Source organism: Adiantum capillus-veneris, chromosome 29, assembly GCF_014529385.1.
Source record: "Adiantum capillus-veneris isolate H3 chromosome 29, ASM1452938v2, whole genome shotgun sequence".
Taxonomy (NCBI): domain Eukaryota; kingdom Viridiplantae; phylum Streptophyta; class Polypodiopsida; order Polypodiales; family Pteridaceae; genus Adiantum; species Adiantum capillus-veneris.
In genome coordinates this window covers 35365792-35504033 of record NC_140959.1, presented here as the reverse complement: position 1 = coordinate 35504033, position 138242 = coordinate 35365792, and the positions used below count along the sequence as shown (strand labels likewise).

The window sequence follows — 138242 nt, the reverse complement described above, 5'->3', positions numbered from 1 at the left end:
AGCAATTTTTGGCTATGACTAAAAATGTCTCTCAATGTATTATGGGCACCCTCCGTTCAGATTGAGGGGGGGAGTATATGTCTCACGAGTTTAATGCATTTATTACTGATTGTGGGAGAAAAAACCAATGTAAAGTGCCGTATACACCTTAGAAAAATGGTGTTGCTGAAAGAAAAAACATTTTGCTTACGGAGATGGCACGATGTATGGTCAAGCGTGAAGCTTTGCCACATTCGTTTTGGATTGAGACTATCATGTGTGCTACTTATGTATTTAGCAGGTTTCCTATCAAAGCCTTGTAGTCTATGGCTCCTTATGAAGCATGGCATGATAAAACTCCATCTATTGATCACATGCAAGTTTTGGCTGTTTGACTTATGCTTTTGTCCAGAAACACTGCGTAGAAAATTGGATGATAAGGCTGTTACATGCATTTTTGTTGGTTACAATACTAAAAGCAAAGGATACAAGTACTATTACTTGCAAACAAAATGTATCTTGGTTGTGGCAGCTCATTTTGGATGGAATGTACATCAATCAGACATTGTTACTACTTCCTTGAATGTGATATATTTGAGGAAATTTATGTAACGTAGCCTCGTGGTTTTGTCAAGAAAGGACAAGAAAACAAAGTGTTTAAATGTAAGAAAGCTTTGTATGGGTTGGAGAAGTCTCCTTGTGCTTGGTATAAGAAAGTAGAAACTCATTTGGTTAAACGAGGCTTTTGTAACACTCCAACTGAAAGCACTTTGTATGTCAAGTGTGAGGGTGATGTATTTCTCATCGTCGTTCTATATGTGAATGATTTACTGATTACTGGTCCGAATGAGACATACAATGCTGAATTCAAGGTTGATTTGAATGCTACTTTCAAGATGAAAGACTTAAGGCTTTTGCATCATTACTTGGATATATAGTTTAAGTAGTGTGGTGGAGGTATTGCCTTGTGTCAAACAAGCTACATAGAAACATCACTATGTAAGTTTAGTCTTGGGGACTGCATACGTATTGCTACTCCAATGGAAGCATGTTTAAAATTAAGTCTTTATGATGCTGGTGATCTTGCCGATGTCACTCTTTGTGAGACTACTATTCATGTATGCAATACGAGGCTAGATATTCAATTTGTAGTCTCACAAATCAGTAAATTTATGCATAGCCTAGGGTCTAATCATTGGTAGGTTGTTGAGAGGATCTTTCACTACTTGAGTGGCACTTTACATCTTGGGTTGTTTTATCCCAAGGAGGGATCATTGCGGCCAGATTTGCCTGCCTTTTTGGATTCAAGTTGTTATGACACGCAAGTGTCCACAAGTGGTTTTTGTTTCATGCTTAGTAGTTCATGCATATCATGGTCAAGAAAGAAGCAACCTACTGTGTCCACTTCCAATGTGAAGCTGAGTATAGGGTGATCTTCATATATCTATGATTGAGTGTGTATTGCTCAAACGCCTTATTCATATATCTACGATTGAGTGTGTATGGATCAAACGCCTTATGACTAATTGGGGTGTTGGACAAGACATGCCAACATCATGTACACTGACAGTCAAAGCAATTGGCAATGGCAAGGAACCCACTTTATCATGCTTGCACAAAGGACATTGAGGTGCACTATCACTATGTCAGAGAGAGACTCTTAGCAAGAGAGATCAGCTTGGATTATGTTCCAACATGACAAACTTGTAGATCTGTTCACAAAGGCATTGCCTCATGAGAAGTTCGAAGCTTTTTGCAAAGCTTTGGGCTTGTTTCCCTTTATGGATTGATCATGTAATGGCATGGCACTTCCCTATACACTATGTGCTAGCTCTTATTCACCACATCACTCCCAAGCTCCTCCCAAGGGGGATTTGTTACCATATATGTGGTTGTGATGTGTGAAAACACACTTAGGACCATCATGGTATTTTTTCTCTCACTAGGAGGGTATTTTCCCTTTGCATTGTATATACGCCCATCATTCTAGGGTTAACTTATCTTTCTATTGTGCACTAAGCAATATACTCTTTGTTGTGTGCCTTGAGCTTCTTCATCTCTCCAATCTGTGTGTGCAGTAAGAAATATACTCTCTGTTGTGTGCCTTGAGCTTCTTCATCTTCTCCAAGCATGTGTGCAATCCTACAACCCTAACTCCAACAACTTTCACCCCAAGCACACAACTTAAATCAAGAGAGCATCTTTGGGTAGCGAATATAGATGGTGAATGGGCGACCAATGTGATATGGCACAATGATATTAGAAGAGTTTATTGTGAGAATGTGCATCCTGCATCATGACTTCCAAAATCCAATCAAGGATGAAAGGTTCAATATATGTCCACTGGTGTAAAACCAATTGGGTTGCTAGAAACAAAGAACCCTTGTTTTTCCACCTTAGCTTCCACATCTCGAATCAAGCTCCCAGTCAGATTGAGTGAGGAGACAAAGGATATTGTAGGGCTCCTTGAAGCATGCTTCATTCTCTTTGTTGGATAAAAGAATAATTTCTCAACCACTTCCCATGATGTTGCATTGTCATAATAACTAATATCTAATTCTCCTAAATGATTTTCTCATGTTAAACTGATCATTTAATATGGGGAAGTACCAGGGGAGAAAAAGCTAGAATATTGGTAATGCTAGCAGACTCGTCACAATAGGGATCCAAAGGAGGGAAATAGGGATCCAAAGGGGGGTCATCTGCAAAAGAGCAATGTGCATGAATGGTGCTTCAAATACCTTAGGCTTTAGCCCATTAAGACTTCCAAAATGCTAAGGACGTTCCAAATTTCAAAGGTAAAGTCCAAATGGTCAAGCTTAACAGAATTGGATGCTTTTGTGAAGACCATAAAGTCTTCACATATCCCTAGATGGGAGGGGGTGAGCCCTTAAGGTAGCGGAAGAGAGAGAAGAGGTGAGAGAACACACACACACACACACACACACACACACACACACACACACACACACACACACACACACACACTCAAGGCTTCCCTTTACACAAAGGGCATAGTGCACATGTCAAGTTCCTAGCCCAGTTGGCCCCAAAGTGCATTCAAATCCTATTGGATGGCCATAGAGGTGGACCAATGAGAATTAGGCTAGAGAAAATTTAGTTTTATTCATTTAAAAACACTTGATAAAAGAACCAATGAAAATTAAGTCTCCTAGAAGATTATTGGACAACTTGACGAGGGGTCCAATGGGAATTAAGCAGCCCAATGGCTTGCTTAATTCCTATTGGCTAGAAGGGTAAAAGGTCCAATGGGGATTTAAATGTAATATTTGAATTAGCTAAGCTCTCACTAAAGGGGAAAGAGGGACACTTGTCAGAAGGCTCTTCATTTGACCTCTTATTTCCTATTGGCTAAGCTTGGCAAGAGCCAATGAGGGGCCAGGAGGTGGAAATAGCAAGAGGGGTCGACCAAGAGTGAGAGGGGGCTCGTGTGTGAAGTAAATAAGACTATCTCCTTCTCAAGCTTTAATGGAAAGTTCATCATCTACTCCAAGCTTGTGAGAAGGGAGGCCCACACCAACAACTCTTGGCTTTGTGATGCAAATCCAACCAAGAGCCAAGCTCCAATGCATGCTTATCTCCTCTACCATGCTAATTACTAAGCTATGCTAAGCTATTAAGAGTGATTATGCGAGGAGAAATACTTCTCTCTTGTAAGAATACTTGTTCTTCCTCTAGATCTACTCTCATACCCCTCTAGCTCTCACCATCTTTGAAGGTGTGTGAGGTCTTGGGTCTGAGACCATGAGGGAATTGATGTTGTGTTTTTCAAGTGTAAGCTTGGTGCTTGAAGCTTCCATCTTCATTGCACTAGCAAGTTATTGAAGGAACACAAAGTATTGTATTGTAAAATTTCTCCCTTGATGGGGGAAACCTATAATACAAAGCCTTTTGGAGGGGGGACCCCGGCTCCATGTATATCCGGTTCTCAACTGTTGTCAATAGCTTAATTTCTCTCTCTTTTTGAAGTATTGTTCATGCCTATCTAACGAGGTGTTATGATTTTTTTGCTCTCTCCAACCAAGCACTCTTGCTATGCTCATTAGGAATTTATTCCTAATGAAATGCTCACTATGTCTATGTTAATTTCTGCTACACATAAGTTACTACCCATGAAATGTTACATTGGTATCAGAGCACAAGGTTTCTCTTTTCTTGCTCAAGAAGAGAGGCCCTCAAGCTTGCTATAAACGGTTGGTATTATTAATTGCAATAGAATAAGTAGAATATGTATTTTTCAGCCTTGTAGTGCGCTTGTTCATGCACATAACGGGGCATCACCGTCGAGAGCTATGGTCTTAATAGTGGAGTCCTACAAAGCTTTCCTATGGCTTAACCATTATTGAGCTATTAGAAGCTTGATAGGAGCCGGTGTTGTTTTGGTGGTGAAAGACCCTCTCTTCTATTCATTGCAATTAATGATAATCCGAGCCACGGGTACAAAGCTTGAGTGCTTATCTTTGAAAGTAAAGAGGAGTGGCAACTAGGGCTTGCAGTGCCAAAGTACAAGTAAAAAGTTACACCTAAAAATTTGTTAGAATGGTTGACAATAGTAAAGAGAGTGAAATTAATGTTGATAGCTTTGATTTGCTAATGAACAAGCTACTAATGATGCCCCTATGCTTGTTAATTACCTTGTTACTAAGCTTCAACAAGCCATGGGCAATCCATCCCTCCAAGGTGAAGTGCAACGACAGCGACGTACTCATGGGATTCTCCAAACTCCCCACCAAGAAGAGAGAGTACCTAGGAAGCCTCCTTGTGAGACTTCCAAAAGAGGCCTCTCTTCGATAAGGGAAGAAGAAGAGGATCTGTACGAAAAGCTCAAAAATCTACTACTCGATGACGCATCTCCTTCCCAAAGGAGAACTAAAGTTTCAATGGTAGAGCCCCCACTGAAAGAACAAGAAAGAAGTGAGTCTCCTGCCACCTCGGTGGAGATGGTCCACAAAGACGGCGGGAAAAACGCTCTCCAACACCCCCTAAACAGAGAAGAACATCACACACTTCTCCACACCATAATTCAAAGAGGGACAAGAGAAAACAAGAGAAGAAAAAGGCGAGAAATAGGTCACCCTCTTCTCCATCTTCTTCATTCTCTTCCTCTTCTGAAGAAAGTGATGGTGCAGACAAGGAGGAACAAGGGAAGAAAAAGGCAAGAAAGAGGTCACCCTCTTCTCCATCCTCCTCACACTCTTCCTCTTTTGAAGAAAGTGATGGTGCAGCTCTTCATCCACCTAAAAGAAGAGGTCATAGGAAATCTATGCCACGTGGAAGAGGTCGTCTAAGCTCAAAAAGTTTAAAGAGGGAGGAAAGAACATCTCTTTTCTTACCTACGATGGCACCTTTGGTGCTACGGACAAATCCTTGGCCTTCATCCAACAATTCGATGTGGCGTTTGGAGATGAGGGCTTCACGAAGTCCTCTAATGAAAGGCCAGGGGAACTGACATGCTAATCTCCACCCAGCCATGCCCTATATAGACCCCTGGCCTTCTAAATATAGGGACCCCCTTGACTGCATGTCCGTCCTGGCCCTTGGCCCTTGGCCCGGACCCGTGTCCTGACATTACTCCCCCCTTAAAGAAGAGTTTTCGTCCTCGAAAACAAAAGTGGGAAACTTCTTCTTAAGAACACTAATGTTTTTCCAAGTGGAACCTTCTTTAGGTCGGTTGGATCGGAACCCGCGTTTCAGTAGGAGGTTCAATGAAACCAAGAGTAACATCTTGATTTTCTACATTGTTGTCCATTTGTAACCATCTGATGGTACCGGTTCCTATCCAAACGTAGTGTGTAGACTCCATTTAGAACACTCATGAGCATGGTAAACGAGTTTATCACAACACAGGTGTACCAAAAAGAGTACTTCTTGTCACTTTCCATGAAAGTAGCATGCTGATATAACTCATCAGCCAATTTTAAGTCCTTGTCTTTGTCCCAATTTTCATCATCAGTAAACAACCCCACCCTAACGAGTGTTCAAGGTTGAGAACCTGAGTTATACATGATAGTAAATAAACTCCAAACCAGAAAGGTAACCGATCTAGTTGTTTCACTTCTTGCTAACGTATGCACTTAGAATATCCTTTAGCGTGGTTTACTAACGTATGCACTTTGCATATCATTTAGTACTAAATAGAATGCTTGTAAATTGCCCATCCTACGCGGGATGAATAGCAACAGTAAGAGTGAGGTGCTTTCCCCCTACCACTTACAGACAGTCGCCCACGACTGACGACAACTATGACTCAATCATTGAGTATCCAGCCATATACTCGATATGGAATGGAGACAACCAACTAGGTTGAAAGCAGATTGGAGTTTCAAGAAGCCAATCACAAACACCCATACTCAGCCATCACCTTGTATGGTAGGGTGTAAACTCATACTAAGTCTGCAAGAGAGATTGCACTGGCAGTGCAAAAAATTGCAGAAACAATAATGTCCATGAAGTTGCATGCCGCTCCGAATAAATTTGTGTTAAACACTAGGGCCCATAACACCTAGTGTGCATGCATTTAACACAAACATATCCGAACCGCAATTCCATGACAAGACTTTGGACCATAACAGAATGTGACAACCCGGTCACACTTAGGTACCAACCATGAGACATTCTCATGGACACAACATACTTAGCTATATGTAGAAACAAGCCTCCGTTAAGGTGGTTTCATAGCACTTGTAATCGTAACAAGTTTGTACTTAGTTTAATCGTAACAAGTTCCATGACAAGACTTTGGACCATAACAGAATGTGACAACCCGGTCACACTTAGGTACCAACCATGAGACATTCTCATGGACACAACATACTTAGCTATATGTAGAAACAAGCCTCCGTTAAGGTGGTTTCACAACACTTGTAATCGTAACAAGTTTGTACTTAGTACCCGACAATTTCTGGCCACTGAAATTGCTCCTGATACTGTGTGCTCAAAATGGTCGAATCCATGGATGCGACCAGCACCTAGGGACTTCGTCGCGACACATTGTTAGATAGTTGGCGCCAGTGTCAGTCCCAAAGACTCATATTCTCCACATGTGGAATATGTCTCAAACAAGGATATCAAGAAAAGAGACATCCATGACGTACGAGCTGGTACTTGTGTGTGGAGGTAGCTACAAACACTCTGCGACAAGAGTGAGAGGGGCCCTCATTATCATGCCCCACACTGGCTAACTGAACTCCTTGAGTTCCTAGACCATGTTGTATCCCATGTGACAACATGTGCGAAATCGAACCCTACACTAGGTTCGTAACAGTGTAATGTATAGTAGACACTACGGTCCAAAATACTCTGTTCCAACAGGCCCTTGGCCCTGGCTTTGAAACATTCAAGCGTATTTGTACGACTTGAAAAGACCAAGCAACATTGCACTGGAAACCGTGGGCGTTGCCTGCGCAATTCAACCCTTTGGTTAGAATCTACGTAGTCAAACCCCTTGGCAAGACCCTTGGTAGAAACTGCTCAAGTAGCAGTTAGCGGTAACTAACATAGTCGATCGTGTGCCAAAATGATTGGAATCAACTAGAAGTGTTGGGTTTGTCCACTACCCCATGGTATATTGCGGACAACTTTCCATGAAAGTACAAATGTGAGAGATCAAACTAAGATCCTCAATGCCTATGGAGTGATTTAGTAATCACCCATTGGTCTTACCCCAAAACCATGCCTCCATAGACACTCATAGTGCTATAGAGAGAGCATGAGATACACAAAAGTGAAATGCCTAGCTCTTATGGACAGCCATGCTGTCTCGACTGTTTGTTGCATCTAGACCTCGTGGTATAGATCAGCTGATGTGAGTTTAAGATTATCAAAAACTCAATTCGAGCGTCGCACTAAAAAAATGTAGTGAAAAAATGACACCCAAAACATCCGTAATGACAAGACTCTTGCTTGTCCATTAGAGTCGATGGGTACTCCACTAGGTAGATTTGGTTGATCTTGAGAACAATCACCCAAATAATGCCAACAGCTAGGTCTTACCCTAGGTCCCATAATGGCTCTTAGCCTTTGTGGCTTATAGCCCTTATGCCAATAAATTAGTGTTCAATCGACGAATCGATGAAGACTAATTTGGGTAGCATCTTAGCCACATGTTAGCTGAGAGTTAGAGCACCTTGGCTCAGGCTGACTCACCAGCAAAACATGTATCAAAAGCTTCTTAGAAGATTTTCATTTTTCCCTTAAAGAGAGAGAGAGAGAGAGAGAGAGAGAGAGAGAGAGAGAGAGAGAGAGAGAGAGAGAGAGAGAGAGAGAGAAGAAGAGCATGCTGGGTTGAGGAACTTTCCTTAAGTTTTAGAGTGTGCAGCCAAGCTGTGTGCTCTTATGCATCTTATGCCTGACTTGCAGCTTATCGTATAAGCATTCCACAATTATTCGGTATGGCTCGCTCATTGAGAGAGGTATCACATCTTGACCTACCTTCCTTGTAGGGGTCGTGATTGTATGAAAATGACTTAGCATTGGTACGTTGCCTGTGAAATAATGTTGTTGTATGTTGACAGCAGCCCAAACTGGTAGGGATTGTGTGAGCGAGTATTCCCTAATTTTCTAGTTTCCCAAACTTGTGTGCCAATGCCCATGACTCCAAGTCATTGGGTAGTACCTTGGCACAAGGGAGAAGCCTTGCTTCATGTAAAATTGCCAAAGCACTTTGCTTTGCACAATGACAGTCATTGTCAAGCAAAGTGTAAACATGGAAAAAATAAGAAAAACTTAAACTTGTCTAACCTGGTAGTTGTTGCTGCAACCAGTTGTCATGAGATTCCAAAGGGAAAGCTCGCGTAATGATGGCTCATAGCCAAATCTGCCGTGCGAGAGAAACTTGTCGCATATGGATATACGCCCTCTTGTATCATATACATCCATCGTATACGAAATGAAATAATCTGTAAACAGTTTGCTAAATCCTTCCCAAGCTTGTATGCTCATAGCATATGCCAAACGTGGTGAGTCACTATGCAAGATGCATAAATAGAAGCCTTGCTTCACGTAAATCGGGTAGTGCTAATAGCCAACTGATGTGGCTGCCAATAGCATGACAAAAATAATTGACCTTGTCGAGCAATTTCAAGTGAAATTAACCAGCATTGTGTGGCAAGCATCCTATGTCGGCTTGTAGAAACAGTGACAAGGAGTCGGCCATGCTGAGCAACTTGCTACCCTCAACAAATCCAGTAATAGGCCATGCGTGTCACCTTAAGATACTAAAAAACCGGCCCTTGACCCTGCCTTTGAAGCAAAAAGTAACTTGTGACGAGTGTGCTCCATTAAGGTACTCAGGAGAAGCCATGCTTCATATAAGTATGTCTGGCCTCATTGCCAATAAATGCTATTAGCAATCGATGACATAGCAAAAAGAGTCGACTTGCTTGGCATTATGAATGATAGCCATGATCATTCATTCCATTGCATACGAGAGTTACGAAGCACATGCGCAATAAGTACTCCACTTCATGTTGTCAAGGGCCTTGCCCATTTCACAACCAATGTGGTATCATGTGAGAACTGTAATGCTCTTACCTGCCAAGTTTGATTGCCATCGTTCATGACAATCACCACCCCTAGCATTAGTGTCTGCATCACCACATAGTGTGGTTAAATGTTGTATAGATAGAGAAGCCTTGCTTCTCTGCAAGCCCAAATTTAGGACGCTTGCCAGTCTCCTTGAAATCGGACATGCCGATCAGCGATCCAACCATGCGAAACAACTTTGCACGCATGAGCCGAATTAGCCACCGGCCTTGCCGTTGCATCAAAGATGAAGCTTGGAAATTCGATATGTATAAGTCTGCAAAATAGCATCACATAGGGATTAAGAAAATCCTTGGAAGTACGAAAAGACCAACCTGATGAGCATGGCATTTGTCCGTGTATGCGGCAAACATATCCGCCACTTGATCAACAATATCGTCTTTGCCTAGGAGCTTTGCCCCTTCGCCAAGACGAACAACAGGCCTTGCCTGACGAGCATGTTCCGTCAAGTTACTCTGATGGATGCCCCTCATAGGGAGAAGCCATGCTTCTAATGTAGATTGTCGTGTCCAAGCCATTAACGTTATGGCCCTGCCAAAACCGTGCATGAGCATGCATGCCAAGCATTTTGGATCCTGACAGATTTGTCCTACTGAATCTCAAGCCATGCTTGAGTACATAGGATCTTCTTGTAGTCTTGGGAAAACCGTGTTTGCCACATAACCTGTGCTTTCTAGCTTCCTTGAATCGAATTTTCTGTAGGGCGGCCTTGCATTCCCTTGCATGCTTGCGGCCGAATTCAAGACAAATGTGCTTCTCTGATCCAAGCTTGTTGAAATCTCCTGATGCCGATGTCGAAGTCCAACCCTATCGGAAAACACCTCCCTTCTTGAGTGTGTGTCCGAGGTCTTAACCTTAATTGGCCAAAGTGTTTGGCCTTAAGCGCCCACCATATGAAAAAGAAAACTACAAACAGAGCTATGGCGGTTCTGCAGATAGTGCTGATGGCGTGGTGGGAGAAACTAGGCGATGCCTAGCTCGGCTCCAGCCGCCGTAGAGTCGGCAAAGTTCCCTCACGCCTGCGTGCACCTGTTGCACTTAACGCGCACTGAAAAGGTGCAGGTCACAATCCGGCCACGCTTGCATGCAGGAGGTTGCTCCCACGGTTTCTCGGCCTTCGTCGGCTACTCCCCGCTCAAGCCTAGGGGCCATGCCCACACCCTGCTTGAAGACGAGAGAGAGTCACTTAGCATAGAATAAGGAACTTTGTTGTAGCCTTCTTTGTTGGAAAATTTTGTCTCAAATAGATCTCTTCTGTTTCTCACTCACTTACATGGTATTCCATTTTCTACATGTCTCTCTTTGTCATCAACCAGCTTCTCTCAATTTATTTGAACCATTCATAGGGAAACTATATCGTACCCATCTTCATCATAGACCATGATGGGAGTTACCTCATTCACGTACATGTCCAATGTGGCTAGTATTTGATTCCATCCAAAAGGTTCAAAAGGATATTCGGTGAAGGGCTCTAGGATATATGTATCATCCTTTACCGTCCTCTTTAAATTATAGTCCTCCTCAAGTAGCTCCCCACATTTTGATGCACCACACGTTGAAAATGGGCGTTGTTGATATAAGAGCTCTTCTACTTATTTCCATTGGTGAACTACTCTCAACCAAATATCCAATGTCTTTAATGAACCCATAGACAATTTGGGAGAATTTATGGTTCACCCTTGGTACTTGAATCAATGGGTCTCTTCATGACATCTCTATAAGAGTGGTCTTTTAAGCTTATCTTGGTAGTAGTCATTTTGTCATGCCTCAAGTAGATGTAGTTTTAACCCTAATGTTGAACCACTTTAAGCTGTCACATGAATAGACATCACAAAATGATATCAAAGTTGTTGTCTTTACCAAATTCTACGATTGCAAATGTGTGTTCATACTCAAATCCACATGATGTGACTACCACTTGTTCAAATAGTCCTATGGGTCTTTCCACATAACCATCTACTTACAACAGTTTCATGTGGCCTTTTTGAGGATTGGTTTTCTCCACTTCTTCCAAATCTCTTTAAAAGCTAGGCCTACACTTGTTTCGCGATCAAAAACAACTATGGTTTTAACTTTTCCATATCCCGAGGAGGATGGTGTTGTCTTGTATAAGAGGGTAATGTTCTTAACACTAGAATGGTAACCTAACAAGACATAAAAGTGTCCTTTCAGGGTTTTGGGAAAAAATTCCAAAACCATAGTAGATCCACTCATTTTGAAAAATCCTTTCATGAGCTTATAGTTCAATAACTACTACATATGGAAAAAATGAGAAACTTGTAATTTTTCTCATCCCTTGGTCACTACAAGCCTCCAAAGTTGATGGACCAGTGCATTTTGCCCAAAACAGCAATTTCTTACGGTTGATTGCATATAAATAAGAGTGGAGATTTTTGTAGGACATGAGATAAAATGCCCCGTTAACTTCAATGGGTTGATGACCAAAACATATGGTTGCTTTTACCTCACTAATTTTTTTTTGGGCAAAAAAAATAGGTACAAAAAAGTTGCATTTTTGCCATTCTGCGGACCTATCATCAAAGTTTCTATAGTCATGCTCAATACAAATACTATATACATGTTTTCTTAGCTCCCTTTGGGCCTTTGGATTCAAAAGGAGCCATGGAGCATGTCAAAAGGATAATGGATCTCTTACAATTGGAACCTTGGGGGCAATGATAAAGTGCTAAATACAGCAAACATGAAAAAACTGGGTTTAGCATTATGACCTCTAGAAACCCATAGAAACTACTCAATATCGAGCCAAGTTTGTAGTCTATGATTAGATATGGTCACTAGGCTACAAAATACACACAATTGGCCTAAGAAACTAGCAATATTGAGAAAGTTATACTTGCTACTCTAAAATGTATTGTATTCTTCAGCAATCAAAAAACTCAACCATCATCATATACTATGCTATATAGCATATTAGGTCCCCCAAAACTCAAGGAAGATTAGCTTTATGTTATACATTACACTTACACAATCAAAATTGAATTTGGATATCAAGAAAGCCACCAAAAAAATCATAAAAGTGCTAATTTTGGCCAAAAAACAAGATTATGCAATTCTTGTCAATTCGTCATAACTTTCAATTTTAACACTTAGCTCTCCTCAAAACATGTTGAGAACTATGAAGGCCTAACCTCTAGCCATCTAAACCTCACAAACATGAAGTTTAGAGTGGTATAGTTGCCAAAAATTGAAAAAAAGCCAAAAACAGGACCTGTTTTTTCACACAGTTTAGGTTCAAAAATGTTGTGCAAGAGTAAGGTTAATGGTGAGATCGATACTAAAAAAAAAATGCTAAGTTTTTTTCAGCTCATAAGGCAAGTTTGTGGATATATAGCACCTAGAAATTCATTTTCATACTCTTCAAATAATTCAAGCAAAATGGTCACTGAACAGGACACAAAAGTGTCCAAGGACATAAAAGTGTCATGTTTACCATTCTAGTGTTAAGGTGCAAGGTTTAATATCTCAAAAAGCGATAGATCTCATGTCACCATAGAAAGACTTGATATTGAGGTTAAGATGCTCGTGTTCCATGTTTAGCTCAGGGATTGGGACATATTGGTAAGTCACGCTTCCATCCTTTGCATTCCTAATGACTTCCCACAATTCGTTTGGCCATGGTTCCTTAATCTCTAGGATAGGTGCTATCGGATATGACCTATTTTCATCAGTGGTGTTTGCTACCACACGTTCACCAATTTGAGTTTTGATTTTTTTCACGGATTGCAGTTGTTCATCAAGTTGTATTTTTGGCTCATTAACCATTTGAGGACAAGTCTCTATATCCATGTTTCTTTGTGGTTCTAGTTCTATTTTTGTCTCCTCCGTTTTCTCCTTCGGTGTCTTAAACTCAACTCTCAACCGTTTTGTTTCGTGTTGCAATGGGGTTTGCGTAGGTTTCATCAAGGCTTGTACAATCTATCAATTTCTTACATGTTTTCCACCTTTGTTTCTCATCTTTTGCATAGGTATATGTCATCCGTCTTTGCTCTAGTGTTTGGTTGGTTTTAAGCTTAGCCTCATATGCTTTCAATAAAGTATCTAGTGGCTCGAAGAATATGTCAACCAACACTAATCCTCTTGAGCTAATTGAAGGGATTTTGTGGCCATATGATTGAAGCTTCTAATTCCTTGTGTTGTTTCAGTTGCCCTTGAGCTTGAGAAAGCTTTACAACAATGGTTTCTTGTTCACACTCTTGTTCGGCTTTCACTTTTCTCTCTTGTCATTCCATGACTTACGTCAAGTCTTAATGGATTTGGCATCATTGGGTTTATCTCTACGGTTGCTCTTTGTCACTCTTTTCATTCATGGCTTATTGAGCTTGAGCTCTTGTTACCATGTTGGTAGGAATAATTTTCTCGTCACATGACCCACTTTCTTATCGTATTCATAGGTGTCTTTCCTACCTTATAAGACTGTTTTGGGCAATCTTGAATGAGATGCATCATGGTACATTCTAGAAAAAATCGCAATAGTACCAACGTTTTCCCTTTGTATGGACATTTTCCAAGCTAATGATTACCTCCACACTCATAGCATGGTCTTGCATATTGAGTTGTGGTAGTAGTTGACTCATGGGAGGTGGATTATATGGCCACTCTCTAACATGGTGTGGTAGGATGATTGCACCCACAGATGTGATCCATGTACCTTATCAAAGTTTTTGGTCAAAAACTATATAACCTATAGCAGATACCATTGCAAACAATATCCAAAAAGCTCATCAAAAGGGCCAACAACACCTCAAGGCTTAAAACCACCAAAATGGACCTAGGGTTGGACTTTTGATTGACCTAATCAAGTCAAAACCACACAAAAACCATATAGCTAGAATCAGGGTACCAAGGGCAAGCTGTATGTCAAGTTTCATCAAATTCTTCCACAAAGGTACATGGATCGGGATCCATGTTCCTTTGTCACAGACTGAGACCATATTTGTACCATAGCTAGAGTAGCTCACAAGGAGCCTAGTAGTCTTTTCAAAGATGAATTTGGTCATCAAAACCCAAGTCAAAATCCCAGAATTATGCAAGTATTATGAGAAAGTGAAAAATTGACCTAACTTCCAATTCAAAGGTCCAAACCCAAAGAGTTTGATACCATATCATCTATCAATCATGCTAATCCTAATGGTACTAAGTAAAGTCCATCTATGTTGGAATTAGGGTTGCACGAAAACACAGAGAACTTGGAGAAGACGAAGGAAGCTCAAGGCACACAATAGAGAGTGTATTACTTAGTGTGAAATGGAAAGATCGATAGCCCTAGAATGAATGGGTGTATATTCAATGCATGGGGGAAAAAACCACCTAGTGAGGGAAAAAATACCCCGGCGGTCCTAAGTGTGTTCACACACATCACTACCACATGTATATGGTAACAAATCCCTTCTGAAGTGATGCGGTGAACAAGATCTGGCACATGAGTAAAGGAAAGTTCCATGCCCTAAGTGATTAGTTCACAAAGGGGAGTAAGCCCAAAGCTTTGCGAAAAGCTTCGAACTTCTCACAAGACAATGCCTTTGTGAAAAGATATGCAAGGTTATCATGTGCAAGCTGATCTCTCCTGCTGAGAGCCTCTCCCCGACATAGTGGTAGTGCACCTCAATGTGCTTCGTGCGAGCATGAAAAATTGGGTTCCTCGTCGCAACTACCAATGCGCTCTGACTGTCAGTGTAGATAGTGTTGGTAGTGTCCTGTCCAACACCCAAATCAGCCCTTTAAAGGCATTTGAGCCATACACACTCAACCATAGCTATGAAGACTGCCTTGTACTCAGCCTCAACTCAAAGTGGCCACAATAGGTTGCTTCTTGCTCAACCATGATATACATGAACTGCCAAGCATGAAACAAAAACCACTTGTGGACACTTGCGTGGCAAAACAACCAGCCCAATTTGAGTCTGAAAAAGCATGTAAGTCTAGTGGCAATGATCCCCCCTTGGGATAAAACAAGCCAAGATGTAAAGTGCCACTCAAGTAGCAGAAAATCCTCTTGAGAGCCTGCCAATGCTTAGACCCTGGGCTATGCATAAATCTGCTAACCTGTGAGACTGCAAACTGAATATCTGGCCTCGTGTTGCATACATAAATGAGGTAGCCAACAACAGTTTGATAAAGAGTGACATCAGCAAGATCACCAACATCGTGTAGACTTTACTTCAGACCTGTTTCCATGAGAGTGGCAATAAGTTTGCAATCCTCAAGTCCAAACTTACATGGCAATGCATCTATGTAACTTTTCTGACACAAACCAATACCACCATCACACTGCTTAAACTGTGCCCAAGTAATGATGCAACAGTCCCAAATCTTTCATCTTGAAATTAGCATTCAAATCAGCCTTAAATTCAGCAATATGTGCCTCATTGGGACCAGTGATCAACAACTCATCCACATAAAGAACAACAATGAGAAGCTCATTGCCCTCACACTTGATATACAATGTGATTTCTGTTGGACTGTTACGAACAACATGTGCCTCATTGGGACCAGTGATCAACAAATCATCCACATAAAGAACAACAATGAGAAGCTCATTGCCCTCACACTTGATATACAATGTGATTTCTCATAATCTTTGACTCCAACTCTTTATGCGCGCAGCAATGCAATTTTTGCCTCATTGTGGCTTGCATAAAGACCAACTAGAATATCCCAAGCCTGTTTTGTAGATTTCACTGAACAAATGTGAGGAGTAATGGCACGCTTCACAGACAACACAATCAACGCATGAGCCTGTGCATCCTTTACATCCCAACGAGCTTATTCTGCCATAGGTAAAACACTCTAACAACAACAATCCTTGCAACAAGACCTACAACATCCTTAGAACCAAGACGTACATCAATGCCCTACACAATATTCTAGACGTCCTTTGACACAAGAACATGTTGCATCATGTAAGCCCACATAGGGTAATTGTCCCGATCCAATCTGTCCTCAACAGCAAACATCTTGAACACATTTGTGTTATTTTCAGCCATGGTAAATGCTGCACCTGATGTGAAAACTGCCCAAAAAGAGGAGAAACAAAGTGGGAACAACACGTGCTATGTAGCATAAACCATAGAAGACTTAAGGGACCTGTTATGCAAAAAATCGGCACTGACAGAACTTCTATAGAAAATGATGAGATAGCCTGTGTAGTACTGCCTGTAGTGGAAACGGAGGCCAAAATGAGTCCGAATCATAAATTTGAGCAGGCTAAGTTGTACGAGCTTACCCAAAATTTTTGTTGACCTACGAACGCTTGCCAAATCTCATTGAAACTGGAAAAAGTGAGCATGCATAAGCTGGAGCTGCTGGCGACTAAGCTCGGGAGGATGCAACCTACTTTGATACCAATTGTTGGAATTAGGGTTGCAAGAAAACACACACAGCTTGGAGAAGACGAAGGAAGCTCAAGGCACACAATAGAGAGTATATTACTTAGTGTGCAATGGAAAGATAGATAGCCCTAGAATGATGGGCATATATACAATGCACGGGGGAAAGAATCTCCTAGTGAGGGAAAAATGCCCCAACGGTCCTGAGTGTGTTCACACACATCACTACCATATGTATATGGTAACACCTAGACTATGCATAAATCTGCTCACTTGTAAGATTGCATACAGAATATGTGGCCTCATACTGCATACATAAATGGGGCAACAATCAGCCTACTAATAGTGTGTGACATCAAATAAATCTCTAGAATTATGAAGACTAAGCATCAAGCCTTTCTCCATAGGAGTAGCAATAGGCTTGCAATTCTCAAGGCTAAAGCTAAATCTATGGATAGTATCTCTGTCTAGCACAAAGCAATACCTCCATCAACTTGCTTAAATGATATGCTCAAATAATGATAAAAAAGCCCAAATCTGACATCTCAAAGCAAGCATTTAAATCAACCTTAAATCAACAATATGTCCCTCATTTGGTCAAGCGGGCAACATATCATCCACATAGATCACTATGATTAGATACCCATCATGTACATGCTTGACATCAAAAGTGCTCTCAATTGCAACGATTATGTGTTTCCAACACACAAATGCTATGAATGTTAGTCATACAAAAATTTGGAGCAAAACACTCATCAAAATCAATGCCCTTTTCTTGATCATACCCTTTTTCCACAATTCTAGACTTATAGCCATTGACACTACCATTGTTAGCGGGTCATTGTGACTGATATGGGTAGCCACTTTCCTATTGTTGATGTAGAAGGAATATATACAAGAGGATAGTGATGAGTGTTTCTAGATTAGGCTCTAAAACCTGGATGACCAAAGAGAAAAAACCCGATGGAAAAAAAGTACCTTTGGTATATGCTCTTATTGGAGTTGAGTAGTTGGACTTGAAGTACCTATTCGTGCAAGGTGAGTGCTTGGAAGAAACAAAGAAGAGTGTCTAATGCAAGTGTCAACTATGGGACACTCTACATGCATACAAGAAATTTATCAAACAAAAGCATGCAATGTGAAAGAAGTAGTTGATGGGTGCTTCAAGGGACAAGTGTAGCACATGTGACAAAGGATATTGCAATAGCTCCACGTTTCAAAGAAGGGTTTTTGATGTAGAAGATTCTCCATTCATGTCTCACTGTGCTCAGTGCGTGAGTGTTTTTTGGACTTCCTCCTTCACTTCACCAGACTTAAAATACATAAACTTCGACTCTTATGCTCACCTATACTAGCATGAGCGGCACTACGTAAATATGTTAGCGGCACTACGTAAATATGTTCAACTCTTACAACTTGAGCAGTAACTAGAATAGCAAAAACGCTTAGACCACAAAGAATATTACTTGAAGCTTTGGGACTAACGCCTCGCTCATTTAATGGCTTAGCTGTCCGAATTTGACTTTTATGCCATGTATTCTTTATGGAGATTGAAATGTACCTATTCAAGGCCAGAAACCCAATTCCATAGGTTCTTGAGATTGAGGCCTCTTTCATTGTATTGGTCTTTGTATACCACCATTTTGTCCAGTAGGTTGGCATACTTCGGCCCCTCTTGGTATGTTTGTCAAATATTGACATTGCTTTGTGAAACACGTTCTACGGTTGTAGTAAAGACTGATGGAGCCTTTGCTTTATCTCCCATGTAAGGCGGTTCTAAACGTGTGTGGGTTCTCTGAGATTGACTTTCCACTAGCGATTTCAAAACCCACCTCCTGTGTGGTCTCTGTGTGACCGTCTTTTGCATTTGCCCATTTTGCTTTGTGACTTGATGAACACTAGGCTTTGATATCCATACCTGATTATTCCTATTGTAAAAGTATTGCTTTTATAGTAAAAGACGAGGTATCCATTGGGAGTTTGTATCACCCTTGCTTGCGATTGGTTTGTGTTGTATCTTGGTCATGATTACTTGCCTTTGGGTGGAGCCTTGTGCCGCAGGATGAGCTACTACTTTGGGTAACCATATTTGAGTGTTGCCATCATAAAATCCTTGTGCTTTGAGTAGCTTGACTAGAATCATCCACTGCTTCACATGTCTTTGTTGGGTAGCTTGATAGAAGTGTGAATTTGATACCCATACTTGTTGCATTGCCTGTTTCTTTGAAGGTTCTTTCTTTTGTCTTTTGCGGTTGTTTTTCCTTTTGATCGAGGTGTTTTTTCATTGATAGCTTGGCCTTCTCTTTGTAGAATTATTCTCTTGAGGTGAGTAGGTCCAAGCTATTACCTTAGGCTTTTTGGCCCAAACATTCTTGTTTCCTTGAAAGTAGCCTTGAGTAGTGATTGACTCGTTTGATGCTACCCACGCTATGACCCATGCTACCCATGCTATGACCCTTGGTTGTTGAGGTTGAGCTTATGATTGGTGTATCCAAACTGAATCTTTGACTTTAGTTTGCTCTTTGGATATTAACACTTGGTTAATTCTTTTTTACTTTTTTTTTGAGGCTTTGTTGTGATGAAAACTTTGGTTGATAAACTTTTTTCTTAGGTATTGCTTTGTTGATGCTTTGGCTGTTGATGTAGAGATTGTGCAAGAAGTTTGATGGAGATTTGTTGAAGGTAAATTTAACTTACGAGGTTGATTTGCTTTAGTGTTTGCCTTAGCTTTACCTTTTTCTATGAGGATTGGTTACTTCTTTTTTGCATGGACTTGAGGTGCTTCTGGGACTATTACTGTTGCTGTTGTTGAAGATTTCTATTGTTGTTGAAAGAAGACATTCATCCAGATTTTGTTAGGACCAAACTCTCTTTGATGGGAGTCGATTATGTAGGACGTGTCTTTGAACTCCCCCCCCAGTACTTAACTCGAGTACAACTTTTGCCACACCAAATCTAGGAATTGGCATTTGAGAACTTGTTTACACTGTTTCTTCTTGCTCTTTGATTGGTGTCTTTTCTATCATTATCCACATGCCATAAGACATTAGATTGCTTGTTGCATAAGGATCGATCACAACTGAGCATGTGATTTTGAATCCTGTTTCTCCACATATGCTCAAATTGATAGCTATAGGAGATGTTACCATATACATGTGGTAGTGATGTGTGTGAACACACTAGGACCTCCGGGGCATTTTTTCCCTCTTTAGGAGGTTTTTTCCCCCGTGCATTGTATATACGCCCATCACTCTAGGGCTATCTATCTTTCCATTGCACACTAAGTAACATACTCTCTATTGTGTGCCTTGAGCTTCCTTCGTCTTCTCCAAGCTGTGTGTGTTTCTCTGCAACCCTAATTCCAACAATTGGTATCAGAGCAGGTCACATCCTCCCGGGCTTAGTCGCCAGCTGCTCCAGCACACGCCTGCTCACTTTCTCCGATTTCAGTGAGCTTTGGTTTGCTCAGAATTTTGATTTGGGCTCATTTCGGCCTCCGTTTCCACTACGAGCAAGACTGCACAGGCTATTTTGTCATTTTGTGCAGAATTTCTGTCAGTGACGTTTTCTGCATAACAGGTGCCTTATAGTCTTCTACGGTTTGTGCTATATAGCACAGGTTGTTCCCGCTCCATTTCTCCTATTTTCGGGCAGTTTTCACATCAGGTGCAGCATTTACCATGGCTGACAACAACAACACAGATGTGTTCAAGATGTTTGTTGCTGAGGACAGGTTGGATGGGGACAACTACCCTATGTGGGCTTATATGATGCAACATGTTCTTGTGTCAAAAGGTGTCTGGAACATTGTGCAAGGCATTGATGTACGTCCTGGTTCTGAGGATGTAGGCGATGTTGAGGATGTTGCAGATCTTGCTGCAAGGATTGCAGCTGTTAGAGTTGTTTTGCCTACGGCAGAACAAGCTCGTTGGGATGTTAAGGATGAGTAGGCTCATGCATTGATTGCGTTTTCTGTGAAGCGCACCATTGTTCCTCACATCCGTTCATCAAAATCTGCAAAACAGGCTTGGGATATTTTAGTAGGTCTTTATGCAAGCCGCAATGAGGCTAAAATTGCTTTGCTGCATAAAGAGCCGGAGTCGAAGATTATGCATGAGGAAGATGATATGGACACTTTCCTTACTAGTGTCAAGGATATCAATGAGCAGCTTATTTCCGCAAGTGAAGTCATTTCAGACAGTTCCCTTGTGCAGACTGTTCTTGATGCCTTACCAGATTCCTACCAGACTTTTGCTAGTACTTGGAGACTGATGACCCAAGGAAATCCTGAAGTTGTCAAGTTTGATGCATTATGCACATTGCTGTTGCAAGAGTCACTTTCCAAAAAAAACAAGACTAGGCAGCGTGCAGTTGAACAGGATTTTATTGCTTCTCAAAGAAAGGGTGGTAACAGTAATGCAGCCACTTCTTATGGTTCTGCTGCGAGTGGCAAAAATTATGTTCCTAATGCTTCTGCTGGCAGAAATTCGTCTGGAAATTCTGGTGATAAGGGCAAAAAACAAGATGCGTTGCCATTATTGTAAAGCCAATGATCACTTGATCAAGTCGTGTCCTAAGTTGAAGGCCAAAGAGGCTAAGAAGAAAGAGGGTGGTTCCACTGCAAATGCTGGTTCCACTACAAATGCAGCCATTGTTGAGTCTTCTGTGAAAGGAGACTGTGTTGCTGATGTTGATGCAGAATGGGCTTTTAGTGCAGAGTGCACTTACAATCCTGTTGTCCATGATGCATGCTTGTTAGTTGTTGCTGCAGATTCACATGTGTGGTATTTCAACAGTGGTACTACAAAGCACATTACCTCACATCGTGAATTGTTTACCTCTCTTGAGTCTGTCCCTCATGGGAATTCAGCCACTTGTGCCAACAACGCCTCTTATCCAGTTCAGGGAGTTGGAAAGATTGTGCTCACTGCTGCTAATGGCAGTTCCTTCACACTTGTTGATGCACTTTATGTACCTGGGATCAAGAAGAATATCTTGTCTGTATCCACACTTGCTAGACTTGGACTTGTAGTCAAATTTGTGGATGACAGATATACAGTTCATGATCTCAGTTTTGGTGATGAAATTGTTGCATCTGGCCTTTTGTGCCGTGGGCTGTATAAGCTCACTTTGTATGACAAGTGTGGACAAAATTTTGCAAATCTTGTTGCAGATTCAAGGGCTATTTCAGATGCAAAACTTTGGCATGCACGTTTTGGTCATCTGAATTTTGCCAGTTTGCTGCGTTTGCAGAAATCTGATATGGTTGCTTCTTTACCGCCTCTTGAAGCACCTGTCAAACATGTTTGTGAAGGCTATATTTTGGGTAAGATGCAGCGTTCTAAATTTCCAAAGGATGGTTCAGTTCGGGCCACATGCAGGTTACAGCTTGTGCATAGTGATGTTTGTGGGCCCATGCAAACTCCGTCCTTGGGCAATTACCTGTACTTCGTGACTTTCATTGATGATTACTCCAGGCATGCATGGGTATTTCCGCTTAAAGCGAAGTCCGAAGTTTTTATGTGCTTCAAACAATTTCTGGCTATGGCTGAAAATGTCTCGAAATGTACTATGGGCACCCTCCGTTCCGATTGAGGGGGGGAGTATATGTCACATGAATTTAATGCATTTCTGGCTAGTCGTGGGATAAAACACCAATGTACAGTGCCTTATACACCTCAACAAAATGGTGTTGCTGAGAGGAAAAACAGGTCATTGACGGAAATGGCACGATGTATGGTCAAAAGTCAAGCTTTGCCGCATTCTTTTTGGCTTGAGGCCATCATGTGTGCCACTTATGTACTTAACAGGTGTCCTACGAAAGCTTTGCAGTCTATTACTCCATATGAAGCATGGAATGATAGAAAGCCTTCTATTGAGCACATGCGTGTTTTTGGCTGTTTGGCATATGCTTTGGTGCCACAAGTGCAGTGCAGAAAATTGGATGATAAGGCTGTCAAATGTATTTTTGTTGGTTATAGTGCTGAAAGCAAAGGTTATAGGTTGTATCATCCGCAAACAAAACGTATTCTGGTTTCTCGGGATGTAGTGTTTGTGGAAGATTCTGTTCAGCCCTTGCTGTCATGTACTAGAGACAGTAATGTAAGCTCACATGACATTTATGACACTTTGTTGCCTCTTTTCAATGGTGGAAATACGAATGTAAGTTCCAATGAGGCAAATGTACAACCTATGGGGGTTTCTGAAAATGTTTTAGATCAGCCTATTACTGATGTAGATGTACATGATGTACTTGATGAGGAAAGGGCTGAAAATGAGCAGTCTAGAGGTATGCCAAAATGGCTGGTGCACACTTTGCGTGACAGTAAATTGGATGCACGTTTGTCTAGTCGCACTCGTTTAGGCTCTCGCCATGCATCTTATGCATCGGATTGTTATGCTTTGGCTGTGTCTAGTTTACATGATGTTAAGGAGCCTCTGTCTTTTGATGAAACATAGAATTCAGAAAATTGGATGGCTGCCATGCAATCAGAATATGATACACTTATAGAAAATGACACATGGACTTTATGTGATTTGCCTCCTGGCAAAAAGGCCATTGGTACGAAGTGGGTTTACAAGTTGAAATGCAAGCCAGATGGTGAGATTGATCGCCATAAGGCTCGACTTGTTGCAAAGGGTTATGCACAGCAAAAAGGCATAGATTATGAAGAGACTTTTGCTCCCACTTGTCGTATGACTACTGTGCATTTTCTATGTGCATTGGCAGCTCATTTTGGTTGGGATGTACATCAATCGGACATTGTTACTGCTTTCTTGAATGGTGACATATTTGAGGAAGTTTATGTAACGCAGCCTCACGGTTTTGTCATAAAAGGACAAGAGGACAAAGTGTGCAAATGTAACAAGGCTTTGTATGGGTTGAAGCAATCTCCTCGTGCTTGCTATGAGAAAGCTGACACTCATTTGGTCAAACAAGGCTTTCGTAACAGTCCAACAGAAAGCACATTGTATGTAAAGCGTGAGGGTGATGTATTTCTCATCGTGGTTCTTTATGTTGATGATTTGCTGATCACTGGACCAAATGAGAGACATATTGCTGAATTTAAGGCTGATTTGAATGCTACTTTCAAGATGAAAGATTTGGGGCTGTTGCATCATTATTTGGGCATACAGTTTAAGCAGTGTGATGGTGGTATTGACTTGTGTCAGAAAAGTTACATAGAGACATTGCTATGTAAGTTTGGACTTGAGGATTGCAAACCTATTGCCACTCCCATGGAAACAGGTTTGAAGTTGAGTCTACATGATGCTGGCGATCCTACTGATGTCACTCTTTACCAAACTGCTGTTGGCTGCCTCATTTATGTATGCAGCACAAGGCCGGATATTCAGTTTGCAGTCTCACAGGTCAGCAGATTTATGCATAGCCCAAGGTCTAAGCATTGGCAGGCTGTCAAGAGGATTTTCCGCTACCTTAGTGGCACTTTACATCTTGGCTTGTTTTATCCCAAGGGGGGATCATTGCCACCAGACTTACATGCTTTTTCGGACTCAGATTGGGCTGGTTGTTTTGACACGAGAGTGTCCACAGGTGGTTTTTGTTTCATGCTTGGCAGTTCATGTATATCATGGTTGAGCAAGAAGCAACCTACTGTGGCCACTGCAAGTTGTGAGGTTGAGTACAAGGCAGTCTTCACAGCTACGGTTGAGTGTGTATGGCTCAGACGCCTTATGGATGATTTGGGTGTTGGACAGGACACTGCCAACACTATCTACACTGACAGTCAGAGCGCATTGGCAGTTGCGAGGAACCCAATTTTTCATGCTCGCACAAAGCACATTGAGGTGCATTACCACTATGTCAGGGAGAGGCTCTCAGCAGGAGAGATCAGCTTGGCTTATGTGCCAACACAGGACAACCTTGTAGATCTTTTCACAAAGGCATTGTCTCGTGAGAATCTTGAAGCTTTCCGCAAAGCTTTGGGCTTACTCCCCTTTGTGGACTGATCCTGTCCTCAGGGCATGGCACTTCCCTTTACTCATGTGCCAGCTCTCGTTCACCGCATCACTCCAAGGGGGATTTGTTACCATATACATGTGGTAGTGATGTGTGTGAACACACTAGGACCGCCGGGGCATTTTTTCCCTGTTTAGGAGGTTTTTTCCCCCGTGCATTGTATATACGCCCATCACTCTAGGGCTATCTATCTTTCCATTGCACACTAAGTAACATACTCTCTATTGTGTGCCTTGAGCTTCCTTCGTCTTCTCCAAGCTGTGTGTGTTTCTCTGCAACCCTAATTCCAACAGGAGACAATCGATCTTTTGCCATATCCTTGTCTTTTCCTTGATCTTGAGTTTGTTGAGCATAAGATGTGGAGCTTAGCAACACTGCTTCTTTGTTTTCTTTCAATCGTGGATTTCTTGGAGTCAGCTTCTTTGAAACAACTTTTGTCGATTCTTGAGGTATGTCAATGATGACACATTCTCTTTGTTGCTTCTCTTCCTTAGTTTGTTCTTTTGCACCGTGGTTCATGACTTTGTTTGTCTCACCTATTTTTCTTTCATATTCATAAGTTTCATTAGCTTCCTTCAATACCTTTATCTCATAAGATAGGGAGTTATGTCAAAAAATTCCTCATCACAAAACTTTGTAGGCATTATTTCGTTTACACACACATCTAGAGTAACTACTATCTGATCCCATCCAAAAGATTCAAATGAATGTTTTGGGGATGGTTCTCAAATATAGTCTTCATCTTCCATTGGTCTATCTAAAATGGAATCCTCTCTAATCAGGATATCACCTTTGGATGCTCCACACATACAAGTATGCGCTTTGTCGTGTAATCATTTGGTGCTTGCTTTTCATAGACCATAGTCAAGTCAAATTCTTCCATAGGGGTTCGATTAACATCTCTATAACTATGATCCTTGATGTTGACCCTCATGGTGGTAACACCCTTATGCCACAAGTAGAGGTGGTCGTAGCCCCAATCTTGTACCATTCTAAGTTGGCGCATGAATGGTCACCTCAAAATGATGTCAAAGTTACCGCTCTTTCCAAAATCAACTATTGCAAAGGTATGTGCGTACTCAATCCCACATGTAAATATATGATATATTCTAGTATACCCATAGGTTTCTCTACAAATCCATCAACAAGTTGTAGTTTCAGTCGTGTTTTTTTGAGAGCTGGTCTCCCCCATTTTTTCCATATTTCTTTTGTGGAAATGGCCACTCCAGCCTCACTATCAAGTATAGAAATTGTTTTCACTCCTTGATGTTCTAGTGGGCAAGGTGCGTTTCCCTCTTCTCCTTCACAATATCTCCCACCTTGTTTACAAGTATTGGTTTTGCCGTTGGATTATCCTATGTTGTTTTACCTGTGTGATCATCTAAGGCAATATATTGAAGAGGAACTTTGAATCCCATCTTCTCTAGATTTCTGCTTACTCCCCCCCATATATGTGGTCTGATTTTCAATAACTCTGAGAGAGTAATCTTGCATTGTATAGGGGAAGACATCAATTCATGAAGGCTTTTGATATCCATCACTTTTGGTGTGGCTTTCCACTGAGATTGTACTGCTCTAATCTCAAATTTTGTTTCGTGTTCTCCTATGAAAGATGGCAAAATCCGGAGAGTGTGTTTTTTCTCTTTTCACATGCTATAGACCCAACATGCATTTTTGTATAGGATTGTATATCCCCTAGGTAGAACGCGCGTTCCATGTTGATTTCAGTGATAACTGCAGACTTAAAAGTCACACTACCATCTTTGCGGTTTCTAATTGTTTTTCACAAGGCTTATGGCGATGGCTCCTCTACCTCTGGGATAGGCACCACAAATTGTGATCTTGCATCATCAGTGGTGTTAGCCACTATCCTTGTGTCCAATGGTGTTTCAATATCAGGCTTCATTAGTTCATTAATTCTATTTTCTTTGTGTTCGCTTTCCTCCTCCTTTTGGTATCAACACTTCTTGTCTAGAAATGTTTAATGTTTCTGCCTGCATTAGAGCTTGAGAAATCTCTATGAGCCGTCTGTACAATTCTAACCTTCTTGTTTCAATTAATGTTTCTGCCTACATTAGAGCTTGAGAAATGTTTAATGTTTTTGCCTGCATTAGAGCTTGAGAAATCTCTATGAGCCGTCTGGACATTTCTAACCTTCTTGTTTCAATTTTTGGATGTGGATAAGTCAACCATCTTTGCTCTAAGGTCTAGTTGTTCTTTAGTCTTGCCTTGTAGGCTTCTAATTGAGTATCTAAGGGCTCCAGTACTTTGTCCACCAAGATTGAACAACCTGATAAAGTTTTGATCGGCTCCACTCCCTTGACTTTTCCTTTGTTTTGTTTTTGTTGAGTTTGAGCTCCTCCCTTGTTTGTTGTAGCTTTGTCTCTAAGGCAATTTTCTCTTTTAGACTCTTTGCCATCATTTTGTCTCGTTTGGCTTTCCATGATTTTCTTCCAGTCCTCACTGATATGTTCTCAATTTCTATTTGAATAGGCAGTTTGCATTTTTCCTCAACAATGGGTGTGCAGCTTTTTGAGCTCGAGCTCGAGTCACCACATTCATATGAACCTTAGGCTCTAACACAGATTCTCTTAAAGAAGGTTTCACTCCCATTGTTGCTTTCCTATTGTTGTTTGGTTGTTTTTGACAATAATGAATTAGGCATGTAATATCACATTCTAGACAATATCCAAACTTTACATTCTTTTCTTGATACGGACAATTTCTTGGCCAATGGTTGCCTCCACACTCGTAGCATGGTCCTATTTGTTGCGTAGCTAGTGCTGTAGCCAATGGTTGTTCTTGCTTGGTAAAAATGGTCTTTAATCCATACTCTTAATTGTCTATGAACATTAAGGTGTTCTCATCCATAAAATAATGATTTCTTGGGGGTTGTGGCACATACGCTAGTTGAGTGTAGACTACTACTTCAACAGAGGTGGTGGTTGCCCTAACATGAGTTGCGGACTGGGCTGGGTGTTACACCATGGGATGGGATGATCCCCTCCACAAGTATCACACCTTCTCGTGGGTTGTTGTCGTTCATTTAAGTTTTGTATGTAGCCTTGTTTTATTCTTCTCACTCCTTCTTCAACCACTTTGAACATGATAGGAGTTTGAACACCCCGCTTTGTTATGGATTCTCTCATCGTAGAAGAGGCACTATTAGTCGCGTATTTGCATCTTCAGTCACCTCCTCGTAGGCCTTACAATTGTCAACTAGATATAGGGCTTTTCTAGTGACTTGCTCAAAGGTTGTGCAAGATTTCAAATGCAATTCCTTTTGTAGAGTCTCATTTCTCAAGTCCTCAATGAAGAGAACATCTCATAGGACACCTCTCTATGTACTATTTGAACCGAAACAAAGCTTTCTTCACTTTCTCATTCTCTCTATACTTAAAGGAATAGATTTGTAACACAGTGTTGTGCTTGATCCCTCTTTTAGAGAACACCTCCACAAATTTGTACAAGAATTGTTCTATGTTTGGAAAATAATCTCTATCTAGTAGTTGGAACCATAACAAAGCCGTTCCTTCCAATGTAAGGCAAATCCTTTGAACTAAGTGTGGAAATCCGCCTCTTTCTCAGATCTCAAAACTTCTTTGAAGTGTGAGACATGACCATATGGATCTTGCGATCCTTGTCGTTGTCTTGACACATTTGACCACTTGAGATGGTCTTGTTTGTTATGGTTTAGTCACCATTCTGACCAATTCGGAGTCTCTTACAAAGACGTCTCTCGCTCTCTCTTCTCATCTTGGAGAAAAATCTTGATGGAATCCTCTTTGATATATGTTGTGGTATCAATTTTGGCTGAAAGTAAGTAGAGATTGGAGTATCCTTGTATGTATATCTTTCTAGGTCAATTGGATCAACAAGTTTATACTCTTATCCATACTTATCTACCATCAAAACATGCACTCCTTGGGAATGTGTATACGTGAATGCATAGAGGCTCTTATAGAATGTCAACTCTTCAGCATTGGGTTCTACATATTTGTAGAAGATATGTTGATCCCCATTCGTAAACCTTCGTTTGCTTTGATGAATCTCATGTTCGGTTTGTTGATCAGAGGATGCCTCTCCTCTAGGCAAGTAGAAAACCGTGATGGAAGATAATTTGTCATGGTCAAGGCTCACTCAATTCTCTCAAGATAGTCTTTGACAAGCCCACCTTGTCTTAGTGCAACTTATCTCTTTTTGTCCCTGGTCAGGTCTCTCAAAAGTTAGGTCATTGTCTCACGAAACTAGTTTCGGATACCCTAAAAGTTTGAAATTAGGAAACCTAAAAAAGTGTGTTATATTGCTTGCAATCTTTCTTCTTGGCTATATCTGATTCAGTTTGGAGTTTTGTAGCAAAAGTTAGAGCAATTTCGATGAATGACACTTAAAACATTCTCATGAAAAGGACACAGGAACTTTTGCTTGCATCTTGGTCTCCAAAAAGTATTTTTAGCTTAAACTTGAGATTTGAGATATACTCAAGTATATCTATTGGCTCATCAAGTCAGAGACCCCTACTATAAAGAGGTATATGGATCACAATCCATGTTCCTCTTATTAAATTTTGATAGTAGCTAGGCAAGATCATATACAAGCTATGTACCAATTTTCACCAATTTTTGAGGTTGGGGTTCATGTATTGCGATCCATGTTCCACCGCATTTGGACTTGATGTGCCAATTTTCACCAATTTTTGAGGTTGGGGTTCATGTATCGCGATCCATGTTCCACCGCACTTGTATCTGTTTCGATGGGTCAAGTGTCCAACCCTAGTCAATGTTGTTTTAGAGACAACGGGACTGAAGCTAGGCATGATCATGGTAGTTGCATCATTCACTTTGAGAATGGATGGTCAATAACCTAGAGGGATGGTGGATTTAGTGCATATGAAGGTTGGAGGTGTGAAGTTTTTGGCCTCTTGCCTTGTGTTGGATATGGGAAATGCATATAGTACGTTGCTGAGTAGGCCATGATTTAGCGTAGCAAGAAATTTACATGACTAGCAGAGTGATGAGCTTACTCTACAAATGAGGAAGAAGGGTGTCGTGGTGGCACCAAATTCAATTGGGTTGCTAGGCACAATGAGGCTTGAGGAAGTGTACATCATCAAGTTTAGTGTACTTAGAGAGTTAAGGGTGCAGAACATTATTCCGATGGCTACTATAGATTTGAATCAATTTTTAATGATGCTCTCCATTGGGCCTATCTCTCCTTGCACTCCACTATCTCTCTCTCTCTCTCTCTCTCTCTCTCTCTCTCTCTCTCTCTCTCTTTCTCTCTCTCTCTCTCTCGCTCTCTCTCTCTCTCTAGTATGTGCATGTGTGTGTTCCTATGTTAATGTATTTGTGTGCATTGAGAGGGGAGATCTCTATTTTGTGTGTGTGTGTGTGTGTGTGTGTGTGCACTCTCTTGAGTATGTGCACATTTGTGTGCATTCTATGCTTGCTAAATGAGTGTGCGTGCATGCACTTTGTGAGGGGATTGTGTAGGTTGTAGTTGATGATTGAGTGTGTGCATAGGTAGATCTCTCCTTTGCTTGCAAGTTTTTTGGTAGATTTAATGAATTATAGTTGTGAGCCCTGTGTGTGCGTTTAAACTCCAAGACATATTGTATGTTTGCTTCCGTGCCTTAGCTGGGTAGGGCTCACTAGATTTACACATCATTGTGTTAATTGTATGCATTAAGCACTCCATTACACTATAATGGTGACACACATACAAGCAAGCCCATTGCACTTGCCTCTAACCATATAAAGCTTTATTAATATGAACACTTTGTTTTCTTGCCCCTGTTCAACAAAGTTATGAGTCTTTTGCACTTTGTGGATTGTGTGTTTGTGTGTGTGTGTTATTAGAACTTTTCAAATGAGCCCATTTTGCTTTTATTGTCTAATGTTAGCTCATTGAACTTGAGAGAATCTTTCGTAGTTGGTAGAGTTTATTAAATGTTGGTCGTTCCTCTCCTTCTACACACTAAGTGGTTATTTTAACAACTTCTAGATTTAAAAAAAGAATATTTGCAATGGTTTAGAGCCGTTTATTTCTATATTTTACCATACCTCATATTAGAGCCAGGTCGGGTCCCCCTAGCTACTTGATATGGTAATTTAGATGGTCACACTAAAATATTGGGAGAGAAAATGCCTATCTAAATATTACTAAATATGAAAATAGTGATTGTGTACCTATAGTATAGAAAAACCTTTAACTAAACTAGGTGGAAGTTGATCATGCAACTACAAGGTAGGAAAAGTAAAGTCCTCAACTTGAATTCTCATTCGTTAGTCTTCTCAAAAGGGACCTCTTAAGATTAGGAAAAAGAAGAGTATCAAGGCTTTTATGCTGCTCTCTATTAGATGCCCTTAAATAAAAATTTGCTAAGTACACACTAATAACACTAACATGAAGTGGGACTTAGCTATTAGTGCACACTCAAAAGCTATCTTTAATAAAGACTGCTTCACATTTGGTAGCATGTTAGCGATTCCCCTAATGGCAAGTGACTGTACTTGTTGGCACTGGTCAGCCTCAAGAGTCTTGCATAAGCCCTACAATTGGAACTACTACCCTCACATAGCTCACCAAAGGCGATTGCACATATGTTCAACTATGAGCACACATGGCACGTTTGGTCATTGCCCTTTCTAGGACCAAGTTTCAAATGGTCAGCTTTTGGTGGGATTCTTGAGACTTTCTTCCAATAGAAACTTTCAAGCTTGCAAGGCACTAGCCCTTTGATTGGGAATACTACAATTTCTCACCTCACTAGATGTAGCATGTCTACACACCATAATATTGGTCACCCATAGGTCATCACTCTTTTCAACACCAAGTTTCCAACGATCAATATTCGGTAGGTTTCTTGAACCTTGCTTTCTAATAGAAACTTCTGAGCCCACAAGACACTAATATTGGGATTGCCATCAAATATGTGAGCACAGGGTATAACCTCTACAAACTTTAGCTTAGCTAATTGGATTTTCGTAATCCGATTGAGACTATAGTGATGTAGCACCTAGGGGAGTCACCCCCCTCAGTTCCCATGCCCATAGCTACTTTATCAAGCTCTATGCACAACTCAATTTTTAGATGAAGCAAACCACAAGGAACTCAATGAGCAAGACATAGGCATTCAAAATGAATTATTCCGAAGAGACTAGATAATTATTTAGTCTTAACAAGCATGCATTCTTGAGAATAATTATAGAATAATCTAGTAGAGCCCCCCAATTCCATTTCCCCCCCCCCCCCAAAACATCTCAAATGAATAAGTGAAGGGTGATTTAGGAATGAAAAGCCTCCTAAAAATGGAAAGTCAAAAGACTTTTCACCTCCATATACAGAATTGGTGAGTGTGCATCTCTTCTTTATTACCTTTCTTTTAGAGTTTCTTTCTCACTATGTAGGTAGAGTTTACGTATGTAAGGTAGCGAATTAATTTGTTTTGAATCCATTTCTAATTGCATACATTGGAATAATTACAGAATAACCTATTGATAAAATGTTACTAAGTAAAACCCTTGAGACTTGGGCTATTTCTTTGCACTAAATTAGCATTCTTGACAAGACTATTGCAAGGATTAAAATTGCTTCCCCAAAATTATTGTTGATTGCTCCACATGCCATTTCTAGACCACATTAGGCAAAACTTTTGATCTTTGCTCGGCTCAAACCAACCTCAAGACCTTTGATGCTCATATGCCCCTAGTCACAACACAGCTCTCCTTGTTGTATTGATTACCATCCTTGATGCAACACTCACTATTGTGTGCACTTCTTGGGAGCTTTCGTCATCTTTAGATCTAGGATGGAGTGATGGTTGTTGCTACACTATTGGTGGTCCACCTCACCCCCGTGGTTGCCCCATCTAGTGATGTAGCATGTATGCAAGCCTTGGAGGTCTCACATTCTTCCATTTAAGCCTGGATCTATTTCATCTCCTTTAGCTAATCTTGCATTTGGACATCTACATGAGTGTCCTCTTATGAATAGGCAATAATACCATGAAGTTCTTTATACCTCTTGCTCAACCCTAGAACACCATGTCTTAAGTACTCTAAAGTGCTCTAGGGGTTGCATTCTGTGTGATTACAATGTTGCCTAGCATACATTGTTCTTGAGGTACATCTTAAAGCATTAGAAGCATCAATGACTGCTAAATGAATACACTCTTAATCATCTCCTCTGGAGCCTCTATATAGTAAACAGACATATACAAGCAAAGGGCAAAGTAGCCATGCTATAGGCAATTATTGATAAAATTTTTAAAATTCAAACCCAAACTAGGTCGCCTTGATCAAACTAGTGCTTACTTGGATGGGAGAAGGCGATATCATTGAAACCAAAAAAAGTGAACAGTGGAAGACTCTCAAGGATTATGATAACAGTTGCACTAAAAGCTCAATGCTTATAGAGACTCCTTTATAGCTTGAGCATTGCTCCAACATCCATTTTTGTATGTGGATAGGTTGCTTGATCCTCAGAAAATTGACCATCATTTTAGGTTGGACTCAACAAAATTGTTCCAATTCACCATGATGCTTTTTGAAACACACTCTTCTCCAACCTAGCTATAGCTCTACAAAATTGATGATCATTATAATTATTCTTGTTGCTAGAAACTCATAGCTTGCACATACGTGTTTAGAGATGTTGGCTTCCTAATAATCTATATAATTCCCTTTCTATCTCGAGTTGTTCAAGTATCTTGGGATCTCTATGGTGTACTGAGGCATACCATATGTATTGAGATACCTGCATATGCGAGTTCATCCCATGCAAATATGTGCTTGTAGTGTTAAGTACTTGATGTGTCGAACATGTCCTCCATATTGCAAGACTCTGATATAAGCACCATGTTGGCAGTTGTGAACACATATCAGCCATTCAAATGTAAGAAGTTCTCATTGCTCACATGCTTAATGTTAGAAAAGAGCAAAAAACATGATTTTAAAGTCCAGGTGGTTCATGACTATGCGTAAGCAGCAAGGGGCGTGAAAGCCCAAGGCCAAGCTCAGGGTTATTGACCTTATTCAAACCTTGCTTGCTCTCACTTAAAAATTGAAGAGCTATTGAAGTGACAAGTTGTTCATTGACACTCACCTTCCTGGTCTTGTGCTTCCATAACTAGAGGGAATGAAGTCTTTTTACTCAAGTCGCCCTCTTGTAAAGAGCAATCAAACACACTACACTCTGTAAGTCAACAATTCAACATATGGCTTGGCTAGGTGTTGTTATCTCCCTGATGCCGTGCTACAACATCAATGCCATATCCCTCATTCGTGATGGAGCCTCTGGGAACAACTTCCAAGTTGCCTTTCCTCCTTTCATGAGCAACTTATCTTGGTCATTGAAGAATGGAAAGTCCAAGCAAAAAAGCCCACTATTAGCAATTCTACAAATTATGTTTATCACTGTCTTGTCTGGATGAAAGCATTGGATTGGCACCAGGTTAAAAAAATTCCTGCTAGGTGAAGAGATATATTGTTTCAAGGCTTGCATACTCACCTTCCAAAGGCAAAGCTGTTTCTTTGGCAGGCTATGCCAGGGGGGGGGGGGCTTGTATTGCCAACTAGTCTTCACTGTCGCATGCGCTTCTTTTGCAACGAGTATTCTGGTTGAAAGGCACTCCACTTAGGGATTTTTATTTGCTCATCACTAGTGGGGTCATGGCAAATGCACTAGTTGGAAGGATAACATCTTGGCAATGACAATCAATGCCTAATTCTCTTGCATGACTGATTTCCCATGTTGGCTATGGGTTTTTCATTTTCATGCCCAATATCGGTCTTCTAGCCTTTGCACATAGGTGTTTGATTGGTTGTTTTACCATCTACACATTTTGTGTGTGTGTGTGTGTGTGTGTGTGTGTGTGTGTGAGAGAGAGAGAGAGAGAGAGAGAGAGAGAGAGAGAGAGAGAGAGAGAGAGAGAGAGATTTTATACCAAGCTTTTTACACTTCTCGTGTGCCCATATATATTTTACAACAGAGGACAACTTGCCAGGACTTCCACACTATTTTTCTGTACTTGACTTTGTAGACAATTGGAACCCAAGGCCCAAAAGGCCAATAACTGCAAACCCTGATAGCACAGTGCATCCATAGCCTAGTAGAAGTAATGCTCCTTTCAAAGACTGCAGACAACAATCCAGGTGTGCAAACCAAGGATGAGCATAATCAAAAGTTTAACCGAGCACCACACAAATCATAAAGTGTTACAAAATGGAAATAAAGCAGTAACCCCTTACCGTGGCAAGTACTGTTGCATTATCATTTGCATATTGTGATGCACTATCTGGAATGTTTTGCACGGACGCCGCAAGTCCCCACGATAAAGCTCTGCAAAAACAAAAAGAATTGTGCATGTAACAATTGTCCCAAGCCTTCCAATTCTTCTTTGCTTTATTACTAGATAGATAAGCATTGCGAGCCAGCTGAGCAAGGAACTCCTTTTGAGTATAACAGATTGTTCGTAAGCGTCATGCCTAATGTAAATCTGCAGGAGATATCCAAGCCATGAGAGGAATCCAGGACTCAATTTCGAGCAAGCCCAGGAGGAGAGATCTCAGTCCACTTGTTCAAGGTGATTGCCACAAACCGCCAGAGGAGAAGCTCATCAACCACGCGGAACCAAATAGGGAAGGCAAGCATATATGCGCAGAAGGAGGGATCTACTGCAGAAGACAGAGAAAGACTCCACACCATCCTGAACAGACAAAAAAGGAAAACAAAGGGACTCTCCATTTATCCACCCAAGCAAAGGAGACCAAAGTTCACACATTTCAAAATTTGTGGAGCACTGGATCCACTAACAACACACCCCGGAGCAAGAGCCAATTCTAATAGTGAACATCCGCGCGGAAGTGTGCATAATGTGAGGCCACCAGTACCAGCAAACAGGGAGGACCCACACAGAAAACGTAAGACAAACCAAGCAGATGAGGAGCCGGTGAGACAGACCTTGATATGGGAGCCGATACTTAAAAGGACATCTGGCTTGTGGAAGCCAGTGTGATGGTAGGCCCAATGCTCAGCAAGACATGCGCCACACACACATCTACCTCATACCCCCCCAAATACAGGAGCTTGCAGGAATACCCATACACAAAACAAGAGAGCTAGACACTCCCACACACACACCCAGCTCATGAGGGTTATAGGTAGAGTCAAATTTCTTGTGATAGGGATGAAGCAGAATCTCTCTAGCCTCCATCTCTCTCTCTCTCTCTCTCTCTCTCAACCATCCCTTGGAAACTTCTCAAAGAGTCTGTGAATGCATCCAAGCTGGAAATGTAAGTCTTGGACTGTATCTACTTGAGTTACACAGACACAAAGATAGTTTACTGAGAAGATATGGAGAGAGACAATCCAGACACTCAACAGATAGAGGAGCAACCGCCACTGCAAAGCTCAGTTCATCCTTACACCCGTGGTACTCTCACTGACCAAGCATTGGAACTAGGGAGATCGAGACGCCCACAACTGAGGAGAGGAGCTTAATAGCATCGATGGAGACTACAGCAGAGGATTCGAGCCATACTATCTCGACATCCAAAGTACAGATGAGGATGGATTCATCACCCATTATATTACCCTCTTGTATTGGGCACCCCATCACACATACCCCACACAGTTCCAAATAGTAGCACTTCTAGGTTCATTTTCATATCTTTTTTTGGTACCCAGACATGGTATCAGATTCACCACTTTGTAAAGGATTGGTCTCATAGGTCATTTTGGCCTTTTGAAGACGTGTCGACATGCCTCAAAAGATGTAAAAATACACAAAGCAAGCCAAACTAACGAATCTTCATAGGTGAGTACATGATGTACATAGAAATCGAAGCATGATAAAAAAGAACAGTACCGGGCCAAATTGTCATAGAAACTCCATAAGATATTTCCTAGGGCCCATGTAAAGCCGATCTAACCTTTCCAACAACTGTCCACGTTGTTGACAAAGCCCCAAGTAAAGTGCAAAGACTGCAATATGAACAAAGGACCAGTGTCATGTACACATCTAACCCTATGTGCATGTGGACAAGCTTTAACTCCTACTTCTAGGGTTTAGGACAGCCTAGGAAGTGTTCTGGCACCCTTGCGAGCCTGTACCCAAGACCTGCATGCCAAGCACTTTAGAGTGGTTGCATACCCTCTGACTACACATGAGCACAGCCAGTGTCTGCTAGGTGTAGGCATTGGGGAGTGCTCCCATATAGTTGCATTAGCACCCAGCCTAGGTATTTATCTGCATGTGAAGCAGCTCTTATAAGTGAGTTTATTGACTCAATAATAAGTGACATTTTAAGAAGTCGTCGATTTTTAGTGGCATTGCCCGACCCAACTTTAATTCCATATACAAGTGACCCTAGGGGTCGTTTCTCAAGCATAAGTTAGTACCCTCAGTACAAGCACCAAGTACCCATAGTACATCAGCCTCTCTAGCATTTTTGCACAAGATCAACCTACAACACCCCAGCAGCACCAGCGTTTACAATTTCAGCCATAATGTCACCGTTCCATCGTAGATCCAGCCATCAGTAACAACGTTTTCATTTTCATACCAAGATAGCTGATCAGCCAACATTTTCAAATTTCAGCCCCAGCCTTATCGTCAGATTGCAGCCCCAAGCTAGATCGGCCCTAGCATTTCCAACTTTCAGCCCTTAGCCTCGGAGATCCAAGCATTTATTGCAAGATCCCATTAGCATCTCAACATCTAGGACCATTGTCTCAGCATTTGGGCAATCTAAAGCAAATGCCTCTCTATTAGCAATAAAGAGGGGTGCCCTTGGAGGGGGGTTTGGATCCAATTTGGTGTTAGTCTCCTCTCTCTCTCTCTCTCTCTCTCTCTCTCTCTCTCCCCCCTTTACTCATAGAACCTTCACTCACAATATCATTCTCTCTTCTCTCTCTAGTCTTTGCACATCTCATGAAGTAAAAGGAACCTTGAGTATATACTGAGCACGCATCTTGAGCATTCACCATCAATCACTTCCCCTACACATTACAACCAGCACTTCCCAAGCATCGTCGGTTGAAATCCCATGCATCCCTAATCATCATAGGAATAAAAGGCAGGGCCAGTAGAACATCTTTTTTGCAATTAGCGGTAGTCTAAAGATTGTTAAAATCCCCACCTGACCTCCATGAATCCACAATAAACTCTAGCAGGGCTACAGTGTCGCAGGCACTGGATAGACAGTTAGTTGCAGTTAGACTGTGTCCACACTAGACGGACATTTGCCGGGTGGTGACGTCGCAGGCATACGGGTGATGGTCTAGCGGTCGCGGGGACAGACCACCACGACGACAATTTTGAGATAGTCTTAGCTGGATTAGATATTGGTGAGCCGTTGGTGGCTCTTGATGGTTGTATATATCCGTAGCTGTTTGGGTTTTATGGATCATTGTAGCACGGATAGTGTGTCGTGCTCTCTACTGTGGGTGCTCCTCAATGCAATGTGCGTGACATCTCACTCAAAACAGAATGAAAACAAAGAACGGAAACAATAAATAACAAATGATCAACACCAAGACACAGCAGCACACCAGAACATATGGACTCGACTATCTCAAAGAACTGATACAGACTCTGGTGTGGTAGCATACTCAACTCCAGCCCAGGACTCACGGGTACAATGGGGGTGTCGAGGCTCAGATGTGCAGGGATGGTGTAGACTGTGTATAGACTCGCTACCCTAGACGCCGCTGTTGGACCATATATGAAGAAGATGATAATCATGACCCAACAGCTACTACTCATATGTACAACCATAAAGAGCCACCAATGGCTCATTATTGTCAACCATCTAAGTCTATCCCCAAACTGAGTGGTGGTGGTGACCTAGCCACGATGTCCACTAGACCACTGTCCGTATCCCTGCCACGTGTGACTGCCCAGCCCAGAGAGTCCGTCCAATGTGAACTAGACCAGACCAGCTGTACTAACTGTGTGTCCTGTGAAAGTGACACTGTAGCCTGCTACAAGTTGCCCGCCACAAGACCGCTCACCGTCTTGGTGAGAGAAATACTGAAAAACTGTGAAAGAAAAACTACTAGGTACTGCATATGTACAATGGTGAGCTCCTGAATCTGTCATCCAAGAGATAGAGTTGTGGCCACTGCTGCACCCGAAGTATCAGACTCTGGAGGCGGAGCCATTAGATCGATGGGAAAACTTTGGACTCTATAAGTGCTCTCCGCAAACTGACTCTCAGCGGATGGGAGTACCTGGCCTGAAGTGTACTGAGGACGCTGACTCGCACACCCATGTCAATGTGCGCTTGCGAAGCCGTTACAAGGAGCCGTCTGTGAGGATGACATGTGTGGTAAGGAGCCAAAGGTGCCAGGCTGCTGAAATCCCTGAGGGTAGTAGTCAAACTGCTGCTATGATGGAGCACCTCCCCCAAACTGTCGATGACTGTACTCCCCATATCCCATGGGCGTCTGTACTGATCTAGCGGGACGAACCAACCAATATTCCATGGTAGCCTGAGGCTGCTGCTGAAACCCCATGTCCCCTTTGACTAGCATATCCTAAAATCCTTGCATTTGAGCTTTGAGGTCATCAATTATCTGGGACATTACATGCAAAGCCTGACGCAAAGCGAAAATGGTAGCATCTTTATCAGCAATGGAACTCTCTGCAACTCGCAAGCAGCCTTCCATGGCCGCATATGTGGCCGAGTGCTTCTGGTGGGTAGCTGCTAATTTCTTGGCACCGGAGTCAAGAAATGCTATTGCAATGATTGAACTTGGCAGGTTCTCTTCAAAGATTTTGAACAACGAGGTAGAGTCTGTTCCACTCGAAGAAGCAGTAGTAGCGCCTGAGGCACTGCAGTCGATGTCGGGGTGACAGTTGGGGTAGGGTGCCCAAGAGGCACTGCAGTGGATGTTTGGGTGACAATGGTAGCAAGTTCAGTGGGTGAGCTGGAGATGGGAGAGAATGACGAGGGTACTACAGGTGGTGAGGAAGGTGTGGTAACAGTGGTAGGAGTATAGACGGGAGCCAAGGTGGAATCCGTAAGTACGTATCTTACCATTCCGTACGGTACGATACAGTACGGCATGCTTTTTTTTTTCTGAGGCGTTTTCTCCACGGACCAGGTGCGCTAGGGTGCGCTTTCAGATAGGGATAATAGTGTGAAGGAGAGAGAGCCTTAGGCTTTTTTAATTGACCATGATTACAAAAGACTCTTTGTTGTGTTACAGAGAAGTGCACAGACACCTGCAGAGCCGAGCTACGCGCGTGAAAAAGTACTGCTTTTGCCACCATGCACTCCGTACTCTTCTCGCACTCCGTACTCCTCATGTGTGTGCACTCTTTTGCATTTGCAATGTGCAGAATTCATTATGCCGCGTAAAACCAACCCCAACTGGTCGCTCCACACCAATGTGTTGAGCATCACCACGACCACTTCTTAGCAAGGTTCCGACACACGCTTGTGGGAACCAGTAGACGAGCACTATTACGCGAGTCAAAAAGCACTTGACAGGCATCGGGTGCACTGATCAAATTGGTGCATGTGAGAAAATACCACCACCTTTGAGGGAGCAACTTATTGAAGAGTATTTTCCTGTTGGTGCTCCTGGTTTGGGAGGTGGTCCTAGCACACACGATGCTTTACATGATGCTTTTGTTGGAGAGCTGGAGACTTTAGGTGCGGAGACAGAGGTTGGAGGAGGTTCAGCCTCCATGCAACCCCCTACTTCCAGGAAGAGAGCACGTGTTGGCGGTGAAGATGAGGATTCCTTGCCACGTGAAAAAGGTACATCTGAAACACCAACGCAGACCACTTTGCCTAGTCGCATCTCTTCTCACGCTTGGGTCAAAGAGCGTCAGAGGGTGGCAGAGATGGAGATATGTCGCACTCTTATTGAGTGCAACATATCTTTCAATGTTTTGCGCACAGATCAGTGGAAAAGAATGGTAAAAGCCATTGCACGAGTGGGGACTACTGAGACATGGACAGGTCTTGATTACACCAGGATGCACACCACTATGTTAGATGAAAAGAAGGCCTTAATTGACAAGGCACTTACGCTTGTGAAAGCTGGATGGAAGGAGTTTGGATGCACCATTATCTCAGATGGTTGGGCAGACATATGCAGACGACACATAATCAATATCCTTGTGTCTTCTGCTTTGGGCACTTATTTCTTGCGTGCTGTGGATGCAAGAAAAGCAGGGGAAAAGATCATGGCTGGGTTTATATTTGGTCACATCAAAACAGCCATAGAGGAGGTTGGCAAGGAGAATGTTGTGCAGGTGGTGACAGATAATGCAGCTAATTGCAAGGCAATGGGATTTATGGTCGAGCAACAGTTTCCTGGCATAGTGTGGACTCCATGTGTTGCACATTGTTTGGATTTTCTCATGGAGTATATTGGCAAACTTTCATGGGTGCAGCCCATAGTTGCAGATGTAGTCAAGGTCACCACATTCTTTTGCAAGAAACATCAGGCTCTTGCTATCTTCCGCAGCCATAGCACTTTGGATATGGTGCGACCTTCAAAAACCAGGTTTGCCTACATTTACTTGGTTTTATAGAGGCTCTACAAACTTAGAGATCCACTACTCCAGATAGTGGTGGATCTAAAATGGCGAGGCATGTCAAGATCGCAGGATGAATCTACAAAATACTTGCAGAGGCAGATCCTTCATGAGAGCTTTTGGCAGGAAGTGCACGCTCTTTCAGTGGCACTCAAGCCGGTCTACGTCCTCCTTCGATTGACGAATATGGAGGGATCGACCTTGGGACTACGACCTTGGGACTAGTCTATCATCTGTTTATGCAGATGAAAGACCACGTTTCCAAATGCTCTCTGTTGACTATTGATCGGTAAGGGGTTCCTCATGTTCTAATGGTTGTCTGTTTTAATCATCAAGTCTAAGTTCTAACTTGTATTGACAAGTTGTTTTGATATTTCAGCCGATCAGATTTTTTGGGATGTGTTGAGAGCCGCTAGACTTTCATGAGCCGTCCCATACATACGATGGCTGCCATGCTTCATCCTCTCCATAGGTCGCCAGAGCTATGGAGCGATACCTTGCTCAGCACAAAACAATCAGAGTATGTTGGGCTCATCTTTTTAGAGGATGATCAGCTTGGGATAGACAAGGAATTAACCAACTACATGAATGGCATTGGCGCTTCTTTCACGAGAGCAGTTTCTTTGAGAAAGGAAGCCACAAAGTATCCTTTGACGTCGTGGCGCTCGTATGGGAGAGTTGGTCTTCCCAACCTCTTACGCATTGCTCTTTGTATCCTTTCTCGGGTTAGGAAACTGCCATCCATGACTCCATTGTATATACTACTTTTAACTTCATCTTTATATTGCTTGTCACTCTCCTAATTTTGTGTGCATTGATGATTGCGCTCTTGCTTGAGCACTGAGCAGGATTGCTCGGCTGGAGCATGTGAGCGCAATTGGAGTGCTTACTCTCTCATACACACGAAGATTCGAAATCGCCTTAGCACTTCTCAGTTGGAGAAGTTGGTGTTTGCAGAGCCAACATGAGGCTCGTGCGGAGTTACCATTCTTTGGGGCAACCCAAACAGGTAAATTATCTCGATGTTGGCCACTTTAAACTCAACCTACAAGCATATGCCATAAATAAGTCATTTTAACTTTATTTTACTCTTCAACAGGTGGATGCGACAGAGCTGAAAATGGTAGATGATCCTAGACCAAAGAGGTGGACCGACAGATCAAAGACGAGCATGAGCAATTCTCAGAGAGCTGCATAGAGAGCTTGAGAGAGTGGATCATCATGTGACTAGATCACGTGCACGAGCTCTTAGCCTTCCTCTACGCACGGTGGGAGGAGACACTGTGAGACGAGAGAGTATTCGCAGGGGGAAGCTTCCTATTCGCTCCAATCGCAGGCGAGTGAATGAAGCTGTCCGGCTCATCCATGCAGAGATTGCTGATATGCTTGAGGAGGCTTGTGGTGCAGAGGTGCTTGTACCAGAGTTGACATATGCTGAGCCTGACCCTGAGTTTGATGAGGAGGGCAATGTCCTTGATGATGGGGGCTTGCTCTCTACCGACGATTCATCTTCCGCATCTGACATAGACTTTTGAGGCTGCACGTCTTAGTGCACACTGGTGACTGCATGCTTTGGAGGACAGGTTGCAGCAGCAGACTTTTATTGTTATTATGGCATTGTAGTATTTCGCAATGCTTTGTTTTGGATCTTGATTCAGTTTATATGGTATATGCCGACTTCTGGCTGATGCCATGGACATGATGCTTGTAGTTGTTATTTGGTTTTATGATTTATGGTCATTGGTTTTCTCATTGAGTATTGAGTCTTGAGTCATTAAGTTTTATGATATCAATATGTTCATTTTAAGCATTGCATTGTTAATTTTTTAATGAGGCTGAATTTTGAAAGGTCTGTGAACTTAAATTTAGTGTAATTTTCTTTTTTTACAAATGGTACATACCTAGCACGTACCTAAAGGTTGGTTGAGTACGGAAGTACGTTCCGTACGTACCTAAACCGTACCGTACACTACGTACTTTCCACCTTGACGGGAGCAGTAGGGAGAGGTACCTGGGGGAGAGAGACCGCCTCAGTAACAGGAGTGGGCGTATCAAGAACAGCGGAGCTTTTCACGGCCTCTGGCACTGTAGAGACGGGGACAGAGGTAGAAGAAGGACGTCGTGGAGGATGCATCACCCGAGTCTGGCTCTCTGAAAATGACAAAGGTCGTAGTTGTTCTGCCGTATCTTTTACCACTTTGACTCTTTTCTTTTGTTTCTTCTTCTGATCATTTGTGCCAAGAGACTTTCTTTTTGCTTGTGGTGGCAATGTTGCATTCTCATCCACTTCAAGAGGGTTGATGCGGATGTTTATCACCTAGGCCAACAGTTGCGTGGCAAAACATTGGAAGCTAGATTGAGGTGACTGCACTAGTGCTCTAAACCTTTTTGCCCTGGTCTGCAATGATGTAAAGAGGATCTGATGAAACCCACAAGGTATGTTCTTGATTAGATAGTAAAGACCATCACATTGTGGGAATGTGGTAGGTACTTCGCATTTCCCCTTTGGTCCTTGAGCATCTCTCGCTAAAAAATAATATCTGAATACTGCTAAGAGAGCTTTGTGATGCTGCAGATTCGGATGATCGGGTTCGAAGAATGCCGTGCATGCCTGTATGGTATCAGTATTCGGCTACAAGGAGGGAAAGTTGGTCATCCCCATTGCATGTCCTAGACGCGCCGCTGTCAAAGTGTGTCCTCTGACTTTGGGAAAAATTTTCAGCATTTCATGAATCATGCCGACAGGTATGTCATCACGAAGGACAACTTCAGCTAGCGATTTGACACCCAAGTTGTCCAATTGGTCCTGTCAGAGAACATCTATAAGAGATGGCTTGGGTTGCTGCATGTGAAAATTGAGTGAAAACTTTGTTTTGTGCTTTGTTTTTTCGCGCCTTGCAACTTCATGACTGATCATGTGACTCATGACTTTCCTTTTCCCTTTTGGATCCTTCTCTTGATCACTTGAGCTACCACTGTCTGAGCCGGAGCTGGATTCCGCATCTGATGCCGAGCTCGGCCTTGTAACTTTTGTGAGATGGAGCACTGGACGTCATATCCGTGACTCCATGGCTGCTAGGTTCTAATTCCGCTTCATTTTCATAATTAGCTTGCCTGTGTGGTTGAGGTCTATTCCTCAGCAAACAGTTTTTTGCCTCCTACCATATCCATTGATTGTGGGCAGAGAGGTGCCGAGAGCTTTTTCGTGCAAAGCACTGCGAACAAGGCCGAGGATGTAGACTGATTCTCAAGCGACAACAGAAAAAGAGAAAGACATACGGAACATCCAATCCACTGCCCCTTCCGACTCGTAAATCTCGGATCCCTACACCTGTGCAGACAGAGCACGCGTGGCACACTTGTCTGCAGTGACAACACACTTGTATAGGGTGAGAGGGGAGAGATGAAGGTGGTTAAGGCCGAGGAGGGACGAGGAGTGTGTAGGGGATGGCTGGGTATAGGGGACGAGTGGCGAGGGGTTAGGGGGAGGAGCGAGCGGTTATATATCATTTGGGATCGAGGGTGGGTAGGGCTGGTGAGGGTGGTCGAGGTGTATATAGGGGGGGTGAGGGCAAGTGAGGGGGGTCGAGGGGTGGGTAGGGGGCGAGGTGTAGATAGGGGGGGGGTGGGGTGGGGGGCGAGGGCTGGTGAGGGTGTCGAGGGGTGGGTAGGGGGCGAGGACTAGTTGGTGAGGGGTAGATAGGGGGGGGGGGGGGGGGGGGGGGGGGGGGGGGGGGGGGGGGGGGGGGGGGGGGCGACATAGTTACATGGGACGGCGGGTCGGGGTCGGGACGGCAAAAGTCAGGAAACAGGGAGAGGTTTTTTTTGGCATTTTTTGACCTACACACATTCCACACACAAAGAGCATCACTTTGACCACAAATTTACACTAAATAGACCAAATAACATGAGTCATATAGACGCAAATGTGCTAATAAAACATTGAGAAATGAGGACCCAAAGGGTGGCCTTTATAGCCATTGGGTGCTTCAAAGTTCAAACATATGGCTATTGGAGAGGAACTAGCCACTAGAAATGATCAGTTTTTCAAATTAAAAAAAAAAGTCCCCTCCTGTCCCCTGACGTTGCCTGCCGTCCACGGGACGTTTTGCCTGCGCTTGGCAGGCCATTTGCCGTCCGTCCCCACCCGTCCCCGTCCTAGAACCGGGCGTCCCCCGTCCCTAGGCTCCGTCCCTCCGTCTCCTGTAACTATGGGGGCGAGAGCTGGTGAGGGGGTCAAGGGGTAGATAGGGGGTGAGCGGGCAGGGTTGATAGGGGCAAGGGTGAGCGGCAGGGGAGCGAGGGGTGGGCAGGGGAACGGGAGAGAGGGGGTTTTCAAAAGAGGTGATGGACGGTTAGGGGGCAAGGGGGCTTAGTGTGCCAGAGAGAGAAAGAAGGAGAGAGAAAGGAGAAGGGTAGAGAGAGAGATAAAAGTTGTATTGTACTGGCAGAATAAAAAATTTACCTGCTTCTCTTTAACTAGAATGTGGGGGATCAGAAAGGTTAGAGCAAACACGCACAATTAAGCAAACTTCTGTGTATGTGTGAGAGAGAGGGAAAAGAGGAATCAATGAAAGGAGGAGGGCATTAGGAGTGAAGCATATTGAAAGAGTTTTACGAAAGAGATCGCACAAGAAAGGCAAAGAAATAGATGTGTGTGTGTGTGTGTGTGTGTGTGTGTGTGTGAGAGCGCACCATAAGATAGAGAGGGAAAGGGAGATGCAACAGAGCAGGTTTTAATGTCCTAGGAACAACAATAAGAAAATCAAAGATCTATCCGACGAGAGTTGAACCTCGTACATTGAACAAATCCAGAAGGACAGAGAGGCAATAGAGACAGAGCAGTAAAGCTGGATTATAGTAGGACTCCAAAAACCCAATTATATCAATGAGATGAGAGCAAAATGGATGCACGCAGTAAAACAGGGGGAATTTTAAAGATAACACTGATTACAACTGTTTTGCGAATTGACATGAGGAAGACTTGAGAAGAGGGAAAAATGGAAAGCCGGAGAGAGCTGAGGAGGGGACAATCATACGGTTGGTGGGAGGGATAACATCATCAGATTTCTAAAGAGTCACGGCGAGTGATAGCACTTGATTCTTGATCATTTACCAATGGCAAGGGAACACCTTCCAGAGTGACTAACTGGACAGCCCCCTATGGCAAAATCTCTTGTACCATGAATGGCCCTTGCTAGGTTGGGACTAGCTTCTTAGCTTTTTTCAGATATTTCGCTTGATAGAGTAGCACAAGTGTCCCTTGCGTTATTTTTGGCTTTCTGAGATGGCGATCATGCCACGCTTTGCGACGAAGTTGCTCGGCTTGCAGAGCATGTGAAGCTAACATCCTGCTTTCTTCTAACTTTGAGAGAGGAGAGAGGGCTTGCGGAAGCAATCCCCGTTGTGACGCGAATGCTTTCCACTCTTGCTGAACCTGAGTTGAACTCATATGGTGCAAGTGCTTCTAGACCGAAAGCTAGTTGGAATGGGGTGTGGTTAGTGGTTGCCTTGAAGGAGGTGCGATAAGCCAAGACTGTGCCGAGGATAGCTTGAGCCCAAGAAGTTGGATGCAAGTGACAAGCTTTCCTTAGAAGCGCGATTAGCACTTTGTTAGTGCTCTCGGCTTGCCCATTTGCTCTTGGATAGTAAGAGCAAGATTTGCGATGAAAAATCTTGTAGTTTGTGAGGAGTGTGGAGATCAGGTCGTTGACGAAATGACTACCTCGATCACTTGTGATTTTCAGAGGACACCCAAACCTACAAAAAGTATTTTCACACAAATTTTGCAACAGTGGCGGCTGTACAGTCGATGGAGGCCACCACCTCGGCCCACTTTGTTGCATAATCCGTCGCTACCAAGAGATACTTACAATTGCCGGGTTGAGCAGGTGGAGCAATTGGACCAACAAAGTCCAAGCCCCATCGCTCAAAGGGCAACCACGCCCTAGATACCTGTAGAGGGCGATTGGATTGCTTGCTAGGCTTGGGCGCACATCGCTGACAGACATCACAAATCTTGACATGAGCAATAGCATCTCTGAATAGATAGGGCCACAATAAGCCTGTCTGTAAGATTTTTTGCGCCGTGATGTGACCAGGGGGTAATGGCCACCTGTAGGACCACTGTGTGCATCTTCTAGAATGTGGTCTACTTCATGAGGGGAGACGCACCTACACAGTACACCATTTGGCCTAGATTTGTAGAGCTGTCCGCCAATCAAAGAGAAAGGTCTAGACTTCAGCAAGAGTCTTCTTTTTTGCAAGGGAGAAGCATTCTCAAGATATAGGCCAGTAGAGAGCAGATGTAACACATCTCCATACCATTCTGGGGTCGTGTCGACCTTAAAGAGATGACTATCCGGAAAGTCATCATCAACCCTAGTATCTGGCTCACCTGTGTGTATGCGAGAGAGGTGGTCGGCCATGACGTGCCGCTTGCCTGGACGGAGAACTACCTCGAAATCAAATTCCTGGAATATTAGTAGCCACCTCAAGACTCTTCCTACAACTTGGGGTTTATTCAGAAGATAGCGCATCGCATGATGATCCGTGATGATAGTGAAGTGAACCTCTAACAAGTTATGACGACAAAACTTTTGTAAAGAATACACCATAGCCAAACCTTCCCTTTCTGTAGTGCTGTAGTTGCGCTCAGCCTTTGTGACTAGGCGACTAGCATAGCGGATTGAGCGATCTAGGTTGAATTCCTTGCTCGGCTGAGTCAAAACCGCGCCGACCGCAAATTCACTAGCATCAGTATGGACATGAAAAGGAGTGGACCAATCAAGAGCAACTAAAATAGGTGCCTCAGTTAGGCGCTTTTTGAGAAGGGCAAAAGCTTGGGATTCAGCTGTGGACCACTGAAAGGGTACAGCAGCACTAGTTAGGCATGTCAAGGATTGGGCCACCTTTGCATACATGCGAATGAACCTCCGATGATAGCCTGTATGGCCTACAAAGCTTTGAACACCTTTGGGATTAAGTGGAGGGGGCAATCTTAAAATGGCCACTATTTTCTCAAAGTCAGGTGCTAAACCTTCATCAAATACTACGTGACCTAAAAGCGTACCTTGAGTCACTAAAAAGTGGCACTTGTTTGGGTTGAGCTTAAGGCGCGTCTCGCAACACTTTGATAAGACAGCAGAGAGTTGAGCTAAGTGCTCCTCCAAGTTTTCCACCGGGGTGGAACATTGGGCGCCAGAGAGGTGGTGGAAAAATCATCCATGAAGATTCTAAGATTGTCGTTGAGTAGGGGACGAAATATGATGTAGGCAATACGATTGAATGAAGGAGGAGCATTTTTCAGCCCAAAGGACATCCTCTTGTAGATAAAAATTCCCCATGGAGTGACAAAGCTGTCTTTCCCTGGTCGTCAAGATGTATTTCTAATTGATTGTAGTCGCTGAACCCGTCCATGAAACTGTACAATACATGCCCAACGACATCTTCGCTGGCTTCCTTAGCAACCAGGGGGTTTATGGTCAAGAAGTGGGTAGAGAAAGCTCTTCCAAAGACGTCTCAGCAAAAACTACTCGAAAGTCTTCGACCTAATGCATCTCTAGAGGAGTTTATAGCGGCCGCTACCAGAATACAAGCAGCAAGGAGGCTATTCAAGGACCCCCTTCAGGTGGAGACTGCCTCAACACTCACGGAAAATCCCTCTGACCCCTTGTTGTCTTTACGCAGGGAGTTAGAAGCATTGAAGTTACAAAGAGCACTTCAAGAGGAGAGGTCCTTCTCTCTCAGACCGGAAAAATCTCCACAGCAAGAGGCTTTAGAACAAATGAAGCGGGAGCTACAAGAGCTCCGGGCACAGCAAGACACTAAGCCGCCGATGGTGTGGTGTTCTTCCTATCGCTCTCCAGGGCATCCTCCTCAAGGCTGCCCACTTCGAGCAATTTCTGCGAGGAACCTGGCCATGATGACAAAGAATGCTATTATCTGAAGGGAATGCGCCAGCTACAACAGAGCCTCACCCCCAACCTTCAACAAGGGTTGACACTTGCATCCAATATGGTTTCACCCTATGGCCATCAAAACCCTATGCCACCTCTGCTGACAACATCTCCTATGCGAGGTATGCACAACAACTTTGCATTCCCCAACTTTTATCATGCTAGTGCTCCTTCGATTCCCCAAAGCTTCTACACATCAGCATCCGTCCCCATGCAGCAAGGGCCGAGACCACCTCGCCCCTCCAATAGGACAATTTTGTGCTACAGGTGCGGGGAGCAAATGTCCGTTGCCAAAAGGGTCCCCTCCTTGCCGACACTGCCCTGAAGCTAAGGATCACTATAGTAAGGACTGTCCAAAACAACGCGCATCCACATCTGCAAGCACAAGCCAGAACCAGCAAGAGTTTACATTCCCAAAGATTAACCTCATCACAGTAAGCACCATTCCACAGGCCCCGCCTTCCACTCTTGTAGTTGCCCCTCAAAATGGGTTGAAACAGGTGGAAGAGCCTGTTGATGTGCTCACACGGGCACAAAGAGCTGCTCTTGGTCTTAGCCTCCCTAACGGTCCAACTTTCTCATCTCCAGTCACACAAATGAATCAAACTCCCCTAGTAGCTGACAAACCAGCAGGTAGTGCCAAGAGCCAACCTACCTCTCTTCTCTCAGATATTGATGGTGCTTTCATGGAAGCAGTACAGGACTTGCAGAAGCTTAAGATACCAGAGCAAGCACTGATCAACAGAGAGAAGCCTACATCAGAGACTATCTTGAAAAACACCTTTTAGCAAGTGTCGTTGTACGACATGCTTCGACTTGATGCAAATTTTTGAAGTGACACCCTTTCCATCATTCAATCTCTGTATCCTGGTGCAGGGCCTAGTGGCGGGCACCTACCAGCGCAGCCCTTAGAGTCCTACATGATTTCATTTCCCGCTGCTCCGCTCACTAATTACAGAAGTTGTCGTCTCACCGCTTCTAATTTGGGACGCGACTTCTCCGGTGTCATAGTGGATGGTGGGTCGGGTATCAACTTAATGCCCGAATTCATTATGATAGCATTGAGTTTCTAGCCTACCCGGCCCGCTCCCTTTACAGTGACTTTGGCAGACCAGAGAATTGTCTACCCTGTGAGAATAGTAGACAAGGTCCCTCTACAGGTAGAGGACTTCACATTCAACCTAGAGTTTGTTGTGGTTCACCTCCCTCAGATTGAAGGCGGATTTCCGTTACTCATTGGAAGACCATGGCTCCGACACAAAGGCACTACATGATTCAATGTGGATACATAGCCCGGGCTATCCAATGAAACTTATCCGCCTTGAAGGGGGAATGGATCCGGTGGTGAATCATAGTTCTCTATCAATGGAGTCAACTCCCCAACTGAACCAGCCTACTCAAAGGATGGACCAGAAGAAGACCTGCTGGAGTGGTTGAAGGCTACCCACTCTATGCCTTGCTATGTGGTCTCCATTCAAGCCTTGCGAGAGGATACACCATCTTCCAGTGTTGCTACAGTGGATGAGCCCAGTGCATCGACTCCATTGCTCCCAGAGGTTGATAGCTCAGCTGGCCCCTTAGTAGAAGCCTTTGGACTTGGGGAGCCTATCAAAGACCGTCGAAGGGGTAAGAAATCTCCTTTACAAGAGTTGGCCCACGCCACACCCTCAGCCTCACATGTGTCTGATACCCTGCCCCAGTCCAAGCTATCCTATGTACCAGATGAACTTCCCTTTGACGAGCTTCCACCGGGATGGTTACAAGAAGAGTATGCCGATTTCAATATCAATCAGACGCCAGCTCATGATGTTCGGAAGCTCACAGAGGTGGCGAGGTCTTCTCTTCCTGAGGCATCCTCGCCAACTACACCACGTGACCCCGTCAGAGAAGTCAACCTAGGCGACCCTGACAACCATCAGCCCATCCTGTTAGCCGCTTGGTTATGGGACCACCCCGCGCTACTCGACCAAGTAATCTCTTTTGTGCACTCGTTCAAGGATGTGTTTGCCTGGTCTTACCACGATTTAAAAGGGATCCCAATAGAGTTAGGAGTCCACACAATCCCTCTGGTTGAGGAGGCTAAGCCGGTCGGAGGACCCCAAGTATGCAAAACAGTCAAAGTCGAGTTAGAAAAATGCAAGAAGCACATATTATTGTGCCAGTGGAGCACTCAGAATGGTTGTCCTCTATGGTTATCGCTCCCAAGAAGCAGTCCAACAAAATTCGAGTTTGCGTCGACTACCGGGCTCTGGATAAGATGACAGTCCCGGATGGATTTCCGACCCCTTTCATTGAGTGACAACCCTCAGCACATCCTCTTAGCCGCTTGGTTATGGGAGCATCCCGCGCTACTCGATCAGGTAGTCTCTTTCATGCACTCTTTTAAAGATGTTTTTGCTTGGTCCTACAAAGATTTGGAAGGGATCCCACCATAATTGGCTGTCCATACTATCCCTCTGGTTGAAGGGGCTAAGCCCGCCGTCAGAGGCCGAGCTTACAAGCTCAACCCAAAGAATAGAAACTGTCAAATCAGAGCTAGAAAAAATGCAAGAGGTGGGGATCATTGTACCTGTGGCGCACTCTGAGTGGTTATCACCCATGGTGATAGCGCCTAAGAAGCAATTGAATAAAATCAGTGTGTGCGTCGATTACCGAAACCGGCCCGTGGGGCGGTAGGCTTTGGCTTTCACCCGAAATTCTTTACTTTAGACACAGACACAGAGCACTTTACAAAGGTACCATGCGACGGGAATTAGCACTTAAGCACACACACTGCTCGGAAGCTAGAATGCCCCGAGCATACGCCGACAACCTGTAGGCTCCAAAATTGGCGCCCCTTTCAGTATTTCTTTATACTTTAAGAGGGTAAATTACGAAGTAGCGTCCTGGGAATTCTTTACCTGTATCCAGTTAGATACCACCTGTTTTGGCAAAATTTCGGTAACATAACAATCCCAAAACTTGCCCAAAACCAGTTCCCCTACTCGAACTCACTTCCACTCGCATAAACCCTCTGATTTCTCCCCAAAAACATTAAATTCAGCACGCTGTATTTACTGGTTTTTGCCCTGTTTTCAGCCCTAAACAGTCCCTGAACTGCCCTCTAGCAGTGGGGCACTATTGGCACTATTCCCAAGGGTTCTGGTGTCCGCATGGCTGAAAAACAGTCAAAATACAGCCCATAACCAGGCTGAAATCGCACCTGTATGGTGAGGTTATCACCCTCACCGGTGCTTGCTTTTGGAGCAGTAGTCCGCTACTCCTGTTCCTACTCAGGGAGGCTCTTGCCTCAGTAAAAACGCATGTAACCACACAACTGTACATGAGTCAAATGAAGAGCCCTCTTGTGGGGCATCACATTACTACACGTAGGGAAGAGAGAGAGCAGTGTGGGGTGTGCAGGACATGACTTCTTGCACCACACTGTACTTAAGAAGGAAAGCTTGCAATCAATAGCTCTTAACCTGTGATGACAGGCAACAAATGAGCCCTCTCCCATATTAAAATTCAGCACCCATTTTTCTGCAAGAGGAAAGAAAGTGCACCAAATTGTGCCACTTGGCGTGTTTATAAGCAATTTCACGTTTCGGGGTTGCCACTTAAAAATCTCCCGACTGGTTGCCCAATTGACTTTACGGTAGAGTTCTAAAATGTTCTCCTTGTCATTCCGGAGATAATGACGCAAATAGATTTCATGGCCCAAAATAGCAGTTCCCTAATTTTTAGGAGATGCTTCTGTTGGGCTCCCATTGGTCTTCTGACCCTATCCCCATTGGGACCCCATCCAAAAATGCAATGTGGTCCAATTGTCGGGTACTTTCTTTTGGTGACCCCACCTTGACTTTGTGCCTTTATTGAGTTCACTTCCTAGTATCCATCAACTTGCTAAGTGCGACGGGGGGACCTACATGATCTTGAACTGAACCTTTACATCCTCTTACTATACGAATTCCAGTGCCGACCAACTTCCCATCTCTCTCTCTCTCTCTCTCTCTCTCTCTCTCTCTCTCTCTCTCTCTCTCTCTCTCTCTCTCTACAGAGAGCATCTTCTCCAACTCATGGAGGACGGCTTTGTGACTAGGCCTGCATACATGGACACACACTTATCTCATGGGATAAAAGGCGCTATTGGATAGATACGCACATCCTCACATGAGCTCCAAATTGAGACTGGCCGATTTCGAGGGGTGCCGGCAAGAGCTAGGATATGTCACCTATGTAACTTAGAGCCAGAGATAGAGCTGCACTACACATGTCACTGCCAGGCATACTATGAGATACGCGGCCGCTTCCACTGCCTGTTCAGAGAAGGGTTCAGACCTTTTTCTAGAGTCATGAGATACAAGGATTAGAGGTGTCTCGGATTGTTCCTGCTAGAGCTGCACAGACTTAGGGAGAGCTTGCTGAGGACATCAGAGGAAAGATAGTCTTTGAGACGAATTACAGATTTCTTTACACCAGCCAGAGGAGAGCCAACGGAGCAGTCATTACAGCAGATCTCAGAGCCTACTCATACTAGAGGTACACTGCTTGATCGAGCCATGGAGCTTGGCAGAACCAAACGTCCACGACCTTGGGGGTCTCCCACTACCGACGAAGGCTGAAACAGAAGATACAGATTACTCTAGCTCGACATGTAAGATGCCCAACCAAAGTACTGACCATGGAGGAGGTCGATGAGATCCGATAGCGACAGATGAGAGATTTCATCTGAACCCACAACACCCCCCCCAATTTCCTTTCTCCTTAGTGTCTTAGTGTTAATTCTTTGTCACTTTGTAATTTCCGTACTTAGACATGGTATCAGATTTACCAATTGTAACTTTTTGGTCTCATAGGTCATTTTGGCCTTTTGAAGACGTTAATATAACATCTCTCTCTCTCTCTCTCTCTCTCTCTCTCTCCGGGTGTCCAGTGGCAGCTCTAAAGAAGTCTGTGATCTGTCTCTAAGACTGGCTAGCCTCTCCTCTCATCAGGCTCTCTCTGTGTCTACGCAGCTCGAGCAAAAACAAACCCAGGCATCTCTGATCCTCGTACCGCATGACTCTAGAGAATGGTCCAAAGCCCTCTTTGAACAAGCAATGGAAGCGGCCTCGTATCTCGTAGTAGACGGGGCAGTGGCATGTGTAGTGCAACTCTGTCTCAGGCTCGATGTCACACAGGGAGCATGTCCTGGCCTCTACTGGTACTCCGCTGTATCTCCAAGTCTCGATCCGCAGGCTGATGTGAGGATGTGCATATCTGGCCAATAGCACATCGTATCCCATGAGACAAGTGGATGTCCATGTATCTGGGCCTCGTCACAAAACCATCCTCCGTAAGCTGGAGGAGATGCTCTCTGTAGAAAGCCATCTTCGTGCCCAGATCTTGTGCTGGCTGTATCCATGTCCTCTTGGTGTCTAGCTGAGTCAAGTCCTTGCGAATGAGCCTGGTGATCTCGGACTGTGTAAGAGTCAGAGAGGGCGCATCCAGTGAGTACTCGAAGGGAGGCAATCTGTCTATGCTGAACCCATGCGCCTGAAACCATGATGTCATCTCCCCATACCAGCATGCTGTATCTCCCTGCATGGCTAACTGTCGAGAGGACTCAAGTGCAAGGCATGCATATCTGTCTCTGGGAAGTTCCCACATGCGGTGTATGAAGGAGACAAATCTGGTGAGCGCCTCAACCACTAGTGGGGGGGCAGCTAGCTCTGCTCGTACAATAGCACGTGGTACTGAAGCCTTGGCTCTAATGAGCCGCTAGACGATAGAGACCAGAGGCTTCTCCATGTCCCCGCATCCATCACTGCGGCCTGTCCTCCCGTGATGATCCAGTGAAGGTCCCCAAATCTCAGCTCCATAAAGCAATGCAGAAGCCACCAAAGTGTCAGAGAGCCAGAGCTTCGTTCGAGGCTCCTGAAACTGAACTTGTGAACACATCCTTTCCAATCTACCCAATGCTGCATGGGCTCTGGTCAATCTAGTCTCTGCTGCCCTCCTCAATAAAAATGCTGGCCTACTAAAAAACACTCCAAGGTAAGTGTAAGCATCTGTATACTCCACCTTCTCCTGGCCGTATGTGAATGCTGGCGCTGACCTCTTGATCCACTGTGGGGTGGTATTAAATACCATGACCTTGGTTTTACCAAGGTTGACGGACAAACCACTTTCCTGGGCAAACCTATGCAAAGCATCCAAGTGACGTTGCATCCCCTCCGGAGAGTCGGAGATCAACACAATATCATTAGCATATAACAATAGTGGAATCCATGTCCCTGCCAGCTGTGCACCTCTATCACCATCTCTCTCAATGTAGTCAGTAACCTCATCCTTTCCAATCTACCCAATGCTGCATGGGCTCTGGTCAATCTAGTCTCTGCTGCCCTTCTCAATGAAAATGCTGGCCAACTAGAAACCACTCCAAGGTAAGTGTAAGCATCTGTATAGTCCACCTCCTCGCCGTATGTGAATGCTGGCGCTGACCTCCTGATCCACTGTGGGGTGGTATTAAATACCATGACCTTGGTTTTACCAAGGTTGACAGACAAACCACTTTCCTGGGCAAACCTATGCAAAGCATCCAAGTGACGTTGCATCCCCTCCGGAGAGTCGGAGATCAACACAATATCATCAGCATATAACAATAGTGGAATCCATGCCCCTGCCAGCTGTGCACCTCTATCACCATCTCTCTCAATGTAGTCAGAAACCTCATCAAGATACATACCAAATAGAGTAGGAGAGAGCGGGCAGCCCTGCTTCACCCCAATAGTGGAGTAAACCGGTGTGGATAAACCCTCTGGGGTGCGTACATGCCCTACTACCGACCTGTATAATGCCATGACCCCCCAAATGAGGTCTGTGGGTACTCCCATCTGCTGTAATCTGCGCGCATCAATCTAGCTCTGGGCACTGTGTCAAATGCTTTGCGGAAATCCACAAAGGTACAATAGATCCGTCTCCCACGCGATCTGCCCTCCTCAATGATCGCTCTGAGTGTCAAGATATGGTCAAGAGTAGAAAAACCCCTCCTGAAATCTGCCTGCCCGGCTGCGCGTATCCATTCCCTCTCTGCCCATCTACTCAGCTAACTGCTCAAGAATAGATGCGTACAACCGTGCCAATGTGTGTCCAATCATGATAGTGCGATAATTCCCAAGCTGCATAGGGTCTCCTGACTTGAAGATAGGTACAATAGTAGATAGGCTCCAAGTATCAGGCAAGCCCTCACACACGGCACGGTTAAACATAACTGCTAGAAGCTCTGCTAGTAAATCTCTGGCATGCGTGAAATGCTTAGCCACTAAGCCATCATGATCATATGCTCTGCCAGTCCTCATCCTGTCAATGGCCTTCCCCACCATCTCAGCAGTGAAAAAAGCACATGTGTGGGCATGGATCGGGGGGGCTGCTCAGGAACTGTGTACAAAGATGATGCATACTGGCCCCAGGCCTCTGTAGAAATGATGGCAGGGGGGGGGGGAGTGCTCATGAAAGAGCCGCCATGCCTCACATGAGTCCCTACTCAAGAATAGCTGGTATAGATCCTGCTCTAGGCGAGCCAAAAATGCCCTCTTCTTCCGCCGCACTAGGCGTCGGAAGTCAATCTGTGACTGTCTGTGAGTGATGTCCCCCAAAAGCACCTCCCTTTGAAATCTAGCTCTAGTGTCTTGGCATTACTCTTCATACCAACTGTTCTGGGGCATGCTCCCCGAAGGGCGTCTCTACTCAGGTTGGGTATGTGGGTATGCCTCTACTGCTGCATCATGTAGTGTCTGTGTCAGTATAGTAGTAAGCTCCTCCAGAGGTCGCCCTGGCTCCTCTGCGCACAGGCGTCTGTAGATCCCATCTATGTACACAGAGGTCTCGCGCGTGAAGGTGTAGCGAGTAGGGACTGCTGCCTGTAGCCTGTGTGCTACACTAAACTAAAAAGAGATGGTCAACGACACAAGAGCATGGTCCACTGCCACACCAACAAGTATGGGTCCAACCGTGAGATCTTGGATACTAGAGATGAGGCTCGACTGTGCCATGGCATAATCCATTGTGCTGGCTCCATGTCTGTGTGGAAAGCATGTATGTGGCCAATCTATGTGCAGTCCCCATGTCTATCAAGTGTCGTTCATACTCATTGTGTTCTACATCATGTGATAGTTTGGATAGGTCTGTCTCTGCCACATCCACCTCTCTCAGCATCTCCTCTGAAGTATCATAAAATACTGTCTGATGATGGGCAGTCCTAGCATTGAAATCCCCTAGGATTATGATGTCAACATCTCCCATATGTCATCATCCAAAATAGACAAGGGGGACTGTCCTTTGGGTGGTGCATAAACTGACGTACTCGGGGGAATGTAGCAAATAGCAATGTAAAGATATCTGCCTGTCTCTGCTCTCAATCTCATCCACATGTACCTAGCTTGCTCATCCCTGCGGGCTATATGTATCAATGGCTACAACTCCTCCCTGAATAACATTGCCACTCCTCCTGAGCCCCGCCCTCTGTGCTCTGATCATGTCTCCTGTCTACAGGCTGTCTCCCATCTATATCCACTAATGTGAGGCATAGATTGCCCCGGGGCCTGATGTGTCTCAGAGTAGAAGACAATGTCTCTTCCCGTAAAACAATCCTCAAAAGCACCCACATCAAGGCGCATAGATCCATTACAATTCCAGGTGGCAACTTTGAGTGCGGTCCCATAGGTCTCGCACCGTCATGTGGAGTGCCGCTCTACAATCACCACGGGGCCATCTCTGTAGAAGGTTGTCTTTCCCTTCTCCCTTGCCGCTTGAATCTCCGGCATTACCTCTCTCATATGTGCAAGCTGTGTGAGAGTGAGGTCATCTCCAAGGAATATGCCCGTTTTCTTTAGTGTAGGGCGCTTCTTCAAGAAGTCCTTCTTTGCCTCCATGGATGGGAAACGGATGATTAAAGCTCTCCCTTTTGAAGTCTCCCCATTGCCTTGTGTCTTCTTCCCTACCCTCCATACCTTTGTATGAGTAGCCTCACTACCCATGATGCGGAGAAGTTCTTGGACTTCCCCTTCCACATCATCTCGGTCTCTTAGACCGGTTACTCTTATATGGAAGGCACTAGTTTTCCTTCACTGCTCTTCTTCTAGAGTCATGTTGATGATTGTAGGAGTGGGGACGGATGTGGTTTCTTTCCCTTTCCCTTTCAACAGAGGACAGACCTCCTGTTGCTCCCTGGTCTGCTGAGCGTGTGTCTGAGAGTTTCGCTCGCTGGTTTGCCTGCGCCCCCCCCTGCAGGGTGGTTAAGCTCCCTGCCCGACTGTCCCTCCCTCGTGCTCCTGGATAGAGGTCGCTAAGAAAGGGAAAGGGAAAGAAACCACATCCGTCCCCACTCCTACAATCATCAACATGACTCTGGAAGAAGAGCAGCGAAGGAAAACTAGACTAAAAGACCGAGATGATGTGGAAGGGAAAGTCGAAGAACTTCTCCACATCATGGGTAGTGAGGCTACTCATACAAAGGCATGGAGGGTAGGGAAGAAGACACAAGGCAATGGGGAGACTTCAAAAGAGAGAGCTTTAATCATCCGTTTCCCATCCATGGAGGCAAAGGACTTCTTGAAGAAGCGCCCTACACTAAAGAAAACGGGCATATTCCTTGGAGATGACCTCACTCTCACACAACTTGCACATATGAGAGAGGTAATGCCAGAGATTCAAGCGGCAAGGGAGAAGGGAAAGACGGCCTTCTATAGAGATGGCCGGGTGGTGATTTATTGAGCGGCGCTCCACATGACGCTGCGAGACCTATGGGACCGCACTCAAAGTTGCCACCTGGAATTGTAATGGATCTATGCGCCTTGATGTAGGTGCTTTTGAGGATAGTTTTATGGGAAGAGACATCGTCTTCTACCCTAAGACACATCAGGCCCCGGGGCAATTTATGCCTCACATTAGTGGATATAGATGGGGGACAGCCTGTAGACAGGAGACACGATCAGAGCACAGAGGGCGGGGCTCAGGAGGAGTGGCTGTGTTATTCAAGGAGGAGTTGCAGCCATTGATACATATAGCCCGCAGGGATGAGCAAGCTAGGTACATGTGGGTGAGATTGAGAGCAGAGACAGGCAGATATCTTTACATTGCTATTTGCTACTTTCCCAGAGTACGTCAGTTTATGCACCACCCAGAGGACAGTCCCCCTTCTCTATTTTGGATGATGACATATGGGAGTTCTCTAGAGATGGTGACAGATCTCAATGCTAGGACTGCCCATCATCAGACAGTATTTTATGATACTTCAGAAAAGATGCTGAGAGAGTTGGATGTTGCAGAGACAAGCCTATCCAGACTATCACAGGATGGAGAACATACTATGTGTGGACGACACTTGATAGACATGGGGACTGCACATGGATTAGCCATCTTGAATGGCCTATAGAGATTTCCCGTTGCGGGGGGTTTTACATGCTTTCCACACAGACATGGAGCCAGCACAGTGGATTATGTCATGGCACAGCCGAGCCTCCTCTCTAGTATCCAGGATCTCACGATTGGACCCAGACCTGTTGGTGTGGCAGTGGACCATGCTCTTGTGTCGTTGACCACCTCTTTTTAGTTTAGTGTAGCACACAGGCTCGGGCAGCAGCCCCTACTCGCTACACCTTCACGCGGGAGACGGACTCTGTATACATAGATGGGATCTACAGACGCCTGTGCACAGAAGAGCCAGGGCAACCTCTGGAGGAGCTTACTACTATACTGACACAGATACTACATGATGCAGCAGCAGAGGCATACCTACATACCCAACCTGAGCAGAGATGCCATTCGGGGAGCATGCCCCAGAACAGTTGGTATGATGAGGAATGCCGGGACACTAGAGCTAGACTTCAGAGGAAGGTGCTTTTGGGGGACATCACTCACAGACAGTCATAGATTGACTTCCGACGCCTAGTGCGGCGGAAGAAGAGGGCATTTTTGGCTCGCCTAGAGCAGGATCTATACCAGCTATTCTTGAGTGAGGACTCACATGAGGCATGGTGGCTCTTTCATGAGCACTCCCCCCCCCCGCCCCCCCCCCCCCCCCCCCCCCCCCCCCCCCCCCCCCCCTGCCATCACTTCTACAGAGGCCTGGGGCCAGTATGCATCATCTTTGTACACAGTTCCTGAGCAACCCCCCCTTCCCGACCCCCATGATCCATGCCGACACATATGTGCTTTTTTCACCGCCGCTGAGATGGTGAGGAAGGCCATTGACAGGACGAGAGCATATGATCATGATGGCTTAGTGGCTGAGCATTTCACGCATGCCAGAGATTTACTAGTAGAGCTTCTAACAGTTATGTTTAACCGTGCCATGTGTGAGGGCTTGCCTAATACTTGGAGTCTATCTACTATTGCACCTATCTTCTACTATTGTACCTATCTTAAAGTCGGGAGACCCTATGGAGCCTGGAAAATTTCGCACTATCATGATTGGACACACATTGGCACGGTTGTACGCATCTATTCTTGAGCAGTAGCTGAGTAGATGGGCAGAGAGGGAGGGGATACGCGCAGCCGGGCAGGCAGGTTTCAAGAGGGGTTTTTCTACTCTTGACCATATCTTGACACTCAGAGCCATCATTGAGGAGGGCAGATTCCAGATCGCGTGGGAGACCGATCTATTGTAGCTTTGTGGATTTCAGCAAAGCATTTGACATAGTGCCCAGAGCTAGATTGATGCGCAGATTACAGCAGATGGGAGTACCCACAGAGCTCATTCGGGGGGTCATGGAATTATACAAGTCGGTAGTAGGGCATGTACGCACCCCAGAGGGTTTATCCACACCGGTTTACTCCACTATTGGGGTGAAGCAGGGCTGCCCGCTCTCTCCTACTCTATTTGGTTCACAGGTTCAGTTTAAGGAGCCTCGGATGAAACTCTGGCTCTTTGACACTTTGGTGGCTTCTGCATTGCTTTATGGAGCTGAGATTTGGGGACCTTCACTCGATCATAACGGGAGGACAGGCCGCAGTGATGGATGCGGAGACATGGAGAAGCCTCTGGTCTCTATGATCTCACGACTCATTAGAGCCAAGGCTTCAGTACTACGTGCTATTGTACGAGCAGAGCTAGCTGCCCCCCCACTAGTGGTTGAGGCGCTCACCAGATTTGTCTCCTTCATACACCGCATGTGGGAACTTCCCAGAGACAGATATGCATGCCTTGCACTTGAGTCCTCTCGACAGTTAGCCATGCAGGGAGATACAGCATGCTGGTATGGGGAGATGACATCATGGTTTTAGGCGCATGGGTTCAGCATAGACAGATTGCCTCCCTTCGAGTACTCACTGGATGCGCCCTCTCTAACTCTTACACAGTCCGAGATCACCAGGCTCATTCGCCAGGACTTGACTCAGCTAGACACCAAGAGGACATGGATACAGCCAGCACAGGATCTGGACACGAAGATGGCTTTCTACAGAGAGCATCTCCTCCAGCTTATCGAGGATGGTTTTGTGACGAGGCCCAGATACATGGACATCCACTTGTCTCATGGGATATGATGTGCTATTGGCCAGATACGCACATCCTCACACTAGCTGCGGATCGAGACTGAGAGATACAGCGGAGTACCAGCAGAGGCCAGGACATGCCCCCTGTGTGACATCGAGCCTGAGACAGAGTTGCACTACACATGCCACTGTCCCGTCTACTACAAGATACGAGGCCGCTTCCATTGGTTTTTCAGAGAGGGCTTTCGACCATTCTCTAGAGTCATGCGGTACGAGGATCAGAGATGCCTGGGTTTGTTTTTGCTCGAGCTGCGTAGACACAGAGGGAGCCTGATGAGAGGAGAGGCTAGCCAGTCTCAGAGACAGATCACAGACTTCTTTAGAGCTGCCACCACTGGACACCCGGAGGAGTTACTACCACAGCAGAGCTCGTCGCCTCACACCAGAGGCACACTGTCACCAACGTGTGACTACTATCTATCCTTTTTGTTGATTTCTTTCTTATTATCTATTTACTTTCACTTTTTGGAAACACCCCTCGGGAAATCTAGCTGCGCTGCATTGCATAGCTAGTGTGGAACTGTCCAGAGGGAGTCCAGGCCTGAGGGCAAGAGAGCACTAAGGTTGGACAAGGACTATGGTTAGCCAAGTGGGGTCATTGACTAGCCAAAGTGGAATCCTTTGCTACAGAGGCTACATTTCAGTTCTGGATGTGGCCGCAGTGTACAAAGTGGGTCGGATGACCTAGAAAGATACAATGGCAGCATCTCCTAAAATTTAGGGAACTGCTATTTTGGGACCTGAAAATGTGTTGACGTCATTACCTCCGGGATGACAAAGGGAACATTTTCTTGCTCTGCTGCAAAGTCAATTGACGCACCAGTTGAGATATTTTTAGCCGGGAATGCCCAAAGTCGGAAAATGTGCCATGTGGCACTCTGTGAGCATTCTGCTACTCCTGGCCAGAGAGGGGGCGCCTAAAATGAGAGAGGAGGCTGATTTTCAGAATTGGTCACAGGTTAAGAGCTATGGAGTGCTTGCTTTCCCTCCTGTGTACAGTGCGGTGCCAGGAGTGATGCCCTGCACGCTACGCACTGCCCTCTCTCTCCCCTTTGGCAGTATGTTATGCCCCACAAGAGGGCTTTTCATTTGACCAATGTACAGTTGTGTGGGTTCGTGCGCAATTGCCGAGGCAAGAGCCTCTTGCACAGGTACTGGATTAGCTAGCGGCTAATCCCCCGCAGGTACAGGTGAATTCGGAGAGGTTTCATGCCAGAAATCTCGTCCGATTCAAAGGGCAAGTAGCCCTACAGGTGCGGGAGCTCGAGGACTTGCTACGGATGTGACCGGCACGCGAAACGGAGCCCGAAACAGTAAATTACAGCCTGCTGTGTATTTTTGCAGGTTTAGGGTTTTGGCCCTAAACGGACCCTAATACCCCCACGAGGTTCGGGGACGCAAGGGGACCGCTGTACAGGCGATCTGACGCATTTTCGGGGCTGAAAACTGAGAATTCAGCGTGCTGCAGATTCTCACCAGGTTTTGTAAAGTGCCCGTGATCTGACGCATTTTCGGGGCTGAAAACTGAGAATTCAGCGTGCTGCAGATTCTCACCAGGTTTTGTAAAGTGCCCGTATGCGTCGGGAAGGTCAGTCAATGCGTGGGAATACTGACTGTGAAGTGTCCTAGTACAGTTATGCTGCCGAAATCAGGCCGGAACAATGGAAATTCAGCCGGGTTTGTGCGGGGCAGCTTGTAGGGAACCACAGCGTTTATTCCCTCTTTTGAACAATAAAGAAATACCGAAAGGGGCGCCTAAGTTAGGGGCCAATCTGGTGTCGGTCTACTCATACAGGTGCAATCTAGCAACCTGTATCCCTCTCCTCTTTGTTGTGTCTTGAAAGTACAGGTAAAATAGACGACTAATAATGGGTGAAAGCTAAATCAAGGTTTGAAGTAAAGTCTACCGTCCTTTTTGGATTGAACAGGCCGGTTTCATGGTTCCATCGACGGGATTAAATCACTTTTTCCCATAGAAGTGAGCCTTGGTCAGTTTTGGGCTTGAAGACACAGGGGATCATAGACCAGACACAAGGAATTGCAATTATGGCTGACAGACCAGATGATGTGACTAAAGAGGTTTCCTCTTCACAGGGTCAACAGACACATGAAGAGGGTGAGTCCTCAAGACCACCACAGACAGATGTCGATATATTCAGGACCCAGTTGGCTACTGCTCTGGCTATGTTCACACAAGTAATGCAGAATCCGAGGTTTTTAGCCTTTCTGCAACCTCCTGTTCCGTCTCAGCAAGTTGGGTCACTGGATCATATTCAAAAGCCTGTTAAGGCTCGAGCACAGGTGATTCATACCGCACAGTCAATGGAAACAATTGTACACTTGACGGAGAACATGCAGTCTCCACAACCTGTGCCTAAGGTGCAAGAACAGGTGGCTGAGATGCCAATCTTTCAGGTTGTATCAGTTCAGCCCGCCACCTTTCAGTAGCCTATAGCTGGTTCTAATGGGCAGGGAAGCAACCTACAGGCTATGCAACAGGTCTTCCCACCACCTTCAGTACACCCTGGCTATTTTGGAGGTGGATCGGTATTCCAGAGCATGGCTGGTCATGCACCTGGAAATCAGTTTTACATGCCAGGAACAGTGTTTGGGGGTGCTCAAACGATGATGCCTAACCCCATGTATGGTGTTACGGGCATGCTACCAGGGTTTCAGAGCACTCAGGGCCAATTTGGGATGCCACACGCAAATTTTGGTATGGCTGGAATTACAAATCAGCAGCCAAATATGGCGTTTCCAGGTCAAGTTAATAGCGGCCAAGGAACATAGATGAACCCTAATAGTGTTCCCATGTTTCAGTCACTTCCATATGACAATTTAACGCCGCTGGAGAGGCCAACTCCGTACAAAGAAGGTGGCAAAGGTGTGTCTTTCACGACCTTTACAGGGTTTGATGACAAGAAGAAGGCTCTCTCATTCCTCCAGCAGTTTGACAAGGCCTATGCAGGGGGAAACTTTACAGAGGCTTGAAAGGTCCGCAAGGCAGCCATTTTCTAGACAGGGAATGCGGGACAATGGTGGACAACTTTATTGCTTCAAGGGCAAGCTCCGTCCACATGGATTTACTTTAAGTAGATTTTTGCAACAGCATGGTTATTTGATGACTTTGAAGCAGATGTCATGACAGAATGGCACCAGCTTAATGCTGCTACTTGCAAGAATCTGGATGATTACAATCGGAAGTTTTGGAAATCTCTACTTCCAGTAACTTCCTATAGGTTTGTGCCATTGACAGAACAGATTGAAAAATACTGTTGTGGCCTACCTAAAGGATTGAGAAAGTACTGTACGAAGACAAAAGTCACAACCTTGACGTAGCTCATCGAGGTAGCAAACACTGGCAATGGTTTGCTCAAGGGAGAAGATTGTGAATTTAACACTGGCGTCAAGGCAGGATCAGGCAAGAAAAATTCAGCCAAGAAGCACGTTCCCAATGAGGCTCCTAAAGGGACTCAGGAGTCAGCCAACGCAGGAAAAGATAAAGCTACGGCTAAATCAGAAAAGGGACCAACAAAGAAATGGAAAAGACGTTTTCCTCGCAAGTCAGAAGAGCAAAAGAAGGTCCCGAGGACAGAGAACAAATGCGTTATATGTGAGCAGCCTGGCCACATTGCTTACAACTGTCCTACAAAGAAAAGGCCAGCTGATTCTGAAGACAAGGAGGACAGGAAAGGAAAGAAGCCCATGGCTGGTCTAGTGCCAGATATGGTGGGCGACAAGCCAAATTCAGATGCAAGTGAGCTTTGCAGAGCATGGGGAAAGGTCAGGGATCAAACAGTGCTTATTTTCTTTGACCCAGGTGCCAAAGCCAACTTCATTTCCCCAGAATTGGCTTCAAAATTGGGAATCAGACCTGAAGAGATGGGGTATACAGCAGAGGCAGGTTTGGCATGTCCTGGCCATACAGAGGCTGTGACACCCATCATTGGAAAGTTGCGCCTACATATCCAGTCCTATGTAGATGCTGAAGAATTTTACATCATGCCACTGGACGGATGTGATGTGTTGCTAGGTATTCCTTGGTTGTTTCGAGTACAGGGAATCATGGCTGCCTACAACAAAAAGATCACTGTACAGAGCAGGGGAAAGACTCACATTCTAGATATAAAGCTTAAAGGGGAGTCTATTCCTACTGTATCAGCTTCTGCTATTACTTTTGTAATGAAAAAGCATCTTTCTGCGTACTTGGTTTTTGCACGTGAAGTGTCAGATTGTGATGAATCAAATTTATCTGTGCTAGATAAAGAAAGGTCAATGTTTTTACAACAGTATAGTGACTGTTTTTCCGATTCATTACCGTCTCAATTACCGCCAGAGAGACCCGAGGACCATGCGATAGATTTGGTGCCAGGCAGTAGCCCACCAAATAAGCCTCCGTACAGGGTTAGTGCGGCTCGGCAGAAAGAGATAATGGGCCAAGTACAGGAGCTGTTAGAAAAGGGGCTGATTCAGCCCAATTCATCTCCATTCTATTCTCCAATGTTGTTGGTGCAGAAAAAGGATGGCTCATGGCGTATGTGCATCGACTACCGTATACTGAACAAGAATACCATCAAGAATAGGTTCCCTATACCTAGAATTGATGATATTATAGACAAATTAGAAGGAGCAGCTATGTTTAGCAGGATAGATCTAAAGAGTGGGTACCATCAGATCCGCATTAGATCAGAGGATGTGCACAAGACTGCTTTTAGAACAACGTTTGGCCTTTACGAATTTTTAGTGATACCCTTTGGTCTCACAAATGCTCCTGCTACGTTCAATAGGATGATGGACAGAATTTTCCGTCTACACCAGCAGTTTGTTGGTACATTCTTTGATGACATGATAGTCTACTCAAAGAATGAAGAGGAGCATAGGTATCACTTGGCCATTGTGTCAAAGAGCTACGCAGTCATAGGTTGCTCATCAATGCAAAGAAAAGTGAGTTTTTTCTGGAAGAGATTCACTTTCTGGGACACATTGTCTCAAAGGATGGTGTCAGAATGGATCCTGCAAAAGTTGAAGCGATCAAGTCATGGCCAAATTTGAAGACGGTGCATGATGTCCGAAGTTTCTTGGGACTATGCTCCTATTACAAAAGGTTTATCCGAAATTTCGCTGAGATTGCTTCACCTTTACATGCTCTTCAAAAGAAGGCAGTCGCCTTTAGATGGACACAGAAAGAGATTTCAGCTTTTAATCTCTTAAAGGAAAAGATGACTTCAGATCCAGTCATTGTGTTGCTAGATCTTAGGAAGTCATTTGTGGTCCAGTGTGACGCCTGTGGTAGTAGCATTGGTGCAGTGCTAATGCAAGATGGCAGGGTAGTAGCCTATGAGAGCAGAATTTTGCAAGGGCCAGAGATGACCATGCAGGTCTATAAGAAAGAGTTACTGGTTGTGATTCATGCGCTCTTAAGTTGGAAACACTACCTGCTAGGTGCAGACTTTGTTGTCCAAACGGACCATCAGACCTTGCGGTACTTCTTGACACAGACAAAGTTATCTGAGAAGCATATGCGATGGGCAAATATCTTGTCCATGTTCCATTTTCAGATTGTGCATGTGGAAGGCAAGAAGAACGTTGTGGCTGATGCCTTGTCAAGGAAGCCACAAATTTCAGCTGTGTCGATTCCTTATCATCATGAACTTGATGATATGAGAGAACAATATGCAAATGATGAAGATTTTGCAAGGGTCTTCGAGCAGCTAATGGATGGACAACGTCATGAACACTATCTTCTCAAAGATGGGTTCATGATGATGCATGGCAGATTGTGTGTCACAAAGCCATTGCGATGCAAAGTTATGGAAGAGAGTCATGTCCCACCGTATGCAGGGCATCGTGGTATTGATGCTACAGTTAAAGCGGTTGAGACATTCTTCTATTGGCATACATTGAGAAGGGATGTAGATGCCTTTGTGCGAGAATGTCTAATCTGCCAGAAGGTCAAGTTTGACAGACAAAAGGCACCAGGGTTATTGCAACCACTACCTATTCCAGATAAACCATGGGAAAGTATTGCTATGGATTTTATCTTTGATCTTCCGAGAACGCAGACAGGAAACGATGGTATTTGGACCATTATTTGCAGATTCAGCAAACAGGCTCATTTTATTCCTGTCAGAAAGAAGATAAAGCCAGATCAGATGGCACGCTTGTTTATGAGCAATATTTTCAAGTATCATGGCATGCCACAGTCGATTGTTAGCGACCGTGATCCACGCATGACAAGTTTGTTCTGGAGAGGCTTGTTTGAGAATATGGGTACCACGCTCAAATTCTCTTCGTCATTTCATCCTCAAACAGATGGGCAGTCAGAAGAGGCAAATTCTATTGTCCTAGATCTGCTGAAGTGTTATGTGTCAGAGCATAAAGGAAAGTGGGAGCAGTATTTGCCATTGGTGGAGTATGCATACAATAATACAGTGCATTTATCAACTGGCAAGGCACCCTTTGAGATAGTTGAAGGTGGCAAGAAAGTTCCTCCCATACTGCATACAAAGGACAAGATATTTGAAGCAGATAAGTATGTTCAGGACATGGATGAAATGTATAAGAAGGTCAAAGTGGCCTTAGAAAAGACTCAGGCAAAGCAAAAGAAAGCAGCTGATCGTCACCGTCGTGAAGTGGTATATTCACTTGGTGATTGGGTGCTTTTACGCTTTGAAAAGGTAAGGTTAAAGAAGATGAAGGGCAAGGAAAGATTGTTTCCAAAGCTCAGCATGCGTTACTATGGGCCTTTTCAAGTATGCGACATAATCAGTGATGTTGCATATAGGTTGAAATTGCCTGACAGTTGGAAGATTCACAATGCGTTTCATGTGAGTCTTATCAGACCCTATGTGGGTGATGTGCCAAAAGATATGCCAGCTGAAGATCAGCCGGAAGTCGAGGAACTTGACGAGATCTTGGTCCCTGAACAGATTTTGGCACACAAAGAAAGGAAAGTGAAAGGCAAGGTTGCTAGGCGTTACTTAGTAAAGTTCAGAAACTATCCACCAATGGATGCTAAGTGGATGGAAGAAGGTGAACTTACAGAATCACCAACTGTGTTATCACTTTATCTTGAAGCCTTCGGTTTGCAACCTACCTTGACCCCTTGAGTTTCAGAGCTACATGGATTGTCAGTGTGACAATGGCTCCTGAAACAAATGATGTACATGGTATTTAAAGTGAGCTCAAATGAAATACATGTTACATGAACGTTAGAGCTGTACAGATTGTCAGTTTGGCAATTGCCCTTATGGAATGTCCAAAAGTTTAGTTAGTGCTATAGAAGTGAGTATTTCTTGTCAGTTTGTCAAGGATACAGTAATTGCTTCTATTAAAGATTACATGTGTAACTGCATTCTTAAACTGTCGGTTTGGGTATGCTTGAAAGTCTTACGGGATCCAACGTGTACTATAAGACACTGGCAAAATGTGCAGCTACCATTTTGTCATTGGAAAGTTAGTGACTCAAAGCAATGGCAGAGTGCGCAGCTACCACTATGTCATTGGGACAGGGTTCACATGCAGGCAATACATGAGTCGACGAGGTGTTGAATACACCAGGGTTGACAATGAGCATGTATGTGTCGTACATGTGTCGACAGGTGTTGAATACATCAGTGTTGACCGTGAGAATGTACGACATAGATGCAAACGAGGACGTTTGAGATTTCAAGAGGGGGGTATGTCACCAGCGTGTGACTACTATCTATCCTTTTTGTTGATTTCTTTCTTATTATCTATTTACTTTCACTTTTTGGAAACACCCCTCGGGAAATCTAACTGCGCTGCATTGCATAGCTAGTGTGGAACTGTCCAGAGGGAGTCCAGACCTGAGGGCAAGAGAGCACTAAGGTTGGACAAGGACTATGGTTAGCCAAGTGGGGTCATTGACTAGCCAAAGTGGAATCCTTTGCTACAGAGGCTACATTTCAGTTCTGGATGTGGCCGCAGTGTACAAAGAGGGTCGGATGACCTAGAAAGATACAATGGCAGCATCTCCTAAAATTTAGGGAACTGCTATTTTGGGACCTGAAAATGTGTTGACGTCATTACCTCCAGAATGACAAAGGGAACATTTTCTTGCTCTGCTGCAAAGTCAATTGACGCACCAGTTGAGATATTTTTAGCCGGGAATGCCCAAAGTCGGAAAATGTGCCATGTGGCACTCTGTGAGCATTCTGCTACTCCTGGCCAGAGAGGGGGCGCCTAAAATGAGAGAGAAGGCTGATTTTCAGAATTGGTCACAGGTTAAGAGCTATGGAGTGCTTGCTTTCCCTCCTGTGTACAGTGCGGTGCCAGGAGTGATGCCCTGCACGCTACGCACTGCCCTCTCTCTCCCCTTTGGCAGTATGTTATGCCCCACTAGTGGGCTTTTCATTTGACCAATGTACAGTTGTGTGGGTTCGTGCGCGATTGCCGAGGCAAGAGCCTCTTGCACAGGTACTGGATTAGATAGCGGCTAATCCCTCGCAGGTACAGGTGAATTCGGAGAGGTTTCATGCCAGAAATCTCGTCCGATTCAAAGGGCAAGTAGCCCTACAGGTGCGGGAGCTCGAGGACTTGCTACGGATGTGACCGGCACGCGAAACGGAGCCCGAAACAGTAAATTACAGCCTGCTGTGTATTTTTGCAGGTTTAGGGTTTTGGCCCTAAACGGACCCTAATACCCCCAGGAGGTTCGGGGACGCAAGGGGACCGCTGTACAGGTGATTTGACGCATTTTCGGGGCTGAAAACAGAGAATTCAAAGTGCTGCAGATTCTCGACAGGTTTTGTAAAGTGCCCGTAATGCGTCGGGAAGGTCAGTCAATGCGTGGGAATACTGACTGTGAAGTGTCCTAGTACAGTTATGCTGCCGAAATCAGGCCGGAATAGTGGAAATTCAGCCGAGTTTGTGCGGGGCAGCTTGTAGGGAACCACAGCGTTTATTCCCTCTTTTGAACAATAAAGAAATACCGAAAGGGGCGCCTAAGTTAGGGGCCAATCTGGTGTCGGTCTACTCATACAGGTGCAATCTAGCAGCCTGTATCCCTCTCCCCTTTGTTGTGTCTTGAAAGTACAGGTAAAACAGACGACTAATAATGGGTGAAAGCTAAATCAAGGTTTGAAGTAAAGTCTACCGCCCTTTTTGGATTGAACAGGCCGGTTTCACACACTAATCGGCCGACAAATGAGCTAGAGAGATCCAAACGCCCACGATTGCGGAGGACTACACAGCATTGACGGAGGTTGCATCAGAGGATTCGGATCACTTGGGCACGACATGCATGATGCTCGGTCAGACTACTGACCATGGAGGAGATTGATGAGATCCGCGAGCGACCAACCGATGATGGATCTCCTTTGATCTAGCTATCCAAGCTAGTTGTTTAGCTGCTTAGTTCACACATAGCAGATTAGGATTCCATAGTATTTTATTTTGTCATTTCTGTCATCTTGTTACTCTGACTTTGTATTAGATCCACCACATTGTAACTTTCTGGTCTCATAGGTCATTTTGGCCTTTTGAAGACGTTAATATAACATTTCATTTATTTCTCTCTCTCTCTCTCTCTCTCTCTCTCTCTCTCTCTCTCTCTCTCTCTCTCTCCATGCTTGTAGAGCTTCTTGGTATGATGTTTAATCGAGCCATGTATGAAGGCTTTCCTGAGACTTGGAGTATGTCTACAATTGTGCCTATTTTCAAGTCAGGAGATCCCATGATTCCCGGAATTATCGCACCATCAGGGCTCGTCACAAATTGGCTAGGCTGTATGCATCCGTTCTTGAGCAGGAGCTGAGTAGATGGGCACAGAGAGAGGGCATACGAGCACCAAGGCAGGCAAGATTCAGGAGAGGTTTCTCTACTCTTGATCAGATTCTAACACTCAGAGCTATTATTGAGGAGGGTAGACACCATGGCAAGAGGATCTATTGTAGCTTTGTGGATTTCTGCAAAGCTTTTGACACAGTGCCGAGAGCCAAACTTATACGCAGACTACAGGACATGGGTGTGCCTATAGAGCTGATATGGGGTATTTTGTCTTTATACAGGACAGTGATGGGGCAAGTACGCATTACTGAGGGAATGTCTGACATGGTCCACTCCACTATTGGAGGGAAGCAGGGATGCCCCTATCTCCGACTCTTGCTGGGATGTATGTGGATGAGTTTTCAAACTATGTAGAGCGTCAGGAAGACAGAGGGGCTCAGCTAGCAGGGACATGGATTCCGTTGTTACTATATGTTGATGATATTGTGTTGATTTCTGACTCTCCAGAGGGGATGGGGCGTCATTTAGATGCTTTGCACACATTTGCTCGTGACAGTGGATTGTCTGTCAACCTTGGGAAAACCAAGATTATGGTGTTCAACACCACATCACAATGGGTCAGGAGGTCAACACCCACATTTACGTATGGCCAAGAGACTGTGGAGTACACAGATGCATATACCTATCTTGGGGTAGTTTTCAGAGGACCGGTGTTTTCACCGAGGAGAGCATCAGAGACTAGACTGACGAGAGCCTATGCAGCCTTGGGAGGACGTGTTCGCACGTTCAGTTTTAGGAACCGCAAACAAAGCTCTGGCTTTTTGACACTCTAGTGATTTCAGCTATGCTCTACGGAGTTCAGGTATAGGGATCCTCAGTAGACCATCATGGGAGATCTGACAGCTCAGATGGATGGAGATATATGGAGAGGCCTTTGGTCTCTATGATCGCTCGGATGATTCAGGCCAAGGCCTCAATGCTGCATGAGATTATCCGAGCCGAGGTAGCCCCCTCTCCCTCGTGGTTGAGGCATTGACTAGATCAATATCCTTTATACATAGTTTATGGGAACTCCCCAGAGACAGATATGCTCCGCTTGCCTTGGGAGTCATCTCGACAACTAGCGCTACAAGGCGATACAACATGTTGGTATGGACAGATGACAGCATGGTTTCAGTCACATGGTTTCAGCATGGATAGATTGCCTCCGTTTCAATACTCCCTGGATACACCCTCCCTCTCTCTCACACGGACAGAGATCACCAGACTCATACGCCAAGATCTGATTCAACTAGATACGAGGAGCACATGGATACAGCCTACACAGGAGTTGGACACGAAGATGGCCTTCTAACGAGAGCATCTTCTCCAACTCACGGAGGACATGGATACACACTTATCTCATGGGATACGATGTGGTATTGGGCACATATGCACATCCTCACATCACCTCTAGATCGAGACTGGCCGATTTCGAGGGGTATCAGCAGGAGCTTGGATATGTCACCTGAAACCGGCCCGTAGGGCAGTAGGCGTTGGCTTTCACCCGAAATTCTTTACTTTAGACACACACACACACACAGAGCACTTTGCAAAGAGAACCTGCGACGGGAATTAACACTTGAATACACACAGCTCTGAAGCTAGGATGCTCCGAGCAAACACCGACAACCTGTAGGCCCCAAAATTGGCGCCCCTTTCGGTATTTCTTTATTCCTTAGGAGGGTAAAGTACAAAGAAGAGTCCTGGGGATACCGCTTGTTTTGGCCAAATTTTAGCAGCATAACAGCCCCAAAACTTTTGCGAAACCAATTCCCCTGCTGGAACTCGCTTCTACTGGCGTATACCCTCTGATTCCTGCCCAAAAACAGTAAATTCAGCACGCTGTATTTACTGGTTTTTGCCGTATTTTCAACCCCAAACAGTCCCCTAACTGTCCTCTGCCAGTGGGGCACGATTCCCAATGGTCCTGGCGTCCGTATGGCTGAAAAACAGTAAAATTACAGCGCATACACAACGCTGATTTTGCCCCTGTACGGTGAGGTTATGACTCTCACCAGTGCCTGCTTTGGAGCAGCAGCTAGCTACCCCTGTTCCTGCTCAAGGAAGCTCTTGCCTCAGCACAAAAGCATGAACCCACATAACTGTACATCAGTCAAATGAGTAGCTCTCTTGTGGGGCATCACATAAATGCACGTAGGGGAGAGAGAGAGCAGTGTATAGTGTGCAAGGCATCACTCCTAGCACCACATTGTACATGAGAGGGAAAGGAAGCACTCCATAGCTCTTAACCTGTGACAAATTGCAAATGAAGCCTCTCCCTTCTCTAAATTCAGCGCCAATTCTTCTGCAAGAGGAAAGTCCATGAAAATGTGACACTTTACAAGCATTTTCCCGTTTCGGGTTCGCCGCTTAAAAATATCCTGACTGGTTGCCCAGTTGATTTCGCGGCAGAGTTGTAAAATGTTCCCCTAGTCATACCGGAGGTAATGATGCGAACACATTTCACGGCCCAAAATAGCAATTCCCTAAATTTTAGGAGATGCTTCCGTTGGGCTCCCACTGGTCTTCTGACCATCTATCCTCATTGGGACCGCATCCAAAAGTGCAATGTGGCCCCAAATGTCGGATACTTTTTGTTGGTAGTCCCACCTTGACTTTACGCCTTAATTGAGTTCACTTCCTAGTATCCACCAACTTGCTAAGTGCGACAGGGGGACCTATATGATCTTGCTCTGAGCCTAGACATCCTCTTACCATACGAATTCCAGTGCCGACCACTTCTCGTTTGCGGGTGAAACTACCGTTCACATTGGCCATACAATGTCCGACCGTTTGCTACTTCAAAAAGAGGGTCTCAAAACAAATAAAATAAACCCCATTGGAAAGAAACCAACAACCAAGGTTAGCAGTCGTGACATACCCCCCTCTTGAAATCGCAAACGTCCTCGATTGCATACCATAAATACACGCCGCTGATGATCTTGTGCTATTAGCACTCTTTTATCATCGCATGTATCCGCAAGAAAGGTCGTAACATACATAGATACGAATGACTTAATGAGACCTTCATACTTTTGCCATTTCCATCTATGGCACTGAATTCATATGTACATTTGATGTACTAGCTGTATCATTACCCCTCCTTTGCACACGTTGGGTTGGGGCATATGTAGGCTGTAACCCAAAGGCTTCAAGGTAAAGCTGCAATACATTTGGTGACGCTGACAGTTCATGCTGTTCCATCCACTTTGCATCCATAGGCAGATAGTTCTTGAACTTCACCAAATAGCGTCTTGCAACTTGTCCTTTAACTTTTCTGTCCTTATGTGTTGAAACTTGCTCAGGTACCAGGATCTCATCAAGTAACTTCTGGCTGATCCTCAACTGGCATATCTTCTGGCACATCACCCACAAAGGGTCTTAGAAGACTCACGTGAAACGCATTATGAATCTTCCATGCATCAGGCAATTTCAGCCTGTAAGCCACATTGCTGATCTTGTCAAGCACTTGAAAAGGCCCATAGTAACGCATGCTGAGCTTAGGAAACTCTTCTTTAACCTTGCCTTTTCGAACCTTAACAGAACCCAATCACGAGGTGATAGTAGCAATTCACGACGGTGACGATCAGCAGCCTTTTTCTGCTTTGCCTGAGTCTTCTCCAAGGCAACTTTAATCTTCTTATACATCTCATCCATGTTCTCAACATATCGATCTGCCTCAAAGATCTTGTCCTTTGTATGCAAAATGGGAGGAACCTTTTTGCCACCTTCAACAATCTCAAAAGGTGCTTTGCCAGTAGACGAATGCACCGTATTATTGTACGCATACGCAAGCATAGGCAAATACTGTTCCCACTTGCCCTTATTATCTGACACGTAGCATTTCAGCAGATCTAAGACAATAGAATTAGCCTCTTCTAATTGTCCATCAGTTTGTGGATGAAACGAAGACGCAAACTTGAGCGTAGTGCCCATGTTCTCAAACAATCCTCTCCAGAACAAACTGGTCATGCAAGGATCACGATCACTGATAATCGATTGTGGCATACCATGGTACTTAAACACATTGTACATGAACAAGCGTGCCATCTGATTAGATTTTATCTTCTTCCTGACAGGGATAAAATGGGACTGCTTGCTGAACCTACAGATAATGGTCCATATACCATCATTCCCTGTTGGTGTCCTTGGAAGATCAAAGATAAAGTCCATAGCAATGCTTTCCCATGGCTTATCCGGAATCGGCACTGGTTGTAACAACCGTGGTGCCTTTTGCCTGTCAAACTTGACCTTTTGGCAAACTATGCATGCTCGCACAAAGGCATCCACATCTCTCCTCAAGGTAGGCCAATAGAAGAATGTCTACCGCTTTAGCTGTTGCATCAATGCCACGATGCCCTGCATACGGTGGGACATGACTCTCTTCCATGACCTTATGTCGCAGTGGCCTAGTGACACAAAGTCTGCCATGCATCATCATAAAACCATCTCTGAGGAGGTAGTGCTCGTGATGTTGCCCCTTATGTCGCAGTGGCCTAGTGACACAAAGTCTGCCATGCATCATCATAAAACCATCTCTGAGGAGGTAGTGCTCGTGATGTTGCCCCTCTTGTAACTGTTCAAAGATCCTTGCAAAGTCTTCATCAGTAGTATACTGTTCCTTCATGTCATCTAACTCATGATGATAAGGAATTGACACAGCTGAAATTTGTGGCTTTCTTGATAATGCATCAGCCACAACATTCTTCTTGCCTTCCATCGCATATGCTTTTCGGATAACTTTGACTGTGTCAAGAAGTATCGCAAGGTTTGGTGATCTGTTTGGACAACAAAATCAGCACCTAAGAGGTAGTGCTTCCAGCTAGAAAGCACAAGAATCACGGCCAAGAGCTCTTTCTCATAGACTTGCATAGTCCTCTCTGGCCCTTGCAAAATTCGGCTTTCATAAACTACTAACCGTCTGTCTTGCATTAGCACTGCTCCGATGCTACTGCCACACGCGTCACACTGGACCACAAATGACTTCCTGAGATCTGGCAAAACAATAACTAGATCTGAAGTCAACTTTTCCTTTAAGAGACTAAAAGATAAAATCTCTTTTTGGGTCCATCTGAAAGTGACCTCTTTCTTTTGCAAAGCGTGAAGAGGCGATGCTATCTCTGCAAAATTTCTGATAAACCTTCTATAGTAGGAACACAATCCCAAGAGGCCATGCACAGTCTTCAAGTTTGGCCATGTCTTCATAGCTTCAACCTTTGCGGGATCCATTCTAACACCATCCTTTGAGACTATGTGGCCCAGAAAGTGGATCTCTTCGAGGAAGAATTCACTTTTCTTAGGATTGACAAGTAACCTTTGACTGCGCAACTCTTCAAACACAATGGTCAAGTGACGCCTATGCTCCTCTTCATTCTTCGAATACACTATCATGTCATCGAAGAACGTTCCAACAAACTGTTGATGCGAGCGGAAAATCCGGTCCATCATTCTGTTGAACGTGGCAGGAGCATTTGTTAGCCCAAACGGCATCACTAGAAATTCATAAAGACCAAATGTCGTTCTAAACGCAGTCTTGTGCACATCCTCTGGCCTTATACGAATTTGATGGTACCCACTCTTAAGGTCTATCTTGCTGAAAATTGCAGCATCCTCTAAACGATCGAGAATATCATCAATTCTAGGAATAGGGAACCTATTCTTGATGGTATTCTTATTCAACGCACGGTAATCAATACACATGCGCCATGAGCCATCCTTCTTCTGTACTAGGAGCACTGGGGAGCAAAAGGGTGAAGAACTAGGCTGAATCAGCCCCTTCTCTAATAACTCCTCAACCTGGCCCATAATCTCTTTCTGCTGTGCCGCACTAACCCTGTAGGGAGGTCTATTTGGTGGGCTACACCCTGGCACCATATCTATCCGATGGTCCTCACGTCTCTCTGGCGGCAATTGCGACGGTAATGAATCAGAAAAACAGTCACTAAACTTTTGCAAAAATGCTGACCTTTCTTTATCTAACACAGATAAATTTGACTGATCACTATCTGAGACATCACGTGCAAAAATCAAGTACACAGAAAGATGATTCTTTATTATAGAAGTGATAGCAGAAGCAGATACAATAGGGACCGACTCTCCTTTAAGCTTTACATCCAAGATGTGAGTTTTGCCCCTATGCTGTACAGTGATCTTTTTGTTGTAGGCATCCAAGACTCCATGCACTCGGAACATCCACGGGATCCCCAACAAGGCGTCACAACCTTCCAGCGGCATGATGTAAAACTCTTTAATGTCCACATACGACTAAATATGCAGACGCAGCTTTCCAATGATGGGAGTAACACACTCTGAGTGGCCAGGACATGCCAACCCTGCCTCTGCTGTGTACCCCATCTCTTCAGCTCTGATGCCCAGTTTCATGCTAACTCTGGTGAGATAAAGTTGGCTTTGGCACCTGGATCAAAGAAGATGAGTGTCGTCCGATCCCTAACTTTACCCCATGCCCTGCATAACTCACTGGCATCTGTACTGGGCCTATCACCCACCATATCTAGCACTAAACCTGCCGTGCGTTTAGGCTTCTTGCCTTTCTGGTCTTCTTTATCATCTGAGTCAGTTGGTCTTTTCCTTTGTGGACAGTTGGTAGAAAAGTGACCAGGCTGCTCGCATATAAAGCATTTCTTCTCAGCCATTAGGACCTTCGTTTCCTCGAGCGACTTGCGCACAAAAGGCTTCCTTTTCTATTTCTTTGCCTGCGCTCCAGAAGTCCCGGCTGAATCCTTGTCTTTGGTGGCCTTTTCTGACCCCTGTGACGCATCAGGAGCCGTTTTCACAAAGGGCTTCTTCGCTGAATTTTTCTTTTGCTGCCCTCCTTTGTCACTGCTCGGAAATCCACTGTCCTCTCCTTTCAACAAGGCAAGACCAGTGTTTGCAACTTCCATAAGCTGAGTAAGGGTAGCCACTCTGTTCTTTGTACAGTAATCGCGAAGCCCTTTAGGCAGCCCACAACAGTACTTCTCTATCTGCTCTGTCAGTGGCACAAATCTGTAGGAGGTCACTGAGAGTAACGCTTTACAAAACCTCCTATTGTACTCCAGCAAGCTCTTGCACGAAGCTAAAGTAAGCTAGTGCCAATCTGTCATGACGTCGGCTTCAAATTCATTTGACAGCCAAGCAGATGCAAACTGCTTGAAGTAAACCCAAGTGGCGGGTGCCTGTCCTTGCATAACAATGTCGTCCACCACGTAAGCGCATTGTCCTTTAAGAAAGTGGCAGCTTTCCAGACCTTCGAAGCCTCTGTAAAATTCCCTGCCGCATAAGCTGTATCAAACTGCTGGAGGAAAGTGAGGGCCTTTGTCTTATCCTCGAAACCACTGAACGTACTGAACTTTACCGCTGCACCACCTTCTTTGTAAGCCTTCGGCTTCTCTAGTGCCCCCAAGTTGTCAAGGGAATGGTCTACAACATGGGCACTGTAGTAGGCATGATCGGCACGTGTTGGCCATTCACATTTTGCGTCAGAGGCGCGATATCTGGCTGCTGTCCAGAAAAACCAGCCATGCCAAAATGACCCTGTAGCACCTCAAACTAGCCCTGGTTGCAATGGAAACCTTGCTGCATGCTGATACTACCATACATGGGGTTTGGCATGATGCCTTGCATACGGGGACCCGAACACTGTTCCTGGCATGTACGGCTCACTTCCAGGCGCATAACCAGCCATACTTTGGAACACTGATCCACCCCCCAAATACCCAGGATGTATCGTGGGTGGTGGAAAAACTGAATGCATAGCCTGGTATCCAGCTCCCTGTCCATTCAAAGACAGCATGCTGGCTCTGAAAGGTGGCGGGCTGAACTGACATAACCTGTGGAATAGGCGTTCTAGCCACCTGTTCAAGCACGGGAGGAACCTGCTTTGGAGCCCCCGACTCCGCAACATGCGAGTATTCCCTTTCCTCCTGCGCCACATGAAGTACCTGGGCTTGAGCATCAACAAGCTCCGTACGCGGCGTAGGTTGCCTATTTTGCTGTTGCATTGGTGGCGTTTGCAAGAATTCCATAAACCTCGGATTCTGCACCAGCTGCGAGAAGACATTCACCGCGGCAACTAACTGAGTCTTGAACGCATCATCCTCAAGTTGCCCAGTCATAAAGCCCTGTACTACTGGAAGGACATTCACGTTGACAGGAGGTAAAGACTGACATGGCCGTGAGCTCTCGCCAATCTCAAAAACCATAGGAATCTCCTACCTGTCCTTTGAAGAGGAACCCTCTTCCATAATTCCCTTCCCCTTGTCGGCCATAGTGTAATCCCCGCGTTCTTGCACTCTGTGTCTTTATCCCAAAACAATCCAGGCTCTCTCTTTAAGGAAAAAGTGATTGATGTCCCGGCAACGGAACCATGAAACCGGCCCATAGGGCGGTAGGCGTTGGCTTTCACCCGAAATTCTTTACTTTAGACACACACACACAGAGCACTTTGCAAAGAGAACCTGCGGACGAGGAATTAACACTTGAATACACACAGCTCGGAAGCTAGAATGCTCCGAGGAGACACCGACAACCTGTAGGCCCCAAAATTGGCGCCCCTTTCGGTATTTCTTTATTCCTTAGGAGGGTAGTACAAAGAAGAGTCCTCGGAATCCCTTGACTATATCCCACTAGATACCGCCTGTTTTGGCCAAATTTCGGCAGTATAACAACCCCAAAACTTGCGCGAAACCAATTCCCCTGCTGGAACTCGCTTCTACTGGCGTATACCCTCTGATTCCTGCCCAAAAACAGTAAATTCAGCACACTGTATTTACTGGTTTTTGCCCTGTTTTCAGCCCCAAACAGTCCCCTAACTGTCCTCTGCCAGTGGGGCACGATTCCCAATGGTCGTGGTGTCCGTATGGCTGAAAAACAGTAAAATTACAGCGCATACACAGCGCTGATTTTGCCCCTGTACGGTGAGGTTATGACCCTCACCAGTGCCTGCTTTGGAGCAGCAGCTAGCTACCCCTGTTCCTGCTCAAGGAGGCTCTTGCCTCAGCACAAAACAACTGTACATCAGTCAAATGAGTAGCCCTCTTGTGGGGCATCACATAACTGCATGTAGGGCAGAGAGAGCAGTGTGTAGTGTGCAGGGCATCACTCCTAGCACCACACTGTACATGAGAGGGAAAGGAAGCACTCCATAGCTCTTAACCTGTGACAAATTGCAAATGAAGCCTCTCCCTTCTCTAAATTCAGCGCCAATTCTTTTGCAAGAGGAAAGTCCATGAAAATGTGACACTTGGCACATTTACAAGCATTTTCCAGTTTTGGGTTCGCCGCTTAAAAATATCCTGACCGGTTGCCCAGTTGACTTCGCGGCAGAGTTGTAAAATGTTCCCCTAGTCATACCGGAGGTAATGACACGAACACATTTCACGGCTCAAAATAGCAGTTCCCTAAATTTTAGGAGATGCTTCCGTTGGGCTCCCACTGGTCTTCTGACCATCTATCCTCATTGGGACCGCATCCACAAGTGCAATGTGGCCCCAAATGTCGGATACTTTTTGTTGGTAGTCCCACCTTGACTTTACGCCTTAATTGAGTTCACTTTCTAGTATCCACCAACTTGCTAAGTGCGAGGGGGGGACCTATATGATCTTGCTCTGAGCCTAGACATCCTCTTACCATACGAATTCCAGTGCCGACCACTTCCCGTCTGTGGGTGAAACTACCGTTCACATTGGCCATACAATGTCCGACCGTTTGCTACTTCAAAAGAGGGTCTCAAAACAAATAAAATAAACCCCATTGGAAAGAAACCAACAACCAAGGTTAGCAGTTGCCACATCTTTGTGACATGGTTAATAACTGCCACGTCCTCGTGACATCACCCATGTCGCTTAGAGCCAGAGACAGAGTTGCACTACACATGTCATTGCCTGGTGTACTATGAGATACGAGGCTGCTTCCACTGTCTGTTCAGAGAGGGTTTTGGACCATTTTCTAGAGTCATGAGATACGAGGATCAGGATGTCTCAGATTTTTCCTACTAGAGCTGCGCAGACTTAGGGAGAGCTTGCTGAGGACATCAAGGGAGAGACAGTCGAGACAGATCACAGATTTCTTTACACCAGCGAAGGGAGAGCAAGAGGAGCAGTCATCACAGCAGATCTCAGAGCCCACCCACACTAGAGGTTCGTTGATTGATCGAGCCATTGAGCTAGGCAGATCCAGACGCCCACGACCTCGAGGGGTCTCCCACCATCGACAAAGGCTGCAGCAGAGGATCCAAATCACTCTAGCTTGACATGCAAGACGCCCAACCAGAGTACTGACCATGGAGGATGTTGATGGATGAGAGATTTCATTTGAAGCCAACCCCCCCCCCGTCCTATATCTCGTTTCAATTCCGAATCAGCTTCAAATTCATTTTCTTAGTGTTTTAGTGTTTTTTAGTCTTAGTTCTTTGTACTTTCCGTACTCAAACATGGTATCAGATTCACCAATTGTAACTTTTTGGTCTCATAGGTCATTTTGGCCTTTCGAAGACGTTAATATAACATTTCATTTCTCTCTCTCTCTCTCTCTCTCTCTCTCTCTCTCTCTCTCTCTCTCTCTCTCATAGTCATACAATTACCCAAAGCCAAGTGCAATAATGCTTCCAATGAAGCACTTTTGTGAAGTTAACGCAACTTGTAGATCCCCAAACTGCAACAATTTCAATAAACTTTTTCAGTTCAGCAAGTATATATATAAAAAATAAGAGTAAAGCAGCACAAGACCACGGAGGCTGAAAATCCTCTCAACAAAAATTACCTTATACACACGTGTTGCTTCCATAACCAATTCTTCTGTAGTTTGAGCCACATCAGCTGATTGCATAGATTGTCCAGCTAATGTCAACGCCTTCCCAATCTGTTCACCAAGATATCCATATAAATCTTTGAAAAAGCAATACAAATGCAATAAAGACAGGCTAGCAAAAACAAAAGGCTGCACTTTAAGATTATAAACAAGAAAGATACTGTTCTCCTTCTGATTGACAACATAAAGACAAGTGCCCATTGTAAAAGAAAGCACACATACTCCATGCCTTGGCCTTTGTTGCAAAATAATTTCTCATAAACGAGTGGTTGAGGGTGAATTGTTTTTGGTCAGTCCAGGTGGCTCTATTGTCCAAGCGTGCTGTGTCACATAATTTTTTTCCACATTGAAGGTTTCTCTATTAGGTATTGCTTCGACAATGGTTTTGCAAGAAGCATAATGAAACCTTGGGCATATCTCAGACTAAGCAGCATTGCCAGAAGGTCAAGTACAATCATCTCACCCTTTGAGAGTACCTCATGCACTGATTGTTTGCTCTACATACTGGGGCTGGGAGAGTAGTGCTATGGATTTTACCATCAACTTTCCTATGCTACAAGCAATGATGGCATTCGAACTATTATCAAACTATATGAGGAGGCAAAGTTTATTCCAATCACAGGAACAATATTAAAGTTTGAGCAAATAGCACAGTTATCCTCTTTCATATCTTCAAGTTACATGGGATGCCGACTCTATTACCAGTGATAGAGACCCACGCAAGACAAGCCTTTTGTAGAGAACTATATATGAGAATATAGCCACTATGAATATTTCATCAACTTTAGAGTTGCAGTCACAAACTGCAGTCAAATGGACAGTGTGAGATAGCTAACTCTATCTCTTGGATTCATGAAGAGTTTTATTTCAGATAAAAAACACAAATGGGAGACATTTCTCCACTCATTGCATTGGCATACACAACACAACTCATTCTCCAATTGGTAAAGCTCCTCCTATTTTCCACATTAGATAAAAATTTGAAGTCGATCAGTTTCCACACGATTTGGATAAGATTCTTTAAGGGAGGTGGTCTCAAGATTGGTAGTGAAAAGGTTGCCAAAAGGAATTTCGACTACAGACAAGGACAAAGTCCTTTTTATTATTTGCCTAGGGCGTTTTGAGTGCGAATCTATCCATTTTGATTTGGAATGCAATGTTGTACATATCAAATAACTTGTTGCTTGACATTAATGTATTAGCTGGCTTGAAATGCGGTTATTCTCCATATGCAGTTTATGCCATGATTGGACAACCAAAACGTGTCTCCATTTACTGGATTTTTTGGCATAGAAGGGAAAGAAAATTTCTGTTTCTTTGCAGGTATCATATATGTATCAGACACCTGTCACTTAATAAAAATGTTTGTCAAAACTGAAGGAGAATTTAACATTTCAATAGCATGAAAAATTAGTAAAAATAAGGCTATAAATCCTGCGTCAACTTTTTCTCATAAGATTAAAAACAGCTTGGCCTTCGATTTTACATCTAAAGAATGAAGAACAAATACAACTGGCAATATCAATGAGCTGATGTCAAAATACCAGAAGAATGAGGACAAACCATTTGGAGCTCGCCTTTTGCATAATTTCCTGTACCAGCAAAGCGCCTTCCAGCACCAATCAATCGCTTTCCAATAGCTGCAAAAGGTTTTCTCTTTAATTTCCTTTACCTTTAAAGACTCCATTTTCAGGTTACACAACAAAACACTGCAAGAAAAATTGTGAGAGTTGACCAGTGTCACTCATAGCATCCTTGTGCACAACGGGACAGCATGGAGACGAAATATTCAAATAAAGTCTTCGAAGGCATAAATGAGGGTGTCACATATGCAGATACAGGTGTCAAGGCACAAGGTTTCACTCATTCCAGCATTAATCCTTATCCAAAAGTCTTACCTTGCCTCAGACCTGTTTGCTACTGAAATTTTGAAATGCCATTAAATGAAGGCTGTGCCATGGCAATATGCCTCTTTACTAGTATTTTTCCCATTCCACATGTCATTTGGACCTTTATCCAAGCTATAGCAAGCCTGGTAGCTAAACATTAAACAAATTATGAATGTGTTGACATTTACAACTTACAATAGAGGAATCCAAACAAAAGCCATCATGCCAAAGATATGCGGATGAGAGTTTGCGGATGAGAGTTTGCAGGATTCACTAGTTCCTCAAGCGACATGGGGGAGAGCAACTTCCCAAAAGGTCACCAATCCTAGTATTGTTCCTCCACATGCACGCTTAATTGCATGGTTTCCACAAACTAGTCTAGCCGCCCAGACCCCAAAACCTTAAGATGTTAGGGACCTTCAGTCTAGCTGATTTATGCAAGCTTAAAGGTCACAAGTTGGGCTTACCCCAGTAACTACACCCCTGAGTCAAACTTCAAACTTCTTTTTTTCCTTCTTTGTTTGTCCTCCCCTCCTCTTGAGGCGGCTGTACTGTTGCACATATGCGCTTCATTGCAGGGCTTCCACAAACTGGTCTAGCTATCTAGACCATGAGACCTTAAGGTGTTAGGGACTTGCGTTAGGGACCTCCGACCTAGCCAATTTATGCAAACCTTATAGTTAGGAAACACTTAGAGGTCACAAGTTGGGTACACATTGTCTTTATAAAACTTCTCAACATAGGAATAAAAACATTTCACATGGTAGCTTTGGCTGGATTAGCATAGGATTGAGTGGGATAGAACAAGCTACCAATCTTATATAAGATTGCGATAAGGGAGAGAAAGAAACAAAATAAACCGGTAACATAAATCGAGAGTGTGGTGTCGTATGTGTGTGTGTGTGTGTGTGTGTGTGTGTGTGTGTGTGTGTGAGAGAGAGAGAGAGAGAGAGAGAGAGAGAGAGAGAGAGAGAGAGAGAGCGAGCTCTGTCGCACGAACTTCAGCCCTTGCACGTGCTGCCTCTGCGCGCTCTCAGCCATGCATGAGTTCCAGCACCTAAGCACCCTTAAACCTACATGCCCTGCACACTCCGGCAGTAGCTGGCATTTAGCTTGGCGGCTTCCTCCTGCACAGGCTAACCTCTGTCAGCTCGCATTCTGTTCTAGGGGGGGTGTGTGTGTGGGTGGGTATGTGAAGGTGTGAAGGGTGTGTGTTACTTCGCTAACTCTCTGCAGTGTTTTTTTCCCCAAACTTAGCTCTATACAGACTTTGTTTTTTTGCAACTCTGTAGTCTTGAAGAGTTTGTTGGTGTGAGTGAGTGTGTGTGAGGTGTAATTGTATAGCCTTACAGACTTTGTTTTTTTGCAACTCTGTAGTCTTGAAGTGTTTGTTGGTGTGAGTGAGTGTGTGTGAGGTGTAATTGTATAGCCTTCTTTCCTTGCTTCGAGTGGTGTGGGTACCTTCGCTTTGGACAGAGTGCTTTATCTAGGGTTGTTGCAATTTCATGACGGAAAACCCCTGCATATATAAAAGACGCAAAGCAATGGACTCTTCATCAGCCGACGCAATGTCCCACATCAAGGAATGCTTACACGAAGATTTTGTAGATGCCTATAGGGCTTGGGAGGGTCAAGAACCTAAGAAAGAAGGCATCATTCCTGTTCAGTAGTTGATGGATCCTTTTGCCTCCAATATGCGCTACATGCAGTTATACTTCTCTTTCCTGGCAAAATGCCTACGGCATAGGACGTGGGGGCATGGGATGCTCCACTTGAAGGGGAAGTCTTTGAAATCGGCGGGGTATACGCTTTCACAGCCTCTTTTACTCGCGTAGGAATATGGAAGGATATCTCCTCATATGCCTGGTGCTCTGATGCTTTTCTTTGTGGAGATTTTAACAATGCGCCGAACGATGGAGACAATACTACAAGCTTTCGGAGATTGAACTTAATGCATTGTTTTCAGCCCTTACTGTTCTATGGAACAATGATGAGAGAAAATTGGCTAAATGGCAGATTTGTGCAAGGCAACATGCTTTTTCCGATAAAGGTTGTGCCTCCAAACGGTTCTTCCAGCATTTACATCATTCTCGACAATCTCAAGACATAAAAAGAGTTAAACTTCCTTCAGGGGAATGGACGTCTTCCTTACAGAAGCTCACAGAGGCTTTGGCTGCTCACTTTGGGAAGATCTTTGAAGCCCCACCCCCTCTTACGCAAGATGCCCGACAAGCACGCACTCTTTTCCTGTCGCAGGTTACTCCAATCATTTCTACACAGTAGGCACAATGTTTCAAAGCTACCTTCACACCGAGGCAGAATTTCATGCCAGTCTGTTGGACTTCGGCAAATGGAAATCTCCTGGCTGGGATGGGCTTGCTATTGAATTGTTCTTGTCCTTCTGGGACCACCTTACGCAACCATTATTGGATGAATATGGCATGGGAGAAGCAGGACCTCCCCCTTTCTTGGAAGGAAGGGTTGCTCAAGCTATTGCCGAAGCACTCTTTTTGTGAGCAATCCTCCCACTGGCAGCTCATTACTCTCATGCTGGTGGTCTACAAATTGATGGCCAAAATGATTGTCAACCGGATTAAAGATTGTCAACCGGATCAAAATTTCATGCTAGTCTGTTGGACTTCGGCAAATGGAAATCTCTTGGCTGGGATGGGCTTACTATTGAATTCTTCTTGTCCTTCTGGGACCACCTTATGCAACCATTATTGGTAATGATGAATATGGCATGGGAGAAGCAGGATCTCCCCCTTTCTTGGAAGGAAGGGTTGCTCAAGCTATTGCCGAAGCACTCTTTTTGTGAGCAGTTCTCCCACTAGCATTACTCTCATGCTGGTGGTCTACAAATTGATGGCCAAAATGATTGTCAACCGGATTAAAGATTGTCTGCACCAAGGAATTCATCAATCTCAATATGGTTTCATACCACGTCGGCAAATTATTGACAATCTAGCGAATGTTATCATCGGCATGGAAAATGCTAAATATACGCAGTAGGATGTATTGGTCATGCAAGTTGACATTGAAAAGGCCTTTGATATTGTGTTTTGGGATTACATTGCGGACACAATGCAAAGGCTAATCTTTTGTATGCTCAAAGTACTTCTGTGGGTTTGCTGGGTGGCCCTCTGACGAGCTCTTGGGCTTTGGGACGTTCGGTCATACGAGGGTGTCCCCTTAGTGCCTTGCTTTATGCAATTGCTTCTCATCCCTTGCTGTTGCATCTTGAAGCCCTCACTTCCTCTGGCAGTTTGCATGGTCTGGCTCTACCTTCTGGAAAACAATTTATTGAATGGACGTGTGTTGATGACTCTTTGTTCATGCCACAGAATCGTAAGGAGGATGTACAACGGATTATGCATGCCCTACATTTGATTGCAGATCAACTTCCGAGAAATCCAAGCTACTGCCTATAAATGAATTTGACTGGCAAAACCTTTTTTGACCAGGGGAGATTGTTCCTCCTTAGGTCGTAGTTCGTCATCGGGGATATCCAATTGGTTGGAATGTGTCCGTAACACAGAAACTAGACTGGGTGCTCCAAAAATTGTGATCCAAGATAAGCTACTAGAAATTATCGACCTGGCCCTTCCATGTGCATCTTAGAATTGTCCAATGCATTATGATGGCTTATGTCCAATTCTATTTACCACTCGCATCCTAGTCACAACAGTGCCTTGGGTCTCTTATGTCCTACATTTTGGAACATTTCTAGCGCACATCCTCCCACAAGAAAGGGTTGCGGTTTTTATCCATGGATAAGTTGTCCACACCTAAGCGATTGGGCAGACTTAATATTTTGGATCTCCGTCGGCATGTTTTTGCCAGGAAAGCCATGCTCCTACCTGTTTTGGTGGAACAGGAACAACCCTGGACGCTCATGGTTTCGCATTTGTGTGATGTTATTGTCACACCTTCTTTTGGTCACTAGCACCCCTCGTATTGGGATGTAATATTTGGGCGGTTTGCTGGTCATATTCCCGGCCATCCCTTGTTGATGATTGGAAGGCGGTTACCTTGCATTTGTCCTAGAATGGTCGCCAGTCCCCTCAAGGTAACTCCCTCCGATTCGAGAGCATTCACCGGAGTAAAGCGTTCCCTCTTGCTTTGGCTCAGCACTCTCCTTGACAAGAATACTTTCTCTCGCAAAAGGGATATACCAGGTTGATCATGTGGTGGATGACTCCGGGCAGGGTCTCTCATTTCCTCGTCCTGCTTTTCGGTATGGACTGGGGACTACATTATCAGCAGTTGTGGCAGCAAATTCAGCTGTTGCTCACTGATGTTTCCCCAGTGCCTCCCTCGTTTGCAGAGCCCCGACTTTCAGATTGGAATCTCGCACATTATAGGTTGGACTGCATATCGGTTTATACTTTGTTGCAGACTGGTGCGCAGATTGTGTCTCATGGCAATCAACCCTGGTCGCCCTCAAAGTCCCAGTTGTGGTGGCAAAGAACGCTGTCTCGCATTTGGAAGAATCATCTACCACTCAAAGAGCGTATTTTCTTATGGCAGTGCATGGTCGGTGCTCGACTGATGTCATGGGGCTGCCGAGACTGTGTCGCATCTGCTTTGGGATTGCCGGTGTTCCCGGAGTTTCGTCAAGCAAGCGTCCTCCGCTTTGCACCTTCATTTCCCTTTGGGATCTTTCATAGATGGCTTTGGCTTTTTGGAGTCCTCCAACAGCCACAGTCTCTGTTTGAGGTCTTCTTCAGTTGGGTCAATTGGGTCAGATTTTGGGTTATGTGAACCATATGACACCAGCGTAATTCTCAGATGTTTCATGCCACGAAAATTGACCCTTTTTCGTCGGACAAGCACTACACTTAGCTCATGCTGCAGGAGATATTTCTCTAGAAGCTTTTAGGATTTACTTTGATTGTTTCTAGCCTCATGATGCTTTTGTACCTTTTTTTAATGGTGGGTTTTCTTTGATTTGGGGTTTCCCACTTGTAAATTCAATCAAGATTTACAAAAAAAAAAGGGGTGTGTGTGTGTGTACCGTTGCTGGATGCACAGCTTGGGAAGGTGATCTGCCCACTAAAATTGGATGCTAACACTAATCCATTTTGCATTCTGTGGGATACTATTATCAACTAAACCAATCCCCCTAAGGGTATTATGGTTGATTCGGGTTCGGTTGATCCATGAGTGGACAAGCGCCCCTTCAAACTCAGATCGGGCAAGTTTGCAAATTCATGTTTTCGATGTGGCAAATTTGGTCACATGCAATCCGAATGCCTTGAACCTGTCTTGCATCATTCTCCTTCAGTGGTTCCATCATCTGATCCTATCTCTACAAGCAAGGTGATCGGAGAGGCCAAGCAAAATGGAGTCCCCACTGGTAATGTAGTCCCCAATGTGGAAAACCAAGCCACCTCAGTCTGATGTGGCAAGCTGGCATGGCCTTGCTGACATGGGACTGTGGCAGCTGATATAGCAGGGCTGAGGTGGCAATGGCTGAGGATGTGGGAGGATATACGCATGTACCCTGAACACTGTTTTTAGAAGTTTTTTTTTTTTTTTTTTTTTGGGGGGGGGGGGGGGGGGGGGGTTTGGTTTGCAAAAGCTTTATAGACAGTTGCTTTTACTTTGGGCCAGTTGCTGCCTCTCCAGTGGGCCAGTTGCTTTAAACAACTGCAGGGCCATTAAAAAGAGCCTTGCGCTCAGTTTGGAACGCGCAGAGAATTGTAGTCGAGTCTCTCCAATGGAGAGCGAAGTGCTCTTAAATTAATACACAAATAGAGACCACCTTAGGGGCCAAAACTCTCTAGAAGGGAACTCCGCCCCTCTGTCAGATTGTGTTAAAAGTTTCAATTCATACCATTTCTCAGCGAAGGCTCCCTTGGTAGTGCATATTGAAGCTCCTCTGTTGCTAAAGTGGCTGCTTGTGTGTCCCCTTTTTCCCACGCTTGTGATAGCTGTAGTAATTTCTCGCCTGCCAGCTCCCCGCACTGTATGAGTTTAAGAAATATAGGTATATAATTTATAAGCAATGCTCAAAACCAGTCAAACCTATCATTTTGGAATCAGGTACTAACCTCTCGCTGAATAGGCCCATTTGCTAATGCAAATGCTGCATCTTTAAGCTGTCATCAAAATTGCAATACACTCAGCATACATAATAGAAGTTTGGCGAGAAAGACAACTAGAGAAACCACATTGAACAACTCTGTAAATTAATAATCCAATACAAATAGTGAGCTCAACCGAGTTTCTCTTTTTTAAACCCTCAAATGTGGATCACCAAGTTGCTATGTCTTGACGATATGGTTACTATCCTTACTTGCTATAAGTCTTTAATCCTTACAAGCATTGGATTGATGGTTGCCCTGATTCTCGTCTTTAGATTGATGGTAGCCTTGAGCCCTGTCCTTCAAGAAGAATGCATGTAGCAGGCAAAGGTCATCTAACCATAAGAAAGAACACAATAAAGGATCAAAACTCTGCACCCCAAGAGGTCACATGTGGCATGCCACGCCACCAAAATCATGCAACAAAAGGTTAACTGGCTCTCTGGTATTGCTATTTGCAAGAAACCTTCCAAAACTTGCAAAGCAGAAAATTATTAATGTGGTGAATATAAATTTTCACCCCTGATTGGGCGCTTTAGGTACAAGTCTGCACCCGACTGTTGCAAATATCTTATATGGTTGAATAAAACGCTAACTTTATGGCATTTATGAGTAGCCCACAAGCTTTTGAAAACAAAGGCTAATATGCCTATGTAGTCATCAAGTGATTTGCAATGCTGGCTGCCATAAAGGCCATTTAGAACGTCAAGTTTTTTAGGGAGTTCAAAATCTAGGTGTCTACTTCCATTCACATAGATGAAGTAAATGAGACATTACAACATGGAATCCAGTGAACCCAGCTGTAGTTTTTTTATTTAAAAAATGTTTAAAAACTTTATTTTTAAATAAGCTTTTTAGTTTTCAATGCATTCAAAATGCAACCTTGTACCTCCGACTTTGCATGCCGCTTCTGTAGCCCAGTATTAGGGTCTCAACTAGCGACCCACTGGCCTAGGTCCAGCCTACCTTTTGGGTCTAGACCAGCGGGTGTAGGCCAGGGCCTACCTTTTCAGTCTAGACTAGTAGGCCTACCCACTGGCTAGTGGACCATCTATACACACACTATGGTGGAGATGAGTGGTGCAGTGCTCAAAAAATACTATTTTCTTAGCCATGTTTCTTAAGGGCAAACAAGTCGGCCAACTGGGATTTATGCCAATTTCTAGGTTACTTGCCGGGATTTATAACTAAACTGCATTTTTTAAGACCTTGAAAATTGGAATTACAACCGGGATTTTTTATTTTCAACCGGGAAATTTACATTACAAACCGGGATATGTGAGCACTGGAGTGGTGGTCAATTGGTCACCGTGGCCGTGTTATCCATCATAGGCCAGTTATCCTCTCGGAGGAGATATTTTTGCTCAAAGATCTAGGTGGAGTGGATCATCAGTTGTATTAGGTCTAGCTATGAAGGCACTAGCACACTTCCATCAGCACCTGCACACCTCCATCAGCACTAGCACACCTCCGTGCACTACTGAGCCTCTCTACACCCCCTTGGTATCGAACTGGTCCTTGGCCAGGAGCTGTGAGTGCTGCCTGCCAAGCACCAGTTAGAGTATGACGGTTCAAGTCAATGAGTCTACAATGGTTCACACTACTGAGCCTCTACACCCCCTTTTTATTGGACTGGTCTTTGGTCAAGATCTGTGAGTGCAACCTACCAAGCACGTGTGTACAGTTAGTACAATGGTTCAACAGTCGATGAGTCTACAATGGTTCACACTTCAGTTTAAGCTATTGTTCTTCCAGTTCATTTTGTCGTTTCGCTATTGCTATTAGTTCAATTCAATTGTTATTTCACTTCTGGTATTTTGATTCAGTTTTCATCTTGTACCATGTTACGTTTCAGTGAGATTCCATCCACAGTGCCATAATAAGACGAGACACCCATCAGAGAGCACATAGCACGAAGGACACAACACATTTTACCTTCTACAGGTGCTCTCGTTTATGGCACACCCAGTCAGACCTCAAAGGGATCTCCCTTGGTCGAGGTTGACTGTGCCCAGCACACAGACTCAGCTCTGACAGGTGGACTAGTTCTTACTTGTCGGCTGAGCTTCAATAGACTAGTCCCAGTGGTCGGCTCAGCTTCAACAGGTTGTCTAGTCCCATTGGTCAACTAGTTGACTCAGCTCCAATTGGTTGACACTTTCCAACCGGTCGACCCAGCTCCAAGAGTTCCTACTTGTTGGGACAGCTTCATCAAGTTTACTAGTTCTTGCTGGTGAGCTCAGCCCATATGGATCGACTAGTCCCATCTACATGCCTCAACCCATCTGGTCGACTCATTTAGTAGGATCATGCTCACCAATATGGACGATTGTTTCGGACGGGCCAAGCTAAATGGTCAGTTTACAATGTTCATGTATGGCACACACCAAGCTATCTAGGGACACCCCCGTGAGTGCTCTTAGGAGCCCTCTAAAGAGTCCTATGAGAGAGGGCAAGTACAACAACCCATCCAACAAGATCAATGTCCCCTGCCCCTTTTACCACTAAGGATGCTCACGAGGGAAAAAATAGAGATCTAAATCGGAAGGATGCTACTTACTGCTCTTTCGATTCGCATTGGACAAGGATGCCGACAAATGGTAGAGCCAGTTCACAAAGAACCGCTTTACGGGGCTTTGGAAAAGGCTTATTGTTCTGCTTTCATGGGTTGGAGACCACTAAGAAAAAGACCTAGATGAGCCATAGAACCTTGTACTGCAACCTGGTGAGACATTTGCAAAGCGGATGACGAGGACCGAGGCCTTGGTGGCCAAACTACCTCGACCACCTAAACACTAGAGTTGAAGAAATGGCTTGAAAAAGCCCTACCCAAGGCTTCTCAACAGAAACTCAGAGAGTCCCTAGGATAAGACTACTTTGGATGAATTTATTGTTGCAGCCACAAGGATAGAAGGGGTTAGAAAACTCTTCAGACGCCCCTCTGCAGCTATGCCACCCACGGTTTTCCCAAAAGAATCAAGATGCCTCTGCTGATCCTTTGGTGTATTCGCACAAGGAGCTAGTCTCCCTCAAAGTACAACATGCCTTGCAAGAAGAAAATTCCTCACTTACTGTTGTGAAGGGAAACGAGCCCCCTAAACAAGAGGTGGTGGAGCACCTGAGGCGAGAGTTGAAGGAACTCAAAGCTCAGCATGAGTCTGGGCTCAAGTGTGGTGCACTACATGCAGGAACCCTGGTTGCCCCCCTCAAGACGAACTTCGGAGGCCTATGGCTATGTAAAGCTTCAAAGTGCAGAAAAATACTGCCAAAACTAAGAGTCAATACTCCAAAAATGCCCTAGTAGATCAAACTCTCAAATTCTCTTGTGAATAAGTCATTTTAGACTTGCCACTTATCGAAATTCTCAATTTGGTCAAAGGGATTTAATTTAAATCCTAGTAGGATTTTCTCATCCCGAAAAGAGGGTTATACTTACACTTGTTCACAGGCCACAATGTGTCAGCAAATAGTATACATACAATTCGGGCAAGATAGTTCCCAAATCCAGAAACTATTCACGGCATTCATACAAGAAGGTAGCATGCAAAAATACCCTGGTTGTCCCCCTCAAGGCGAACTTCGAAGGCCTATGGCTATGTAAAGCTTCGAAGTGCAGAAAAATACTGCCAAAACTAAAGAGTCAATACTCCAAAAATGCCCTAGAAGATCGAACTCTCAAATTCTCTTGTGAATAAGTCATTTTAGACTTGCCACTTATCGAAATTCTCAATTTGGTCAAAGGGATTTAATTTAAATCCTTGTAGGATTTTCTCATCCAGAAAAGAGGGTTATACTTACCACTTGTTAACAGGCCACAATGTGTCAGCAAATAGTATACATACAATTTCGGGCAAGATAGTTCCCTTTTCCAGAAACTATTCACGGCATTCATACAAGAAGGTAGCATGCAAAAATAAGACACACAAAAATAAGAAACTATGCAATGCAGCATCCGTATGGATTGTCTCCGTTCATGAGCCTATGACTAGAGGACCTTCCCATACATGTACTCGACGGTACCAGACTCTACAAAAATATCACACACAAGGCATTGTTGGTCATGTGCATGTCTCGTGCATGTGAGCACAAGTCCCAACCGAAAGCCAAGTCAATTGTTCTACGCATGAACTCAATGTTCCAGACCCAACGAAACTTAAGATCTGAGAACACTAGGAAGAGGTGTCAACCCATGAGGTATTATCATTTTATTTTCCTCAATGCAAGCATAGCATTTGGTCCTCAATTACCATTTAAGCAGCCAAAAGGTGATAAAAGCCATCCTCTAGAATTGTCATGAGGTGCTCTCTATAATACTGCATCCTCGATAGAGGAGGCCGTCTTGGTGTAATTCATGTCTCTCAAATATATAACCACCAGAGATATTGCCTGAGAATCCGGTTCTCTCACTATGTAAGACTTTTATGAAAGGTGAATTGGGGTCAACCTTGAAAAATTTAAACCGCTCAATATCCAAACCATGTGTGTTGAACCACAATGTCATCTAAGCATACCATGATATACTCACTTGCCTCTGCCAGCTGCCTAGATGCCTCAAGATTTTGTATGAGAGTCTCTCGTGCAATAGCTCCCTCAATCTCTGGATGAAGCATACAATCTAAAAGAGAGCCTCACTAACATGGGCGGTGTGGCGAGCTCCGCTCTAATAATGTCATAAGGGATGGAGGGAGATCATCATGACCTGTGGCCTCTCAATTTGTGTCCACATGAGCGTGTAAGTCTAATTGACCAAACTCTTGTTGCATACATACATCATGGCAAGGGTAGCTAGCGGGTCAAAAAATCACCCCTTTGTGCGGGGGCTCCTAGAAGTGTGCTTGGTGGCAGCAACATCATAGCATCACTATTGCAGCATACCCTTTAGAGAATTTGTCTCAAGCTGTGCTTGCCATGGAGAAGCAGCATGTGGTGGCTATGAATGTAATCCCAAGGTATACATATGAGTCTACCACTTGGACTCCGCTCCTTATCTGTTTATATGTATGAAAATTCAGAACCTTGGTCTTCCCAAGGTTCACTATGAGTCTACCACTCGGACTCCGCTCCTTATCTGTTTATATGTATGAATATTCAGAACCTTGGTCTTCCCAAGGTTCACTATGAGTCCTCTCTGGGTGCAAAACTCATCCAAGGCCTGTAAATGGAGTTGTAGTCCAGCCTATTACTCAAAGACCAGCACAATATCATAATATGAATTGAAGTACCTGTTGGATCCACGCATGTGCCATCTGTGCGAATAATGTACTTGACATCTTGTCGATGTAGGTGCACTTGGCAAGACACCAGCTTGTAGAAAGACTGCACACCAAGTGTTTGTAAGCGCTCGAAGAGTCAGTATCATGGGATTGTGTTGAAGGCTTTGCGGAAATCCACAAAGGAGCAAGTAATCACCTCTTCCACGCCTTTGCCTAATCACACACCCTAGCTCTGCACGAGCAATGTGCACTAAGCACCCTACCCATGCATGCCACGTGTGTTCCATGGTTCAGATGCTATGGATGATGTGGCATTGCCTCCCACTGAAGCAAAGTTTACGTCCTCGTAAAGACCCTTGGACCCCTAAGGCGAGAATACCATAAGGTGAAAAAAACTCTTCATTGAGTTCAACCTTTGAACTCCTTTCATGCTTTTCTTGTGAGTTCCCATTTGAGAGCTCGTTATCACTTCATGAGTCTACTAGTCTAAACTCCTAAATTCTTTATTAGCTTCGCTATTGTGTACTCTTTTCATATCCAGAATGGAAACATCTAACCTTTTAAGTTTGTTCGTGACAATTATTATCTCTTCAACACCTTAATGCCTTAAATACATAAACCAAGCATCCCATACTACTTGGTGTTGGGGTAAGCCGTTTAGCTTACACTCGATGCATGACCAACGCCAGCCATGCACCGTTATGTGCATGTATGCATCCCACTTTATAGTCACATGCTATTCTCTATAGCCACATACTATTTGACCCTTTTCCCACATGTGATGAACGTCACTCTCTAGCATTAATTGCCACCTTCCTCTCTGATCCTATGATAAGGCCATATTGCTTAGCTTGTATTTTGCTCTTTTCATCCTAATCAATCAAGCGAGTCTATTTTCATTGAGTGCTCTCTCTCTAATTTGTTTGCTACTAATAATTATGAAACTCTCACTACCATGAATGCAACTAATATTTTTCCGCCTTAATCAAACCTTACAAGTGGTATCAAAGCTTGTAAGTAATTAGTATCTCCTAATTACGTTAATTAGATCCCTAAGCTAGATTTAGAGTTCTCTCTCCCTAAGCACTAAAATGATTCATACCTCTTTTAGGATTAGATTAGTATAACTCAATTCTAGTCATCTCCATCATTGGCTTTCGGTGAGTCTACACGGCCACTACCCTCGCCGATGATTACAGATAATTGACTTGAGTTCTAGTTGTGTGTTTTCTTTTCTTTTACTTGTCGTTTGACTTGCTTGATAACAATCGGTACTTATATATACAAGCATGCATATGAAGCCCTCATCAAGAGCTTTCGGATGAATGTGCTCATGCTCTATTTAACGCAAGAACCAAGCAATGGCACCTTGATTAATCTTGTATGATCTTATGCTTTATTTTCTACTCATTGCCAATTAATCAAGTGTGTGCCATTTGAAGGCCTGAGTATGTGTGTGTGTACCCTTTTTGAAAGAGGTGTTGAAGTCAAAAGGCCCTCAAAAGCCACATGGGACCCTCCCTTTTTGAGGCACATGGCCTAAAGGAGGCCCCCCCTTGGCTGCCCGGCTCCCACGCCTGCCCGAATCTTTGCCCGACTGCCCGAACCTGCACGTGCCTGCCCGACTGCTTGTCTGATTGCCTGGAGCTGCCCGACCTGCCCTCTTTGCCCGGTTTCTTAAAGGCCTTGCACATAGCAAAAGGCACTCTTGCTTAAGTGCAGGCAAGTGGACGTTCCCACTCTCCAAAGCCCGACAAGCCAAAGCTCTTTTCCCATTGCAGGTAAGAGCCCACACTTCCACTTCCACTTCCACAAAGAAGGACAAAGAGCTTATAATTGAGCACGAGAATAACAATGAAGACAAAGAGACGACAATAAAAATGAAAACTCTCCTCGATCGACATCAACACGGCGCAACCATGGAGAGATCCATTGTGTTCTAGAAGACACATCCAATGCTATGTATGCTTCATCAAGCTACTATGAAGACAAACATTCCCTTCCTTTTTTTTAATGATATTTTGCAAAACAAGCACAACTATCTTGAGATAGGAAAGTATCCATGAAACATGTGTTGTATCCTTGAACCTTAGTTGTATCCTGTGAGCCCCATGTGCATCATGAGAGCCTGGCAAAGCCAGTTGTATCCAAATGAGAGCTTGAGGATGTATCCAAAAGAATCTCCTTTAGTATGTGAACCACATGATGTATCATAGGCACTTTACCATCTTAGCGACATTAGCATTAGCTTCAGGAAGAGATTGTGAGGGTAAGCCATATACTAATGGGCTATCCTATGCAACTCTACTCAAAGCACCATGCCAACCAAAGATAATTTCCCCTCCAATGTCGTCATAAGCATTTCTGCTAAGCCAGAAAGAGAACATTGGCTCCGAGACAAGCTCCTAGTCTAGCATGAGACAGGCACATAGGTGTGGTTTCCAATAAAATGAAAGCTAAAGTAGTGGAAGAAGAAAAAAGGGAAGTCAATACTGTCAATTTATGAGGATGTATTGTAATGGGTTTTAGATACTGACCCCAAACCCAAAGTTTGGAAATCGTGTAAGCTTTACCTTACGGGGGCGTCTGTTGGGGTGCCAAGCATGTCAACCATGCACCATTGTGTGCATGTATGCATCCCACTTTATAGTCACATGCTATTCTCTATAGCCACATACTATTTGACCCTTTTCCCCCATGTGATTCACGTCACTCTCTAGCATTAAATGCCGCCTTCCTCATTGATCCTATATAAGGCCATATTGCTTAGCTTGTATTTTGCTCTTTTATCCTAATCAATCAAGCGAGTCTATTTTCATTGAGTGCTCTCTCTTTAATTTGTTTGCTCTTGATTATTATGAAACTCTCACTACCATGAATGCAACTAATGATATTCTGCCTTAATTAAACCTTACACTTGGTTGGACAATATGATGTCCCCTCTTTGGTAGTTTTCGTCTACCTATTTTTAAAGATCTTTAATTCACTAGCAAGTGAGATCTCCAAAGATTTAGAATGTTTGCTCAGGACATTCACTATTATTGACTTAGCTTCTTTGGCCATCCACCCAGTAACTTGTTTCCAAGCCAAGAAATCTTCCTTTTTCCACAAGCGTATACACAATTTCTAATTGGAAATTGAGCATTCACCAATAGGTGGATAGGTCCTCTAAGTCTCTTATCTCAAGGTCTGTCATTGGGTAGAGTGACGTCTTTTTTTTTAGACTTACAATGGGCACTTAATTGGCTGCCGATCTTAAAAGTATGAGTTTCAAAACTCATGCTTTCTTAAAGGTAACTCATTGTTAGCATGTACTTTCTTCCTCCCTCAAGGACTTTATATGTCCTCATACAAAACTTCTTTGTCAAGTGTAATACTTCCCTTTCTACCTTGTGCTGAAAGCTATGGACAAAAACGTATACAAAGTGCTCTCAAAGAAACCATGCTTCCCATACCATACAGCTTCATTCAAAGTCGCTTTGTTGACAAAGTCTTTTAAGGATCACAGATCCTATTCATTGAGACTGGTATCCAAATCATAAACATGCTTGGTAACATTCTTTTTTGGTCATTTTTACTTAATAAAGAAACTCGCTCGTCCACGATGACAATCTAGGATGCCTCCAGTATCTGAGTGTTCACGAGCGAGGGACTAACTCAAATAAATGACTATCCAGTTTGTCTCCTGGATGTGAGTCTATTGAGGGACTAAAGTAGCCATGCACAAACCACTTGACCAAATTCCTTAATATTCCTAAGTAGCCATTTACCTCTTTCAATAAGAGCTACTTCCATGGCATTTAGCCAAGCCTCAGTGCTCGAATAAAACCTAGCTTTAGTGTGATCCCAACTACAAGTTTTGAGATTACACTTAACAAAACCTTAGAGTTAAAATCTTCAAACAAAGTCAATTTGCCTCTGAATTTCTCATATGTAGGTTTCCAGAGCTAACGCTTTGAAAACAAAAAATTAGCACTGTCTCGATAGTTTGCATTTGGCAACAATTTTCACTAAAGAGTTTGACTCTCTCTCTCTCTCTCTCTCTCTCTCACACACACACACACACACACACACACAGAAGATGACCGAGGATTCATATTTCAACATAAAGCTCAATCTATGTATCGCGCTCGATTGGATCGCTGGTATCTTTTCAACATGCAGCAGTATGATGACTTTGTATGTGATAGGAGGATTGATTATACCCTGTGTCTCGTATCATGCTTCCATCTGGCTGAAACTGTACTTAGGGTCTTTTTCTGCCAATGACTCCCTACCTAGGAAGCGACTTTTTCATGTCAATAATGCTTATCTTAAGCATGAACTTTTCGCATGATGATTGTGGACATCATCCCAACCTTTGACATCTCAAATATATGGTGATATAGACACAACTTGGTTTCAATTGTTATGCGTGTTCAATGCGTCGTCCAAGATTATGGAAGGTTTTATTTGTCACAGTTGAGAGATCAAGTACAACAGGCAAAAGATGCTTGACACATATTAATGCACTTGAACAATACTACCTCTCTTACTGAAACTCAGATGGCTGAGTTACTATCTGCCCGCACTATGTTACGACATAATGTTGAGAGGAAATTGGCCAAATGGTAGACTCGAGCTCGCCAACAAACTTTTACATACAAAGGTTGTGCTTCTAAATAATTTTTCAGCATTCACATCATTCTAGGCAGTCTCAAGCTATTAAGAGAATTAAGCTTTTATCAGGGGAGTCGACCTCCTCCTTACTGGAGCTGGCACAGGCCTTGCAGTCTCATTATGGCAGATCTACTGAAACTCAGATGGCTGAGTTACTATCTGCCCGCACTATGTTACGACATAATGTTGAGAGGAAATTGGCCAAATGGTAGACTCGAGCTCGCCAACAAACTTTTACATACAAAGGTTGTGCTTCTAAATAATTTTTCAGCATTCACATCATTCTAGGCAGTCTCAAGCTATTAAGAGAATTAAGCTTTTATCAGGGGAGTGGACCTCCTCCTTACTGGAGCTGGCACAGGCCTTGCAGTCTCATTATGGCAAGATCTTTTGAGGTTCCTTTACCTCCCACACAAGAAGCTCGCCAAGCGTGTCATTTGTTTTTATCGCATGTTACGTCCATTCTTTCAATGCAACAAGCTCAAGAATTGGAAGTTGATTTCACCGAGTTGGAATTGTACACCAGCGTGCTTGATTGGGCCGTTGGAAAGCTCCCGGTTGGGATGGTCTTACTGTGGGTCTCTTATGTCTCTTATGTCTAGTATTTTGGAGCATTTTTGGCATACCTCGTGTCACAGAAAAGGTCTCAGGCTGTTGTCTATGGACAAGTTGTGTTTTCCCAAGGGCCTTGGAGAGCTGAATATTTTGGATTTGCGAAGTCATGTTTTGGCTCGGAAAGCTACACTATTGCCAACCTTGGTGGAACACCAACAACCCTGGACACTCATGGTATCACATTTGTGTGCGCATATTGCTGCACCGTCCTTTGGTCATTGGCAGCCAACATATTGAAAAGTTATTTTTGGAACGCTTGAAGGGCACTTTCTAGGATGTCCCTTTACTTCTTCTCTCGTTGCTAATTGTAAGATTATCACCTCGCATTTGGAATGGCATGGTCAAAAATTCCCTTCGATTGGAGAGCTTGCATTGGAGCAAGGTTTTCTCTTTGACTTTGGTCCAACGGTCTCCTCGCCAGGCGTATTTTCTTTCTTAAAAAGGAATTTACCAAGTACATCAGGTGGTGGATGACACGGGTCATGTTCTTTCGTTCTCTGATGCAGCATCTCGTTTTTTATTGGGATTCAATTATTCTCCTCTTTGGAGGGAGATTCAAAGGATGCTTGCTGATCTCTCACTTGTTCCTCGTGTGAATGTGGACTCTAGCTATTCTGATTGGAATCTTGCCGATATCAGCCTGGAGCATTCTAGCTGGCAATCCTCTTGCAATCTGATGCGTGGATTGATTGTGAGTCATGGTAATCTGCTGTGGTCACTCTCCAAGCCATCCTTATGGTGGAAACGAACATTGTCTAGCATTTGGCAGAGTCATCTCCCTCTGAAGGAACGTATTTTCCTATGGCTCTGCTTGGTGGGAGCTTCACCTGTTGGCAGCCTATTGCATGCACGGCATATTTCGCCTCTAGTTGTATCAGATGCCATGAAGCTGAGGAGACTGTGCCACACTTATCGTTAGGTTGTCGCTACTCCAGATGCTTCATCCGTCGGATGTCGGCTGCTCTTTGTCTCCGTTTTCCTTTCGGCTTACTTCACATTCAGTTTTGACTTTTTGGGATGCTTCAATCTCCGTAGTCTCAGTTTACGGTCTTTTTTGGCTGGGTCAAATTTTGGGTACTATGGGCCATTTGGCACTATCGCAACCTTTTAATGTTGACATGTTCCCCTATTTCAAACCGTCGCTTGGTGAAGTGCTGCATTTTGCTCATGATACTGGGGACATTACTCTTGAAGCCTATAGGATTTACTTTTGACTGTTACTAGCCCTCGGAGCCTCATAGTGCTCCGCCTTTTGTATCCCTTCTTTTTCGTGGGTTTTTCTCGCTTTGAGGTTTCCCACTTGTAAATTAAATCAACAAGATTTACAAAAAAAAAGGTGCAAGAGAGAGAGAGAGATATGAAATGAAATGAAATGTAGAATTAACGTCTTCAAAAGGCCAAAATGACATATGAGACCAATTTGTTACAAAACAGTGAATCTCATACCATGTTTGGGTACAAAAGAACTAGAACAAAGATACTACTACTAGAATTCATCCTCATCTCCACTCTGGATGTCGAGAGAGTATGGCTCGAATCCGCTCTTGTAGTCTACATCGATGCTGTGTAGCCCCTCTCCTCAATTGTGGCCATCTGGATCTCCGTAGCTCCAGTGCTCCGTCGATGAGAGTGCCGGTAGTGGTCGAATGAGTGTGGGCCAAGCTCTGCAATGATGGATGCTCCTCTGGCTGTCCCATATCAGTGAAAAGAAATCTGTAATAAGTCTCTGGGACTCTCTCTAGCTCTCCCCAGTAAAGTGTCTCTATATCTGTGTAACTCAAGTAGATATAGCCCAAGACATCTCTAATCCTCATAACTCATGACCCTAGAGAAAGAACCGAAACCCTCTCTGAATAAGGGGCCCCCTAGAGAGAGAGAGAGAGAGAGAGAGAGAGAGAGAGAGAGAGAGAGAGAAGCCAAATTGGCCTATTTGATGAAACAATGTAGTAAATATCCGTGTCTCTATGAACAAAATGTGTATATCTTGTCAATGCCCCAACTAGAGCCAAAAACAACTTACAAAACGTGAACAGATGCCTTTGCTTCATCTGAAAATGCACGAAGCCAAGTGTCTGAGTATCACTAAGAGGTACAACCTTTGCGTCGTTTGCCATACCATCCTCTATAGACTGGACACGTCCTCTAGGCTCTATCAAGGCAGTAGAAATTGGGCAAGAGTGCTATCCTACGGCAAGTCTTTGAGTGTATCTGGAGAATATCCGCTATTGGAGTTGGAATTACAGTGGTGGTTGGCATCAAATTGGCCCCCAATGGACCCTCGTTAAGGTATTTATATAATACTCATTCCAATTACCATATTTGAAGAAGCCTAGTATTGTTATTGATTGTTACTACCTCCCTCTATGAAGGCTTGGCAATCTGTGTACCTTCTGTCTCTAGAGGGTGTGGTAGCCGTTTTAGAGCTCCCTCTCCGAAAATGAACCCTGGTTCTCTGTCACCTTGCACCACCATGGTAGGCCTCTATTCTACCATCGGAAGTTGATAGGACAAAATTTTTGAAGAAAAGTTCACCAGCGTCAAGGTCTTGCAATCCTTGTTCTCATGATTCACCGCATTACCGGACAACCCTGTATCCCAAAGTGACCCGGAACGGCAACAAGGAACGGGAACGGGGGCCTCCAGAACGTTTCCAAAACGCGCCCCCCCCCCCCCCCCCCCCAAAAAGGCAGAACAGGAAAGGGGGCCGGAGCGGTAAGTTTAAAATATGCTTAAACTAGGTTGGATTCAACATAGTAGAGAGCCATACACACCCATTAGTCCAAGTAGAATCCTATTTAGGCATGCTCTGCAATGATTTCAGTGGGGAGTGATGGAGAGGTGGAGTCTTGACTCTCAAGCTTGAGCCTTAAGGCTTAAAGCCTTGAGGCCCAAGGGAGAGGGAGAGAGGTGATGAATGAGTGAATCATGACTCGAGACTCGAGAGTCGAGAGAGATGGAGAGATGGAGAGGTGGAGCTTGAGGGAGAAGTGAAGCGGCAACTTGCAAGCGTCAAGCTTGAGCCTTGAGGCTTAAAGCCTTGAGGCCCAAGGGAGGGAGAGAGCGTGCCTTGGGAGAGAGAGAGAGTGCCTTGCCTTGCCTTGGCCCTTGACTCTTGAGAGAGGAAAGTTGAGGGGGATAATAGATATGGCTTATGCTTCATTGCCTTGAGGGCCTTGGTTTATATAGGAGAGGAGAAGACCCCCTCTCTTCCATCTCCCCCCAAAATTATGCAAGGCGTTCAAAAAATCACAACCGAAAAGTTTTTGAAATCTGTCCAACGGACAATTTTTTTGAACCGCCCATTCCGGCTGCCGTTCCGGTGAACGTTTCGTTCCGCCTGCGTTTCTGTTCCGACTGCCCGACCCCTTTGGGAACGCGTTCCAGGAACGAGAGGGGCCGTTCCGCCCGTTCCCTGTTACTCTGCTGTATCCGCCTTTATATAATATATAGAAGTTGGGATTTGGTGCATGTACGTCATCACTTGCTCTACAATTCGCCCCGTTCTTGCCTTCACTACCCTCAATAGTTGTTCACAATCCTGTGTGAGCTGGAAAACCTCCCAAGCACGAGAGACAGAATAGAGAGGACTCTAACTCGACTTTAAAAAAATGGGAGCCCAAGGAGGTCCAAGAGCTTGAGTTGTACCACCTACTCATGAGTCATGATTCAACTGTCGCATGGCACTGACTATGGGAGCCCCGCCCACTGACCATCACTGAGGACCCCAAGAGATGGCATGCCTATGCACAAAGACTATCACGAACTTGGATAGCCATTGATGCTAGAGCCTCCGAATCCACGCTCGGCCATGTCCATATTTCTTTATAGCCGCGATGTTGGAGAGGGCTATCCGCTAGATGTAGCATGGCCGCTTGGCAGATCACACAGTCATGCAAAGTGAGCACCTCATATACGCAGCAGGCACACTCGCACCATTCATTGCCTTGCTCAGCAACAAAGCACTAGCAGAGGGATTACCAACACTAGATGTCACGTCATCCATAGCATCGAGACCATGCAACACACATGGGAGGTGCAAGTAGGGTGCTTAGTGCACATTGTTGTGCACACTACATGTGCAAAGTTGAGGGGTGGAGTCCACGCGGGATCTCAAGAGGCCTAGGATGGCCAGAGGGGTGTGTAGCCCGGCACACCAAAGCCTTGGGTCTTGTCCGGTCAAGTGTGAACGGCCAAAGCCCAATCTATTAAAAGGGACTCCTATGGTTGGGAGGTAATTTTGAAGCAGTGCTCCTAAGTGTGAGAGCTTACAGTAGGGCTCTTCATTAGATGCGTACGACGCCTAGGATTACACATAGTAGTATCATTGGTATTAGAGCGAATGGTCTTCACGCTTGTGGGTGAGGGTCCATGTAGATACAAGTAGGTGATATTTTTCTTTGCTTCTATCGATGTGTGAGCGAGGAAAAGAAAAAAGGTAAAGCGCTCATTGTTGAATTTCTAAATGGTTATGTTGGAGATAAGAATGGTTTGGTTGGAAATATGGATGATTCTTATCTAATTTAATGCTAAAGATTGTGTTTGAGACAAATAACACTATCTTTGCATGAAAGATTAAGCCTCATTGATTTAAAGATTGAAGGCCTGCATATAGGATGCAGAAGCTAGATAAGCAAATATGGCGCAGAAGGCAGAGTGATTGTCGGGGTCAATGGCGTTGCCATAGCTACATGGAATGGCTTTAACAAGGAATGGCATTTCATATGCAGTGTCATTCCCATTTCGATTTCCCGTTCTGGGTAACTTTGGTTTTCACTTCCATTGTTTGTGTTTGTATCACCGTACTACCTGGCAATGCCTACTTCGATGAGCCACAACGAGTCCTTGCTCAAGCTGAAGATAGTGGCTCAAACAACATTGTAGGAGCCTTACAGGGCAACAGGTTTTGAATGCAAGGCACAAGGCAAGGCTGTGTTGAACATATTGTGTAACAGCGATTGCCAGCACAGATGGAAATTGAGCGTAGCTGCAAAGGCAACAATATAGGGGCGTAAGGCTCTTGGGACAGGCCTGCTGAGGCTAACCTCCCTCTCTTGCTTATGTTCGCCAGGAATTAACACTGGCCTAACATACCCAAAGGCTGTTTCTTATAAGGAGCATAACTAACCTTCGCTAGCAACTACAGGGCCCACACATGCTTAAACTTGCATGGATGGGGCTGCTAATGCCACATCATAAGGTAATGGTGAGGGGGAAAGGGTCTACTTGCTGGCTACATCTTCTGTTGGGCTGCAGGTTTGCACAAGGAGAAGTTGCAAACAGGGGGTAGAGCTGGCTCATAGCCACGTGTCCTCCTAGCTAGTCTAAGCCCATTATAATTTATCTCTAACTCTCCATCACACTGTCTTTGCATTATTTAAATGATTTTTTTTTAATGAGAAAGAAACGAAGGGAAAAGAGAGAGTGATGAAGAGGAGTCGGCTTAGAGGACTCCCAAAAGACAGGGTCAAGTGGCAACTTTTATAAAAAAATAGAGAAACCCAAAAATTTATTTAAAACTTCGTTTTTTTAATTAAAAAAAGGCTCGCATGCAGGAGAAGGGGCCACAAATCCAATCCATTACAAGTCAGCACAAAATGATCCCAAGAGTGGCGTTCCACATGAAGCATGTTAGAGTGACCAGTAGTATTATCCGCAAAATTTGGTAAATTATTGAAATCCTCACAGAGAAATGCATAGGAACACCAACAATATGAGGAGACAGCACTCCACAACCGTGCCCTTTCATCACATGATGTGTATGCATATAATCCGCCAAATTCAAAGACTTCCCCATCAACAATACATTGAACGACCATCCATCTCCCATCCGGGTCATTGAAAACCAAAGCTTGGAATAGCTCGTGCCCAACAAGCATAAGCACTCCAGAAAAACCAGCTGATCCTACATAAGCTATCCAATAGCCCGCAAAGTAAGAAGGTTTTCCAACAAAATGATGTTGGTTATGCTCTTATAGAACAACTATGCCCACTTTGCATGTATGTACATAGTGTCACATAAGTCGCCACTTTTCATGAATGCATAACCCACGCACATTATAGGATATGCAATTTAAAGAACTATGCATCTTGCTTGTATAGTATATACAGTGGACGAGGAAACAAAAAAGATACTTAAGTATTGGTGCCCATTGGCACATCCTCACCATCGCATGAGGAGACGTAGCATAACCTAGACCAGGAGGACTCAAGGGAGGTAAAGAGGCTTCCCCTGTAACTACTTCCTTGTACGAGTGAACAACCTTATCCCAGGCCTCAACCAAAGAAGTGTTGTTGTTACAAGGGATTTTTTTCTGAGGAACATTTTCCAATGGGGGCACATAATTGCGAGAGGATGCCGGAGTGCGGGCTTTAACAGTTTTCTTAATTCTAGCCAATTCTGAGAGGTTGAAACCTACTCTTCAACTTTATCTTTGGCATTCGGTGAAGCAAGGAATGTTTGCAATTGTGATTGATTTCCTTTGCAAGGTGGAAGCTGATGCACTCTTGGTTTGTACCTCAAGAGAAAATTTCAGAGGTTGTGGAGGTTGAGGGGAGGGGATAGCTGAAGGAGGTGGCTGCGATTTGGTTCCGAACATTTAAACGGCATATGACCAAATTTGCCACAATGGAAGCAAGAATTTGCAAATTTACCCCATTTAAGTTTGAATGGGTGCTTTCCAACCACTATATCGCCAGAGTCAACCGAAATGCCTGCTAGTGTAGGGATGTCAGTATCCCACAAAATACAAAAACGATTTGTGTTTGCATCCAACTTAGGAGGGCAAATGACCTTGCCTAACTGGGCAGCCAACAAAGAAAGAAAGCAACGCCAAGTGCGTGGAAAACCCACCACCTCAACCCAAAGAGGGCACTTATAGCAAATAAGGCTCTGATAATCCTTGGTGAGAGCCTAGGGCAATACATAAGTCATTTGCGTATTGAAGAAGAGAGGAGACATTTCAAGCAAAACATCTCGAGCATCCATGTGTGCCAGTAAGACCTCATAAAATCCTCTTGCGCCAAAATAAACCCCTCGGACTGCTTGCCGTTTGAGCAGAAAATCAACCCATTGAGCTATATCCTGAGCAGTAGGCATTTTACCCGAGAAGAAGAGAATCACCGCATTCAGGACATATTGAGCAATAGGATCCATAAGCTCCTGTACCAAAATATGTACTTCCGTAACATGAGCAGGCCCTTCCCAGGCTTGACGTGCATCTTCAAAATTCTCATGCAAACATTAATAAGGGTCAAGGCATCCATGGCCGAGCTCTCCATGGCTTTCTGGCGCTTGTTAGATACACTGTTCAGTCGAGTCCACCGCCCAACGAGATCACACACCATTACCTGTGGCTTAATCACATAGAGCACACACGCCTATACACAGATGCACACTCACACACACACAATACACATAGAAAGGGGGCGAAGGCTGTAGAAGAGCTACCGAGGGCTGACAGCGCTGGGGTAGTTTGCAGCGCCTCTCTCTTGGGATAGTTTCCTACAACGTTAAACTCTCTTCTCTTCTTCTTCTTCTTCTTCTTCTTCTTTTTCTCTCTCTCTCTCTCTCTCTCTCTCTCTCTCTCTCTCTCTCACACACACACACACACACACACACACACACACACACACACACAAATGAATGGAAGTGGCTGCCTTACGTCACTTCTAAGGTCACTTGGTAGCTGGCCGAAATAGTTGGCAGGAAAAACCGTACTATTCTGCACACATAACCAAGATGAGAAGGTCAAAATAGAGATAGGCAAAGAGTACAGAAACGAGAAGGTCAAAGAGGGCAGAAGCAAAATCGTATAGCTAGAGTTTGCATGCGCTGCTGCAAAGCTTTCTCCTCCTCTTCCTTATCCTCATCCTTGTTCTGAGTGAGATGAGCTCCATCCGAGATAGGGTCGGAGGGCGATGGAGATGGATCTTCGCCTGCACGTAGCGTGAGTATTGTCTGGTTTGTAGAGTTGAGACAGTGAGTTCCCCTTGATTGATGCGGGGAATAAAGTAGGGTGGATGATGTCACAAACTGATGATGTGGCAAAATTGTACGGATTTCCACGATTTCTTTGATTTTTCTGTTGGATGCTTTTGGCAGTGCTAGCTTTTGGGAGACATGGCTTTTGAAGTTTAATGCTTTTGGGGCTTTGCTTTTAGCAACCCTTGTAAAACCTTTATAAGTGACCCAAGGGAGCTCACTTCTCAAAGCATCTGGACTCAGAGTCTGAGAGCGAGCACCGGCGGGCTCAATTGTACTTTGCACACAGATTAATATAAAAGTAAATATTGAAAGGGGCACCAGTCTTAGGGGCCAATATCTCTTGGCACGGAACTACACCGGGCCGTGTCGATTCTCTTTTGGTTTTGTCAGTTAATTTGAAATGAACCCTCTGTTGTGTCGGCAGAATCTTGACTTGGGGTGTCCAAGTTTGTTACAGTGGTATCGGAGCACTGCCGATTTCTCTTCTACCGAGAAATCCGATCCCTTATTTCGCAACACTTCTGGATTCCGAAAAGAATCAGTCGACTTCTTCCGCATTTGGTGATGTGGGAGGAGACCATGCATAAGATTCAAACGAATTAACAGAGGAAGAGTAAGGGCCACCTCGGCCTACTCAATATGATCTTCAAGAGATGCAGCGTAGACAGCAGGTTGATGAGTGTACGAAGCAGATGATTAAATTTGCGAAGGATCCTCAGTTTGCAAAATTTTTGTCTCAGCAATCCATCGCTGAAGTGCACACTCAGTTGCAGAAAGCCACCAAACCACCAATCAAACCGGCACTCAAGAAACCTCCTTCTCCGAGGATGTTTACTGAACAAAATCTTCAAGAGGTGGTTCAGACTCGATTCAATCAGCTTTTGGACACAAAAAATCAATCCAAAAAGCAAGTGAAAAAGCGCAAGAAGGGGATTGACTACCCTGGTTATTTGGGCCGTCAATCTTCCTTTGCATCCGCAAGAAAGCAGAAGAAGCATGTACATTTTGAAGGACTACCCAGTTCTTCTTCTTCCTCTTCTTCTAACAGTTCTCCTAGCACTTCTAACTCGAGCGATGAGGACAGAAAGGACAAAAAGCGAAGCAAAAAGAAAAGTTTCGGAAAGGGCAAGAAAAGGCAAAGAAACCCAGATTTCGCCCAGTTTCTGATAGGTCTACAGAGGAGTCATCCTCTAACAGTTCTGACTCAGATAACCATATGTTTTATGCAAAGAAGAAGCACTTCTACAGAGCCAACCAATATGACTTTCTCGAAGACAAAAGCAAGAAAGAGAAAGAATTTAAAGAAGGTGGATAGTCGATAAAATTTAAATCCTTTTCTAGATTCCGAGATGCTCCAAGGGCTTTGGCCTTCATCCAACAGTTTAACATAGCCTTCTCCGAAGGGCATTACTCAAAGCACTTCAAGATTAGGAGGGCTACATCTTTTCTCAAAGCAAACGCTCAAACATGGTGGTCCACTCTTCTTCTGAGGAAAGAAGCTCCAATCAAGTGCTTGAAATTCAGAAGGCTCTTCATTTCTTCTTGGCTGACCTGGAGTACGAATGGGATATAAGAACCTCTTGGAACCATCTTCAGATGACCAAGGGAGATTTTTTGGAAGCTTATTGCGAGAGGTTTTGGGACTCTTTTCTACCAACCTCTTCATTTAAGAAGGTCGCTTTTAAGGAACAGATTGAGCGGTTTTGTTGTGTACTCCCTACAGAGATCCAAGACTACTGCCTGGAACAAAAGTCAAATTCTATCCAAGGATTAATGGGTAAGCGAAACGGGGTTTCTTGATACGTTCTGGAAATTTGACTTACCCCACTAATGAGATCTTGACTCAGAGAACCCGACAGACCTCCAACAATGAAAGTAGAAAGAAAAGGAGTTCCCAAGAAAAGAAGAATAAGGATACACGACCCCGACTCACTCTTCAAGAAAGAGCAAACTATATCAGAGAGGGGAAGTTTTTTGGTTGCGGGGAACAAGGACACATCTCCGCAAAGTGCCCCAAAACGGCACAGCAAGGACAGATTGAAGACAGGCCAGAGAGTTCGAGAGCAGCAGAGTAACGTGACAGAAAAGGCAAGATGAAAGCAAGACTGGTACGAGACTACATGGGTACTGACCCAAGCCAAATAGATGAAAGTACAGAACTTTGCCGAGCTTGGGGCAAAGTGAAAGATCAAGAAGCCCTGATCTTCTTCGATGGAGGAGCCAAGGCCAACTTCATTTCACCTCAATTGGCGGCACAGCTCGAGATTACACCCGACAGGATGGGACCACCTGCAGAGGCAGTTCTAGCGGCGCCCGGACGGGACATAGCCATTACACTTGTCATTGGCAAACTTCGGTTGCATTGTCAGGGGTATTTAGGGCACAAGGACTTCTACATCATGCCTTTGGAAGGCTGTGATGTTCTCTTGAGGTCCCTTGGTACCATAAGAACAACGCCGTGGTCGACTACCAAGCAAAGAAAGCAACCTTGACGAATGAAAAGGGCCGAAAATTTGTACTTGATATAAAATTGAAGGGCGAGTTCGTCCCTATTGTATCCGCTTCGGCCATTTCCAAATTTATGAAATCCAGTCTCTTTGTTTACTCGATCTACTTGAAAGAGTTAAATGATGAACACAAAACGACATGTTTGAACTTGATAAAGAACGCCAAGATTTTCTCCACACACATGCTGATTGTTTCTCTGAGGGCCTGCCAGGCAAGTTACCCCCATCTCGTCCTGAGGGTCACACCATTGATCTGATTTCTGGAAGCACACACCTAACCAGCCACCTTACCGTGTTAGCCGAGCCCAAAATGAAGAGATCATGAACCAAGAGAGACCTTCTAGAAATGGTCTTATCCAGCCGAGTACTTCACCCTACTGCTCTCAGGTGTTGTTGGTATTAAAGAAAGACGAATCTTGGAGAATGTGCATTGATTACAGAGCTCTCAATAAAATCACTATCAAAAACAGATTTCCAATTCCAAGGATCGATGATATTCTTGACCGACTTCAGGAATCCTCTTGTTTCAGCAGGATTGGTTTGAAAAGCGGATATCATCAAATCCGAATCACTCCGGGAGATGTCTACAAGACAGCCTTTCGGACAAGTTTCGGTTTATATGAATTTTTCGTGATGCCCTGTGGCCTTACCAATGCTCCCGCAACTTTCAACCGAATGACGGATAGGATTTTTCGAGAGTATCGATCTTTTGTCGGCACTTCCTTTGATGACATTATTGTCTTCTCCAAGGATGAAGCAGAACATCGACACCATCTGCTACAGGTCTTTCAAGCATTGCGGGATCACAAATTAGTTATCAATGCCAAAAAGAGTGAATTTTCCTTGCCGGAGATACTTTTTGGGACACATCGTCTCAGCAGCAGAAGTACAAATGGGCCCGGTCAAGATTGAAACTATACTGACTGCCAGATTTGAAGAATGTTCATAAAGTTAGAAGCTTCTTGGGCTTGTGTTCTTACTAGCGACAGTTCATTCGAAAGTTTGCAGAGGTAGCTTCCCCTTTGCACATATTGACACAGAAAGAAGTCCCTTTCTCGTGGGGACCGACATAGGTGACTGCCTTTCAGACACTTAAAGAAAAACTGACTACTTGACCAGTGTTGACTTTGCCGGATTTACGAAAGTCATTTGAAGTATATTGTGATGCTTGTGGTCGTAGTCTGGGTGCGGTCTTAATTCAAGAAGACCATGTCATTGCCTACGAGAGCCGATTGTTTTCAAAGCCGGAATTGACAGCACAGATATATGAGAAAGACATTTTGGTGGTTATCCATGCTCTTACTCAGTGGCAACATTACCTACTCGGAGCCGATTTCACGATCTTTACTAATCATCAGAGTTTACGCTATTTCTTGTCACAGAAGCAGCTTTCGGAAAAGTAGACGAGGTGAGCTAACATCTTGTCATAGTTTCACTTCCAAATTGTCCATGTTCAGGGACAGAAAAACTTCGTGGCACATGCCTTGTCTCGGAAGCCCCTAGTCTTGGCTATTTCCGCAATTCATCATAGAAGCTTTGAGGACATGGTTGATCAGTACGCCACAGATCTGGATCTTTTTGATGTATTCGCTTGAATACAAAATGAGGAGGTAGTAGCGCGATATTCCATATGAGATGGCTGCTTGATGAAGAAATCGATGTTGTGCGTCACACAGCCGCAAGCCAGATCATTTAGCGAGACTGTTCATTGCACAGATTTTCAAACTACATGGCATGCCTGAGACAATAATCTTTGTCAGAGATCCCCGATTCACGAGTTTGTTTTGGAGGACTATTTGGGAGAACATTGGCACACGGTTGTAGTTCTCATTATCATTCCACCCGCAAACACATGGGCATTCTAAGATTGCACATTCAGTTGTTCTGGATTTATTGAAGTGGAGGAAAGCGAGGAGATACTTGTTCTAGAACAGATTTTGGCACACAACAAGGACAGAAAGATAAAAGGTAAAGCGATTAAGCGGTTCTTGGTTAAATTCAAGAACTATCCTGCATTGCATGCGAAGAGGATTGAGGAGGAGGACCTAGCAGATACTCCTCAGATTTTGAAACTCTACCTTGAAGCATTCGGTTTAGCATGGTCTACTCCGATAGAACCCCAAATTCAGCAAGGCTGAATCTAGTGCAACGGGTTTGCACAAGAGGGGAGTCACTCCGCTCCTTTGTCAACGGATTACCCCGATTTTTTAATAAAGTCACCGATGTCCCCTTTGGGTTTCAAGGATACTAATGGGCTGACCAGTATTCTATTGTATGACTTTATGACACGAATTCCCGAAACTGAATATGATTGATTTGTACTTGACTTGCTTGTGTACGAACTGAAAGACGAAATGACTACAACAGTTCGGTCTCATAAATCTCTATAGACATGATTGCAATAAGGATTAGATAATCGGGCATCCTTGAGGTCCGGAATGGATCTAGATGCGATTACTAAATACGTTGCCGATGGTCATGGTCTGAGATTTGGAATGAATTTGTCTGTGATTTGTCATGTGATGTCAAGTGATGTGATTGTCGTTTTGTACAAGTGCTAGATGTGTCGTGTCTAGTGCGTCGGTACTAACAGTCAGTGTCTACTAAGACAGTTTATGGTCTCTGTCTGTTTTGCAGGCGTAATCGAGGGCGATTACAATTCTTTCAAGAGGGGGGTATGTCACAAACTCATGACGTGGCGAAACTGTACAGATTTCCGCAATTTCTGTTGGCTGCTTTTGGCAACGCTAGCTTTTGGGAGACATGGCTTTTGAAGTTAAATGCTTTTGGGGCTCTGCTTTTAGCAACCCTTGTAAAACCTTTATAAGTGACCCAAGGGGGCTCACTTCTCAGAGCATCTGGACGTAGAGTCTGAGAACGAGCACCCGCGGGCTCAGTTGTACTTTGCTCACGGATTAATATAAAAATAAATACCGAAAGGGGTGCCAGTCTTTGGGGCCAATATCTCTTGGCACAGTCTACAGAACTACGCCTGGCCATGTCAATTCTCTTTTGGTTTTGTTAATTAATTTGAAGTGAATCTCTGCTGTGTCGCGGTAGAATCTTGACTTGGGTTGTCCAAGTTTGTTACAGATAAGCTGAAGCAGCTCGTCATCACCATTTTGATGGGGAGGTATTTGAATGTTATTGGTAGTTATCAAATGAAACAAGCTACTTGATAAAAGTACACACTACCTCAAGTTTGGCCTCACTTAAGACTCTTGAGTAGTGTGCTCCCGTTTTTTACGCCGCGTGAGAGTCCTCTCTATTCTGTCTCTAGCGCTTGGGAGGTCTGTCAACTCGCACCAAATTGTGAGCAACTATTAAGGGTAGTGAAGGCAAGAACGGGGCGAACTACGTAGCAAGGGATGGATAAGATGAGGCAACGGGTTCCACGCATTGCTCTTTAGACGTGGGATGCAAACCCCACCTCTAGTAAGTGCAAAGCCCCCCCCCCCCCTTTTTCTCACGGGCTTGGCTTCTTATGGACCGTCTTCGGATCTCGCGGAACCCAACATGCTTTGAGTGGCTAACAAAGCTCAGCAGGCTAGAGGGACGGTGGAGCCGAGTCTAAGGTTTGGGGTGCCGACAACAATGAGTTTTCTTAATTGGGCTGCAGTGTGAACAAGCAATGTGAAAAGCATTTCCCCACAACAAGTTATATGCTGCTTGTATCGCTACGGAAGGTCCGAACCCCATGTGGCTAGATGGAACTCGGGAGGCAAGACTCGATAGGCTTGGCCCACGTTGCCCTTGACGGGGAGATACTCGGCGCAAGTGGGTGGCGTCGCTACCTATCCCTCACCCCAACATGACCCCAAGACGTTGCATGCAAAACGACATGTATGGTGGTGGAAGCGCGTGGCATGATATGGCACCCGGTGCCTGGAGGCGAAGCTTCAAGCCGCGTCTATGAGAAAGAGAGTCATCCTTGAGTCGTTGGGTGCCCAAGACCCTGTCCTCCCTGCATTTTGGCCACAACAACATGCTTCTATGCGGCTTTATTGCCTAATGCTGGATGATCGAGCATCTCAACATCGGTAGATCGTTTTTTTGGATGATTCGGACTATGCACGGTGGCGTGCGCTTTGCTACGGGCCGTGGCCTAAGCTTCACCTCCTAGGGTGGCAGATGCGCGATGCCACACAATGGCTCATCCTATCAACATCATGCAGTCTTGCATTTGAGTGGGATGCGAGAGCACTAAGGTCGAGCAAGCGGCATTGTCAAGTTGCCTGTGTGACCAAGGATAGCTACCCGTTGGGATCTGCTATGCTTCTCTCAAAGATTAAGCCATACATGTGTAAGTAAAAACTCTACAAATGGCTCATCACTCATGTTATAGCATCTTCAATGGTATCTTGCTACTCGGATAACCGCAGTAATTCTACAGCTAATCATACATGCACCAAATCCCAACTTGTGTGTATCATATAAAAGGCTAATACGGGGTTGTCCAATAATGCCGTGAATCATGATAACTTCGGACTTCACCAATTGCAAGACCTTGACGTTGGTGAAGCTTTCTTCAAGATTTTTTTCCATCAACTTCTGATGGTAGGATATAGGCCTACCAAGGTGGTGCAAGGTGAGAGAATTAGGGTTCAATTCCGGAGAGACAAAAGGTACACAAATTGCCAAGTCTCGATAGGCAGAGATAGTGACAATCAATAACAATACTCGGCTTTTTCAAATATGGTAATTAGAATGAGTAAAATATAAATCCCTTCGGAGGGCCCATTTGGGGGCCAGTTGGTGCCACCGACTACTATAATTCCAACTGCAATAGCGGATATTTTTGTAGCAACGCAAAAGCTCATAGTTGGATCTCAGGGCGAGGAGAGTGGTCCACCTCCTTTAGTGTGCACTGATGATCCGATCTTCCTAACGGAGGCACGCTCTTTGCCTTTATTGGCTGGGACATGGATTTGGCGAGATTACTTCCTATTGTGGTGGTCTTCGACACCGGTGACCGGAGTAATGATAAATAGGAAAAGTTGGGGGCATTCGTATAGCATTGTCAAAGGTCAGCCAATAGCTCGCGACTACCGTAATTCCAACTGCAATAGCAGATATTTTTGTAGCAACTCAAAAGCTCATAGTTGGATCTCAGGGCGAGGATTGGATCTCAGGGCCAGGAGAGTGGTCCGCCTCCTTTGGTGTGCACTGATCGCTCTAATCTTCCTAACGGAGACACGCTCTTTGCCATTATTGGCTGGGACATGGATTTGGCAAGATTACTTCCTATTGTGGTGGTCTTCGACACCGGAGTAATGATAAATAGGGACATTTGGGGGCATTCGTATAGCATTGTCAAAGGTCAGCCAATAGCTCCTAAGAACCGTACACTCTCTCTAAGAAGTCGGAGAAGCTTTACCAATACCAACACTCATGGATGGTAGGATCTGCTCAATACTTGGGCCCTGTACTTTAAATTGAATTGGGTAAGGACTTGGACAATATCAAAGTATGGCGGGGGCTAGGGAGACCTTGACTCACTTGAAAAAGGCTTACAACATATGAAGAGAGCTTAGATGGAGGTACGGTTGAGGACCTTGGACCCTTGGAAGTCCAACCCTACGAAGGATCACAATCAAAAGATACGAGAGAGCAGCAGGTGATTCTTCAGGCGGTGAAGCTAATCTCTCCACAAAATATGGCTATCATTTTGATGACTTGTCTCGCACCAATGTACAAACCTTCTACTCAGGCTTGATTAAGGGATCACTAATTTGACTTGGGAGGAGCTTATTCCCACGGTTTTGGATCAGGAGGATCAGTTATGGAGCTCTCGATTTAGAGGAGGCTCTCTAAGGCCTTGACTAGACAGCCAGCCATCCAAGATATCGAAGCACAAGCAACAACATCTCAAGGATGACACTTCTAAATCTACAGGAAATTATGAGGAGGAGGTAAGTTGTAACAAGTGTGGTGGTCCACGACAGATTCTAAGGAATTGCCCAAAGAAGTCTGGGTCAACCACTATTGCATCAATTTCTGATTGCAAAAAGGAAGCTAACATTACCCATCTTGTGGCTTTCACACACTTGGTTCATCTCCCAGTATCTTCACCAGATACACTCAAAGACTTGCCATAAGATAGCACTCTTGCCCAATTTCTGTTGCCTTGATAGAGAGTAGAGGACATGTCCGGTCTTTAGAGGAAGGTATGGCAAACGACGCAAAGGTTGTACCTCTTACTGATACTCTTACAAGGGACACTTGGCTTGCATTCCCAGATGAATCAAAGGCCTCCGGTCGTGTCTTGTAAGCTATTTCCGGCTCTAGTTGGGGCGTTGACAAGATATAGAGATATTTACTACATTGTTTCGTCTGATAGGCCAATTTGGCTTCTCTCAAACATTAATAAAATCTCAATCTCTCTCTCTCTCTCTCTCTCTCTCTCTCTCTCTCTCTCTCTCTCTCTCTCTCTCTCTCACACACACACCCACACACAGACACACACACACACACTTTTTTTTTTTTTTAGTAATGTCAGATTGAATTACTGATGGGAAACCTCAAGTCAAGGAAAACCCATAGAAAATATTACGAGTGGTAAATCAGAAACAGTCGAGCTCGTAATGTAGAGAGGGGAGCTCCTCCAAGTCATAGGCAGCTTTGAGAGACTGCCGAAGAGATGTTTTGAAGAAGGGTGCATACTCCACTTGAATCTGCTGAAACATGAGGAAATTACGTGCACTCCACACTATCCATAGCACCCAGAATCTAACCCATTCGAAAAAGTGTGCATATGGCTAAAACAACAGCGCAAGCACCCCAAAAAGCCAGAAATATCGACCAAAAGGTATTCCAAGGGAGCGCACACAAAGAGTTGTAGAGATATAGTCTACAACCTGTTTCGTATGAGAACAAGACCACAGTAAATGTGGAAAATTCTCAATGTTGGCACCACACTGAACACATCGCGAGGAAGCTAATCTTTTGGAGTGCAAAACCCCGCCAGTTGGGAGGACCCGACTATGCATCTCCACATAAACAATCGCTCCTTTAAAGGAAGCTTAGCATGCCACACTTTCACACACTTTTTTTTGAGGATCAAAATGCATGTTTCAGGACTTTGAAAGTGCCTTCTGAGTACACCACCAACTAAGAGAGGAAATTTATTTGAGACAGCAAAAATGAAGTTGCAGTCTTCTTACAATAAAAGGCAGTGCCATTGATTGGTAAACGACATAGTTGGGCAATTCACCTCTGTAATTCAACCAGAAGGCTGAATAAACAACATTGACCCATTTCTAAAAGGTGAATCACGCATCACATGGTCTACATATTTAAAACAAGAGCATCCGCATCCTAGAAATTAGTCAGAACGGTTGGCGGCTTCAAATTTGCATACGCGCTCCATAAACAGTTCGTACTCGCACTTCTCGTACGCATGGCGCTCATCTAGGCATTTCCAAGGCAGATAAAATTCCTTAAGGCGACACTTGTTGAGTGGAATGAGCAGATGAACGCACTGATCCCGATAGGCTGACGGTATCCAAGCCTCCCACATCTCTTCCTGTGTCGCCACTGGCTCCATTTGCCTGTCTGTCTGACTCGTTCCTGCTCTCTACCTATGGATGGACACTCCATATCACTCACACACACACACACACACACACACACAAATGAATGGAAAGTGGCTGTGCCTTACGTCACTTCTAAGATCATTTGGTAGCTGGCCGAAATAGTTGGCAGGCAAAACCATGCTATTCTGCACACATAAACAAAATGAGAAGGTCAAAATAGAGATAGGCAAAGAGTACAGAAAAGGGAAGGTCAAAGAGGGCAGAAGCAAAATCGTACAGCCAGAGCCTGCATGCGCTGCTGCAAAGCTTTCTCCTCCTCTTCCTTATCCCCATCCTTGTTCTGAGTGAGCTGAGCTCCATCTGCAGCAGAGGCTCGGAGGGCGATGGAGATGGAACTTCGCCTGCAGGTAGCGGTGAGCACTCTCTGGTTTGAGGAGTTGAGACAGAGAGGGCCCCTCGATTGATGCGGGGAATAAAGCAGAGTGGATGAGCTGAAGCAACTCGTCATAGCCATTTTGCTGAGGAGCAATTTGAACGTTATTGGCAGTTATCAGCTAGTTTTTTTTTTCTCGAGACACCAGAGGGCCCACAGGGGAACGTGCTTATCCCTTCCAAATATTAGGGCATAGTCACGCGAGGCTTAATTGTCACTAAGGTGTAGTGAGAAGGAGCGCGAGAAGAGAGAAAAAGAGAATGACCGGCATTCAACTGGCTTAGTTTTAAAACTATACCGTTTTAGGCATAGTAGCACTACGAAGCGGGTCACTGTAGGTGGAAAGTTGACGAGTGTGCATATAATGAAGTCACTTCTATGAGGTAGTGGTCCAAATATACAAAATGGGGGCCTTGTCTCTTAATACATATACAATGTAAGTGACACTCTCCTAAAGTAACACAAAGACATGGGGGCAGTATGGGGAGCTTCTCACATTGGGAGCTATGGCGGCCATCTCTTCTCCTTTGTAGCAGCATCGTGGCTGGCTCTATTGGGTGGTGTCATCGAAATCTGTGACGATTTCGTGTTGTCAGTGGCTCTATGGTGGTGCTATCACTATAAGAGGAAAAGATCAAAATTGCTATTATTGTCACACATTAACAAAGGAAAATAGAAAGAGAAAATATTGCATACGCGGCAATAACAGCAGCAAAAGCCGCGATAGTGGTCCAACAACAATATGCACGATAATAGGCATGGAAATATATCCACATATATGACCATGCATATTACCACTACATGAATACTCAAAAGTAAAGATGCTCATTTGGGCCATCCAAAGTGAATGGCCCAAATGAGCATCTTTATTCTTGACTTGTATAAAATATATCAAATATCAATTGCAATTTGAAAACTTTATGATTTAAAAAATTTAATAAAGTTTGAAATTAACAACATGAAGTGCGCGAGCAAGAGCGCACGTGTTGTATGCAGCAATGGAGAAGAGAGAAGAAAAGAGAAGACATAGGTTATGATGGACTCCAAACACAATAGTGTTTAGGGTTATGAGTCCTTATTGTTTTTATATAGAATGAATGGTTAGTGTTAGTTCATTGGGCTTTACCACCCCAACAACCTCCCACTTAAAGAACAATATGCCTTTAAGCTCGGGTGACAATGTATGTATATATACATACAATACAGGTAGGCAATGACTATGATCATCCACCCAATGCCCATGAATGCCCAACAATGTGCAAACCGCTCTGAAGGTAAGCCTATTGTTAGAAGATCAGTAGGATTCTCACATGTGTGAACATTGACAAGCTGCAATTGCTTGTCTTCAAGCACCTCACGAATGAAGTGATACTTCACATCCACATGCTTTGTCTTTGCATGAAACACTGGATTATTTGCCAATTGTATATCACTTTGGCTATCACAATGTGACACAGGCATCTCAATACTGATTCCCAAGTCCACCACTAGTTGACTAAGCTATAGCTTCCTTGCAAGCTTCTGAAGCTTCAACATATTCAGCCTCTGTAGTAGACAAGGTAATGCAATTTTGCAAACGAGATCGCCATGAAACTTCACCTCCATTTAATTCAAAGACATAGCCTAAAGTTGACATTCTCTTCTCCAAGTCTCCTGCGTAATCTGCACCTGTGTAACCCATTATACATGCTTCCTTTCTTCCAAAGAAAATGCATGTCTTTTGTACCATTCAAATATCGCATAACCCCTTTCACTGCCTCCAATATTTCTTGCATGGGTTTGACATATATCTGCTAACTACTCCCACTGCAAAAGCAATATCAAGACGTGTAGCAATCATGGCATACATCAAACCCCTAACTGCAGATGAATAGGGTACTTGTGTCATTGTAGCTTTTTCCTCTTTAGACTTAAGGCAATCATTTTTATACAGTTTCACATATGGAGGCAATGGAGTACTCAATGCCTTCCCCCTCTCCATATTGAAACGCTTGAGCACTTTATCAATGTACTCAGATTGAGATAGAAAGACCAATTTCTTGCATGTGTCTCGCCTAATGCGCATGCCAAGGATATGGCTTGCTTCACCTATGTCTTTCATTTCAAAGTTTGCATGTAACTCTGACTTCAAGGATGAAATATCATCCCTGCATTTCTTGGCAATTAACATATCGTCCACATAAAAGACCAAAATCGGCAAACCACCATCTTGAGCTTGCTTAATGTAGAGGTAGTGGTCCATTTTGCTACCTTTGTAGCCTTGAGAGAGCATGAATGAGTATAATTTATGATAGCACTCCCTTGATGACTGTTTTAGACCATAAAGTGTCTTTTCTAACTGACACACCAAGTCTTCTTTGCCCTTCTCAACAAAACCTTATGGTTGCTGCATATAAACTTCTTCTTGAAGATCACCATGCAAGAACACTATCTTGACATCCATCTAGTCAAGTTCCATGTCCTCTTTTGCAACCAACACAAGTACACACCAAAGAGTAGTCATCTTGACAACCGGAGAAAATATCTCATCAAAGTCAATATCTTGTTGCTGCTTAAATCCTTTAGCAACAAGTCGTGCCTTGTACTTGGGTTTATTATCATGAGGTGTAATTTTTTGCTTGTACACCCATTTGCATGGTAATTCTTTTTTACCTTTAGGCAACCAAACCAACTTCCAAGTTTGATTCTTGTGTAGCAAATCCATTTTTGATTGCATGGCTTTCTCCCACTTCCCCTTGTCATCCATTGACATGGCTGCCTTATAGTAGCAGGAGGGCTCTTTGCAATCTGTCAACGTAATGTAGTCCAATGAGGGAGTAAATCTATTAGGAGGCCTTGAAACTCTTGTAGACCTTCTAATAAGTGGTTGAGTATGTTGCCCCTCAGCAACATTTTGTACTACAGGAGGATCCTGGCCTTGTTCTCTAACATTAGGTACTTCAGTCCTATTGTGAATAACTCCATCTTCTTGGAAAACTCTCTTGACCTTCAGTATATGCACAAGCTTCTTATGCATCTTCTCCTTCTTATGCATCTTCTCTTCATTGCCACAAACAATCTTTTTAGCTTCTGGATCCCATAACCGAAATCGCATCTCTCCAGGATTTCCATAGCCAAGAAATATGCATTTCTTTTACTTAGGATCCAGCTTGCTTCGGAACTCCTTTGGAGCATGGAAATATGCTTCACAGCCAAAGACTCTAAGATGCTTGTAAGAAGGTGGCTTCCCAAAACAAAGCTGTTCAGTTGCCTTCTCATATAAAGCCTTGGTAGGAGATCTATTAATAAGATGGACAATAGTTGCTAACGCTTCAACCCAAAATCCATTAGGCAAATTTGCATTAGACAACATGCTATGTAACTTCTCTTGTATGCTACGGTTCATCCTCTCAGCAACACCATTTTGTGGAGGGTTATATGGAGCATTCAACCCCCTTTTGATACCTTTGAATCACACTTTTTTTGAAAGGTTTTAGTGACATACTCACACCATTGTCTAACCTTAAGCGCTCGACTTTCTTGCCAGACTAGTTCTACACTAATGCCACAAAATTCTAAAATTTTGAAAAAGGATATTCCCACACTTTCCTTCAGAAGTCATCTATGAATGTAACAAAGTACAATGAAACCCCTATGGCTACGTTAGGCATAGGCCCACACACATCACTATACACTAACTCTAACGGCTCACTTTTCCAAGTGCTACCCCTTTTGTGTGATGACTGTGTTTGTTTACATAACGACAATCTCACAAACTAAAAAGCCAAAAAAATTGAAGCCAGGAACATAACCAAAACGAGACAAGATTTTCATTCCCTTTTGAGACATATGTCCTAACCGACGATGCCACAACGAGACACTTGGCTGCTCGATTACACAAATTACATGGTTTTTAACATTGGATACATGTAGCATATGCAAAGTTCAAGACTTTAAACCATGTGCTACCACTAAAGACCCTTTGGTGATCTTCCACCCACAAACTATCACCAATAATATCTTGCGTCATCCAATTGTCTTATACTAATCAAGCTTTTGGTAAGCTTCTTGAGCATGAATGAAGAACCATTCTAAAATTGCAGCTGCACATCACCGACACCAACTATGTAGCAAAATCATTGCCAAGATCGGCATGACTTTACGGGCTGCATCATATGTACTGAACCACTCCCTATGAGGAGTCACATGAGAAGATGCATGTGAGTCAAGAACCCAATCCTGTAAAGCATAGTCATCTATGGCAACCAAAAATGTTGAATCCATGGCAGATGCGAGATAAATATCTCCATCAAAATCTATTCTTCCTACTTATTGTCTTTACCTTTCTCCTATTTCCATTTTTAATAGTCTTTCTTCATGTGACCCTTTCTGTGACAATGATAGTACTCAATTTCTTTTTGGCCACTTGATTTGTTGCGAGATTTATTCTTTGATTCTACTTGCCCTTTTCCTGTGATCGACCACGAACAACAAGAGCATTGATAGTGCCACAAGAAGCATCAGCTTCTTCCTGATAACCTCTTCAATACGCAAATTGTCCTCAACATCAGCACATGCTAAACCATCAGGAGGTGCCAAGCTACTTATGGCTATGTGAAAAGTATCCCAATATTTTGCTAACATAACTAGCAAAAACATTACTTTGACAGAATCGTCAAAATTGACTCCCTGTGTAGAAAGCTCACTGAAAATTGTGTTGAACTCATTGAGATGGTTGCACATGGATGTGCCCTCATCCATCTTCAAATCAACTAGCTTTTTCAGCCAATAAACCTATGATGTTGCACTTTGCTTCTCATACAAGTCACATAGCTTTTTCCACAGCTCATAGCTAGTCTTTTCCATGTTCACATTGAAGTACACATTCTTTGACAAAGTCAGCATGATAGTGGACATGGCAAGCTCATCCAAATCTTGCCAATCATAATCATCCATATCCTCAAGCTTTATCCCCTTCATCTTTATTTGGTGGATCTGCTTTTTTTTGTACTAAGACATTGTAAATTTGTTCCTTCCAAAATGGAAAGTTAGTGCCATCTAACTTCTCAATGTTGATCAAAGAGTTCTTCGATGATGAATCCATCACTCGACAAGAAACCAAAGTGATAGATCCGCTGAAATAAACAAGATGATAGAAAACCTAATTTTTTTGGTAGAGTCTCCCTTGCAAAACCGACTTCTAAACCAAAAACAAATGTGTACAATGACTGAAACGCTAATTAGAGTGGCTAAACTTGGCAAGATAGAATCTCAAAAAACTGCCACTATCAGTGTCTCCAACTCTAGAAGAGTGTCTCTTACCAACTGAACACTGCCAAACGCAAACAATGCCAACAATGGCGGTTTAGCAGATGCTCACCAATATTGCACTAACCGCAGAAACATACATCCTATGTCAATGCCAAAACTGTGGGGATATCGGGGGCATGCTCCAAAACCTATATCACCAAAAGGATCTCCACATTTGAGAATCCCCCAGCTCAATAAAATCTTACCACGACTCTCAAAAATAGGCTTTCATATTTTTGTCAATACATAAACCTTAGAAGATCTTACATCAGCCACATAAATCCTATTCTGTAACCGCCATGGTGGTTTGTCTGATTTAATAGACCCTCAAGATCTTACAACGAATATGAGTGTGACAGAGATTGCAGAAAGAGTATGCGACAAAACGTGTACGTAGTAGACGAACCCGCAAAAGTAGACCACCCTACTGTCTGAAGTAGATATATCCCAAACTGTGCAAAAATTTTAGAAATTTCTTCTGCAAAGTTTGAAATTAACAACATGAAGTGTGTGAGCGAGTGTGTGTGTGTGTGTGTGTGTGTGTGTGCATCAATGGAGAAGAGAGAAGAAGAGAGGAGACAGAGGCTATGGTGGACTTCAAACACAATATTGTTTAGGGTTATGAGTCCTTATTGGTTTTATGTAGAATGAATGGTCGGTGTTAGTTCTTAGTTAGTGTTCAACCGCCCAACGCTTAGGCGGGCACATTTGGCTTTACCACCCCAACACAACATACTCTAAATTACATGTCACACCTTACCTGCATAATCTAAAGCATGTAAGAACAATATTGAAATTAAATTATAAATAATGTCAAAAATTCAAATGAGTTTTATGCACAAATGAGTTTGTTGTGCCATTGCGCTCGTAAAAGAGAGCTACAAGAAAAGTATCAATCTAAGTCCTCCTCTTCCTCATCCAGAGGTACATAAGTGTGATCACTCTAACTCTACAACAACCAAAACCAAATTAAATAAATCAATAACTCAAAATAATTTTTACAACATTTATTGATTATTCTTACCATTTTGCAAAATCCAACTACAACATCCAACTGCTCATTAGAGATATGATTGTTTTCCAACAACCATCACCAAGTATCAAACTCCATGTGCTCTCTAGATACTTGACCATGTCTCTAGTAGGACGAGTTAAGAGTGATATTTTCCTAAGTTAAAGATAACCAAAAAGTTTTGTAAGTTAAAATATCTCTTGTAGAAGCTTGCATGATTGAAAAATGCTTACATATTTGTCTTTCCAAGATTCTTTGCCTACCAAACTATAGTGCATGGAAATTTTTCATGGCCCAAGCTTCACATTGTTGTCTAAGGGATGAGCCCATTGCCGCTTCGTCAATCTTTTCTTGCATGGCCCATTCCCACTCTGCATCAACCATGTTTCTTCCATGAAAGTTTCGTTCTTGATTTGTGAACTGATTGGCTGTGGCACACCATACACTTGATTACTTATTTTTTAGAAATTTCTTTGTATACCCCTTCAACCATTGCATGGAGAAACACACATTGGAGGGGCTAAAAAAGAGAGAATGCAATGCTCCCTCGACATAGCATGTATGGTAGGGATGTTGCTCTTTGAACTTAACAAAACAATTCTTATATGTTGAGTGTCTAAAAATCTGCATGTGGTGTCGAAATGCTCTACCCTAGGTAGTGCCAAAATCAACCTCACCACCATATTTTACCCTATACTAGCACCTATGTGTATCTGGCACATGGACGCAAAGTACTCATCCTCTACAGTTGGAGCGGCATGCTCCTAAATAGGTGACACAGCCCCCCCGCCACTACCAAAATAGGCATCCTAGTAAGAGCCCCTGCCGCTTCGACTATCACGGTGCTCACTACCTTGAGAGGATCACCTATGTGTGCTATTGGTAGATGTTTGTTGACCAACTGTGGACTATCGACGAGGCTCAGGCAAAGCAGGTGTAGAGTGCAATGGTGTGGGTCACTACAATGGAAGGGGATGGGTCAACAAGAAGGCGCGATAGAATGGGGTGTTGTTGATGCAACACTCTAGACATATGGATCAGTCCCTCCTTGACTCCTCCACAGTGTGGTCTGCTATGAAAGACCATAAGTTGCTAGCTATTGGGGAGTGTAGTGGCCAAACAAGCCTTGCATTGAACCCAGATACTTCTCTCGCAAAGAGAGTGCTCCTCGTTGTAGCTCCGGATCCATGATTGATTGAGCAATGTGACTAGATGGAGCAGCTCCACCAAAACTGTAAGAGGACCACGCCTTACAGAGAGTGCTCCTCATTGTAGCTCCGGGTCCATGATTGGCTGAGCAATGTGAGTAGATGGAGCAGCTCCACCAAAACTGTAAGAGGACCACACTTACAGACAAACGCCTGCTGCTGCAGACAACAAAAAGATAGCTACACTCAAGCTCGCCTTTAAGTAACTACTTTTAAACCCAAATTTATGTGTTAACTTAGATCCTCAAGAGCCGGTTCCGCTAGATGCGATCTCCACCCTGATGGGGGGCCCATCTATGTGACGTGAACCAACCAAAGGAAGAAGATGGAGACTGCTCCCGAGCAAGTGGTCTCTCGTCCAACATCTACAAAAGATTAGTTTGTAATTATTGACCTAATCTCTCTGTAAGCAATCTATACCTAACCTCTACCCTTTATATAGAGAGGGTAGGTAGATAGAGAGTGTGTATAGAGAGAGGTACCTCTCTCTTTATATATCTATGCTCTCCCTATCTGTCTACACCTAATCTCTCTATATATAAACCTCTATCTCTCTCCTTGATAGAGAGAGGGTAGGTAGATAAGGAGGGTGTAGAGAGAGATAGATACCTATCCATATCTATCTACACCCAATCTCTATATCTACCTTTCTCTCTACACATAATATCTACCTAATCTATACACCTCTATATCTCTATACCCCCTCTACATCTAATCTCTACTCTCTATGTGTGTACATAGATAGAGAGAGCATAGAGAGAGATACCTCTCCCTATTTATCTACACCTAATCTCTCTATCTACCTATCTCTACACACTTGATATCTACCCTTTATATAGAGAGGGTAGGTAGAGAGAGAGAAATAGAATTTCTACACTCTACACCTAATCTCTCTATCTGCCTAATCTTTACCTACACCTAATCTCTACCCTCTATACAGAGAGGGTAGGTAGATAGAGATGGCATAGAGAAAGAGGCACCTCTCCCTATCTGTCTACACCTAATCTCTCTATCTACCTCTCTCTACACCTAATCTCTACCCTCTATATAGAGAGGATAGGTAGATAGAGAGCGGTAGATTATATAGAGGAGATAGGTAAATAGAGAGGACATAGAGAGAGTTAATCTCTACCCTCTACACTTAATATCTCTATCTCTACACCCTCTATCTATCTCTATTACTATGTACACCCTCTATCCATCTCTACCTAATCTCTCTCTATCTATACTCTCTCTCTACGCTCTATCTACACCTAATCTCCCTATCTACCTCCCTCTCTATAACTAATCTCTATCTACACATAATATCTACCCTCTATATAGAGAGGGTAGGGGCATAGCGAGAGAGGAACCCCTATTTATCTATCTAATCTCTACATCCTTTATCTATCTCTACTTAATCTCTATCTACACACACACTCTCTCTCTATGTTCTATACCTAATCTCTCCCTATCTACCTCTCTCTCTAAATGTAATCTCTATCTACACCTAATCTCTATCCTCTATATAGAGAGGGTAGGTAGATAGAGAGGGCAGAGAGAGAGGGGTACCTCTCACTATCCTCTATATAGAGAGGGTAGGTAGATAGAGAGGGCATAGAGAGAGAGGTACCTCTCCCTATCTATCTACCTCTCTACACCTCTCCCTATTTACATCTCTACCTATCTATACCTCTATCCCTTCACTTAATCTCTACATGTTCTCTCTACATCCTCTCCTTAATCTCAACCTCCTCTCTCTATCTACTTAATATACACTATCTACTCTTACCTAATCTCTATCTTTACACCTTGTATCTACTCTCTCTCTCTCTCTCTCTCTCTCTCTCTCTCTCTCTCTCTCTCTACTACTACTACTACTACTACTACTACTAATCTCTACCTATTCTCTCTACATCCTCTCCTTAATCTCATACCCTCTCTACACTCTCTTTCTATGCTCTATCTACCTATCTCTACTCTCTCTACATCCTCTATCCCTCTTTTCCTCTCTCTAATCTAACACTTTCTCTCTCTCTTTTTAATGTTTAATTTAACATACACTAATTTATCACTTTTTCTAATTTCCTTTTCCTCTCTCTCTTTTAACATACACTCTCTCTTTGCCTAATTTGATATTAGAAATACAACAAGTTTAATATATAGGTGTGATGTTTAATACCTAATGTTTAACTTTCTCTCTCTCTCTCTCTCTCTCTCTCTCTCTCTCTCTCTCTCTAATTTAACATTAAATGTTCGACAAGTAAAATGTGTAGGTGTTTTTAATGTTTAACATTTAACTCGCTCTCTCTCTCTCTCTCTCTCTCTCTCTCTCTAATTTAGCACCAATTGAATATTAACAATTAAACATACAACATCAACCATTAACTATTTAACATTAACCATTAATCTCTCTATCTCCCTCTCTTTTCCTCTCTTCTTTTCTTCTCTCCCTAGTCACACACCTAGAACAAGCAATCAAAGTGATTTCAAGTAAGCAAGCACCTGCAACAAACATGCAAGAGGTATGAAAATTTTCTATCTTTTCTAATTTGTGTGTGCTTAAGACAATAGGGTTTGGGGGGGGGGGGGAGAGAGAGAGAGAGAGAGAGAGAGACAGAGAGAGTTGTGTAGAAGCCTATCTCTTGCGGTTGTCTTGTGTCGAGCCCTCTTGCAGTTCGCCCTTGTCTCTCCAATGATTGATGAGTGTGGGACGCATGTCTAACCTCACCATCCTATCTTATTGCAGTATTAGTGAGAACCACGATTAATTTGTCAAACCATGGGACGAAGCTGACTCGACTAGTGCATAGAGGCTACAAGAGGTTGTCAATCTCTTGGAAAACAACTAACAACTCACATCTAACTGAATCTACGCTCAAGTGACTGAAATCACCAAAAGCCAATCGCTCATCAACAAACAATTCACATCCGTTACAGCATCAAACGACATCCAAACGTAATGAAACTTCTAGCACAAGTTTATAAGACCTAAGCACGCATGCCTATGGTCTCAAACCCCACTTTAGGTCAAGTTCTAAAATCGCGATTATTAACAGCAGTGGATTTTTGACCTAGTCGTTTTCGACCCAGAATGCATCTAAATGCTTAGCAATGATGCCCCAATACCCCGCCTATGCTTAGTTTTTGATTTAAACATGTAAATTCCTATTTATGATGAAATTAGGCCGCGGGTAGGTGACGCCAAAAGCTATGAAATACTGTGGATGGCTTACATCAATGCGTAGAGCTCTTACCTGCGGTTGCAATGCAACAAACGCATTCGCAATGTGACAACTGGAGAGGGAGTAGGAAGCATGAGAAGGAGAGGAGTGAGCGCCGTTAGCTCACGCTGTGTATTTCTTATCCAAAAACTTAGTAAAATCTTTACAAAGTTACTTTTATACCTTAGCCAAGGTCTAAAATGTGTAATGTCCGGCGCCCAAGACCTTTGAGACTCCATATTTATTGTATTTGCAACCTAGGTACACTAAGTGACCTATGCTTTACATCTTGGAACTCTTATTGAGTCCGTAACACATTAAAATATTACAATGGCTTGAAATAAATCGGGAATTTACAATACGTGACCATTTTGGGAAAATGTGGAAAATGTGTAACTCCAATCTTTACTACTTCTTCACTTTGATCTTCGATGTGCATCCGTAGGTCTTCAGTCTTTAGCAGCTTCTATTAACTGACGTTGACTCAGTTAACATTCCCCCCTTCCTATTTTAGTGCCCATCCCCGGGCACTGTTGAAAAAGTGTCCTCGGAGGCTGTGGAAGGTTTTAATTGGTTGTTGATGGGCTGATCTTCATTTTGTCGTTGGATTTGTTGATGAGGTTCAATTTACTGTAACATCTTCATTGGTCCGAGTAGTCAATTTTGAGAGATGATGTTGCATTTGTCCTTTGTAATAGCATCATGATGAGGTTCTAAATTAGGGTCCTATACCTAGATGACCAAAGGGAAAAAACCTAGTGGAAAGTGCCTTTGGGATACGCGCATTATTGGAGTACTTATTAGCACGGAAAATATTAATAAAGTACTCAAGGGATTATTTGCTGATAAATATGGAATTAAAGAGACAGCAGATATGAAAGGGTAGCATGATGGAACATTTGTTGCCTGTTGTAGTCCACTCAAGGTGCATAGGTGGAAGCAAAAAAGAGTGTCTAACGCATATGTCCAATGGTGGGACATCCTATTTATGCATACACAAAAATGCATGGAAAACAATAGGCTGTGCTAAAAGGATTTTGAGGGGTCTTCAAAAAGATGGTGTAGCTATAAAAGAATATGTCATGGCTTTGCAAGCTGGCACCTCTTTAAGAATGGTTTACATTGACGAGGGTATGTGCTCTCATCTTACTGTGTACTGTGCGTGAGTGTTAGACTCTACGACACTCCACCAATTGTGAGTTAATAGACTTCGACTCTTATGCTCATCTCATCCAGCATGAGCAACATGACTTAGATATGCTCAACTCTTCCAGCTTGAGCGTAAGTTTAATAACTATCACTCTTAGCACAGAGTTTAATATGACTTGAAGCTTTGGGACTAATGCTTTGCTCATTTTATGGCTTAGCAGCCCGACTCTGACTATGCCAAAGAGTGTTTTTTGTACCTTGGCGACTTGAATTTTCACCTTCTTGTGCTTACTACAAACATTTCTTTAGGTAAAAGTAATCTTGAATCCTCAAAAAGAGGATTAGTGAAGGACCAAGCTGGCATTGAAGGTTTCTTTTGCCATAACTGTTTTATCATCTTTGAATTTGCATTCACGTTGGTTGGGTTGTCCTTCTTTGACTGTGAAGACTCCATTATCTATTTGATTCTCCAATTGGGCCTTGTGATAGGAGTCTTTGATGTTGTTGTAGGCCTTTGTTCACTGTCGGCATCTGGCTTTTGACTTGGAGCACTGGAAGACTTAGGAATCCAAATCTCTTGAGGACCTTTGTATCTCCATTGTTGACTTTGCTTAGCTGTAGGTCTTGTTGAGTTTTTGAGATCTTCATGCAAGTCTGGTGTAGTTGCAGTTGGCTTGTGGTTGACTGGTAGCCAAATCTTTGTATACCCTGTGTAGAATCCTTGTCCAAGAAGAACATTCTTTGAGATCCATATTTTTTTTGTATCCTTTTGTGAGTTGTGGTAGACTTTAGCATCTTTCAATGTTGTTCTGTTGTATACCTGCTTCTTAGGTGTCCTAGGATATTGTCGAGGTTGATACCTTGTGGGCTTTCTTTCTTGGGAGGGACTTGACTTCACTTCATATACCCGTACTTGAGGTTTTGGCACCCATATCTATTTGTTACCTTCATAGTACTCCTGTTCCTTTAAGCTCCATTGTGAAGCTATCCACCCCATGTGTTTGTCTTTCTGTGTTGATTTCTGGTCCTTAATCCAAACTGGATCATTGACTTTGACTGAACTGCTTGGAACAAACACTTGCTTGACTTTCCTTTGCTTTCTTGAGTACTTCGGCTGAAATATCTTTGCTTTTCTGGTTTCAATTGGGTCAGCATTTGACTTGAAGTTTTGAAAGTCTGACTTGCTTGAAGAAGGTGATCCATGAGGGTTCTTTGATGTAGAGGCATATGCTGTCACACCTTCTTTGCTAATCAGTGGAAGTTCCACTTTAGCTTTACCTTTGTCTGTAAGATTTTTCTTCTTTACCTCTGGTCTCGGTGACATTCTCTGCTCAATAGCTATCGTGGTTGCTCTTTGCTCTATTTGATCTGCACTTGATATTGCCTGATTTGCTTCAAGCTCTTCTGAAGTTATGATTAATGGAGATGAATCATTTTCAATAAGATCCGCTTTGATATAAGTCTCCATTTTAACTGTGCTTGAGGACTTTGTGCAGTCGTCCGCGGGTGACCAGTCTTGGTCTTCATTCTTTGTTGTCTGTGATGACTCCGTCATGTTTACATTCTGTATCTCTAACATCTTCTGGGACATTGGCATTCCTATTATGATGTCTTCTGGCATATCCTTTGCTGTGATCATGTGGAATTGAGCTTTGATGATCTGTGAACTTACTTCAATGGTAGTGGAGATGATTCCCTAGCATTCTGCTTGTTTGTTTCCTGATATGGTCACAAATTCAAGAGTATCTTTCAACTGTGGTTGGCCACATCTTTTCCAAGTGCGAAAAGACATGAGGTTCTTATCTAGCTGAAAATCTATCTTTACTTCTATTGACAACTTTTCTTCATTCTCACCAACAATGTTGCACTTGATCGTCTCAGGATTTCTTTCTTTATTGAGTGCTTTTGTGGTGGCGGTGTCCGTGGGTTGAACTTTTTCTACATTGGCTTTGCTTTGATCACCTGATTCTGTTGATGTTGACTCGTATGACTGTGATACTACACTTTTTTGCAATTGTTGAGCATTGTCCTCCTGCATTTGAGTAACCTTTGACCTTAATATGTCCATTGTACTTTCTGACAGAATCTGTTTCTTCAGAGGAGATTTTGGTGGTGACCTTTGTGTAGCCTTTTGGACTTTAGCTTTCATTGATTTTGACTTTTTTGTCACCTGTTCTGGCAGCTTGAGGGTTTGCATCATCTTCAGATAGTCCTTGACTTCAGGTTTAGTATCCGTAGCTTCTACAAGGTCATGAACCTGCTGAGAGTCATTGCCATTTGCATCTCGATATGCATATGCGAGCTTGGTCTCATGCAATTGCTTGAGCACTATGGGATTTGTTGGCTTTTGGCTTTGACTCGTGGAGATCAACTGAAACTTTTGTCCCCGATGATCTTCATAGAAGATGTTTTCTACAGATTTTGATGGTTTCTGGGTCAATGGAAAACTTCCAACAACCATATGATATTTCAATGGTTTCTGCTTTGAAGGGGTCTGCTAGCTAGAAGTTCTTGGGCTTCTAACTGGTGTAGCATTTTCTTGTACTAGAGCTGAGCTTGATGAATTTGCAGCTCCCCCCTTCCTAGGGTGATCACTATAGCCTGCTTCATTCTGAGAGCTCAAAATTGTTTGGCTCTGGTTGAGTCTCACCTTTTGGGATTGTGATGGTACACTTTGGGTAGCATTGTTGATGTTTAGCATCTGTAAACCTTCTGCATAGTTTCCTATGTATCTCCGTGAAACATGACAAATTATTCCCCAAGTCAAGCTGTAGATAGCATTGATGGGGGCTTTTCACAAGCCAAGCTCCCATACCCCTCTTCTCTCGTCCCCACCCCATGAAAACCCCCTCTTATGGAGGGAGTGATAAAAGGCATTGGAAAAAGTAAGAAAAAAATAAAGTATGATTATGTAAATATATAAGAAATGTAAAATAGGCCACCTCATGCCTGCGGGGTAGCCCATCCCCACCTTGCCTCCTTTTTCTTCACTGTTGCCCCGTCGGGTGTCCCTTTTTCTCTCCTCCACTCAAAAGGTCAACCCCCTCTCTCTTCCCCTTTTCCTTTCTCCTTTCTCTCCCCCTTGAAGCTACCCCACCCTCTATCCTTACCAATAATGCACCCTAACTCACATGCCACCTCTCCTATCTTCCAAAACAGTATACCCCACCCCCCCTTTTCTCTCTCCTACACTCTCCCATGATCCAAATACCCCCCTCTCTCTCTCTAAAATTCGAAATCTCTCTTGTCTTGTAGCCAGCTGGCCTCCCCCACGCTCACACACACTCAGTTTCACTGAAAAAGGTGCCGACAGACCCATCCCCACCCAGTGGTTACCTGATTTTCTTGTGTTCACACACATCTGCACACAGATTCACCTCTGAACACACTCCCCTCTCTCCCCTCTTGTAGTTACTTTATTCTCCATGTCACCTCTCTTTTTTCCATTCACCCATCTCTCTCTCTTAGTCTCTCTCATGAGACTGCTGTTCTGGCACATATACACACAGCCAGACAAGTGGGGCCCACAGTCACATGGCCTGTGTAGATAATGATTTCTTCATTTCTAAATTCTAGAATTTCTCCCCCCTCCTACCCTATATAAAGAGGGTTCACCATCACACTAAACACACAGACAACATCACCAAAGAACACACTATGCACTGTGTGTGCCTAGTGCACACACACACACACACCCACACCATCACCATCACCGCAATCACCAGGCTTGTCTTGAGCATGACCTCTACACCCTTGGCTATGGAAGATGAAGGGCAACTAAATGAAGGATGATGGCCATAATCTTCGTGCGAGTCTTCGCCATCAACTCCCACCTATCCGCCATGTGCTCTACCACTCTCTCCCTTCTCATTCCCCTACCCTATGCTCCCCATTTCATCGCCTAATTCTCTAAATAAAGCTTGAGGTTTTGTGAGTATGTTTTTTTGCAATGTTTTGTCCATGTGAGGTGTGCGGAATCGCCACCTAGTCTTGTGTTTTGGAGTGAGCTTGTGTATGTGTGAAGGGTGTGCGGATTCGCCATCCTTTTGTGATGCCTAAGTACTAAGCCGCTATACCCCCTCCCTCACTCTCTCTCTCTCTCTCTCTCTCTCTCTCACTTGATCTCATTCCCTTTCCTTTTCATCATTACTCCCAAGCATCCATCTCTCTTGGATGAAAACTTTGTTATGGTGGTGTGTTGTTTGCGTCCTAGCCGCTGAAGCTAGGTGGTGCCCCCTGTTTGCTTTACCATGACAGGCTCGAGGCGCGCCATTTGGTCCCCGGTGTTTAGAGGCCGTCGGGGTTCGGGGTTCGCTTTGCTCCCGTCAGCATTATCTTTGCCTTGATATTGTCTATCCCATGGGTCTCCTATGATATAAGCTTCTGTGGTTTCAGGACCCAAGGCATCATAGATGCTAGAATCTCGTCTATATCTATGACTGTTTTGGTCGAAGTATATGCTCGTTTGGTCGCAACATCGAAGCTTGATTTCTAATGGAGGAGAATTTGGCTTTGAACAGATTTTCGGGTTCACTCGAGTTATATCCTTCAGCTCAAGAGAGGATGGACTATAATATATTATTTCCTCGGAAATGAACCATCCTTTCTGATCTATCACTGGATGCACTTCTATGAGCTGGTATGTGGGCCGTTCAAACACTGGTTGATCCTTTTTGTACAGTTGTCCTTTTTGGTCTACATAGTGTGCATATGAATTATGTGTACCATACAAAGCTAACATCATTTTGTCTGATGTGTCCCTTAGACTCGTGAATGATTGCACACTTGTGGCAGTGGATGCAAAATCATTTGCAAACCTTATAGTCTTTTCAACCTTTGGTGATATCTCGACACCTTGACTAAATTCATGCAGGAATTTATTGTTCAATGAATCAATTTTAAGCTTTTCAAGTGCATGTGCATCTTTATGCTGATTTTGTACTTGCAGTGTTTTTGTTGGTGCTTCTAATGGTAATGCAGAATCATCTGATTGCATTAAAAGTGACAAGTTAAATGCACTTACATCGAATTTTCTCTGTGCCTTTCTTGGCGATTGATATGTCCCTATTATCAGGATTTCTTGGACAATCTTCAGAAAAATGTCCACCTTTTTGTCCACAATTTGAGCAATACGCCATGACTGGTGGTATCTCAATCGGTTCTGTCATGTCAAGCTCTAGCTGAGAAGTTTCTTCTTCTATGTTTACAAAGTTGTTGACATCTTCTTTTAAAACACTAAGCATCAAGCTGTAGAATGCTCCATCTTGACCTTGGTACTGTCTTTGGCTTGGTTCTCCAATTAGATTGGCTTCTATTGGTCGATCTGTTGGATCTTGCATTTCTGGTTCTCGATGGTAATCTGACCACTGTAATCCATGTACAATGACCTTGATTGCATATGAACCAAATGTATGCTTTGCTGGCTTGTGCAGATTTCTAGATAACCACTTGGGTTGATTTTTTGCACCTCTATCTGCACGTCGTTTTTAAGCTTACAATACCTGGCTCCATAGAAGTCTGTGAACATCTGGGAGTTCTCTAAATCTGGTTTTACTCTGATCAATAGGATCTTGGCTCCTGTGCTGCTTTTACTGTTCAGCAAGTATCTATGGCCTTTTGAATCTGTATATAAGACTTTATCTCCATTGTAGCCATAAAGCTGTAAAATCTACTCAGTTGCACTTGTACCTGTGTTACCACTGCTACTAGCTTGCTCTGTTGTACTTGAACTCTCAGCTCGAGATGAGTCCATGTCGATTGGTTCTGTAAAAACTGTCTCCTAGCAGGTTTTGGTATTGATTAGAAAAAAAAATTTGCTCGGGTTTGATAAGACTACTTTTGCCAAAGTACGTCTGGCAGTTGATTTCTCTTAGACTCACAAGAGTTGATTAACTCTAGCTCGAAAGTGTCAGAATTGATTGCAGCCTTTGAAATGATGAAAATCTAGGCCTTGAATAACCTAACCTGCAGGTTAGATTGTTATCCTTTTTTTCCCACTTGACTTGAATTCAACTCTTGTCAGGCTCCCAATTATTTGTCTACAACCTGGTTCTTCAATCTGAGCTAAGTGCGTTAGCAATTGAGATTTTCCAATTCTACCCTTGCAAGGAGCTAAAGAACTAATTTGCAACTTGAAACTGAGTTAAGAGGTATCAATGTGGATCTGATGGAACCCAAAATTGACCAGTGGCCTTGTATTATGTTGTTCTAGCACTGTACAAGCTCAAAAGTCCAAAATCTTGTTTCTGAGGCTCAAAAGTAAATAATCCCGATTATTTACTTTCCTCAGTTTCTACACTTTTTAGGCTTGTTTTGCCAAGTAATTACCTTTTTGTGGTCTCTGGACAAGTTTGGTTGAGTTTGATCAAGATTTGTTCAAGTTATGATCTGTTTAGTGTCCACAGACTCTGATTTCAAGAATCTGGCTTAAGTCTCAATTTTGTGATCCAATTTTCACCAAATTTGATTTGTGGAGTCTACCTGATGTGCTTGACCCTGTGGTATACCCAGTTGTGCAAAATTTCTCAATTCTGGAGCAAATGTAAATAATCGTGATTATTTACATCAAATTTTTTTGAAACTTTTTTTTTAAAAAAAGTAAATAATTGCAATTATTTACTTTTGGTAATTTTTGGTCATCTAAGCATGTACACTTGTTTAATACATTAAGATAAGCCTATGAGTCAAGTTTCACTGAATTTGAACAAGATTTACCAAGTCACACTCAAGTTCTCGACATTCAGTACAGATTTCAATTTTTATCAAGGTTTTGGTCTGTTTTGTGATCCAAACTTCATGAGCCTTCACAAAAGATGTTTACAATCATGCTTAGAGTCTATGGTATCAATCTTGATCAGTTTTGAGCCAAGAGTTAATAACTGCGATTATTAACTTTTGACCTAAAATGAACAATTTTTTCAACTTTTTTCCTAAACAGCCATTTTATGATCTCTTTTG

General features: G+C 43.9%; 1 protein-coding gene across 2 annotated transcripts; it reads right to left on the bottom strand.

Annotated features, from left to right (window-relative positions):
* Positions 1-34792: 34792 nt before the first annotated feature.
* On the bottom strand, positions 34793-119528 carry LOC147419034 (LOW protein: ammonium transporter 1-like protein). 2 transcript variants are annotated; one of them, XM_086505687.1, is made up of 10 exons: positions 119269-119528; positions 119117-119176; positions 118938-119036; positions 90446-90493; positions 90229-90358; positions 84064-84140; positions 82453-82551; positions 82274-82344; positions 35121-35211; positions 34793-35006 (listed from the first exon to the last, which is right to left on the bottom strand). In XM_086505687.1, the coding sequence occupies exons 1-10, from the start codon at positions 119503-119505 to the stop codon at positions 34887-34889; spliced, it is 1032 nt and encodes a 343-aa protein (XP_086361813.1). In that variant the 5' UTR covers positions 119506-119528; the 3' UTR covers positions 34793-34886. The 2 variants fall into 2 exon arrangements, with proteins under 2 accessions (XP_086361813.1, XP_086361814.1); XM_086505688.1 differs by lacking the exon at positions 118938-119036 and having other exon boundaries at positions 119269-119526.
* Between the last annotated feature and the right edge of the window lie 18714 nt (positions 119529-138242).

What these genes read in the sequence shown, in the direction of transcription:
- LOC147419034 (XM_086505687.1), bottom strand. Translation starts at nt 119,505, where the DNA reads ATGGCTATGACGAGTTGCTTCAGCTCATCCACTCTGCTTTATTCCCCG. An exon ending in ATGGGCCTATTCAGCGAGAG is followed by an intron (nt 90,359 to 90,445) that starts GTTAGTACCTGA and finishes AAACTCATACAG; the next exon opens with TGCGGGGAGCTGGCAGGCGA. An exon ending in ATGCAACAGTACTTGCCACG is followed by an intron (nt 35,007 to 35,120) that starts GTAAGGGGTTAC and finishes TGTTGTCTGCAG; the next exon opens with TCTTTGAAAGGAGCATTACT.